Raw genomic sequence first — 144179 nt, forward strand, 5'->3', positions numbered from 1 at the left:
CATAAAATTATATATATTGTTGGGGGCTGTGCCATGTGGGCTGTGCTGGGATGGCGCCTGGCGGCCAGCCGGCCGGAGATTGTTTTGATCACATCGGCAGTGAGGAGGTTGATTAACATAAGCTCACCCAGGTGATTTATCATTGGCCATATTCAATTAAGTCCAGGCACACATACATGCACAGGTGTTCCCGAGTGCTCCTGCTCGTGCCTACTCGTTTTGACCTTTGCCTTGATAGGGCAGCTGGCTCCTCACCTGATCTCAACTGGCGTGACCCTGCACTCCACCTCCTGGAGGGAATATAAGCAGGCAGTAGGCAGAAGGCAATTAGCAGCAGTAAGCAGAAGCAGCAGTAGGCAGCGGCAGAAGGCAGATCGTAGAGCGGAGAACTGAGAACACATCTCTAGGATGCACCCTTTAGTTCACAGGATGCGGGCGCACCTCTAAGAAGAAGCAACAGAACTATAAGAAGAAATAGATCTCTGATAAGCGTAGCAAGCCTCTCTTTCTTTAAAAACTTCCTGATAAGCAAAGTCTCTCTTTCTATAAGCAAAGCCTATCTTTCTCTCAAAGTTTCTCTTCCTCTAAGCAAAGTTTCTCTTCCTCTAAGCAAAGTCTCTCTTCCTGATAAGCAAAGTTTCTCTTCCTCTAACCTCTAAGCAAAGCATCTCTTCTTCTCAAAGTCTCTCTTCCTCTATAAATTAGTGAATATAGGAAAAGTAGTTTATTCCCAGTCCGCCTCCGATAAATACCCGTGCAATTGTTGCCGCAGGCGGCGACTATATATATATATATATAAAATGTATTTCTGACCTCAATAATACTATAAGTCACATAGACCTAACAGACATCTACAGAATATTTATTTCACCCAAAACAGCTGAATTACCTTCTCAACAGCTCATGAAACCTTTTCCAAAATAGACTGTATTCTAGGTCACAATGTAAATCTTAAAAGACAAAATCTAATGCATCCTATCATGTCATAAAGGAATTAAATTAAAAATCAACAGAAACCATAATAATATATTGTTAAAAATAATAAAAACCATATAAAAACACTGAAAAATAAAGAATGAATCATAGAAAAAATGAATAAATTCATAGAAACAAAGGAGAACACAGATACACCATATAAAAGTCTCTGGGACAGTGTGAAAGAAATTCTAAGAGGAAAATTAATGGCATTGAGAGCCTATATTAAAAGAAAATAGATGCCAAATAAGTGTATGTTTCACTTCAAGGACTTAGGAAAGGAAGAAGAAACTAATTACAGAATCAGAAGACAGTAAATAATTAAGATCAGAGAAAAATTAATGAAATTGAGAATAACAAAACAATACACAGGATTGATGCAACAGGAATTTGTTCTTTGAAAATATAAATGAGATTGATTAAACCCCTAGCCAAACAAACTGAGAGAAGATCCAAATAAACAAAATTAGAGATGAAAAGGGAGATACTACCACAGACATTTCTGAACTCCAGAGGATTGTTAGAAACAACTTTGAAAATTTATACTTCAATAAACTTCAAAATCTAAAAGACATTGACAAATTTCTAGACACATAAGACCTGCCTAAATTGTACCAGGAAGATATATAAAACCTAAACAGACCAATATCAAGTAATGAAATTGAAACAGCAAACAAAGCAATGCAGGAGGCGTCACAAATTCCTGATCTCAAATTATGCTACAAAGCTATAGTAACCAAAACAGCACAGTATTGGCATGAAAACAGACATGATGATACAGGGAATAGAAGACAGAAACAAACCCACATATTTATAGTCATCTTACACTTAGCGAAGGTGCCAAATATATATGGTGGAGAAAAGATAGCCTTCTTTATAAATGGTGCAGGGAAAATTGGCTCTCCATATGTAAAAGAATAAAACTAGATCCCTGTCTCAACCTGAACAAAAGTCAAATCAAAGTGAATCAAATATCTTGAAATTAGACCAGATATTTCACAACTGCTTAAAAGAAACATAGGGCCAATATTCCATCATATTGGTGACTTCTTCACAAGACCTCTAAAGCTCAAGAAATAAAACCATGATTTGATAAGTGGGATGTCATTCAATTTTAAAGCCTCTTCACAGCAGAGGAAAACATTAACAGTGTGAAGAGAGAGCCAACAGCATGGAAGAAAATTCTTTGCCAGCTACTCTTCTGACAGAGGATTACTATCCAAAATTTATAAAAAAGTCAAAGGCTTAACAAAAAATATATGAAAGAGGAAAAAAAACTACATAATCCTAAATAATCCATTCAATAAATGGGCAAAAGAATGAAATGGCATCTGGTTGACTGATTTTGTACTGTACCTTGAAGAACTCCATGCCACTTGTCATCCTGTCCCACTCATGAGAAAGCACATCAGTTTCTTAAGACCATGAGGTTTTTTTAAAATAGAAGATATTTATTTCAGGATTTCCTGTACAAACTAACTTTAAGATTTGGTGAATAGAAATTATACTTAAAGGCTGAATATAACTAATAATAACATTTTACTATTTTCAAAACTTTGTGCAGCTCATCAAAATCTAACTATTCGCAAAGAAAAAAAAAATGATAAAGAACCCAGAAGGTTTACTTGCAGAAAATTCAGTTCAAGCACTCTCCAATTTCTGTCAGTTGAATTCCATATGAAGGAAAAAATCTGGAAGTGTCCCCAGAGTGTGGTTCATGGCGCTCTAGTATTCTGTCCTGGTTTTTATAAATGAGAAATCTCATCATCTTATCATGGAGTCCCAGAAAATTGTAGCAAACTTTATCTGCTAAGTGAACCTTAATAACCCCAACTTTAACTTCAAGAAAATTACCCTTGGAAAGACTTCACAGTCTTGCAGGTTGCTGAGGATATAAAAATTTTCCCTTCTCTAAGAGTCATTAACCCTCACAACAGATTCCCTGAACCCTTCACAGGACTAGTTCAATTATAATAACAGTCAATTATAATAATCACATTTTTATTTCTCTTAGAAAACTAGTTCCTCCAGATTTTATATAGCAAAACAAACTCAGGTCATAAAGCATTAACAATTTATTCAGTTTGCAGCTGCCAAGTTCTTAACGTGAAATTGCTACTTTATTGACACTGTGGAGTATGCATCAACCCTCAGGAAATGTTTTACAAAGTACACTTCAGACTTAAAGAAGTGTGATCCTGAAAAGGTTCCCAGAATACCATACAGAATTCATACAGGCACAATGAGAGAAATGCCTATTCAGATGTTGTTCAGTGTTGTTCTTTAAAAATAACTCCCCTAATCTGCTCTCATTATTTTTCAAGTTCTAAGTGTGAACTTTTAGGAATTTAGTCTAGGATCCTTTATACAAAAGAGGAGCAACTGTCAGCCTGCACAGGCATTTCGTCTAATAGGCAAGATGAAGCAAATTATTTGGTTTTAGGAAACTCAACGTACTCTCCTTCAATTCCCATAAGGATAAAAAAAAAAAAAATCAAGGCTAGTAACACTAATACCAATTGCACCATTTTGATCTTTCTTTCAATGAGTTCTCTATATCATACAAACCTGGAAATAAAAAACTTTATTTCACACATCTTGATTTACCTACTCTGCTTTTGCTCTAAAAGTTAATCCACTTTGAAGGTCCTCCCTCTCTCCCTGTACCTAAAAGTCCTGTGGAATGTACATCCCCCATTCCTTTACCACACAATCATCAATACCTGACGAACTGATCAGGTCCTTCCTTCACTGGAATTCCTATAGGATTTAATTTATACCTCATGGTACTTAATTTTTTTTATATTACAATAGGACTACTGATATAAATGTGTTTTATCCATGACTTGATTATAATATTCTTGAGGGCACAAAATGTTCTGATTTATTTTTTTAATCCTCCATTCCTGCTCAAACCATACCATACTTAGCACATACCAAAATGCTCATTAAATACTTGGCTAAATAGAAAAACAAGGTAACATTTCTCAGTACATTTCTAGATCAAATAAAATGAGTTTGAGAAGTATGTATGTTTTAAATAATCATTTTTTAAGTCTTTTGCCGTTTCAAAGAGAGAATAATGGGGGAACTTTAGAATATGTAGAAGGAAATGAGAGGGAGGGGTATGAAAAATGGTGGAATGAGACAGACATCATTACCCTATGTACATGTATGATTACACGAATGGTATGAATCTACATCATGTACAACCATAGAAATGAAATTATGTACCCCATTTGTGTACAATGAATCAAAATGCAGTCTGTTAAAAATTAAAGGCTAAATAATAAATAAATAAATAAATAAATAAATAAATAAATAAATAAAAATTAAAAAAAGAAAATTAATAGTTGCTTAAGAGATCAAAGAGACTTGCCTAAAAAGTTATAACCACATTTTTGGTCACACTGCCCGTAGATATTGATACTTACAGATGCTGTTATTCATTCTTAATCACTTTTTAATTCAAAACCATTATTTGTACTAGGCATGGTAAATGGAATGTTAATATAATTTCTAACCTCAAGTAACTTCTGTCTTCAAGACAAGACAAAACCTACAGATTTGTTTAAACTTGCGTGTCAAGAGAGGTAAAAATAAAATCTGATGTAATAATAATCATGCTTAGCATAAGCATAACATGTTTGAAATACATCAAGGCTTTACAACTCTAAGTGACATGGAAATCTTTCCATAGAGGGGAATTATAGTTTTGTCCTCAAAACTAAGAATAAATTTCCCCAGGCAAAAAGGAAGAATGCAGGTGAGATGGAGTGTGACTCCTTTGGAGTCTTCAGAGAAACACTAAAGATAAAGTGGTATCAGGGTATGGTGATGCTTACCTGTCATTCAAGGAGGCTAAGACAGGAGGATCACAAATTCAAGGTTGGCCTGGGCTAATTAGTCAAATCCTGCTTCAAGATAAAATGAAAAGGGACTGGGGTTGTAGTTCAGTGGTAGAGCACTTGTCCAGCATGTGCAAGGCCCTGGGTTCAAATCCCAGTACTGTTTAAAAAAAATGAGATACAACAGCGATGAAGCTGTTCAATACAGCCTAGTGCCATCTGAAACGTGAGGGACCCATAGACACAGAGAGGGCTGGCCACTTCTGCTGACCTTTCCCAGCATGTGTAGAGCATTTTCAAGTCATTCTCTGTAGATGCCACTCAATAAACAATCTGACACTTGCTTTATGCTCAGCATGTGACCTATTTTGGTGAAAATTCTCTTCTGCAATTATTGTGTATAATGCTCTATAAATATCAGCTCAATATTGTTAATATTGTTCACATCTTCAGTAAATTCTTCTATAACTTACTGTTGGCTTATTCTCAAAATTACTGAAAGATAAACTATAAGCCTTCAAATGTAATTGTAGATTTGTCTATTTTGTCTATTTCTCCCATTTTGCCTTTACAAACTTTGAAGTTAGGTTATTAGTTGCATATAAATTGAGAAAAGTTGGCTCTGCCTGCAGAGTTGAAAAGATAAATATTTCTTAGAAAATATGGTAAAGAATAAGTGGCAAATTTAATGTCTATTCTAGATAGAAATTTGTTCACCAACTGCTAGACAAATCTTTAACATTTGTAGATATAAATTTAAGTAAAGAAAGCATTGTATTATATAATTTAAAAAGATCATTACATTTGCCAGTAAATAATAAAAAAAAAAAAAATTAGAAGTGGCAAATTCGGAATGGATTGTAGGAAATGATTGAGTTTTTAAAAGACTGACTTCTGAAGTTGTGATCATGAACAGCCATGCCCATCCACCCAGAACTAGTAGGTACCTTGGTCGGGTACAAGACCCTTCACTAGACCCCAGCTTTAGAGTCTGACTTTAACATGGAAATACTCTTTTTGCATCCTATGACACAAAGTAGTATTTTCATGTCTCTGGGTCTTTTTTATGGAAAATGGAGATAATCATGCTTACCAAGAGAATGGTTCAGCTTAGTGATAAGATCCTTATCTTTATTAAAATAAAAGATATTTTAGAGAAAAAAAAGTTTAAAAATCAACAATTATGCAACTTCAAAGTATGGTTACATAACTTTTACTAGATCACTTCATCAAGGATAATCCATTGGTTGCATAACAGAATAGAGAGAAATAGCTAAATGATACCTACATTAAAGGATACTTCTTGAACAGCTATTGATTTAGAAATACTGACAAACAAAAGTTCAGAATTGTTACCAAGTAAAGTCCCTATTCTCTTTTAAAACTGGAAATTGTACTCTATTTACAAATCTTAAAACCAAGTTTTCTCTAGATGTTACTGGAGGTCAAAATTAAAAGACAAAACCTTTCTTTTCTAAGGAGTGTGTGTGCATATGTGAGTGTGTATGTGTGTGCACAGGTACATATACTTCATAAGAAAATTTCATTTATTCAAAGAGTTAAAATATTGATAAATTATCACTTTTTATAGCTACACCATGGTAGTTTTTATCTAATCACGGGAGTGTAATTTAATTTTCCCAGCCTTTATTCCAAAGAGCAAAATCTTTTTCCATAAGTCTGTGATGGAAATCATCTTTGAAACCTGTAAAAACTAAACTTTTCCTTTGAATAATCATTAAATTAGTCAATCTCCAGAGAAGTAGAGGCAAGTTTCCAGTCTAAGATTTCTTCTCTCTTTCAAGGGAAAATATTATAATTTGGTTTTTTCTCAATCAGAAAATTTACATTTACCATTTCCACTGAAGTTTTTTAAACTCTTTGGTTTATTTAGATAGGAAATCTGTACCAAATTTAAAGCAAAGATAACTCATTTCTAAATGTGCAGGGTAAGATATGACTAGAAAAAAATATAGATTTTTTTAATAAGTATAACATACTGGAGAATTAAGAATCAAATATATGATTCAAATATAAATTCTAACAAAAAATCATTCTAAAAAATGTATGTTGGTTTAAGGTATTATTATTCCCCTTGAATACTTTTGGAGAATAGGAATATTCCTTACCACTAGAAGGTTAATAAAAATTTGGTTCAAAGCAATTATTCATAGTGTGATAAAAGGCAATGAAGAACAAGTTGACAACTTGATCTGTCCTCTTTGAAATGTACTGAAATAATATTAAATAGTTGCCTGTAAAATGTTCATTCTTTACACTATACTTTTAACTTCAGATATTCAAATTAATTCTGTGAAAATTAGCAAAAATATTGACTAGTTGATTTAAACAAATATTACCTTCTTCACATAACTTGTTAATCCAAAGGATTAAGACCATGTTGCAGGACTGAGATCATAACTTAGTGGTTGAGCACTTGCCTAGCATGTGTGAGGCACTGGGTTCAATCCTCAGCACCACATAAAAATAAATAAATAAAGGTGTTGTATCCATCTACAACTAAAAAAAAATATTAAAAATACATGTTGCCAAAGAAGTCCTATGATATTTCACATGGGTAAATACTAACACATGACTCTCAAAATCTAACTTCAGTCATTTTAGGATAATACACCATTTCGTAGATTCCTTAATGTGGAATTTTGCAGAGAACCTCAGAGAGAAATCACAATGTTTGATTTTCCCATGAAAAACTTTGCTTTTTATTATTTAAACTTTCAAAACTTAAATATTTGATGCAGGAAAATAATATTTTCTCATAGAAAGTAATCAAAGTGGTATGAGTATCTAAGACATGGTATCATGTGTTTAATACATTCAACATGTTTGTATGAGATATTGATCCAGACAATCTGACTTATTTCCTATGTTGTTGGTCGTATCTGTTTAAGTAAATCCTGGAATCATGTTGCCCCAAACTGGTATTGCCCTTAAATATATATTTTACGTATAATTTTGCCTCTGATCTTCTGGAATATTTAACTCCATTCTACTTAATATTATGAGCCTATAACATCTTATGAGGCATGATAAACCAGAAGTTACACTAACTGTGGTAAATAGTATGTAATTTCATGTGCCTTTTAACCCACTATCTATAAATTATAGAACTTGTTGAACTGAAAAGTATGTACAGGCATAGGTCCTTCTAGATCTACCTAAAGAAATTTGTAGTAATACCCCTTTTCATTGAGGGGTACCAATCCATAAAAGAATGTATTACTCTGCATTAAACCCCAATTCTGTGGATTCTCTGTACTCCACTGTTTCCACATCTGTGTAAATTGTTACACCTTTGTCAGAAAATAAGCTTTTCATTGATTTTCACTCCCAAACCTCTCCCACCAAGAGTTTGGTGACATGACAAGTTTTACTGATCTTGGAAGGAAAAGGAAATGGCAGAACCATCTTCAGGAGCCTCTCTATCACATTTCCCCACAAGCTCCCTCTCTAAAGAAACTCTCATGTTCATTGCAGCACTTTTCACAATGACCAAGATATGGAATCAATCTGAATGTCTACCAACTGATGAATAGTAAAGAAAATGTGGTACATATATGCAATGGAGCACTATTCAGCCAAAAAATAATGAAATCCTGTCGTTTGTGGCAACATGAATGTAACTGGCCATCATTATGTTAAATGAAGTAATCCAGGCTTAGAATGACAAGTTCTAAACCATCTCACTCATGTGAAATCTAAAACAGTGACTCTCATACAAGTTGAGAGTAGAATGATGGTTACCAGAGGTTACCAGTCGAGTAGGAGAGGAATTGGGAAACGGTGGTCAACAAGAACTGAACAATGAGGAACAAGAAGTTCTGGTGTGCTGTATTACATAGTAGGGTGATCACAAATAACAATAATGTTCTGTGCATTTTGAAAAGAGACAAGAAAGGATTTATAAAGTTTTCACCATATAGAAAAGACATGGCAATATATAACAAGGGGAATTAAGGGGGGAAGAGAAGAATGAAAGTACTTTGGAAAGTGTAGAGGAAAATGGGGTGGGAGGGGAGGGGGACAGAAAGATAGTAGAATGAAACAGACAGTATTACCCTATGTATATGTATGATTACATGAATGGTGTGAATTTAATATTGTGTACAATCATAGAAATGAAAAGTGTACCCCATTTGTGTATAATGAATCAAAATGCAGTCTAAAAATTTTTTAAAAATTAATAATAAAAAAAGAAATAACTTTTCTGGGAGATAAATATTTTTAACCTGATTTAAACATTATACAATGCATACGGGTATTAAAACATGACATGGAGCCCCATAAATATGTATGAATTTTGTTTTTATTTATTAGTTAAAATATATTTAATTTTTTTTAAAAAAATGAAAAAAAAAGAAAGACACTTTTCTCTGCCCCCACAACCCAGTGTCTCCTTACCCCTCAGTCTCACCATCACACTGAACATTTCCACCATTATCTGCAGTTCTTTGTTTAATCTTCCACTCCAAAGGCTTTGAACAAGTATCAAAATAACAAAGCATTTATTTCCAAAAAGAACGTAACTCTTCCTAACAGTAATTATAGTAACAAATATTTTTTCACTTTGGTTATCTTTATATTTGACATAAAACATTCTTGTTTTAGATTTCAGAGATTGTTAAAGAATAAATAAATACATACATACATAAATAGGAAAACAAACGGTTCTCTTCTTCCTTGTACTCTCTTGATTTTGTTGAAATTTGACCATTACTTCTCTCAACCTTCATATTTCCAGCCTTTATTATATTTACATGTGCATATATATTCTTCAAACCATTTTTTTAAAAGATTAAATTTTCGTTAAACCATTTTTAAAATTCTGGCTTGTGAGTCTAACATACCATTTGTTCATCATGGCTCCAATTGCTCTGAAGATAAACTCCCCTGCCCTTGTTGAATATGACTAATCTACTAAATTAAAATAGAAACATAGTATGTATCTCACCATCAGAACTTAGGATAAAATGTGGCCTCAAAATCTCCACCTTTCTAATCCACTATTGTGAAAAAAATATATACTGAAATATTGAAATCAGTTCACTAATAATTCAAGAATTAAACAAATGAAATATTGTGCAGGCTATCTAGTGTACTTCTACAATTGATAATTTAATGCCTGTATACTGTTTAGTAAAATTTATATCAGTAAATGAGTCAATATTTCCAAATAAAATACGTATGAACTCCAATTTCAACAGGATGTATTGTAGAAGGGATATGTGTTAAATTATAAACCATTGGAAGGATTAAAATGACCACAGTTCATTGTTATAAGCAAAGGTAGGTTAAGTTTTGCAATGTATACCTTTGACGTTACCAGATAAATATATAATGCCTTTTTATTCTACTCAGAAACAAACAGGTATAAATTCATGATATAAAACTGCATAGGCATCTATAAAAGCTTTTAAACTATCACTACAAAGCTGCTCTACCAAATATAGATTGAAAGAATCCATTATTAAAAGAGGGATCAAAACAGGCTGCAATTATACCCAGTTAATCCCCTCAAAACAGTGTGGTATTTCTTCACCAAAGTAATTATTTGCACAGGAGAGAAAATAACAACCATATAGAACAAATTAAAACTTTGCCTTCAGATGCTACCTCAATTGTTATGCAGATTTCATTCTGTACATTCGGTGACAAGTGAGATAATAAAAATAAGATTATTCCTCTCTAATAAACGTATTTTAACATTATTAATTACCCAAAAAGTTGAAAATGGTAATAACATTTCACATATCTCCTCTGCTATACTGCCACATAGATTTGAGCACACTCAACGGATGTCTTTAAATACCCATGTATTAAAAGGGTGAGCAAATACATCAAGCATCCTTAGAATTTCTGTAGACTGCACCTGAATGCATGTGCAAACACACATCAAATGACCACTGCCGTGTACAAACTGCTTGTTTAGGCTTTTTTAAATACGACGATCACATGTTTAAATGTCATGCTGGGATTTAGTAACTAAGGTGGCAGATTCTTAAGATGGAGAATTTATTATGTTGAAATTTTCCAAATGCAAGACTGAAAAGGAAAAAAATATGTCGACTTTTATTTATTTCCCATATAAATACAGGCAATTTAGTTCTTCCCCAAAATACAGGCAGATTAGATGAGTTAGACAGTAGTCAATTCATTTTGCATAGGAATGGCTCATTAAAAAAAAAAGGGGGCCCTGCATTTGTATTAAGCTCTGATTGGACAGAGCACAAAATGAATTTACAGTGTCACTCAGAGATGTAGCAGGACTAATGAGGGAGGAATGGTGCAGCGCAGGGTGGGTAAATCTGTAGTGTGTTCATTCATTCCTTCAGCTCATGCAACTGAGGTGTCCCTCATTATGCATGTGTCCCAGGGGCATTCTTTAATATTTTAATAAATAACAACATCAGCCCAACAAGAAATTAATGAATAGTATCATTAATAATGAGCTGGAGTCTTGTAGTGATAGGACAGATATTAAATTGAACCACTGTGGTGCTATCTCTAGAGACTTGGGATATTTCCAGTGGCAAACAAGGCGTCTGAATGAAGCAACCACCGCTCTGTGCCAACAGCTTTTACAACAGGTTGGGAGTAATAAAAGAGGATTTTCTGCACGATAAAGTTAAGCCCTAGAAAATCTGCTGGTGTAGATCGGTGTGAAAAGTACTGCCAAACGTGATCCTTAATTAAACTTTAATTAAGATAAAGCTTTTATTTTTTTTCTCTTCCAAGAAAAGTAGCAGCCAAATGGGCCCTAGCTAGTTTCTACCAAAATCTAACCTAAAATCATTTTGTATTATACTGCAAAAATTATGCTCAAATAATATTAAGGTGCTGAGGGAAATCCGCCAAATAAGAATATTAATAGGAAAATCTGAAATGGCATAATTTCTCACCACAACAGTATGAACATGTGTGCATATGCATAGTTCTATAAACAATGAAGGGTCTCCCTATCTCAATTTATCACTTTCTTCCTTTCTGTTATTTTCATATTTAAACCTCTTTAAAATATTTCAACTTCATTTCACAATATCAAGAATATTTTTACCTCGTTAAAGGTTAAATAATGGCAAAGAATCTTGAGTATCAGATTATATTCATATTATATAAAATTATAAATAGTTATTCTCATCACTTTTTTAAAAACTGGTTCAGATGTTCAAAAAATTATTGTTAGCTTCTATCCCTCTGATTACATGACATCCTGTTGCTCGTTTTATTTATGTTAATAATGTCCCTTCTGTATTTATATAAACTGAGGTGATAGAATTTGGTTCTTGTTTCTTAGAACAACTATAAACTACACACAGCTCTCTTATGCAGATGACTAAACGCAGACTTAAACTAATGATCAATAACTCGTATTCAAGTGATTTACATAAAGTATTGAGTGTTCTTATCATAGACTCTCTATTTTCTACCCACCTAATTTTTTTCACACTGGAAAAATCTGAAAATAATGTGATTTGAAGTTATTTTTACAGAAATTCGAACATTCTTCTTTATCACAGATGTCTACATATGTTATTTTAACAGAAGAAAAGATGGTGGCAAGATATGCTCTGTGGGTTCTATTCATATGCAGCTATCTGCCTAAAGACATAGTGACATACCTTAAACAGTTTGCTCATCAGTAGGAGATTTTTCAGATTTACAAGAATTTTAGTGTTAAATGGATTGAGTACCATCTATTCTAATTTTATTATATCTTTGCAGTTTATCACTAATTTTTTTGCAATATAAAACTTATAACAATCACTTATTTAAGGAATTCCTAGATATTTTAAAGCCTAATTCTGTTAAACAAAACCAAAACCTGTAAATAAAAAATATCAAGGTTTTTAAGCAACATATGGCCTTTGACCAGTGGACATGGAGTAATCCAGAACTAATGCAAACCTGCCCCTAAGAGAACTTTGCAGGGTAGAGATCTGTACCTTCGTATTGACCATCTTTGTTTTCTCCTTCTTCTTACTATGCCTGCACAGTCTGTAGTGAAGGTTAGGAGTAAACACCACTCTAACTTCTAAATAGTGGCAATTATTTGAGATGAGCTAACTATATGAGGAGGCTTGACAAATGTTCACTTCTTATGATGAGTAAAATGTCCTTAAAAAGTAGTCAAAAAATGATGAAGTAGTTCTTGTCAATTAGAGCCTTAAAGAACAAAGGACCTAGGGTTCAAGGTGCGAAGAACTTAGAATACCATGAGTCAATGAAAGGAGATCAAGAGTAGACCCTCATATTTAATAAAAAGATAATTATTCATGCTCCTACATATCTCATTTTATTTGATTCTAAATCAAGTTAATCACATCTCCTTTTTACAACATATATTCACAGATATCAAGTCAAATAAATATAAATTAGTTCTACTCTAAAGAAATTCGAACCATTTCTGACTCATAAATTACCTGCTTTCATATAAGGAAGCTCAACTTTTCAAATTGAGTTCCATCAACTATTGGGTCAATAAGATCATTTGACCTCATCACTGAATTAATTTATGCCATTTTTAAAAGCAAAAAAGTCATAACTGCATTGTATTAGATGACTGGTTTTAAAAGCATAGTCTAATTTTTATACAATATAAAATTTATAACTATCACTTATTTAAGGAATTTTTTCTAGGTGTTTTAAAGTCTAATTCTGTTAAACAAAAAACCTGTAAGGTTTTTAACCAACATATGACCTTAGACCAGTCGACTTGGAGTAATTCAGAACTAATGCAAACCTGCCCCTTTTATCATAACAGTTGACAAAAGCATATTCTAATAGTGCATAGTCTAATAGTGCATAATGTGTAAATTATTCAAATAATTTATACAATACACTCATACAATATAATCTTAGCATAAATGTAGTGTATATATAGTCTGCATCTAGTTGCTAATAATTCATAATGAGCATGATCGGAGCCTCGGATACACAGAAGTCTGTAAATACAAACATGTTCACCACATAATTATTTGTAGTAAAAAATTTTGAGTACTATATAAATTATAATATTGAGTTAATTAAATGAAATATGCAGTAACAAGTCAGTAGAAGATTAGTTGCAAAAATAATAATTTTAAAATTTATTTAATAAGATCATAAATGTTTGGGTTATAAGGTAAAGTTTCCATGTTAAATTCAAAATTATAGTGAATAAAGGAAGAAAAGATATGTCTACAATGTCTACTAAAAAATGGGTCCATAGTAATAAAAATTTGGAAAAAATTCTAATATTTATAAGAAAAATAGACACACAAACTTGTGTGTTCCCATAATGGAATATTATACAGCAGTCAAGAAGACTTTACAGTGGCATGCAGCAATAGGGTTTAATCTGAATAATTATTAAAGAACTAGTTTCATCATGATATATTTGTACAAAGTTAAAAATAGCACAAACACACATACACAAAGACTACACAAATGAAATAAGAATATATAAAAAGGAAATCAAAGTATTTATGAACATGGGATCTAGAGTGCTAGAATGAGGGAGCAATTATAGATATGGTTTTGTTAAATTTCAAGCTTCATAGATTTGTGAAATTTTATTGTTATGCACATGGACTGATGATGATGAAGATAATAAAGACAGATTAATAGAAGATAGAAAAAGAGGAAGACTAAAGACCAGGGTATCATCACAGAAGATCATGATTAATCCATTTCTCTAAACCTAAATTCTGAGACAGAACATAAAAGTAAGAAGAGCAATATATTGTTGTGGGTAAGAACTTAACATTTCTGACCAGCAAGACTTATGTTTGAGTCCCAATTTAACTACTAATAGTATTTGAATAAAAGAAGAATTATTTAAACTCTTCAGGCCTCAAGTATTTCATATATAAATGCATCAATTATCAGCATTCTTCACCCCATTTGCAGCATATGCATGCGTGTATCCCTTACCAAAAGACCTGCCATATGATGCACCCTCAATATAAATGCTGGATCATTATGTATCAAAATAATATGTACAGAAAGTAAGCAAAGAGAAAAACTAGAAGAAAATATCTCAAAATCTTTACATTGACTATTTTTTAACAGGAAAGTTGTTTTGTTTTCCTTTTCAATGCATGCTATGTTTTTTCTAATAAATAACCAACAAACAAACCTAAAAGTAGAACCTGAGGGACTAAGCTTTGGGTATTTGATAGAATAGAACTGTCTATTCTATTTGATAGAATAGAAGGTAGGTATGTGAGGAGCAAACAGAATAGGAAAACAATCACACTCTCGACTCGGGAAGCATGTGGTAAAAACTCCCTGATGGGATCAGTCTGGGGAATGCTCACAGTCTAGATGGTAGATGAGTCTTTAAAAAATAAAAAAAAAAAGAGTATGATTTAAGAAGCAAACAAACAAACAAAACAGAAAGATAAATAGGACTAGCATCCTAGGCAGACAGGGTGATATCCATAAATGGCATAAAGGACAATAAGCCTGTGACATTTCACAAAAAGTGAGTCAAACATTGGTTTAAAAAAGTGTAGAGAGAAATAGAGGCAGGATAGAGGGAGTGACAGACTTAGGTGAGTGTTAATTTTCAAATCTGATAGCATTTTATCTCGGAAATGAGGAAGATGGTGGAGTTAATAAAGAAGTTTAGTAAAAAGAATGTTTTTTTTTTGTGGTGCTGGGAATCCCAGGACCCTGTGCTTGCAAGACAAGCACTCTACCAACTGAGCTATCTCCCCAGCCCCATAAAATGAAATTTTAAAGATATTGAATTAGTTGGAGTTTCTGTGAAAGTAAAAGGTGAAATGAAGACATAGTAGTTCATTTGGAAGAAATGTCATTAAGTGTAAGTAATGAAAAGAGGAAAAATACAAAAGGGAGAGAAAGTATCCCATGTGCATTAATGAGCAGATTATCACTGTGGGCAACCAGGGCTCAATATCTGTGAGCATCAGCAGTGAGCAGGTCTCCTAATTATCCAACAAATGCCCCAGCTTACCCATCCTGTCAGGGGTATTTATCCATCTGTTCCTTCCCCTTATTGATTGAAGGTTGTCCTTGCAGGTACTAACTCCCCAGCATTTTCAGATTACCCTGACTCCTAGGTTGCTAGAGGAAAGCCCTTGGGTGAAGATGGAGAGGGATGCAGTCACGTGAGCAGTCCTAAAACAGTATCCCACATCAAAGGATGGATTCAGGAACCAATGGTACATAGAAGTAGATACTACCAACAAGAAGTTCTGGGAAAAAATGAAACTAGAGCAAAGATTTAACAGATCATTAAACATGTGGAAAACTATATCAAAGCATGCTTTCAAATGATCTTAAAAAAATTGACATCTATTTAATAAAACAAAGTAATTAGATCATACAAAAGCATACTAAATAGGACAAGTTATATTGCTGAATTTAGAAACAATTTCTCCCCACTGGGGTTGATAATATGATGATGCTTATGTTGCTGGTGGTGATAATGGTGGTGGTTATGGTAGATGTATGGTGATGATACAAAAAGAAAATTAAAGAGATGACAAGGATTACACACTGAAGATACCTGACATAGCTCTAGGTGTCTAACTACTGTTAATTCAGTTGCTTACATAATAGTCCTTTGGTATACATTTCCATTTTATGAATGAAGAAACTGGCACAAAGAGATTAATATTAAAATATTAATGTTATAAAATATTAATGTTACAAAAGAGGAAAAACCCAAAACCAAATTCAGACATGCCAGCTCTAAAATACAGAATATTGTAAAACAATGCAAAATGAGATTTACAAAGAATTTGTGGTCATGTGAAGAAAGCACTTCCAATATAATTTTAAGTGAAACTACATAGTAAAACTGTGTATACATAAATATGCATTTGGGTTCCACAACATTTTTAAAGGAACCTATATAAGTTCCTCTCCAACTGCAAGTGCTTAAGTACATAGAAATGTTAGGTAATGTGTAACTTCTTAAATTAAGTTGAAAGAAAATTCCTGAGTGCTGGAGGAGAAAACAAAACTTAAAGTAGAATGTATACCATTACAAGTCAATGTGGTAGGAGCCTAGAAAAATTTCTCCAAGAGTTTGGACCTATAAACTAGTGATGCAACTTTTAATCCTCTATAAAGCTTTTTTGAAAAATCTACCAGATAAAAGAAGACTAAATCTTTATCTATGCCTACACTTCTAGATAGGAAAATAAAAAAGGTATCTAAGGGGGAAATCAAGAACACAAGCCTGTAATGAACATGGATATGGGTTTAAATTTCTACCAGCCTTCATTCAATGAGCATTTAATAAAATAAAACAAATATGATTATAAATAGCTTTGTTGGGACTAAAATGAGATGAAAACATGATATGAAACAATCGCATTATGGAGATGAAAACACAAGGTAAAAGTTTTAACTAAAGTATGTTGATGATTATATGATTTGCAGATGATAAGCACATCTAGAGACTTACTAGATGAAAGGTACAAACTAAAAATTCAAGGGCAATTATTAATAGAGGAGAGAGAGACAGATAAAAAGAAATAGAAAGGGAAGAGAGAATAAGTTCCAAAACAGCAGAAAGAAAAATCTGTGGCAGAGAGGTGGGAGGAAAGAAAGTTAACAAATACAATAAAAGACAGGATAAATTAATAAGAAAGAATACGGTAAGTAAAATTCACAAATTAAAATGATAGAGACAGTCTAATTATTTATCCTAAGAAATTTTAAGATAATACTTTCCCTTTTTAACAATTTATCATGTTAAATGATAAAAATATTGTCCACATGTTCTTTGTAAGAGACACATCCAAAACCAAATAACAACCCTCACAACTGGCATAACAATATTAGTACCAGACAGTTATCTGTAAGACAAAATGATTTAAAGGAAAAGAATCATTAACTTTTAAGAGAAAGAACAACTCAACAGAATATATAATAATGTTAAATGTGCTTGAGCCTAAAGTTATAGCACAAAATGCAAGAAAAAGAATACTGTAAAATTTTGAAACATATAGTCATAGTGGGAGATCTTAACTGAACACTTTTGGGAACCAAATAAATGAAAAACTATTTGCAAAAGTTTTCATATTTGAATAGCAATGTTATACTTAAAGAGGATACTCATGAGAGTGATGAAAATTTAGAAAATATTACATATATCTTGATAAGGAATCACAGAACTCAGAGGTTTGTTCTGCCAAAAGGGGAAAAAAAAACGCCATTGAAGTACCTCTTACATAATGACTACTCTTCATACTGCAAGAGTCTCACAGGGACATTTCATTAATTCTTCTGTAAAATATTAAAAAATATAGATAATGCAACTTTTGTGATTCAATTTAACTTTGCTAAATTTGTTAAAATTTCCATCCGAAGGCGAAGAACAAAATAGGATTATAGACTACTATTTTTTTGACTGATCTTGTTTGTGTATATGTATTCTTAAAATGTTTATATGTTTATATGTATTCTTAAAATAGAATTTTTTAAAGTATGTTGATGCATATGGTAGTAAATATAGTAGTATTTTGTTTGGTTATATATAGAGAGATTGTCTTTGGAAGAATAAACAGAAAGCAGGCATAAGTGATTGCTTCTGGGAGGTACAGTAGTACCTGGGAGACAATCTTAAGAGGTGCACAGTATAGCTTGTGTCATTTGGAACAACATGGTTGTTTCACTTATTGAAATAATTAAAATTCATCTACGAAATGTACTTAATAAATGGAATGTTGGTGAAAGTAAATAATTTGTGTAGCCAAGTATTCTTTTCTGAAAAATTAATAATAATAACACCACCATTGCCTAAAAAAGAGGATGCTAATGATGGAAGAGTTATTCATAGGTAAACAAATTTATAAGAATACATTAACAGTAGATAAAGCGCTACTGTTAAGTCTGTTAAGCGTACTGTTAACAGTCTAATAAGACTCTTAAGTCTTATTTTTGCCAGACCTCTATGTGTTTCACGGTGAATATATAATTTCTTAAAAATCAAGGAGAAAAATTCCTTTTTTGTAGAAATTATAATAATCATAAGCTAGAGTATTGATAGAATCAGAAGAGAAAAAAACAGATGCGAAAGGGGTTTTGAAATAAGTGCAATAGGAATTTTCAATTGTTTGGATATTGGCAGGCAAAAACAGGATTCAGAAATTTGACTTGATGAAATAGGAGTTATTAACAGGGGCATGGAAATTAAGAGGAACCAAAGATACTTGAGTTTAAAGTGATCACAAGACGTGAAAAAAAATCTACCAGAAATCTTTATGGAGCGTTAAAACTAAGTTTTTAAAGAGAACTTCTAAGAGAGTTAATGAGTTGTTTGGATTGCATGACCCCATCCTATTTCTGCAGACTTAAATCTAAGATAGCAGTAACAAATCCACAGTAAAACCACAGATATAAGGAACTAGTAAACTTTAGATTGACTTATTACATATTAACTCATTCACACTATGGAGAAGAAAACTTTTGTCTTTTAAAGGTCAATTTTTCCAATGGGGAATGTGAGATTTAATGAAGTCATTGAGTACTTTGTCCTAGGGACTAGAATTCAGGTCTCTGAATCTGCCCCAAATTTGTGGACAATGTCCTTGTGAGGTCAGGACAAGTTTCTCCAAACAAGATATTTTCCAAATGACTGATAGATATACATAGATATTAAATCAGAACCTCTGTAAACCATTATTTTTATCTTTTAAATTAGTTCTCTATTTCCTAAGTTCTGTCATTTATTTTTCTCTTTCCTATTTCAAAATATGAATTTAACTGTTACATATATTTTGATTCTCTGAGCTAATTTGGCTGTACTGAAAATACTTTGCAAGCTATAGAACAAAAAATATGGAGCATTTTGAAGGGAAAAACCTCATTTTATGCATTATTGTCTCATATATTGTTGCATAGTATCAACATTCTTGATAGAGTACCATTAACTTTCATTCGAGTCTGTCTGACAATAGCCTATTTGAATCAATGCAGAGTGGTAGGTAAATAATTTTACCCATGTTATGTATCTTCTCTTTTCCTCTGTTTCTGACATTGGTGCTTAAGAGTTCTAATCCTTGTTTATAATATTGAGAATATGAACATAAAACAAATGCTAAACATTATTTCTAAAAACATTTAAAATGAAAAAGTCCATTTTATAGATGTTAACATGGCCAATGGGCATGTAAATGAATAGATCTGGTAGTCAACTCTCCTTACATGAACTGATCAAAGTGCCAAAAGCATCTGATGATGTTGATCACAGCATTGCCACAGTGATCTCTACTCTCCTAGTTATAGATGACAAAAAGGCATTTAAATATGCAAAAGAAGTACCCATTTATGGAAAACATTGTCTGCCACTTGACTATGACTTCTTTCAATTTTCAGTTATGATTTTCTGCCTCCCTGTAAGTAGGTAGAATTGGGTCTGCCTTTTCAAATTAACTTTTTTGATTCTGTGCATGAATATCTGTGTTTTTTTGAATTTGCAGACTGGCTAAAAGAAGAGCTGTTGACACTGACAGCTAGTTTTTAAAAGAGGTTTCCACTAGACCTTTGACTTGAGATATTTGTGCCAAGAAGTTCAGCACCCAGAATTGCATGTGGGCACAAATTGCACCAAGGATATAGAAACAGTCAACACTTATACTTTGAAAATGGGGTCAGATGGCTAATTGAACTGGCAACTGGTCATCTGCTGGCATAACTACATAACTCGAGCACAGTTATTTGTATTTGTGATTTGAGGGCCAAAATAATTGAGACCACAACAACTACAGAGTCTAAGGGAAGGGGATCACTCCTTTTAGATTTGATGCTACATCTCTTCCATCAGTCTACCTGTCCTCTCCAGACAGGATTCTTATTTTATTCTAGTAGTAAGAATTGGGTAAGATATTCAACATGCTGATAAATTATGGAGTAGAGAAATTATTAGTTATTGAAGTATATTATTAATTACAGCTTAATGAAATAGTTAGGTGGCCTTTTCAATTGACAGCTAGGAGTTGAAATTCAAGAGAGCTGTTTATTATATAGTACAAATGTCATCAAGATTCCAAAGTAGAATATAGAGAAGGTATGCCTCTGTACACACTACATGCTCCCATTTCTGGTGAGTTTCCTGCGGTTATGACACCCTACTCACCCGGTCCTTTTTGATAACTGTTTAGTTCTTCATTTCCTGTGTGGGGAAAATACAGTGGGCAGACCTCCCTTTCTCTGGTACAGGTCAGTCTACACAAGAGCGATACAATAAAAAGAGCAGTGATCTAACTAAAAGTCAAATTTGGTTTAAATGATAATTTTTTAGGCCTCTACCTCCAAAAATAAACTCTGAAATTAGAGACTGCTCTCTTAAACTATTTTATAACTGTGTTAAGAAAGAGTGAATGTTATGACTATGTCTATACCTATGTTTATGTGGATATAACTTCTATACCAATATCTATTTAAAGATGAGTATATCCATGATTCTGTGTGTATATACACAATGGAGAATGCTATTTAGGTCTCTAAATGATTTTTCCCTGCCTTAATCTGTATTTAATCAGGAAACCATTCTGTAATGAGAAAACTGTTCATTTTAGTCTTTTATGTTTGCGATCCCAAGGTTCCTCCTTAGTGATTACATTTAGTAACTCCCTTTCGCTGACTGAAAGCACAGGCAGTTTTTCCATAATAAAAACTGGATTAGCATGTATCAGGAAGAGACACCACCAGCTGTCACTTTGAAATCAGACCACTCAGCCCTATTTGAGATGACAATGGATAAACCGATAAGTGACAGGCAGTTTTCCTATATTTATCTAGTAAGTGGTTAATATAGGCTAACACTTTCTGTAATAAAGCTATAAAGAGGGTCAAAGCAGAAGAAAGCGCCAATTGAATGCAATATACATTATTGGCAGAGAAAACCCCACTATATGAGACCTGTATTACTTATTTTATTCAGTTGAGCTGTCATAATTATCATTAATATTCCACTTTTCTTATTCCATTGTTATATTTTTTGTTTGCTAATATTTGACTATATCACATTTGATGTGCAAATTCATGGGCGCCTATATTTTAGAGCAAAATCCAAAACGATTAAATTTTTTAAAATGTTTCTCTTCCTTTAAAGATTTCTGCAAATTGTGGTATTTCAAGGAATTGTCTGGTGAGCCAAATTTTAGTCTTTACTATGTTTTAGCTAGCAATATGCTTCAGACAAACCTCAAATATTGTCCCACTATTAAACTTCTCCTGAACTAAAGTAAAGGAGATAGGAAAAATAAGCACCCATGGGAGATTAAGGAAGCACTTATGGATAATGGCTATTTATGATCATTAGGAAATTAAGAGATTATGATACTCTGATAATTGCCTTTCGGAATAATGGTTTTAGGGATTTTAGTGGAGATTTGGATTTAGGGCCTTTAAGTTACATAATTTGCTTTACTTTTTCTTCATTCATTGCTTATATTACAAAACAATATATTGTATTTTCAAGTGTTGAAAAAGTACACATCAAGAAAAAGCTAATAAGCCTCTCCATCCCACCCTTCATTTCCATCTCCTGAACTAAGCTGTATTACCAGACTGGCATCTGCCTTCACATGACTTTTTCCATGCTGTATCATTCCCATAGCAGAGATGATGAGACTGACACAGATTACATAACTCACAAAAGATACAGACCTAGTATGTAATCGTGCCACGATTTACACAAAGGCAGTCCACATCCATCACTGATCAAAATCATTATGCTAGAAGGCTGCTTGTTAGATTCAAAGACTGAGTGATAAATGAGGTGCTGTAAAAGCTAAAGTTGACTACCATGTTCCATTTCGGGTGAGTACTATCATTAACAGGTATTAGTCACAAAGGGAAACAGATTGAGTATAGAAATGTGATAATATGTTCTTTTGGGTGAACTTAGTTACATTCTAAATGATATTCGGGCTTTAGATGTTAAGTTTTCCAGTTGCATATGCCAGTAGCCAAAACAACACACACACTAGATGCCTGGCAAGTATGTACAGAATTGAAAGAACTAGCATACAGGTAGTGCTTAATACTGTGTGGGTGTGAGAGATCAGGTCACTTGATGATGTCACTTAAGGTGCAAAGAAGAGAAAGTTACAAAGAAAAGATTGAAAAGTAATCAGAAAGCTGAGGCTGAAAAAGAAAAAATAGATTACAGAAAGCTAAGGAAATCAAGAGTTCTAAAAAGAAAAGAACAGTCAAAAGTGCCCATCACTTCAGAGAGGCAAATTAAAGGAAAACTAAGAACAGAACACTGGATGTGGCAATTGGAAAATTATTCTACAGTTTTGCTAGAACAATTAGTTTAGAGGTAAATAAAGTTAGAGATGGTGGTAAAAGATATTTTTTAGAGTTAGCTAACAAAGGACAGAAGCTGATAGTTTAAGCGGATTATAGGGTCTGCGTAGTTTTGTGTTGTTTTGGATGGTTTTGTTTTTGTTTTAGTCAGCTTTTTCAATGCTGTAACTAAAGTCCCCAACCAGAACAACTGTAAAGGAGGAAAAGTTTATTTGAGGGATCACAGTTTCAGAGGTCTTGGTCTATAGATGGCCAGCTTCATTCCTTGGGACTCAAGGTGAGGCAGAATATCATGGTGAAAGAGTGTGGTGGAAAGAAGTAGCTCACATGATGATCAGAAAGCAGAGAGAGATTCCACTGGCCAGATACAAATATATACCCCATAGCCACGACCCTACTTCCCCCATCCTCCAGCCCCCCCCACCCCCCGCCTCCAGTTACCACTCAGTTATCCCATCAGGGATTAATTCACTCATTAGTTTAAGGCTCTCGCAACCTAATCATTTCCCCTCTGAAGGCTCTTGCATTGTCTCATATGTGAGCTTTTGGGGGACACCTCACATACAAACTGTAACAGTTTTACTTCCATAGGAGAGGTGGTTGAGTACATTCACCAGCTGCAGGACAGGAGTCAGGGCAGGGAGACCAGGTAAGAAAAAACCTGTTTTTCTCATTATTATATCCCTAGCATCTTCCACAGAATCTCATACTGAATGGGAACTTGACCCCCACTAACACTCTCATCCAAGAATAATAATACACAAGTTACTTCCTTCTTAGAAGGAAAACTTCACTCTGGAATTTTTATGTCATGGTGGATATAAATTTACTTTGAAGATTCAAATACTACACAGAGCTGGAAATCAGAGCAAGGATTAGATAGTCACTAAACACACAATGGTCTGCTTAATATTGTCACTTCTTTCCTTCCCTTCATGGAAATAGACTCTCTGTTTCCTGCTATTTGTACAAAGTCCTAAGAGCACCAGCTACTGCCATTTGGACACAGAGACCCAGGTCTCAAACTTCCTCCTCTCTTCACCGTGGGATGTGTAGATGATGTTCCCTCTTTCCACAGACTGAAGTGGTACAGGAGTCTGCCAGTTGTACATGCTTCAATGCACAAAAACTGTTCCCATGCTCTGCACATTCTTTGTTTGAAGCCAACACTGGGAAGGCTGGTGAAACTATTATTGTCCATTGCTTCAACTCCATTAACTGTTCTGAATATTCCTAGAGGCTTCCAGTACATCCCAATTCTTTAAGAACAAATTATTTCCACACACAGATTTATTTTTCTTGGCATCTGAGTTTATAACCTTCATGTTTGCTGGGGTCAGTGTGATACACATGAGCACGTGCATGCATGCACACACACACACACACACACACACACACACATTGTATTTATCTGCACTAAAATATATAAAGATATCAGAAAATATGATTTTCTAAAGTTACTGCTATAAAAATGTAAAGATTTGCTAGTTGAACACAAAATGGTCTAATTTATTAATAATACTATTATGCTCTTATCTTTCAAATTTAAAGTCTTAACCTTTAAATCTCAAGGGTTATAGTGAAGGTATTTGAACATAAGATATTTTTAGGAAAAAGGGTGCTCAATGAATAGAATCACATACACCAAAAATACTGTGCTTTTTTAGTAAGAAAAGAACAGAATTGTCTAAACTTTCACTTCAATGCTTATTCTGAATTTATGTTTAATTAAGTAGGCCTTTTGGAGTCTCAAGCACTTTCCCTTTGAATATCTATTTTAAGAGATCAATGAACAATTTTCCAACCTTATGCTTTGTTATTTTATTTTTCCTTCCCTATGTGTAAGTGGGCTTGTTTCTTTTTGGTTACCTGAATGTCTTTTCTTTTTTAAAAGTACAGATATAATCATAGTATTTTTGCCATTATTTATAAGACCCAAAAATAATATAAATAAGGCCTTTTGCCTTTGCCATTGTTTCACTCAATAAGATTAAATTTAATCTTCTAAATGTGGGGAAACCTTAAATAGAATGGCTTATCAAAGAGAAGCAATGGCTTGGGTTTTTTTCCGAAAATCACTTTTAATTACTGTAGTACTGTACTTGACTGAAGTTCCATTAATTTATCAATATTTGATTTAAAGCCATCATGATTGAGGTGGACAATATATTATATCCTTGTCTCTTAACACTGATGTATACAAGTTAGGTTTTAAAAGATTCTTTTATCATTGTCTTATCGTGTAATTAAAAGCATACAAAAGTATCCTTAATGTTACTAGAAATCCGAAAAATCTTTTTGATTACCCCTTAGCCATTCAACCCTATCGTTCCTTGTAAAGAGAACTTGATTTTGTTTGGGTATGGGGCAGCCTCATGGTTAAGAGAAGGAAGAATATTTCTTCAGACTTAGTGGATGAGTTTTGATTAGTGACAGCCAGTCAGGAGGAATCTTACCATGTTACCTTGACCATGTTTTTCAAAAATGAACATACAATGAAATTCTGATATATGAACTGCAGGAGAAGAAAGTAATTGGTAAATCTCTTGCAAATTCCCATCAAAGGAAATATTTTATCATCTAGGTTTTGGTTGTTTGCATGTTGTGAGAGTATGATGTTTGGAAACTTTGCAGCCATTTTATGACCATGACAAGTTAAATCTGAGGTCAAAAGCCAACATGATGAGCAAACTGGAACTGAGCTATGAACAATATCTGGATCCTTGATCATATCATGTCTTACTGAAATAACCAGTCTGAAATCCTACATCTTTATTCCTTATTCACTAAAAAAGGTGAGGTTAGTAAGCTCACACAGTACAAGTTCAATACAAAAAAATTAACAGTATTCCTATATACTGGCCATATAAAATTGGATTTCTCTAATAGATTTAGAAAAAAGTAGGTATATGTAATTTTATACATTGAAAAATTTTGCTATAAGTGAGAATATACAAAGGATTTATAAAGTTAAATGCAGTCCCAGTCAAAATTGAAGTAAACATTTTTCATATATCGCAAGTTGATTCTAAAATTTACAAGAAATGCAAAGATCTTGAAAAAAAAATCTTTAACATGAATAAAGTTGAAGAATTTGTCCTACTTAAATACTTATGATAAAGTTACAGTAATAAATAAATTATGGTCTTGAAAAATTGTGAAGCTAATTCAATAGAAAAAATAATCCTTTCAAAAATAGTGTTGTAACAGTTGGATATTTATATACAAAAGATCAAATAAACCTTGACTCTTATCATACATCATCTGCAAAATTTATTTCAAACATACCATAGTTCTAAATGCAACAAACTATAAAACTTCCAGAACAGGAGAAAATCTTGTGGCCTTATAAAAATCAAAATTTTCTCATAGATTGTTCCAAAAAATGGATCTATAAAACAGAAAAACACATGATACATAGGACTTTGCAAAATGAAAAACTTTTAGTCTCTTAAAAAAATTAAATACTTCAATGCAGAATATGTAAAGCATTTTTATACTCACTGATAGGAAGACAACCAACCTAACCTAAAAGTTGAACTAAAATGAGCCAAGGATTTGAATAGGTATTCCCTTAATGAATTGCAAACAAGTCATAAAATGCAAACACCATTATTTAGTAGGAAAATGAAAATTCAAATCACAATGAGATAGTACCACAAACTCACTTGTCTCAATCAACTCAGCCTGTCACAACAAAATAGCGTAAGTTGGGTGACTTAACCAACAGACATCTATTTCTCATAGTTCTAGAGGTGGGAAGCCATGATCAAGATGACAGACAGCAGATGTCATTCTTGGTAAGGGCCTTCTTCCTGGTTTGTACACTGTCATCTCACTGTACCCTCATAAGGCCCTGGTGTCTCTTCTTCTTCTTAGACAGATATGAATCCTTCCTTGGAGTCTCTGCCCTCATAACTGTATCTAAACTGGATTACCTCTGAAAGGCCCTGTCAAATACCATCTCATTGATGGGTAGGACTGCAAAAAGTGAATTCGAGGGGGACACTTTTAGTCCATAATATCATTTGCACAACTAAAATTACAAAGACAGACCATATCAGGAATGTGGACGAACTGAAACTTTAATAATTATGGAAATGCAAAATGGTTTTGGCCACTTTAGAAAAGAATTCGGCAATTATGAAGGTAAATATGCAACATATATACCTACAGAGGCCTGAATTCAAATATTCATAAAAAATTTATTACTAACAGTTTAAAAATTGGAATGTTTACCAGGTTATCAACTGGTGAGTAAATAATTTGTTTAATATAATGACATTTGACTCAAAAAGAAAAAAAAAAACTATTGATAAGCATAACAAAATGGATGAATTTCAAAAATATTATGCTAATTGAAAACAAATCAAAGATTGCATACTTTGTGATTTTACTTGTATGATATTCTAGAAAAAATGGAAGATAGAAATCCAATCAACTTTTGCCAGAGGCTGGAGCCAGAAAGGAACAGATCACAAAGAAGCACAAGGAACTTTGGGGTAAAAGAAATGTTCTACATCGTGACTGAAGTATAGATTACGAAATTACATGTCTTCAAAACTATTGAATTATATAGTTAAATTTTGTGAATTTTTTTCTATAAAATTATGCACCAATAAAGTTGTTCAAAATTAAATGCACCTTGCTTTTTTCTGCATCCCTTTGCACCTTTCTTTATCACCTCCAACCAAGAAAAAGAAATCTAATTTGTGATCTTTTTGAGACTTCAACCATTTTGGAGAATGTAATCATTGCAAAATGTTTCAATTTTTTTTAGATGAATTCTAACTCTCCAAAAAATAGTATGTGTTCCAGGAATTACATTTCCTGGGGATAGAGCACTGCCATTGCAAGGAGTTTTTTGTTTCTTGTCATAACAAATGCCAACATGCATTCAAATTCAAACCAAAAAATCAAACAGGAGAATGCTATATGGTTAGCCCCTTCTCTAATGCTCCCTACAATTACATGAATGAGTGTGGAATACAGAACCACAGTGGTCTTCATCTGACATTGCCCTCAGTCTCTGAACAGATTAGGACAAGATTATCAATAATTTTCGAGTCTGTGTTTTCATTCTCTCTCTAACAAACCATGCAGTTTTTCATATATAAATTCCATTTTTACTTCTTACAATTAAGAAAGTTTATAGCATTTAAAAGTGAATTAACTACAATCTTATTCAAAAATTCAAATTAAAGTGTTTTTGAGATGTGGATATATTTAGTTAACTCTTTATTGCCATGTTTTTTGGCAGACTATGAAAAAAAAAAGTATTTGTACGGCATTTATAATTTTACTACAGCCAAGAAAAGTGAACAAATTTCAGACAAGAACTCCTTCCTTATGCCTCAACAAAAGAGACTTAAATAAATTTCAACTCTTAATCAGAAATCTGAGAGATTACACCAAGAAAATTACATTTGGCATTTTAACTCTTTCTAACTTTGCTTCTTCTTTTCTTCCTTTCATTGTGTATCTTGGTCATCTACTCCATGAATTTTTCTTTCCATGGATTTGTTGTTGTTTTTATCACAGGCAGCTAAGTGTTCAGCAGGAGCAGAAAGGTTTGGGAGTCACAAAGGTGCATTTTGATCTCTTCCTTTCTCAGACGAAAATTTGTAAAATTTCCTAATTTATTTCTTTATTTTCTCAAACAGAAAAGAATAAAAATAGCTCCAACAGCCAATATTCACATGGTAAGTACACATCTTTTAAACATAAGTACAGGCAATTTATTAAAAATGTCAGTAATATTCTCTATATGGTATGCATACACATATTCAGTTTTTCTCCATTTTGAATTTTATTTATTTTTGACATTATGTTTTATATTGTATTTATTTTACTTACATACCTTACTTTTTTAATGAACCAGTTGATGTTTTTCACTCTTTTAGGAGAAAAGCAGACAAAACTCTCCCTTCTAACTGATGGACATCTTTTATTTGTGCACACTAATCTTAATTTTAGAAATTCTACGGATATCTCCAAACTATTTTAATTTAAAGGAAAAGTGAACTTTAGGGAGGTTGTGAATAAGTAGAACTCTAAATAGTGGGACTCACTGTATCTTCTCAGACACATACAATTCTGTGTCTTAATTTCTAACATATTTAGGAAATAAAAATGTATGGAAAATATGAAGAATAAAACAAAATCTAGGCTACTCGTGGTTTTTGTTTTCTTAAAAACTGGCAAATTTAAGCCTTTCTCCCTGTACTCATAAGAAAAGAAATTCTGTGTTTTCTGGAACTGTCTTAAGATCCTTTAGTCAGAAGCTACAAGCACTTTTAGCTGGTAGAAACGTTGGTCTCAGGGCAAACAATACTTCTTGGTTTGAGAAGAGGGGGAGCTAAAGGTCAAAGGGTAAATTCCACTTGCAACACGCTGCATACTTTTGTGGGCAGAATCAATGCCGGAATGGTCAACAGCCTTTATACTGCCAGCCTGGCTTGTTGCTAATGGGATCAGCTTCCTTTAGATATGATAGAAAAGTCATTTTGAAGCACTCCATGTATTGACGAGTTCTGGCAAACTGATCCATGTCCCAGTTTTGTTAGATTTATGATTTTTGCATTTGCTTCATGGAAATCTGCTTTGTGAGGTATTTGTTTTATTCAGAGTGTAGGAAGAGAAGGAGGGTGTGATGAAGACAAAGCCTGTGAAAGAGTTTGTTTATAACATTTGTTCTTATTGTTTAGAAGAATTTTTAAGCCATTATGGAAAAGGCCAAAAATAAGGAGAAGGGGTATTTATGAAGACAATATTTTGAGGAGTCCTTTTGAGGATAGGGGTAAAAGTAAATATATATAAGCCAGTTAAAAAGACCATTTTCCCAAATTCAGGTTTCCTGTCTAATTAGATTCTGGCAGAAGTTACATTCTAAAGTAGTCTCAAAACATTTGGGAATTTTTTGAAATCTCCGTACAGGAGACTATATTGGCAAACACAGACCCAACAGTAAAGGAAATGAACGAATCATCCCAAGTCAAAAGAGGAGGATTTTTGTACCATCCTTGCTGTGAGGACGTGTCTTTTACATATTAATTTGAAGAAGTAAAACTTTAAGAGCAAGAAAGTATTACCAAATGTGGGGAAATATATACTGTTTTGATTCAGAGTAATTTTTATTATTATGCTCAACACCCACAGGTGACATCTACCCATGGAGGATAAATCTGGGGAAGCAATTAAGTGCAAGTTTTTTCTATAAAAGTGTAATACTCAGAGCACATTAAGGGAATTACTTATATTTTTTCTGCATGATTCTGGCAATAAATGTTTCAAATTAAAAAATATATATATATGCCAACATTTGGTACACCTTGCAAGTTTGTACCATCAATGATGTTCATCTTAACCATGTCTTGGAAGTCATTAGTTACAAAAGCATTAAGGACTCCTAGTAGTATGTTTCGAGTGAAGATGTATGGGTTCAAGTGCCATGACTGATACTATTATGGGTTGATGGGTAAACCACTTTGCAACTCAATGTTTAACTTTCCCATCCATGAAATAAAAAAGGACTTTCTGGTTTGTAAGGCCTCCTTAATTCTATCTGAGGCCCTGAAATCTCCCTATAGAAGGTGATAAGCACCAGTTCTCTACCACCACTAATTTTTCTGGTGTCTTCTCCACGAACTCTTCTCAGACTCTTTCACATACAGTTAATAAGAAGTTAATTCAACACTAAATTTCTAAAGAGTAGCAATAATGAATTTTTACTGTTTCACCTTTTAGAAAATATTTTGTTAAAAAATGGAAGCCTTAAACCGAAAGAGAAGTGAGATATTTCTGGCATATTAGCTAGTCTAAAGGGGATAGTAATATTTGGCAATTTATTATTTTGCTTTGGAAATCTGTTTGTGGTATTCCCTTTCCTCACACAAGTTTTGATAATGTCTTAGCTCAGGATGCCATAAAAAAATAATATAAACCAGGGATCTTACACAACAGAAATTTATTTTCTCAAGAGTTCTGACTGTGGACACATAAGATCAAGATTCCAGTCATTGCGGTTTCTGATAAGGGCTCTCTTCCTGCTTGCAGACAGCCACCTTCTCACTGTGGCCTCATAGGACAGAGAGATAGCACTTGTTTCAGTCATTTTTTTTTTAACAGCTGTGACTAAGAAGTAAAACTTTAAGAGCAAGAAAGTATTACCAAATGTGACAAGAACATTTTTAGAGGAGGAAAAGATCATTTGGTGCTCAGAGTTTCAGAGGTCTCAGTCCACAGGTGGCCAACTCCATTGCTCTGGGCCTAAGATGTGGCAGAACACCATGGCAGAAGAAAGTAGCTCAGAACATGGGAATCAGGAAGCAGAGAGAGAGAGTGATGCTCACCAGGGACAAAATATATACCCCACAGGCACGTCCCCAATGATCTACTTCCTCCAGTCGGTCCCCTACCTGCCCTTCAGTTACTGCCCAGTTAATCCGATTACTGCTCTGATTAGATTAAGGTTCTCAAAACCCAATCATTTCACCTCTGAACTTTCTTACATTGTCTTATAGGTGAGCTTTTGTAGGACACCTCATATCTAAATCATAACAGCACTCTTGACTCTCCTTAGAATGACACTAATCCTATCGGATCACAACCCCAATCCTGAGACCTCATTTAACCTTATTAGCTCCACAAATTCAATTGGAGATTGAGTTTCAGAACATGAGTTTTGAGGGGAACATTTAGTGCATAGCAACAATATTGTTATATTTGCCACAAAAAACATGAGAATGTTTGGACTGAAAAGCAGGATAGGGTTAGGTTGGAGCACAGGATGACACTGAGAGAGAATATCCTCCTTGGCCTGTGCTAATAGAAGCATGCTGTTCCATGGACAAGCTGCCTCAATGACAAAGAATCAATCAATATTTGTTGAATAAATGAGTACCCTCACCTCAAAACCTAGGCTTCCCACTTTCAGAGGTAAATCTTTGACATATTTTAGTTTATTCTATCAGTATTAATCTATACAGACTTGTTTAAATCCCCCTCTTCAAGTCAATTTGCAATTTTATGTTCTATCCATCCACTCATTTTGTATTATCTATTTCATTCACATTATAAAATCTATGACTGTAAAGATGGGTATAGTAGTCCCATTAAAATCTGAAACTATCTGGTATTTGTAATTGTACCTTCTTTATAATTGTGTATTTTTGCATTTTCTTTATTCTATTAATCATACTTACTATGAGTTTGGTTGCTTTAGTTGGTCCTTGTGAAGAACAATCTTTAGAATTTAATTCTGTAGTCTAGTTTATTTCCCTATGGTATCAACGTTGAATTAGAATCAATGCCAACTTTATCAACTTGCTAACAGGGTGAACTTAAGCAATGTACATAAGTTTCTTGCTCTGTAGCTTCTTATTTACAGGAATTGAGATAGTTGATTACCTCATAGAGTTCTTTATATGTACTAGGGTTAGAAATATAGCTGGCACATACTAAGGTCCCCCAAAATACTATGTTCGAGTTAATTATTGCCAGTTTTTCTTACATAAAATGCATATGATATTTTATACTTATCTTGCTTTCTTAAATTATGACTCTGCATTGTATTTTTGAAACCTTATTCAGTTTTAATCCAAAAGTACTGTTATATACTAATACTGTCATTCATTTCAAAATTGTTTGCCATCTTGTTTTTTTTTTTCATATTTATATTTTAAAAAGTTGTGTAGGAGATTGTTTTAAAATGTCTCAGTGGATAGTTTATGGGGACTATAGGACATTCTCTTGTGGTTCATTTCTAATTTTACCATCTAATGTCCGAATGATGTAGTTTCTTTTATTTTTGTATATTGGAATTTTCTAAAGACATTCTTATGAATTGTTTCATGATTATAAAACCTATGGGATAGGATTTATAACCAACTATGGGCATACTATATGCTATCAATATTTTATTATCATAAAATAAAAGTAATTATTTGTGTACATTTGCTGATGAAATTTCTACACTTATCAACAAAATAGAGTCCACAAAGAGGCAAATGCCTATGTGAACATTTAAGAATTTTATTATTTAGAAAAATGATTTTATAAATGGCTATGTGACAGTTAACCATCTATTTGAAAATTATAGAAATCAATATCAATATACAACATATGCATGCAGCATATCTGAAAGTATATTTCAGGTAAGTAGAGAGGTAAACATAAAGATTTAAAATATGACACATTAGGAAAAAATTGGAAATATTCATCTTGAATTGAATAAGACAAATTTCAAATGTGTAGGAAATATTTGAATTTTGGTCCGATTTTTATACTTTGATCTTTAAAAATATATTATTGCCAAAGATAAAAAACAAGGTGCAGACCAGGAAAAAATATATTCAATGTATATAAATCAAAATATTACAATCAGAATTTATACCTAGTTCATACAAAACAAAAAGAAACAAATGAAATGGGAAAAAATGGGGGATAAATGATAAGAAAATAACCAAGAGAAGAAATATAAATAACCAATAAATTCACAGAAATATTATCAACCTCACTAATAATCAACTTGACAACTTAAAAATGAGATTTTATGTTTCACCAAAAAAAAAAAATGAGAAATAATTTTTAAGGTACTAATAACTAGTTTTGGTGAAGGTGGGAAAACTAGGCAAGTTCCTGTATTTTTAGTTAAGCCTTTTAGGAGAGAATTTTAGTGGGAAAATCATTCCTCTTATAATAATCTAGTTTAGAGAAATGAGAGCATACATGAGCAAAGAAAAATATGCAGTGAAATTCACTACAGCACTGATTGCTTGCTGAAGGAAAAAAATTGCTAAGCCATCTCAATGTCCCTCACTAAGGAATGACTAAATAAATTATAGTTCCTTCATACAATATCATACCTTGCAACTATTTAAAAGTATAAGTTACAGCTAAAAATGCTAATATGTAAATATTTCTTACACATATTAAAAGTGCAAACCTTTTGCATATGAATAAATATTTATACATTCATATTCCTTTTGTGTAAAAGAGTGAAAGAAAAAGCAAAAGAGAGGAACAGGCGAGAGAGAAAGAGAGGAGAAGGAATGGGAGGGAGAAAAGAAGAAAAGAAGGAAAAGTATTCATGGAGGAGATATTTGTTGAACACCCTTATACCCCAGCCTTTGTTCCATGATCAAGACAGACAGGGTCCCTGCGCTCAAGGATCTCTTTTCCCAGAAGCTGACAAAGAAATGTAAACAAGCACACGAACAAATAAGTAATTATGTAAGGAAGTTGTTCCTCTAGTAATTATTCACACATTAAGAAGTGTTATAAAGAAAATAATACCGGGAAACCATAGAGAAAGAAAGAGGGGCGGCAACAAATAATAAATTGGGGTCAGAAAGGCTGCATTTGAATGGAAACCCAAATGATGAGAAGGGGCCAACCAGAAGGGAAAAGAGAGTTTCCAGCACAGAGAATGGTAACTGCAGAAGCTCTGAAGCAGAAATGAGTTTAGAGTACTTAATTAAGGAAAAGGAAGACAGCCACCATGACTGGCAAATGTCATTACAGACAGACCTGTAACACCTGAGGTCAGAGATGCAGACAGGGCCAGGGCTCTTAGGGCCCCATGGGTCGCAGCAAGGGGTTTGAATTTTATAAAGATTACACGAAATTATTATTAGAGAGTTTTCATCATGTAACACAAGTGCATTTATGTTTAAAATGTCATTGTCACTGCCATATATAGAATGAATTATAGGGGGCAATAGTCGAGCAGAGAGATCATTCAAGAACATATTAAAGTAATCCAAAGCACAGATCAAGGTATGCACTAGCAGTAGAGCTGGGGAAAAGTAAATCAGTTTAGGACACACTTAGGAGGCAACAAAACAGGGCCTGCTGATGGGCGAATGTGAGAAAGACGTCAAGGATGCCCCCAAGGCTATGGACTTGAGATATTGGGGTAGCCCGAGAAACAACTGATACAGATGGAAAGACATGGGGGGCAGCAAGCATTGAACTTGTAAGAATCAAGAATTCAGTTCTGACCATCAGAGGCTTAAACTAGTATTAATAACAAAGCTAACATCTGTGTAGTACTTTGCATGTTTTAAGCACTTATCATATATTAAGTTGCTTTGTACTCATAAAATATTATGATGTAACGCCTATGTACAGAGAGTTTAATTTTTTTTTCAAATTAGTGTTTACTTGAGTATTTTTTTCAAATCAGTGCTTAGTAGATTATAAAATGATAACAAAAATTCTACATTAACTTAAATATATTCATTCCTAATTCTGTCGCTTTAAATATGCATGTCTTAAAAACATGAATGTCAACATTGAGGATAAAGTTCAGAAAATGTTGCAGGAAAATGTTGTTGAATGTTGGGGTGTATTGAGTCTAACAGAAATGGATTTTTAATATTCTTCATAATTCTGATCTTGGACTCAGAGTTCAGACTCTGGAAAAGGGAAAGAAGAAGAAACGGAAGTTTGATTACAGTTTCCCTCAGGCCTCTTTACCAACCAAGGTAATTGACTATTTGTACATAACATCCTCTGACACTCTACTCCTAAAATAAAGACTAGGGAAAAATGAAAAAGGTTAGAATTTTAACTGAGTTTGAAGAAGTTTATAACTGCAAACTTAACTGTATAAAAATGTTGACATTCTATGGGTTACCAGTCTTATTCAGCTCTTAAAAGAGAACTCTTCTCATAGCATATGTATGTAATGTATATATAATTATGCTGTGTTCTAAAGAACTACATTCATCCCACAGCAAATTAGAATAGACAGCATATGTTTTCTGATAAGTCCTAAAGCAGCCTTAAAATGTAATCAAGGTTTTTCTAAAAAGACTGAATATTTATTCACAGTCTACCAAGTCACTTCCAGGACAAAGCAGTCAAATATATCCATTCCTAAGACTTCACTACAACTAGTAATTTTCTGACAAAAGGAAGAAAAACTTTCTTTACTCCCATAGTCCAGTCTCAGGCAAGGCTTAGTCAAAAGCACCCTGCCTGCAACTGTCGCCTTTTTCTGTCTACTGACAAATGGTTTGAAAAAGTACTATTGTAACTTGTGAAATCACTAAACAAAAGACAAATGATGCCCTTCCACACGACACCTCTTGAAATTTCTAATCAAAATTTCATACCTGGAGAGCTTGTGTCTGACAGAGAGCTCCACCATGAAATGCCAATGTTTATTCATTCAGAGCCCTTCTGCTTTTAGCAGAAGACTTCAGCTTTGTCCTCATGCACTGGAGAGTGCGCTCTTACATTTCAGACAGCATTTGACAAAGTTCCACATCAAAGATCAAGGTCTTGGTAGAGAGATTGAGGTCTGAAAAAGGAGGAAAACAGAATGGACATAAATGAACATTAAATGGATAGAATGTTGGCTAAAGGGCAGATGAGGGTACAGTCATAAATAAAAACTTTTCATGGTGACAAAAGGTAACTGCAAAGAGATTATTGGATCAGTGTAAGGATCCCACTTGGTTGTTAACTGTTAAGGTGAATTTGGCAGTGGAATTGAAAGGAAAACATCTATTTCTCCGAAATAGTTATGTTGGAGAAATGAAGAGCATTTAAATTTCTTTCATGGTATAAAAAAACAATATTGAGTTACATGATATATACCTCAAAAATTGATTCAGAGTAATAGTTTGAAATCTTAATCTAGATGGTTTTTATGTAGTCTCCCTTCACTTTTATAAAGAAAGACAAGTAGGCAAAACCCAATGAGAAGGGGAAGAGTCTAAATTGGAGAGTTCATATAACGAGAATGGAAACAAATATCTTCTTTTCAAAAGAACCAAGAAGTTAGGGACTTGGTACTTAGGTGTCATTGCTGTGGATTTCTTTTACCTCTGGCTCATCATCCATACTGGATGCCACATAACAAACAAGATTCCTAGTTAAATTTGAATTTCAGAGAAACAAATAATAAATACTTGATCCCATGCAATATTATGAATGTAATATTAAGAGTGTCCCCTGTAATATTGTGAGAAATAGTTATACTAAAAGTTATTTTTTGTTTATCTGAAATTACTTTTAGTGGGTATCCTGTTCTGCTGTTGGAAGCGTTTTTCTACACCTTACAAATTGCTATCCAACAGTTCCTGATATTTGTACACTCCCCAGGAAAAGAAAGGTATATTTGAGCAAACTGGATAGAAGGAAAACCTTTAGCACGATGAAAGTGAAATTAAACAGAACCAATTATCATCCATTAAATCAGACTTTTGGCAAAATGTTCTGTGGTTTTATCTTGTCACTACTATCAGAATTTACTTCCCTTTCCTCTATGACTTCCTTATTTTCAAAAGTGATGAGTTACTGTTAAGCCATTATGAAAGGCATTCTCACTGGTTTTTCTTTGACATACTTACGTTAAGTGCCCTAACTTGACCGAGACACTTTAGTCAAGGGTCTCTCAGGTCCTGAGTTGAGTTAGTGGGGATTTGCCCTTTTTTGATGCTTTTCCCTAGAGACTACCCTGTCTCCAGAAACTGACATAAGCCATTGGAGAAAGTTTTACAAAATAAATCATTTTAAGTATAGTCTCTAAGAATTGCATTACGAGGTCCCTGATGTTTTGATAAAAACACAACTTCCATGGGATATGTCTGACACCTCTTTGGAAAGCAAAAGTTGCATGATAGATTATGAGATCAAATTTGAATTTCCTGTATCCAAGATATCTTCACAACCACAGTATTGCTTATCTTCCCTTTGTGTGATCCAAAATCATCTGTGAGCAATCTAAAAAGAATTCTAAAATGGTAATATATGCATTCTTTGAAAATAAACAAACACTTTTTAGACATGACCAGTTGCTTAAACACACTATCGATCATTATAATGAAGATCCAAGTCTTTTGCTAACACACAAAGCATAATCGCTTTGGCTTATGAATTGGCTATGACAGGCCCTTCCCCCTCTCCCTTTGTACGGTCTTTGAGCATCGCCTCCTTACACTTTTATGTATATAGACTAATTAAGAGAATAATGTTACATTTGATTTTCCTATTTTTATCAAAAGTAATTATCTTTAAAAAATTCTTTAAATTGTTCTGCTTTTTTATATCAGTGATTAATGTATTGTGCCTGGTTCTTCTTGCCTGTTAATTGTTTTATACAAGTGGATGCTAATATAAGCAATAAGGTTTTATTAATGTCCCAATCAAATATATTGAAGCATATATGTGTTAAATACATGAGTGCTAAATAGGTGATCTTTCTTAAAAGAACATTAGGTTTTGAACATTGATCCATATTTATTAATTAATGGCTTTCAAAGCTTTTATGCAAGATGATTAAAATTGTTTATATTTCATCATGTAAAACAATACATCCATTAACATATAGATTTATTCACAAAGTATAAATGAAATTATAGCACTTGAAGAACATAACTTGAATAGAAATGAATAAATGATTCAATCTGCATTTTTTAAAATATCTACTCTTTTAATAGATACCTAAAACAAAGTCTTGCTCTGCTGAGTTATAAAAAAAAAAAAATCACCTGGAATCAAATAAGTAGATTGTTGAAATCTAAAAAACAGAAAAATACTTAATGATTATAATACTCTGATTCTATCATAACTGTAGTTTCCATTAAGAAATATCCCCAAATTAGATGTGGTTCAAACCTTACTCAAGAGATATTACCATCCCAAAAAAGATAGAGCAGAGACAGAATAGAGTGTTGAAATCAATGTATATGTGATCATATTAAATAATATTTAATACTTTTTTCTCTCAACTTTGTAAATGTTGTTAACTTAGAATCTATAATATATTGCCTCCTTAATTTTGAAAATGAGGTGCTAATAATGAATCAAACCTGATCTCAGTCTCTGAAAATTCAAAGATGTTGTTTAGGTAGTTTTTAGCTATTTTTTGTTAAATATGAAATTTTGAATTTCAAAAATAGAATATGAAGACATGGAAGCCTGACAAAAACTACTTAAAAAATAATAAAATACGAAGGATTAATAGCCATAGTAAGCAATAAGTTAGTAAAATTCAGTGAAAAAAAGACAAACCATCTGTGATAGTTTTAAAACACTTACTTTAAGATTTTTGTTAAACTTTCTTTGTTATTGCTCCCACTGAAAGATTCTAGCCTATGCACCCCCTCCCTGGAATCTGGGCATCCTTATGACTGCTTCAACCAAGAGGGTGTGGCAGAGAAAAGCTGTGTGCCTTTCTAGTCTGCATCATAAAGGGTAATGCTCCTTTACCAGAGAAACTCACACCTGGGACCCTGAATCTCTGAGTAATTAGTCCATCTACTTTGAGGACACTGCTACAAAGAATCCAGGCTACCTGGAGAGTCTAAATAGGTGTTCAGGTCTCTGTTCCAATCTTTTTGGGTCTTTGATCCTGGTGCTAGACATGAGAAAATGTGTTGTGTTATGTATTAATGTTATTTGTATCTAAGAACACAAATATTTATTACTTTCTGCCATGAACAAATTGCGTTCCCCAACCCCACAATTCACTGGGTGAAATCCTAATCCCAAAGCAATGGTGTATGGAGATGGAGCCTTTGGCAGGAAATTAGTTTGGGAGGGTGAAGCTTTCATAATAGGATTAATGCCTTTATAAGAATAGGCCAGAGATCCAGCCAGCTCCTTTTTTCACCTCATGAGGGTACCCTAGAGGTTGGCAGTCTGCAGCCAGAAAGAGGCCCCAGGACTCAGCACCCTGATTTGTTTTCCAGGCTCCAGGAATGTGAGAAATAAATTTTGGTTGTGTACAACCCAGCCAGTCTATGGTACTTTGTTACTCATCCCAACTTGACTATTTTCAATGATACTGTAATAAATTACTATGAATCTGAGACATAGTAAGGTGTAGGTTCTTTGTCTCATGGATTCAAAGAAATAGACCCACAGAGAAGGGCGGGTAAAGTGATGGATTGTCTTATTTGTACAAAGAGAAAGCACAGCTCCCACAAGGGAAGGGTCAGAAGTAAGCAGCTTGTGAGTAGCTACTGTCTTGTGGTTTAGATAATGTCCTGTAGGTGACCTTTAAAGCAATTGGCTGATGACTTTTGGGGAGGGAAGTTCTTCATCCAATTAGAGTGAGATACTTAGTGATCATGGGGGAGAGGCTCCAATCAGGATGTTAATCATGTGCTGTTCAGTAGCTTCTTCCCATGTGCAATCACATGCTGTTGGGCCTATCAGACTTTCTTCAAGGAATTATAGCAATGGAGGCTTCCACCCTGTCTGCCTGTGTGTTTCTAGCTCTTACCGTCATCAACCTGGGTATTGCCTATGTCACTATACTAAATTAATGTAAATTTACTGACTTAAAACAAAATAAGTTTATTGTCTTGCAGTATGAAGGTTACAAGTCCAAAATGTGTTTCCTTGGGTTAAAGTGAAGGTTTTGGCAGGTTCTTCTTCAGGAATGGGGAGGATCCAAGGAAGAATCTCCTCTTCTGCATTTTATCTGCTTCCTGCTTACATTCTTGGTTTGTAATCACTTACTCCCTCTTCAAAGCTAACAATGGCTAACTGAGTCCTTCTCCCATCACATCACCCTGACACTGATTCTGCTACTCCATTTTTTCATTTATAAGAACCTTTATGATTATATTGACCCCAGCCAAATAATCCAAAATAATATCCTTAAACTCAAACTTGTAATTTAACACATTTGCGAGGTCCTTCAGTATTCAGTTTCCGGGAACTAGGGCAATTTTGGAGACCACTGTTCTATTTATCATTAAGTGTTAAATCAGGAACAGATTCATAATGTCTAGGGCCCAGTATGAACTGAAATGCAAAACTCCATATTGGAAAATTATTAATAATGCCATGATGATCATAGCAGAGCAACCCTTCTAAGAGTAGAGTCCTGGCCACTTTGTACAGGTTGCACTTCCATCCATGAAACTGTCCCAGAATACAGGCACCACCACATCACTTCCATGCTTTTGGACCTTCAGTGGAAATTCCAAACCTGAAACAGAGACATCCCACTATACCTTTTCATATTTATAATTTTTCTTCAAGTAATGTGTATTTTTGTAATAGAAATTTATTATTAGTCAAGCCTCCTAGAGTCCACAAAGGCTGGCCTGAATGCAAATTGTTTCAAAAAATATAACATTCCTTTCCCCTTTCAAATTTTTGATGTCCTTAAAAATACCAAATAAATGGAGTCTAAATTTTCATATTATGAAATCTATGCATTAAAAATGTTTTTAAAAGTGAAATGTGTTATAGTATACATAAATATTCAGCAAAGATTTTTTTTCAAAATTAAGATTCCCGTTCTGTAGTTTAAAATGTCTATACAATTACCATGATAATTTACAGGTCCAATACAGGTATTTTGCCTGTTTGCATTTATTCCCTTAACCATTTCTATTAATCCAACTTGAGTGATGTAAGTTTTTAAAATGTCTGGCTTAGTGGGTGAGTTCCCAGGAAATTACAAACAAATTTCTACATTTTTAACGTGACATTCAAGATCATCAGCCACATCACACATCTTATCTGTCCAGCCTCATCTTGTGCCTCTATCCTGGTCACATATTACACTGACTTTTATGAGTGCTATGGTTTGGATATGGTTTGTCTCCCAAAGTTTCATGTGCTGGAAGCTTGATTCCCATTGTTGAGGTGGTAGAATCATTAAGTAGTAGAGCCCAGTGGAAGGTAACTAGGTCATGGGTGCTTCACCCTCATGAGTAGATTAATGCTGCCTTCAAGGAATGGGTCAGGTCTCTGGTGACTGAATTAGATCCTGTGAGAGCAATTTGTTTTAAAGAGAGGCCTCCCATGACTTGGTCTTTTTTGCATGTGGTCAGTTCCCTTTCTAATTCTCCATCATGTTGTGACACTGCCAGAAAGCTGTAGCCAGGACACCAGCCCCATGTTGTTTGGACTATCAAAATTATGAACCAAATACACTTACTTGTTTACTTTATAAAGCACCCAGATTCGGGCATTTTGCTACAGCACCACAAAACAGACTAAGCTACCTAGTCATAAAATCAATTTGTATGTCTCTATGCCTGTTTGTTTTCTCTACATGGAAAGTTTTCCCTCATACTAATGAACCTGATTCACAGATTCTCAAAGGTACATCAAAACACCAAAGGAATTTTTTGCTCTTTATTTTTTTGATATTAATGCACAAGCATCTTTCAAGGGATCTAATTTACCAGAATCTCTAAAATGTAGTTGATAAAACATAACTTTAAAAACATAAACATATGATTATAACAGGACTAAAAGTCATTAACCTAATGAAAGATAAAGTAATTTCTCCTTGGTAAGTGTGCCCTTTCTGCACACGTACCTAGTAGTCTTATGTAACTACTTACATTACTGCAGTCCTACAATACACACCTAATCAATTATAAGTTAATATTGATATGATCACATCCTGGAATAGAATTATTTCCTCGCTACATCTGAAAACTCTTTCCCTACCCCTGTTGGTTGCCTTCATATTGGGCCCAGGCCAATATATCTAGACTGTTAAAATAACTAATTCCCTCTAGGCCAAATTGCCTTCAATCTAGACTTCACACATGGATCAGAGGAGTGTATAAAAATATGGGTCTATATGGTTACTTTTCTGCTTCAAATGATAAAGCAAAGGTCCATAGAGTAAAGACCAAGTCCTTCAGAAGATCTAAAGTCAGATCTGCATCACTCATTCTAACACTCTCATCCTTGAACCTACTTCATCATCCTGATCTCAATTTAAACAATGGCTGTAAAATCGTGTCTTAATGCTCCCCTACACATACACACATGCCCATGAGATAGGCCTTTTTATTATCCTTCCTTTTGTAGCCATCATCTCATCTTTTTCCTTGCTTGCCAATATATGTTGTACACACCGTAAACTTCAAAAGAGCCGAGGCCATACCTGCCATGGTGAGAATTTAGTATTTAATGAATATACATAAATGAATAAATGAAAAAATTGACTACAGGCATTTGTTTCCAGTTACCAGATGTTTTGCTTTGTTTAAACACAATTTAAAAAATTAGAGAATGCCAAGCTAAATATTTTGTTGGTTTTGCCTTAAAAAAAAAGAAAACGTCTTGTTTTCTCTCTACAGATGCTTAGAAGCTTTAGATGAAAATGTTAATTATCGTAAAACATATATTTTTACATAGGAAAAAACACCACAGTCATACATATGTGGATAGCATATTAGTCATGGAGTGGGCCGGAAACAGATGGCACATCACTGAGAAGAGTTGGGTAAAGGGATCTTTACCTCAGCATGGGTGGGTGTAGGGCAACCCTGCAGTCCGCCACTGCACTAGTGAACAGCAAATGGCCCTTATTCTCCTCCCTCTGTTCATTCTCCTGCTGGGTTTCTGTTGGTGGCATCCCACTGGGAGCCAAGAGGAGCAGAGTCACAGAAGAGAGTGGAGGAGAGTGGAGAGCAGGTCTCCAAAGGAAACCAAGAATACACAGCTCAGAGAAGTGGACTAGACCATGTGCCCATCCCAGGATTTTTACCCACCTCAAGTTGTTTTCAGGACTATCAACAAGAATCAGAACACTTTGCTAAAAAGAGATGGATATATTATTTTGTCTTTTAGTTAAAACATAAGAACAACCATAATAACAAAGTACTGACTGGCGTAACTCTTAAGGGTGGCAATTTTTCTCTCTGGTAGGCAGATATCAGCAGTCTATAAAAATTTAAAAAGCAATTTTGAATTTAAAAAAATAAACTGTAAAAAAAAAAATGGAAAAAGCTAAGGCAACAGAACAAATTTTCATAGTATGACCCCAAGTAAACACTATCACCCCATCTCAATGGCATATTCTCATTGTCTAGCATGACCATGTTTTTTATCAGTTTGAGTTCTCTCTCATTTTGTTTTTATATCAAAATCAATATTTATTTGCATAACATTTATATTTGCTTAGTGCAAAAATGACTTTTAAACTGTGAAGTGACAAGCGTCAATCTGTACTTGATTATTTAGAAGTTGTATGTATTTTATCAATTTAACCCAAATATCAAACCTGACCTCTTAAATGAGATAGAATAGACCAAATTCATCCTCATTCAGGAGAAAATCCAATGCTCTCCCCAAAACAGCTGCATGTGCCCAGGTAATACTAATCTAGTCATTTCTGCCCTGCTCTCTGTTCCTATTTGGTGTTAATCTTTGTTTCTTTTGGGGGGGTCGGGGAAGTAACCGGGGATTAAACTCAGGGACACCCAACCACTGAGCTACATCCCCAAACTTTTCCAAAATATTTTATTAATGACAGAGTCTCACTGAGTTGCTTAGGACCTGGCTAAGTTGCTGAGGTTGGCTTTGAACTTGAGATCCTCCTGCCTCAGCCTCCTGAGCCACTGGGACTATAGGCGTGCACCACAGTAACTGGCTTAACTCTCCTCAGAACTAAATTCCTTTTTATGTCTGATGTTGAAGGATTTTAAATCTCTCTTACATCCTGTTTTCCTTCATCAAACTTTCTACCATCAAAAGCTTAACTCCCATAGGTGCATACCTATAATCCCAGAGGCTCGGAAGCCTGAGGCAGGAGGATCATGAGTTTAAAGCCAGCCTCAGCAAAAGTAAGGGGCTAAGCAATTCACTGAGACCCTGTCTCTAAATGAAATACAAAATAGGGTTGGGGATGTGGCTCAGTGGTCAAGTGCCCCTGCGTTTAATCCCTGGCACTCTGCCAAAAAAAGAACAAACAAAAACCTAACTCCCCTCTTTGAACACACATTTTTTTCCATATGGAGAGTTCTGGTTTCCTTGCTTTCAGTTCACCCAACATGTATGAATTATATTCATGGTTATGTATGAGTATTATCAATACTTCCAGTCTGTAAGACACTTACACAGAGGTTAAAAGCCTGTCACATTCATTATGTTATACCCATATGTCTAATCCATGAACATATACCTCCACTTATTTTGATTGTCTTTTTTTTTTTTTTTTTTTGTCAGTGCTGTTTTGTAGTTTTTTGGGTGGAGGATTACAAATCTTTTGTAACATTTATTCCTAGGAATTTGGTGCTTTATTGCTATTACAAATACCAGACTCCTTTAAACTTAATTTTTCTAATTTATGATATTACAAATACATGGAAATACAACTAATTTTCATACATTAATCTTGTATCTAGTAATCTTGTTTAATTTACTTGTTAATTCAAATAATTTATCTGTACATTCTTTTGGATTCTTAGAGTATGCAGTCATTTTGTTTATTAAAATGACAAGGTTTACTTCTGAAAAAATTCTGTCAAAATTCATTGTCCCTGAGCCCAAAACTCCACCCTTACGGCTACATTGACCACAGAGAAGCTGAGAGGTCTCTTTGTGTTTTAATCTCCTTATCCATGAAGGAGGAACCACAACAAAAGTAACTTCATGTTATTGTGAAGTTTAAATGACTTACTTATAACAATGCCTGACCCATAAGCTCCAAATTAGTAAAGTTTTTAATATCAAAATTATTTTCGAGTTTGATGCTAATGTTTGCTTTTCATTTAATAGAAACATCACAGTTGTATAATAATCATACTACTAAATTATGACAATTAAGTGCATGTAGGAGTAATCAGAAGTGTACTTTAAAAACTGATTTTTACTTTATATCAAAAACTAATAAAATGGAAAATATACCTCATTCGAAACACCAGCAAAAATATTAACTAGGGATAATTTTAGCAATGGAAGTAAAAGCTACATGGAGAAAGAGCTAGGTAATGAACTAACCTGATATATTTCTCAACAAGATGACAAATGTTTCAGTCAACATTTTTGTTACTGTGACCTAAAGATCTAATAAGAACAATTAGAGACAAAAAGTTTTTAACTCATAGTTTCAGAGGTCTCAGTTCATAGACAACTGACTCCAGAGCTCTGGGCCTTGAGGGGAGGCAAAGAACATCACAGAGAAGAGTATGGCAGAGGAAAGCAACTTAAGACATGGTCAACAGGAAGCAGAGAGAGCTCCACTCACAAACCTTAAAGATGTACTTCTTCCAGCTCCACCTTACCCAGCTACAGTCACCATCCTATTAATCCATATCAGTGGATTAATCCACTGATTAGTTTACATTTCTCATTATCTAATCGGTTCTCATCTGAATGTTCTTGCATTGTCTCACACATGAGCTTTTGGGGGACACCTTATTTCTAAACCATAACAATAACTTTGTCTAGAAAATCAGTCACTCACCATGGATTCATAATTTGAAAATACTTCTATAAAATACCAAGAGGTTTCTCTTTCTATTTTAACTTTGGAAATTTATTAAATAAAATTATCTGGAAGATGAAGCAGGTTCGAAAATTAAATATCTCTTAACAATATCACCTCCTTCCTGAGAATGATTTACTGACCATTATAGAGCATTACCTAGGAAATTAGAGTGCTAATGTCCAAGCTATCTGCCTCCTTTTTCCAGTGTACATAGAAGTTTTGAGTGTGCTGTAATATTGATGTTTGTTTAACACTACAATGAAGAAAAGGAAGCCAAGAAGATTCTAACAGACTGCCCATCACAATTTCTATACCCATCTCCTTCCCTAAAAGTATTTTCTTTTTCTTTCTCGCCCTCTTAACAAAGAATGTTAAGATCCTGAGGGGGAAAAAAGACAAATTTTCTTTGCATTTGTGTCCTTATATGACTGAACATTTCCAGACTGGAGAAATGTATTCTATTCAAATTCCAGCTCTCTTTTATTTTGACATCAAAAGGCATTTGTGTTTTCTAAAGGAAAAATGAAAAATGATAGGACCAGCTTTTTGCTTGTTCTCCTAGTAGTCAGAGGGCTCACTCTTGAGGGCACACATATGTTTTTCTTCCTTCCAAAGATGCCATTGTATTTTTGAATAAAAAAGAAGTGAACATTTTCTGAATAGAGGAAGACATGGCCTCAAAAAATTCTAATGCTTATCATGTTGTTTATCTTCTACTTGAAAATGCGTTTATTATTTTGTGAGTCTCCATTTAACTTATGCTCTAAGTTTCAGAGTGAGGCGGAGGGGAATGAACTAAACAAATTAGGAAGAAGGAAGACTGGACAACAAGTAGAAGGAAAGTGTCTTAGGTCATCAGTTTTCACAATCATTGAATCATTTGTACGATATACAAATCATAAAGAAAAAGATAAAATTTTATATAATGTGAATGACCTATTTATTTAAGAAGTGGTTCTATTCAGATAGAGTATCACAAAGATAATCTACCTGTATGTGAGGTAATGGAGTCAAAAAAGAAAACTTCACCTTCATTAGTATTCTCCATCAGTCTTCTTTATCATCTCTGAATCTTGGACCATTTTAATTAAACTTTCTTGAAAATTGCCTCTCAGTTTCTCAGACATGAGTGAAGTTATCTTTAGATGACTTTTTAAAATTCTGCCTTCTAGAAAATGCAACCATTTCCTAAATTTTTGCCCATAAGTTTCTTCTCTTTTTGCACTCTTCTATTCAGGAAATAATTATTCTCCTTGCCTTAATTATTGTGTTTACTGGACGTGATTCCAAGATCTAACTCTCAGTTCCTAACACCTATTTCCTAATTGTAATAGCAACCTTAATATTATACATTTTTTTCCATATAAACCATTACTCCTTAGTTTCTTAACTGAAATAGTCAAATATGTGTTTCTTCATGTTTTCTCTAAATTTTATGATTCATTCCCCAAAATCTCAGTATTTTTAGTTTTACACATCTTCCTTCCTACTCTTATTGCTATCACCCCTGTTCAGACCTATGCTGTTCCCTACCTTGACCACAAACCTTTGCTCATATCCTGTCTTTTCCCACTAATATTTGTCCATCCTACACTCTGTGGTCAGATTAGTCTGCCTGAAGCATTACTGAGATCTTTGCTCTTAGAAATCCTAATATCTACTTTAAGTTTCATTTGAAATGCCACTTCTTCCATGAAATTTTTCTTACTATATATAATTCCTTTATCTTTTTCCATAACATTGTGTGTGTGTATGTGTGTGTGTGTGTGTGTGTGTGTGTGTGTGTTTTATGTCAGTTGCCTGTAGATATTTGTAGGACAAAGCTCACTGAAAAAGAGAAATTGAGAACTTTTCAAAAAGTCATTGTAGCAAAAATGAATCTGGATCCCTCAGGACTATATTTTTCTTTCTTCATATTTATAAACCTTGAAACACATATGCTTTTTAATACACTGAATTCTGATTTATTCTTTTGAATGTTAGGTATCAAGGCTGAACTCCCTTATCTAGTATAAAACTATGTCATTGGTGAGATTTTTCACTATTCTAGAAAAGTAATTTGGTGCAAAACAATTGTGAGTAGACAGAGCGAGGGAGGATGTGGAATGTGACCTGCACACACTATTGCATTTTTGTGAACCTCGACTTGAATTTCTGAAGGACAGTAGCTCACTTTTGCATTACCTGGAATGAAACCTCCAAAATAAAACCTCAGCAGCCTAAGATTCCTAAAGGCCACAAAAACACCCAATTCTTGTGATAAACGCTAGCCTCACCTCCTCCTGCCTCAAGACCCATTGTCACAGATGATTTTTTAAATGGTTGTAAAGGCACAACTGCCCAACTCTCAAGAGAACAATGTACTGTTAAAATCAAGGATGAAGTTGGTTCATTTATTTGGATTAGAAATATCAATATTCTTTAACACTATTTCTCATCTTGCCCTATAGATGTAGCTTCACCTAAAAAGTCAACAACTCAAGATAATTATATCATTTTTAATATGTTCATGGCACAAATTTTTTCTAATATAGCTGTCCTACAAATATCTAAATTAAATTGATTTCTAAAAAGAGCTTCAACTACAAGTTTATGGTCCATATGACTGATCACAATGTTGGAAAGCTTAAGTAACCTTACTACTTATCTCTCTGTTTCCTCTGTAAATAAACAAGAATGCTTATTGATGTTAAATATTCAAAAGAAGTATCTGAAGTAGGAAATTTTCAGGTCTCAATGGGAGATGGGAGGTTCAGTAAAGGGGAAATCTTACTTATAACAATTATGTGTACATTTCAAAAATAAAATCAAGCAAGGTCATTTCTAAAGACTTCCCACTTCATAGTAATGGTGGCTGTCCCTTCACTTAAGTGAAAAGAGGCCTCCTCAAGTGTTGCATGATTGGAGGCAAACACTTTATGGTAAAGTACAGCTTTAAGCTGGAGGTTGAGATGCTTTGGATTTCTGGAACACCTAAGTCTGAAGCAATCTAGTATGTACCATAGCTGCATCTTTCAAATTCTTCCCTACAGTTCACTTATTTTAATAATGTCACCTTAGATTTTTGAAATCCCATGTCAAAATTTAGAATATTTAATGCACTTCAAAAATTAATAGTTTTTAAATATTTGTAATTTATTGAGTGATGAGACTTTTGGTAAGTGATCCATAAGATACTATCACACATAAGTCCTAGAACATTTACTGAAAGCAATAAAACTGATCTCAACCTTACTCCCACTAGAATTCTTCCTTAAAAATAAGAAATATCTCTTTTTCTTTTCTCTCTCTTCTAAAACACACTCTCAAAGCCACTTTGCTTTGTTAACTTTCATAGCATGTATTCTCACTACAGCCTTCAACACCTGAAAAATTAGTGGAAGAATTTGACTGATTATAGAGGCTGTTTTCCTTGTTCCACGGCTTGTTCTAAAAGGGATACTCAGCAGAACTTGCATTTTTTTCTTTCATTTTGTGCTGTCTGCATGAGTAATTACCTCCCTGATTTCTGAGATGCAATTGAGTAGCTTCCACATTAGAAAAATCCAAAGATTGATAGAGCCATCGCTCCTAAAGGATTAGTCTGCGGCTGTAATTCCACAGAGTAGGTCATTCAAATAGCAACATGCTGCAAAGTTTAATTTCTCTTGTTTTTAAAAGCCAGATATTGTTACCAATTCCAGGGAAGCTGGAAAGGTCCCGTGGGTCTTTTACACAGGTGATGATCTTTAAAATTCCCCTGAGGGATTGCTTTCCACCCTGGTGGAATGTGTCAGCCCAGAAGGTACCTTCAAGATAACTAAGTGTGACGCCAGGCAGATGCTCTACCACTATGCACACACCCCCAGCCCCAGTTATATCATCACTCCTGAGTCCTTTTCCATCAGGGTACAGAGGTTTATTTAAGTTGGAAATCGAAAGATTTCTTTGATCCAAATTAGGGTCAGTTGTCTTTGAAACATCTCAATGAATTGTTCCCTTTCAAAAAAAAAAAAAAGAAAAGAAAAAGAAAAAGAAGAAGAAGAGATAACTAAGTGTGGGGTATACTTTATGGAAAAATAAAGCTGTTACAGTTAATTTACTCATCTGTGAATCGTAATTTTTTTAAGTATCTGTACTGATAATTGCAGAGCAAGCTGAAATCAATTATGCAAACCCTTTGACAGTATTTGAATTGTGAAAAAGCTTTAAAATCCGGTTCAAAAATGAAAAATTGCTTCTTTTAAAGTAGATGTCAATGTTGGATGCAGTAGCCTGTCTTAGACTGCTTGGACTGCCATAACAAAATAATACACAGTCTGTGGTCTTGACTTTAAAAACAGAAATGTATTTTCTCACAGCTCTGGAGGCTAGAGGTGTGACACTGGGGTACTAACAGAGCCAGGTTGTACTTGAGGGCTGTCACCCTGGGCTGCAGATAGCAAACTTCTCACTGCATCCTCACATGGCAGAGAGAAAGACATCTCTGGCATCACCTCCTCTTTTATAAGATCACCGGTTCTATGAGAACAGGGCTACCCTTTTATGACCTTATGTTAATCTTAATCATGTCCTTAAAGGGCTTTCTATGATGCTTTCATAGGAGAGTTAGTGTGTCAACACATGAATTTTGAAGGGAAACAATTCAGTCCATATCATGACCTGAAAGATTCAATGAGTTTTCACACACTTAGATGCTCAAAAATGGCACAATTCCAAGCTGATGCTATGTGTGGAATCCAGGGTTGGATTTCAGTTCTGTCTTTCTTTTCTTTTTTAAAACTAATCAGTCTGGTGGTCCCTTGTATCAGGCAGGTATCTGGCATGTACATTACAGAGATTGCAAAAACCATTACAAATAAAATTATTTGTAGCTAGCCAAAGAAAACTAAATCAACTTTTGTTTATTCCCTAGTACTTTTCAAGTTAGCTTATTTATTATATTTACAAGCTTATTTAATTTGTTGCAGATGTTTAAGGGAAGGTTTTATAAGCATTCACTGTTAAGAATGTTTTTTCATAAAATCCATTTTCCAAATGTCTGAATAATGACAAAAGACCTCCTAACAGAATATTAAGCCAGGAAATTCATCTAAACATCACAACTGTAATCATAAGTGGTATAAGCTGTAGTTGCTGTCTGATTAATTTTGGCTCAGTAGATGTTGTTGAAATGATTATTTCTGACTCAATTTTTTTCTCTTTATGTAAAAGTAAATACCAAAGCACAGAGGACACAGGATGAAATGGTGGCTTCTTAAACTGAATCCTTAGTGAAAGCAGTGAGGCTAATTTTCAGGTAATCTTACAAAAGATTTTTTTTTCTCTTAGCAATATTGAAAGCAGATGTGGAATCATACTTTCTAAATAGAATAACAATTTTTTTTTTAATTTAAATACTTCTTTTCACTCCATTGGGGTAGTTGGGTGTTTTTAAGATAACTGAGTGCAATGCTAGGCACTATGTTATAAAAAGAAGTTTTCTGTTATAGTATTCATTCTTGGCTTTTGAAATTTGTTCTGCTCCATAGTCATTTTAACTGAAAAGCAAGATTTTTGTAAATTAGATACACATTTAATTAATTGAAATTCAACCTCCCAAGACAAACCACAGATGCTGTACATATTTAGCAGTGTCTTCTAACCAGCTGTACTAATCTGGGCAGTAACACTACCCTGTGGCTAAACATCTGGACAGAGTGAGAAAACAGAATAATAAAGAGTTTTAGAATTCTATTGGACAGATGCCTACAGGTGACATCATGAAACGTAAACATAGAAAAAGAAAAAAATGTTTGTTGCTTAATTCAGCATTACAGGTTGAAAGACGGATCATGCAAATTTCATATTTCCCTCAACAAATTTAACTTAAAGAAGCAACATTTTTTTATTTTATAGCTAGCTGTCAGATTGCATAGAACAAAATCTTTAGAGTTCAAACAGGAATGAGGTAGTACAGTTGCAAAAATTGCACCACATTTTGAAGAGGTGAAGGCACTGATTTTCTTACCAGTCAGTACTTACGGAAGAATAAGATTTCCCTGGAGAGCATCACATCAAAAAAAAAAGAATGTTCCTATGTTCCTATGCCTTTACTCTGTCCCCTTCATTAGACATCACTAAATTTACCAAAATACTTGTGAAAACTGGTTGCTTAGTCTTAAAAGTCCTTTTAAGAGGCTTAGTTTTCTGTCCTTACAGAATTTAATGCAGTTGTTGGCAGTATTTGCTTTCATTTTAACATAGGTAGAAGGTGAAAGACCTTTTGGGCCATTTGCTTTAAATGTCATGATTCCCAGACAAACAATTTCAACATCCATATTCCTAGGGTGACTTTAGAAACATTTTTCATAATACAAAGAATAAATTTAAAAAGTCTCTTGCCTAACAAAAAATTTCCTTTGTCATAGATGGGATTCAGACATGATGTGATAGAGGTTACATGATAGACATATACCTTTTAGGGACTAATTGAAAAAAAATTCTTTTCAATTTTTATTTGAAATTGAGAACAACCAAGAAGAGATGGTACTTAAATAATTTGATCCTAAAATCAATGTAATCAGTGTATGTAGGATAAGATTTTTGAAAACTTCAGTTTGACTCTGCAGGAGGAGCAGACATTCAGAAAGTGGTTCTTGTCCCTTCATAAAAGTACAACTCATTAATCAAAATCTCCAGAGAATCTGAGATAATATGTTATGAAACTTTATTTTTAGCTTCATCATTTGGTGAGTAGGGATAAACTTTCAGAGTTCCTTTTTACCCTTTCATTGCTACTTCAAATATATAGAGGAAAGAGTTTATGAGTACAAGCTTATTAGGCCAGGATATTTTATCCATATTACCTTTCAGAAACTTAATATACTTTATATTGAGATTAAAATTTTGTTTTCATATAAATAAAAAAAGTCCTTTCCATTACAAAATAAAATAGTCAAGAGAGCATCATTAAGAATTCACAATAACACTGTAGCTGAAATCAATATACCAAAAATTTACTATTTGACATCAAGGAAGGAAAAAAACCATCTTTAACACTGATAGTTTGCTGAGCATTATTTTTGCATTAATAATGTAATATAATGTAAAATACTGCTGAGGCAGGAGGACAGTGAGTTCAAAGCCAGCCTTAGCAATTTAGCAAGGCTCTAAGCAACTTAGCAAGGTCCTGTCTCTAAATAAAATATTAAGCAGGATGCAGATGTGTGTTTATCTTAAATTAAAACATTAACAAGTTTCTTAAAAATGTGTTTAGAAAATTATCAAGTGAGAAACAGTATTTTCTTATTCTAACATTCATTGATTTGATTGAAAGGAAACTCAAGATTTGGGCAAAAGTAGAATCTTAGAGAAACTGTCAGAGGAAATGGGTCCTAGCTAGACAAGAACCAGGAAATCAAAATTACACTAAGGTCACAATTACAGAAAAAAATATCAGAAAAAATAAACTGAGCATAGAGTAAGGTATGGATTATGGAATTAACATGTATTTACTTTATTTACTAACATGTAACTCTGTGACTGCAGAGACATGTAAATTGATAACTGTATATATATGTTGCTATATCCGCATATATATGCATATACTTTTTCCAAGAGCTAAAGTCTAATTTTTGTTGGAATTAACATAGAATATTTTCCCTAGACAGCAAGAAACAAATTCTACACAAACAAGCACAATCGCCCATTATTATTTTATAATTATTTCAAAATACTTCATTGTAAATATATTATGCAGCATATTCCAAATATAAACCTTGTTAAGAGAACAATATATTACTCTACTTAATATAATTGACTTAAATTATCATCTAAAAAACTATCCAACACACATAGCAGTATTTATTGAGGTATCTTCCATAACATGTTTTTAAAAGCTCATTAATTGGAAAAGGTTGATTCCAAACTATGGAATAAATGCTATGTATAATAGAGTTAAAACATTTTATACATATATGTAAACACATGTATATGCTTTGGGTCTATTTATATATTATATATACTGATGTAGGGTGTGAACGTATGTGTATGCATATGTATAATTTTTTTTCTTTTTTACTGGGGATTGAACCCAGGGGCACTTTATCACTGAGCTACATCCCCATCACTATGTTGTGAAGCTGGTCTTAAACTTGGAATCCTCCTGACTCAGACTCCCAAGTTATTTTAAAATAGTATATTTTATAATATAAGTTATAATATAATTTAAAATAATATTTTAATGTATGTAAAATGTAAGTATGTATATTGATATGTAATAAGATGTATTAGGCAAATTAGAGCTAAGATTTGAATTTGACGGTGACCACAAAGAGACCATCAAACATGTAAAGAAAACAGTAACCAAGGAGGTGTTCCCTACCCAGTTACCTCTCTGATGGTTACACTTCTCCTTAAACATGTCAAACACACTCCCACCATAAACTACTAGCCTTAGCTGCTCTCTGTCTATGGAACCTTTGGTTCTTCCACCATATAGACGTGCATCTTTCACCTTTACCTCCTTCAAATCTTATTCCGGTTTCAACTTGCCAATAAGAGCTTCCCTGATCCCCTGTTTAAAACTGCTATTCTATACCCAATCCTTGCTCTTCTAGTTCCTTTATTTGCTCTAGGATTATTGTTGTATTGTGGCAGTCGCTGCAGTCATGGTGATTGTTTTAAATCTATACCACTTATAACTTTTTAACATAAAACTTCACAACTTACTATTATAATTGTATTACCTATTTCCCACTCATCAGAAAGTAAGCCACTGAATGTATTTCAGAGTCCTTATCCCTTTCAAATATTCTGAAAAACATCTACTGTAGTGCTCTTGATCAAAAGAAGGGCATCTCCCTCTTCACACTAAATTGTCATCTAACCTTCCTATTGTGAACCACCAGAATGAAAGTGTTATAATTTATTGGAAGAGAGCATCTTCCAGATGAATTCTAACTCCTGAAATATTCTTGCCTGTGTAAAACATTTGCTCTATGTGAGTTCCTATGTAATACCATCAAGCAACCTTCTCTGGCTGCATCCACCGTGATTTATGGTCACACTACCTCATGTCTTCTTTTCTATAGGCATATTGCCTATAAAACATCAAAACATAATACCATCATAATCTGAGGCTGTGAGGGGTTTAAGGCATAGAGATGACATGTTCTTTATAAAATGTAAATTCACTGCATTCCTTTATAAAAAGAAATACCTCACATTTCTCCATACTTCATTTTCATTGGATTTGCACCAAATGGAGATACAATCAGTCTTCATTTTTTAGATGAAGAAACTGGGATTTAAATACATTAAGTTTCCTGAGGTCAAATTTCTAATAAGTGAAAGAAAAGGGATTATAGTATGTCTTCTGGCTTCTAACCCAATGCGGTTTTTCCCAAATCATTCTGCCCTTATATCAAGCCAGATCACAGCAACTCTGAATTACCAAAGGTTCTGATACCAGTTTGAGGAGGGCAACCAAAACTGCGTCTCCTTCCAATTCATATCCAGTTTGTTCAACTCTTTCTTCTCCCAGCTTTAAATTTCACCATTCTCCCTAATAACAGTGGTAGCCATGATTTATTGACATCTTACTCTTGACCATTATTATACCAGGTGTTTTACCTACACTACTTTATTTAGCCCCATAGCATAGGAACTTAAGAGAGAGAGAGAGAGAGACCCTGTTCATTCAGTCTTCTTCTAGATATTCTAATAAATCAGTGGGCTGGGTAGGTTTCAGGCATTCACATTTCTGTACTTTCTAAATGACCCAAAGTATAAGCATATTTGGTATTTTAGAAAAGACTGAAATGATTCTCCATATTTGCACTCAGAACAGGATTTATATGCCTAACAGAACCAAAAAAAAAAAAAAAAAGAAAAAACCTCATTCATGCCTCCTGTTCCACAGGCTCTCTTAAAGTCCCAAGGGAAAGTTCTATTCATTAAGCAGTAAGCCTGGGGTTATTGGCAAAATTTTACTAAATCCTTCCACATCACTTACTGCTGGCATAGATCTCTCTGTGACTGAGCACATTTTTCCTACCTTCATGAAATGCCCTACACTGGCAAAAGTGCAGACCAAATTTCCTGTCTTAACTTGGTGTCTTCCCTTGTGTTAGAACCTATAACTCTACACTCAATTTCCTGGTTCAACCCCCTGCTACATCTGGTTCATAACAGATTAAGGAGAGGATTGAATACAGCCATGCCAATCCCTAAGGGAACTAAATCTACTCCCTGCATATGAAAATCTTCCTGTCTGATTTTATTTTTTTAAATAAAACTTTTCCTCTAAGACCCTCAAATGAGATTGGGGACCTCTTCATTACAAAAAAAAAGAAATATAACTGAAAAAAACTAGTTGTTAACCTCTTAATTCATAAGTAAACCTGATTAAATTACCTCAGACAAGCCTAACAATATAAATAGCTTCATCTGTACTAGGTGAAACTGGTAACCAAAGGTACCAACCCCAGGAGGTACTCCAATCCTCTCCCAATAGAGTGTGACACGTGGTAGTGAGTGCTTCTCAGAATCCTTACACCTATAAACTAGAACTGATTTACAAAACTGAAACAAGGCCACATACATTATAAAGAGGGATAATGCATAAGTCCTTCTGATATATTGCTTTAAGGATTCTAATGTGTATGTTTAAGAATCAAGTCTAAATGCACCTTTTTTGACAGTTTAATGTTTTTTAAATGGGGATCACCATGGTACATAAAGTGAATATTACAAACAATAAAGTAATTTATGTTGCTATGGTTTTATAAGTAAGAAAAATGGTACTTATCTGACTTACCAAATAATACTGAGGTTATATTCAGTATGAAAATTTTAAATATTCTATATATAAGAAACTGACTTAAGAATATAAATAATAAAAAGAAAAAAAAGAATATAAATAATAATTTGTTTAGGAGTAACAACTTTTATGCTAAAATTGTAATGAGTGAGTTGAAGGCATTAGAGCAGGAAGCAAAACCCTGGAGAAGTGATTAATAATTTTTAATGTTTCCAGTCCAAGTGGGGCATTAATTCCACATACTGAAGCACTGATACTGTGTTTGTATGTATCAGGAACCAATTATGTTTATAGAATTCTTACCTCAAGAAGTTGAATACAAATCAGGTAAAACCTCACTGATGAAAAATCTCAGGATAAACTATTGTAATCAAATGTCACTGATACCAATGTTACTAGTTTGTCCTTTATCTCTTATGTATTCTGACCCCAGATATCAGTGATGAGAACATGCTCATGGAGACTACCAAGTCTAGAAGTCAGTAATTTTAGGAGACTCTAAGTTACTCTGGGACATGGTATATTTGTCAATGGACCCAGACTCAGGAATTTGCACAATGAATGAATGTCAGTGGTTGATTTACACATTGGATTTTTTAATATAAGTATAGTCAACCCACTTAATGCTAAAGGATTAAAAATTGAATGATGAAGGAAATGTGGAGATGGTATAGTTGGTTGAATGGTGACTTTCAAAAAGATATGTCCCAAGTCCTAACCCCTTGCACCTATGAATGTGAACTTATTTGTAATTGATGGTATTTGCATATGTAGATTAACAATCTCTGGGTGAGATCATGTGTCGACACTGGGTCACGCCAATGACTGGTGACCTTAGAAAGAAGAGTGAATTTTGAGAAATAAAGAAGGGCAAGTGAAGACAAGGGCAGGCAGAGATTAAAATTATGCAGCTGCAAATCTAGGAATGCCAAGGATTGCCAGCTTCCATCAGAAGCAAGGAAAGAGACACTGAGCAGACTCTTCCTTGAGAGCCCTCAGAAAGAACCATCCCTGCCTGACATTCTAATTTTGAAATTTTGGCCTCCAAAACTTTTGAAGAAATAAATGTTTCCTGTTGAAAGACACCAAGAGTATGGTAATAGGTCACAGCAGACTCAGGAAACTAATACAGGTACTCAGAGTAAAACTTAAGGGAAAAAACAAAAGAGAGAGAGAAGAGTAAGGTACTGCTTAATTGAGATGAACCAGAAGACTATGAGCCATTCCTCACCATAGACACATTATAGAAAGGGTTAAAGGTAAATAGGTAGCTTTAGTACTGGCTGCATTTTTATGAAAATATAAGTTTTTTTTCACATGCTATCATATTATATGCTCTTTAGTCTCCATTTTCAACACACACAAAAATGTAGAGCAGAAGGATGAAGGATACTTAAGAGGAGACTAATTTCAAATCTGCCTCCATTGCTTAACTTGTCTGTGTGTTTCATCTGTAAAATGAAGATGATGATGATAATGATTATATGTATCACAAAGGGTTGTTTAAAGGGTTATAATAGTATATATCACAGAAGGGTTGCTTAGGTATTGGTAGTTCTCTGTACATTTTACTTCTATTACTTAAAATATCATTACCATCAATGTTTGTGAATTTTCTAATGTTCTCTCAGTAATGTCACAAGTCTAAGGCACAGATTTAATCTGGAAGTGAATAAATTGTATCACACTTCATTAGATATTTAAATTTTTTGGTGCTGGGAATAAAACCCAGGGCCTTAAGCATGCTAGGCAAATGCTGTATGACTGAGCTACATCCCCAGCTCATCTTATTGCACTTTAAAAAATAAAAATGAGAGTAAGAATTCCATAAATGAGCTCAGCAGATAATGGAAGAATACAAAATGCTATTGAGACTCTTTGGAAGATACTGATTGCTCTGCTCCCTGAGAAGACATCATAAAGCCCAGCATTGAGAGGGCTTCCCAAAGGAAGGTGAGGCCATCCTATAGCATATGGTCGCTTCTCAGGTCCGCTAACTCTCATCTGCACAGAATGTATCTCTCTGTATGGGTGGTTTAGGATTAGAACTCTTTTTTTTTTTTTTTTTTCATTTTTTCTACTCAGACTCTTTATTCTTTCCTTTGTTGAATTCTCTAATTTTAATCTATACTTTCTTTCTTCTGGTTACTTTAAATTTCTTGTTTCTATTTTGCATTTTCCTTGACTTATTATCAAGACTATTTATTGTCTGTTCTCTTAGGAACTGAATGGAAAGTTTTCCCTATTCCCCAAAATTGTTTAGAAGTGAAACTTTCTCATGTTTCTCAAAATTGTTCAGAAGTAAAACTTTCTCATGTTTCTCTCTCTCTCTCTCTCTCTCTCTCTCTCTCTCTCTCACACACACACACACACACACACACACACGCCTTATTCACTGGACTGGATTTCACTTGTAGTGATCTCATAATGAGACTCCTTATTTTCCTAACTACCATCTTCTATTCTTAGAGTGTGCAGAGACAGAGCTCTTCCACTGAAAGAGGAAATATTTTACCACACTTTTAAAAATTGCACAGTTTGACAAGCACCCCAAAAGCAGTACAATTTTTCTAGGAGTTTGATCATTTTGATAGTGTCAGTTACAGTATACTGAAGGGTTAATGTTGAAAAGGGGGTTTAAGAACTCTTTTGAAGGTATTTTTAACAAATGCAGTCTAAATTTTTTATTAAACATTCATGAAAATGTGGAAGAGCTAAAAGTTTGTCATGTAAAAACAAGAATTAAATAATTCAAAGTGATGTTTAAATTTATGGTAGCTTAATAGTCAATTTTCAAGTAAATTATAATTTTCCCTCTATCAAATATCTCTCAAATTTTTACACATCTCTTACCATAACATGATGCAGATAATATCAGAACAATTTTCTAAATATATTGGGCCATATTTATAACTTTAACTAAAATTAGTCATATGAGCTGACAGTAACTCTAAGGCTCATATTTCAGGAAGATTTATATTTTGTATTAAGATTTTATCCTTAGTGCATAATCTAACTATAGAACCAACCTATGGGTTCATTAAAAGGCCATCTATTATGGTCATTATATTCTAAATGTTTACTCTTGATAAATACATGTTGACTGATATCTACTACCAACTAATTTGGAATAGGGGAAAGAAGGTAAGGAATGAAAAAATAGGCTATACCCATCTTTTATTTTATGCTTGGGTAACTCTAGCACAGAAGTTATTTTACCTACTCATACATGATTTTCTAAAACGTTGTTTGTAATGCTTTTTATGCCTGAGTCTTTAGTGACTATCTTCATCCTTTGGGGGTGCCCAGAAAGAAAACTGTGCTCCACCATGTTCCTTTAAGGAAGTTCATAAATTCAAACTTAGAAGAAAAGTCTCTGTGTGGGCTCTGGAGGCAAGTGTTACTCTGGCTTCCAGTGCAAGAGTGACACTGTACCACAGTTCTCTCAGTCCTGGATTTGGAGGAACAGCAGCTGACCTTTGCCATTTAGAATGCTCTTCTTCCATACCTCCCTGAAACTCATTATAAAATAGAGCTTGTTTTCTGTGGTATATTGGTTATGGCCCTCAAGTCAAAATTGTCTTGAAATGGAGGGACAGAAATCAGTGGGCTTCTGGAGAGGTTAACATGCATCTTTCCCCTTACAGATTCTCCTTTTCCTCACATCACATGTAGGCAGTGAGTTTTGTTAGTTCCTTTCTCAGGGTTTTTGACATCTGTAGATGGAATCAAAGAAATGAAGCGATAATGGTAAGTATTCAGGTGTGAGAGCCTATAGGAGAAGTTTTGAAGTCATGAAGAATCTCTAAGACAGATCAGAGGCCATGTTTGTTATCCCTGTATTAGTAGATGTGTCCAACAACTAAGGAGATCAGAACCTAGTCACTGGGGTCCCCTGGCCTCAAGCCTAACAAAGTAGTTGAAGAACTTCCAGATTAAAAAGGGACACCTCTAGAATTACAAGTGGGAACCCATGTCTGTGGCACCACAAAACTTCTTTTATATCTCAAATCTATGTGTGATCTTCACACAACCCTTTAGGAGGAGTCTTAACTATTAAGAAGAAATTTTCAGTCTGATCTGAGGGGAATCCCAGAGTCAGTATTGGGTTGACTTTTAAGATATAAAAGAAAATTTTATCTCCTACATAATGCATTCGTGAGCTAAATACTGTTAACAAACATTAAAACAATTATTGTAGAAATTCTGAAAGAAAACAACACCCCATGTTTCTTGGAAGCTCCAGCTGAGATGGTAGAAAAGAAAAAACATAAACCATAAGGATAGAATAATAAACAATGCCCTTGGGTAAGACAGAGCCTCAAAAAGACCAGATATTAAAACAAGAATAACTCTTCTTTAGATAGGTTTTAAGGAGAACATTGTTTCAGGAGTGAAAGTTGTACACCTTAATTGTATGCACAAACCAAACCACAATTTTGCACATATAAAATGTGGGAGGTCTATTACATTGAATAGTTCTTTTCAATAGTTTCCCATTGTAATTGTGATCATATAGATTGAAATATATCCTACATCTAATAAAACATTAGGATAAGAAAAGAACATGATTATCTCTATGAAGAGATGGTGAAACTCTTATCAACGATTTTGACAATGACATATTCGTTCAACCTACCAGATATTCATTGGTTCCTGTTTTTTTAAAAAAATAGAGAGACATGGTTTTCCTTGGGAATTTCACAATGTATCCAGAAAAAGAAAAACTATGAATAAATAATTTGAAAACAATATATCTATCCAAATGCTAGCCTCAGTGATAGATTTTATGAGTGCTGTAAACATTCAGAGAAAGAGAAGACTGGTGTGATTGGAAGGCCTTCTCAAAGAATAGGGGAAGGATAGAAAAGAAATTTAGGCCATAGAGAGATCCATCTAGATTTTTATTTCCTACCTGACTTTCATTACAGATAATTACTCTTAGTAACTATTTTCAGTAACTACTATTGACATAAGAGTAATTCATGGGGGTCTGGACATCAATATTTAAGAAAGAGTAATAGAAACAGTTTTGTCATATACATGGTTTAGGCAAGAAATATACATTAGCACAGTAAACATGAAAGGCTACATTTACTAATGCCCGTGGGAAACAAATAATGAAATCTCTACACCCTAAATTTCTCCTCCATTTCCTTCCAGATGCATCCTGTCATTCTCTTAAACACATGGTGTAACTCCTCATAATAAAACATATCCATATTTAATAATGTCTAGCACCACTGATTCTCCCAAGCTCTGAGCTTCAGCTGGAAGAAAAGAGCAACTGAACCGACTTTACCTTCAGACCATCATGAGTCTCCTAGGTAAACGCTGAGGGTTTGGTAAAATGATAAAAATCCACTCCTCAGTGGGAACTCTAGCTGACTACAATAGCTAGACATGGAGTTCTAATCATTATTCAGCGTGTCTTATAAAAAGGTCCAAAGTCATTGGAAAACTCTTTGTTTTTTTCTCAGTTAAGTGGCACACGAGGAGGTGAAAACCTACAAAAGCCATTCAACATAGTTCTTATTAACCAACATTAACTGCCCGCCCTGGGAATTGAGTCCTGTTTCTCAAAAGCAAATAATAAAAAGTAAATTTCATCACACAGGGATTTTTTTTTTTTTTTGGTTGGGTTTACAAGTGTAGGAAAGAGATTAAACAAAATGGCCTTAAAGGCCACAAATGTCCAACAGAGAAGGCTTGCTTCCTACGATTCAAATCCCTTGCAAGTATTAACTGTTTTATTCAGAGACAATTTTCTTTTGATCTCTATAAATTGACAGTGTTCTCATCTGCTCTCATTACATACCAGCCTTTTACGGAGTTCTAATTAATTTAATTGTTTAAGTACATAAAAATCAACCATTTTATTTCAGTTAAACAAGGTAAAGCATTCATATTATTTCATTTATAAGTACATGTGATATTCAAAATTTATACCTGAAGTATAAAAGAAATTTAGAGAAGACTATCAGCAGATGCATTCTGATAGATTCCCTTCAGTATCATTTCACCAGTAAAATATTACGTTGGCATATAGTATAACAATAACTATGAGACTCAGTTGGAATTATTAAACACCAAAAAATGCACCACCAGAATGTTTACCTATAGTTTTGATCCACAATTAGCTACTTGATTACTATGTGAGAGTAAATTATTTAAATCAAGGAAATATTATGAACTGCAAGGTGAGCTAACCCATATAATTCTCAACATGGTAGTAGGGAATTATCCTGTTCAGCAAGCAAACATTTCTGGACAAACTTCAACAATCTTGTTTAGGTCTACAAATCAGAGTAATCGATGTTATGTGTTGGTCTGAAATTCCTTTGCATGTTCTCATAGTACCTCCTGGTTCTACTTTCTAATTACCAAGTCTGAGCTCTCATAGAAATTGACTGATATTACGTTAAACATCAACAATTAGAAATTCATAAATAAGAAGGCAGATTAACTACCTTTGAGCCCCAAACTTTCATTTTTGTAGAAGGAAGGACTTCATGTAAGTTCTAGATCTCACTATAAGAAAAGAATTCCTATCCAGAAAATCATCAAATAGTTGTTCTGAAACTAAATTCTTTTAATATGCTCATAAATATTCTAATAAAAAACTACCATTGTGTGTGTGTGTGTGTGTGTGTATATATATATGTGTATATATATATATATATATATATATATATATATATATATATATCTCAGGGATTTCAAACTCATATGTCATATGCCTACTCAGGAACAGAAATTAAGTCAGTAAGTATGTTTAAGGATGGAATATTACAAACTGGACTAATATGATTTACAACTCTAAGAGAAGCAACCACCATTCAGCAACAGGTTATCATTTTCAGAATGACATTGAGTCCAGAATGGACAGGTCTTCAGACTTTTTTAGAGAACCAGAATTCTGGATTTTGATAGGAAAGATCTCAAGTTTTTTAAAAGCTGGCATTAAAAAAAAAGTTTAATAACATTCAAGTCAAAATAAATATATCTGCTGCCTGTATTAGCCCAGTTTGGACTTCAATTAAATAATAATATGCTGTAATCTGGATAAAAGATCATCTTTGACTCTTGAATGCTCTTGTGAACTTTTATTGTTCCTATTGTTTTCTTCTTAGAAAATTTTCTTAATTTAATTCCTCTCACACCCTATTGTATTTTATGGGCCTTTATCATTTAACTGAAAAGTTTCCATAAGTAAATTAAGGATTAAGGCAGAGCATATTCCTATGCCCCAAAATAAGAGTGTTTAAGTGTTTTCTCCCCATGTTACTCTCTATTATTTAAGTTTAAATTTTGCACACTTGACTGTGAAGTAAATCCACACAGAAAGTGCAGATCCCGACTTGATCTTGTGAACTAATATCAGTGTGCTGTTCCTATAACTGGAGGGTAGATTGAAGTGCCCAGAAGATCAGTTGAGAAATCTGAATCTTTATCTTTACCATCATTCAGAACCTAAATATATGGGACTCCATAAATCCAACTATAGGTTTAATATACAATCCAGTCAGATATCAGTCAAGCTTCCTGGGAAGCCCTGTATGTTGTCTGAACAGACAGCAGATGATAGTAGAGAAGACCCTTCAACAAATGTTCAGTAGTTTCATTACGAATAATAGGAATAGTTTCCTAATTCTCCCAATAAAAGGTAAAGAGAGGCATCATAACGGAGGAATTTATAATTAATTGCTTGTATCATAGTGTGATTTCTCTGTAACAAATGTGATAAAACTGATTCACTTATGGAAAAGTTTTGAATGATTTGGTGGAGGACATGGAGGTTATTAACAAAAGCTAAGTCACACAGAAAGTGAAATTATCCACCACCACTGGGCTTCTGCGAAGTCATTGCCTATTATAATTGAGAAAGCATACAACATTCTCTGGTCAGATACAAACCATAAGAACATAGTGAAGAACTGTTGAAATAGGAGAGCAGAAAAGTGCAGGCTAATATCCCTCATAACATAGGTACAAAAATTCTTGGCAAATTCTTAAGAAATTGAGTTCAATAATCCATGAACAAAGCAATACATTTTGACTAAGTACATTTATCATTGAAATGTGAAATTTGTTTAATATTGGAAAACCAGTGCAATTCATCAAAAAAGCTAAATGTAAACAAAATCTTGATAAATACATAAAAAGAATTTGATAAAGTTCAACACCAATTCTGTAAAGAATACTCAACATACTAGGAATAGAAAAATAACTGTCAACTTTATAAAAGGTATGTAATTATAATAAGTATAAATTTATTAATATTTTCAATTGATAATTATACATTAATATTTCCAATATAATTTAATAATATTGAAAACAGTCTAAATGCCAAACCATGGAGCACTGATTAAGTAAATTATGATATATGCTACCAAGAAAATCCTCTAACCATATAGACATAAAAAGTAGAGGATGAAAAAGATATGCTCCAGAGTGATTTATAAGATAGATTGAAAAGTGAGAAAGCAAAAAGGAAGCAGAGCTTTGTCACCCATGAATGTGAACTGGCCATCATGACTCCCTGCCAAAGAACAGAATATGGGAAGGGAAAAATCATAAGTTTAGCAAGGGGAAGCCTGACAAGCACTGCCTTACCCACTACCAGCATTATCCTCACTGACGATATCGTGTTAGTAGCACATTCTCCTGATATGACATGGTGAGAAGGGAGCTCCATCCCTGCAGTTTTCCTCCCCAAAGCCCATGACCCAAGTCCAATCATGAAAAAAAATCCCAGAAAAACCAACTTGATAGGCATACTACAAAATACCTGGCCAGAACATTTCATAAGTGTCAGGGGCATGAAATAAAAAAAGAGAAAAAAATTGGGGAACTCTTCATAGACCAGAGGAAACTAAGGAGATATAGTGACTATATGCAACTTGTGCTCCTTCATAGGATTCTGGAGCAGAAAACGATGTTAGTGGGAAAACTTGTGAAATCCCGATTACATCTGGAATTTAATTAATAGTAAGTCATCTGTATTGGTTTCTGGGTTTTAACAATTGCACTATGGTGATATAAATTTTAACCCTAGGAGTAACTTTGTGAGGAGTATAGGGAAACTCCTTTTACTATCTTAGCAATTTGCCAGTAAATCTAATATTCTTCCAAAAATAAAACTTTAAATTAAGAAAAGGAATTAAGAGTGGGTGTAATATAATACTGTTGTGAGAAGTAAAACTACAAACATATTTTTTCTCTTTTATAAAAGGAAACACAGCAAAGATAAACTGGAGGGTCTCAGGTCTAATTCCTAGATCCTTGATTCATTTTGAGTTGAGTTTTGTACAGGGCAAGAGAGAGGGGTTTAATTTCATTTTACTGCATATGGATTTCCAGTTTTTCTGGCACCATTTGTTGAAGAGGCTCTTTTCTCCATTGTATGTTTTTGCACTTTTGTCTAGTATGCAATAACTGTACTTATGTTGGTTTGTCTCTGTCTTCTCTCCTGTACCGTTTATCTACCTATTTTGGTGCCAATACCATGCCATTTTTGTTACTATTGCTCTGTAGTAGAGTTTAAGTTCTGGTATTCTGATACCTCCTGCATCACTCTTCCTGCCCAGGATTGCTTTGGGTATTCTGGGACTTTTGTTCTTCAGATGAATTTCATGATTGCTTTCTATATTTCTATGAGGAAATTTCATTGGGGTTTTAATTGGAATTGTATTAAGTCTGTGTAGTGCCTTTGGAAGTATAGTCATTTGATAATATTAATTCTGCCTACCCAAGAACACAAGAGATCTTTCCAACTTTTAAGGTCTTCCTCAATTTCTTTCTTTAATGTTCTGCAGTTTTCATTGTAGAGATCTTTCACCTCTTTTGTTAGAGTGATTCCCAAGTATTTTATTTTTTTGAGGCTATTGTGAACTGAACAGTTTTCCTCATTTCTCTTTCAGATATTCATTGCTTATGAATAGAAGTGCATTAGATTTATGTGTGTTTATTAAAAAGAGTTCATCATCCCTAGTAATTAAAGAAATGCAATTTAAAACCACCCTAAGATTTCATCTAACTTCAATTATAATGGCCATTATCAAGAATACAAGCAATAATAAGCGTTGGCATGGATGTGGGGGAAAAGGCACACTCAAGCATTGCTGGTGGAGTTGCAAATTGGTGTAGGCACTCTGGAAAGCATTATGGAGGTTCCTCAAAAAATTTGGAATGGACCCATCATTTGACCCAGCTATCCCACTCCTCGGTTTATACCCAGAGGACTTAAAATCAGCACACTACAGTGATGCAGCCACACCAATGTTCATAACTGCTCAATTCACAATAGCTAGATTGTGGAACCAACCTAGATGCCCTTCAATTGATGAATTGAAGAAACTGTGGTATATATACACAATGGAATATTACTCAGCCATAAAGAAGAATAAAATTATGGCATTTGCTGGTAAATGGATGGAGTTGAAGAATATCATGCTAAGTGAAATAAGCCAATCCCAAAAATCCAAAGGACAAATGTTTTCTCTGCTAAGAGGATGATGATACATAACGGGAAAGGGGGTTGGGGGGGCAAGAGAAGAATGGAGGAAATTTGGATGGTGTAGAGGAAAATGGGGCAGGAGGGGGTGGGGAAAGGAAAGATAGTAGACTAAGACAGACAGTATTACTCTATGTATATGTATGATTACATGAATGGTGTGAATCTACATTGTGTACAACCACAGAAATGAAAAGGCGTACCCCATTTATGTACAATGAACCAAAATGCAGTCTATAAAACTTAAAATTAAAATAAAAAGATAAACTGGAAATTAATGACAGTAGTTCTCTACAGGAAGGAGGTCAGATTGGAATGGATGATATATGCATGGTAGCAAGATTTCCTGCACATATCATATTCTATAGCTTTGATTTATGAGGGACATAAATGTTTTAAATACTTTAAATATAAAATTAAGTTAGAAAATTTTAAAATAGAATATAAAAAGCAAAAAAGGAACCTAAAAACCTTTTTGCTGGATTTACTTCTTCTCAATCTTGAATAAACAGGTGAATATAATACACGGTATATTCTGCAGAAAAACTGACCTGGCTTCATTAATGGATTCAAAGTCAGAAAAGACAGAGCCTGGTTGGGGTTGGAACTCTTCTACGAACACTACAGAGTTATAACAATCAATTACAAAGTATAAATCTTGATGGAATTTTCTATTAAAAGGGAAAAATAGATATAGAAATATTTAGGAGATTTAGTATTTAGTATGGGCTGTGTGGTATTATATAACCGATGCTGATATTCTTGGGTGTGATGGTAGTGCTGTGTTAGAGGATGTGCAGGTTGTCAGAGGCATCATAAGTTTGCTAGGGATGAGTATCATGATGACTGAAACTATTGTCAGGTGACATGGCAAAAGAGACAAAAGTGTGTCAACTTTTAAAGAAGGTTGGAATAGACTGGCCAAGATTTTTACAGTTGATAAATTGTAAGTGTGGGATATGCTGGTGTGTACTGTGCTATTCTTTTAACTTTCCTGTAGGTTTGAAATTTTTCAAATGAAAAATAGTTTAAAGAGTCAACCTACTTTTTCTTTGATGAACATTCTCCATCCATGTAGGTACTTTTCAGAAGCAATTTTCTTCATCTATTTTATTCACATTATCTGTAGCTACTTTACTTTACTTCTCTGAATTATTTTACTAATTTTGATTCTCAGAAGACAATCCATGTCATCCATATTTCCAAATACTTCAGTACCATTCATATGTTAAAATATATTTGGGATGTTATATAAATTACAGGCATATTACTGAAATATGGCTTCAGTTTCTTCCATAGCAAAGGCATTTTGTTTTATGGCTTCTCACATAGAGGCATCTTGCCTGATTGTAGGAACAGTCATGACCAATATAGACCAACATATTCAGCCCTTAGAGCCAGTTAACTTGATAAATGCCCACTAGATTTGAGGTTACCAGTGCTAGCCAGTTAGGAAAAAGTGCTGATCATAAACATTTCAGGTTGATGCTTGGATGAGTGGGGAACAATATTATTGATTATTAAATATACTAATGCACACTTATGATTCTGACCTTTCTGGCTCATGCATGCCTTTCTCTTATTTTTGAAATGACAGGATACAGAGAACCAGTCCCCCTAAGTTGGTCCCAGGCCAATGATACTGCTGCGATACCTGGCAGAAGCAAAGGCCAGTCACACAGCAGGTAAAGATTTCCTCAAATGCAAGATGTTTTTCTAAGTACAGCATAGCATTTGGGGAGAATTTTTCTAATTGTGTCTCTTTCTTTCCTTTAACTTTATTCTCATAAATACTGAAGACTTTCTATATGAATTACAAATAAATTGAAGAAAATAGTTTATACTTCCAAGATTTACAAATTAAAATCTAAAACCTGGACAAAAACATACCTAATATATACTTTAAAGCCAGTTCATACTTCCATAAAAGATATAAAATGAATATTTTCCTAGAATTTTATCATCTTTAATATGATTTCCTAAGAAATTCAAAATCACTCAAGAACTTAGAAAAGCAAATTGTTTCACATGGGTGTTTCTCTTATTTTTTCTCTTAATTTTTGATAGGAGAGAATTATAACTTAATAAGTTCAAAAAGTAAGTATGAAAGAAAGTACATGGGTTTTCCAAGTTGAAATTCTACTCTGTCATGGCAATGATGCCAAGTCTGATTATGCAGTAGCACTTGAGTGAGAAAATGGAAATATCAAGGTCAGTTTTGGCTAAGATTTCAGACTCTATTACCCATGCAAGCAATGATTATGAAACATTGGAAGCACGAAATGCATAAAATTCACAGTGGCATACGCACATGACTGGGACTCTCAAAGGACTACCACATTATTAAAAGAAGAACTTTAAAGGAGATGTGATCCCCTCTACCTATTGAGGGGGAGGAGAACTTATTTCTGTCTAGGCTCTAGATAGAAGGAAAACTCTCATGTGAGAAATTGAAAACCTAGAATGTGCTTTTCATAGGTTAGAATCTAAATGTGTGTTACGTGCATGGTATGGTAAAATCAAAGTATACAAGATAAAATGAAAGTGATAAGGCAAAACTTAAGAAAATGCTTTGACATAAATTACTGATTGATGCTCGTAGTCCTCAGTAGAGCAAATGCAGAAGCAAAACAATGGGTGATTTATGAATCCAATAAGGATCATGGCTAAAATGGGCACTGTTTTAGTCAGCTTTGTTTTTTTGGTTGTTTTTTTTTTTTTTCACTCCTGTGACCAAAAAGACCTGACAAAAAGAATTAGAGAATGAAAAGTTTATTTGGGGCTCACAGTTTCAGAGGTGTGTGTCCATTTGGGGCCTGAGATGAAGTAGAGCATCATGGTGTAAATGTGTGGCAGAGGAAAGCAGGTTAGGACATTGCACCCGGGAAGCAGAGAGACAGCTCTGCTCAACAAGGACATGCCCACTGGGACCCCCATCCTCCAGCCACAACCTACACCTAGAGTTACCAGCTAGTTAATCCCTATCAAAGGAGTAATGCACTGATTAGGTTAAGGCTCTCATAACCCAATCATTTCACCATTAAACTTTCTAGCACCATCTCACTCATGAGCTTTTGGGGGACATCTAATATCTAAACCATAACTGGCACAAAAGCACTGGATATTATAAATAACGAGAGAGAGAGAGGGAGAGAGAAGGATAGAAAAAGAAGTTAATTGTTAGTCTTTTCATTTAAATATTAATATGCTAGATTTATTATGCTAAAACTTAAGGTTCCTCTGATGGAGTAGATTCAATGTCAGCCATAGGAGAGAGTATTTAAGTAGAAAAATCAATTAAGGTTATTATTGTTAAGGAAGTCAATGTTAGATCCAGGGTGCCAATCATGCTCCATCAGGATTATGACTTATAGAATATATTCAGGATTGGTGGGGATTAAAATTTCAGTTTACTAATTATAGTGCAAGGTCAGATATACATCTCTGTAGCAAAGCTAAATAGATTAATGTTGTTAGCATATGAAACCAAAGAGAAGGCCCCTCAATAATTTATCTCAATCGACCTGGTTTGACTATCAAATGAGCAGAATGGAAGGTAAAAAAGAAAGTGATGATCTTTTGACCTAATTGTGCTGATCACATAGACAGTATAGAAGTTCCTAATCCAGTTCTTGAAGCAGGTAAAATGAGAAATGGAAGGAAAGAGAGAGGGAAGGGGAAGGGGAGAGAAAGAGAAAGAAAGAGAGAGAGAAAGAGATTGAGATTCATGTGAAATAAGTGCACCCATCGAAAAGCAAAAACTTGGCCCAGCAGATGTGAAGTTCTTCTCAATTTTACCAACATATTAGTTACTCCTTCTCCTTTAGAGCCTAACCCCACTTGGAGGAGGAGAAATACACAACTCTAGCCCCCTCTAATAATCTTCTTCCACCCAAAAAGGTGAAAAGAAAAGGTGATAAGTGTAGGTGAGGATCACAGTTCAAGGACACAAGCTCACCAAGAAATCTAAAACCTAATCTTAGGAAGATAAAATGTTTCCCTTCCCCTGGCATCTTACAACTATATTACTAAAGGCCTGTCTACTGCAGTTTCTTTTATCTAATACATCAGGTCCACCTTTCAACAAAAAACTGCAGGGCATACTAAAAAGCAAAAAGCACAATGTCATGAGACTGAGCAAACTTCAGACCTGTGTATAGTCAGATAAGGAAGCACTGCCAGAATTATCAGAGAGGCAATTCATTATGGTTTGGATATGAATTGTTCCCCAAAAGCTCCTATGTTAATATAGAGGTGAAATGATTGAATTATAAGAGTGATAACATAATCAGTGAACTAATCCATGGATCAATAATTGAAATGGACTAACTGGGTGTAACAGTGGGCAGGTGGGGCTGTATGGAGGAAGAGCATCACCAGGGGCAAGGCTTGAGATTATATATTTTGTTCTTCAATCTCTATCTCTGCTTCCCGTCTGTTGTAAGCCAAACAGCTTTCCTCTGCCACTTTCTTCTGCCATGATTTTCTGCCTCATCTCACACCCACAGATATGGAGTTGACCGACCATGGACTAAACCTCTAAAACTGTGAGTCCAAATAAACTATTCTTTCTCTAATTTGTTGTCCAGTATTTTGGTCACAATGACAATATGCCAATATATAATTTTATAAAGCTATGATTAATATTCTAACAATTTTAATAAAGAATGTAGAAAGATGCAAAAACAGGTGAATAATGTTAGTAGAGAGATGGAAATTTTAGCAAAGTAGCAAAAAATATGCTAAAGATCAAAAATTAACAGAAATGAATGTGCTTGATATACTTATTAGTAGAAAGAAGCTCTGAACTTGATAGAGATTTGAGAAACTTACAAAACTAAAAAGGGAAGAAGAGTGAAAAAATACCGAAAGAAAAGAATATCTAAGGACTATAAAACCAACTGCAAATGCTGTAACATACACATAATGACAATACCAGAAAGATAAGAAAGAAAGGAAGAGAAGCCACATTTGAAACAATAATGACTGAGGGTTTCCTCCAAACTAGTATCAGACACCAAACCGCAAATCCAGAAAGTTTAGAGAATAAATGGCACAAAACTAAACCTGGGTATATTTATTCAAATTTTAGAAAATCAAAGATTTTTTAAAAATTATCAATGTTGGCCAGAAAAAGGAAAAATCAACTTACTGATATAGGAGCAGAGAAAAGAACTACATCTGACTCTACTTCAGAAACTATGCAAACAAACTGAGAGTGGAATAAAATATATAAAATGAAATATTTCAAAAGAGAGAAACAATAAAACCTACAATCTAGAATTCTGTACTCTGCAAAATTATCATTAAAAAGTGAAGGAGAAAAAAGATAGACAAGAAGTGAGGGAAATTGTTGCAAGTGAGTATGTTTTACAAGAAATATAGTAAGTTTTTCAGGGAGAAAAGATATGTCATGAGTCAGATAAGAGATGGCATAGGTCAGATACTCAAACCGTATGGAAAAGAAGATCATCAGTGAACAAGTAAAGGTAAGTAGAAGTTTTTCTTATTCTAAATTGATCTAAAATAAAAAACTTTATTCACAATAATAGCCACAATGCATTCAATTAGGCATGCTACACACACACACACTTTCTATAAATGAAATAAACGATAGAAAGGACAAGAGGAGAACTTGGGAACTTTTTTGTGATCATATTATACCCTACCTATGAGTCAATATAATACTTGAAAGTGGACTTGGATTAGTGTAAATATATATTGTGAACTCAAGGGCAGCCACCCCCAAAAGATTAAAAGGATGTATAGTTGATATTCTAAGAGAGAAAAATTGAATCACAGAGTGTTCATTTAAAACCACAAAAGGCAGAAAAATATTTAAGATAAATAAGAACAAAGAAAAAGGGCAATAAATAAATAAATAAACAAAACAAATGTGATAGATATTACTCATGTTAATAATCTACTTTAAATATCAATAATCTAAATATATGCATATATATTGAAAGTAAAGGATTGGAGAAAGATACACCATACTAATAAAATGCAAAGAAAACAGAATTATCCGTATTAATTTCATACTGCAGACTTCAGAGCAAGTGAAGTTATAGGGAAAGAGGAACATTACATAATGATATATTTATCAATTCTCCAAGAACATATAACAAGGCTTAATGTATATGCACTTGAAAATAATGTGCCAAATTATTTAAGGCAAAAACTGATGGAACTGTAAGGAGAAAGAGATTACTCCACTCATAATAAAAGTAATCAGAGACTTTAACACCTCTTTATAAAAAATAGGTCCAATAAGCAAAAAATGAATGGAATACAGTTGAACTTAATAGCAATCAACTAGGTACAATTAAAAATCTTTAAACTACTTTATCCAATGACAGATCATCTAATGTTCTAACATTTACATAGAACATTTACCAAAAGAGAGTACATTCAATATTGTAAAAACACCATAAAGAATTTAAAAGAATAGGAATCATATCATATCTACTCTCAGACTACAAAGAAATCAAAATAGAAATCTATTCAGAAAGAGGACTAAAAAAAATTCCAAAATACTTGGAGTTGAAACAACTCATTCCTAAATAAAACATAATCAAGGAAAAAATCTCAAGATAAATTTAGAAATAATATTAACTAAACAAAATGCAATTTATCAAAATTTGTGGAATGCAGAAAAAGTGGTTCTTAGAAGGAAATTTATATTATTGAATGCATATATATTAGAAGAAAGATTGAAAATCAAATTGAAGCTCTATCAAATAGAAAAATAAATTTCAAAACAAGTGGAAGAATAGAAATAATTTTGAAAATTATCTACAAAATACTACAGCTAATATAATAATCAATGGTGAGAAACTAGAAGGTTTTCCACCAATACCATTAACAAAGCAAGCAGTAACAAAGCAACATTGTACTAGATATGCTAGGAAATAAAAGGTATGCAGATTGGGAAAGAAATGATTAAGCTGTCATTGTTTACAGAGGACTTGTTCATTTCTATTGAACATCTGGAAAAAAAAATCTACGAAAGTACTCCTGAAACTAATGAGCAAATATAGTGTTATTGTATAGAAGAGTCACAGAATACACAGTAAAGAAACAAGAATCAATTCACTTTCCTACATACCAGCAATGAACAAATTTGAAATGAAAAACATATTACCATTTACACTAGCATCCCCTAAAATAAAATGTTTAGGTATAAATTAACAAAATACATATAAGAACTGTACAAGGAATACTAAACAACTCTGATAGAAGAAATCAAAGAACTAAATAAATGGAGACATATCCTGTGTTCATTGATAGGAAGAGTCAATATTTTCCACATCTACAGATTCAACATAATTCCAATCAAAATCCTAACAAATTGTTTTGTGAAAGTCAACAAACTAATTCTGAAGTTTGCATGAAGACACAAAAAATCCAGAATAGCCAATTTAGTAGAGAAGAAAAGCTAAGTCAAGACTGGCTACATTAGTCTCTCCCCACCATCCCCCACCACAAAGCTAACATAGTCAAGAGAATGTCATATTGGCAAAAGAATAAAGAAATAGGCCAATAGAACAGAATAGAGAACCTACAAATAGACCTTTATAAATGTTGTGAACTGATCTTTGACAAAAGAGAAATCAGTACAATGAAGAGGAGATAGTCTTTCCACCAATAGTGCAGGAGTAGCTGAATATCCACATTAAAAAAAATTAGACCTTCACAAAAATTACTCCAAAATGGGTCATTTGCTGAGGATGTAGTTCAACGGTAGAATGCTTACCTGGCATGCTTGCGACTGAGGGTTCAATCCCTAGCACTAAAAATAAAAACATGCATAAAACTAAATATAAGGTGCAAAATTAGAAAACCTCTAGACCATAATACAGAAAAAAGTCTGAGCATTTGTAAGATTGTAACTTTTTAGGTAGAACCCAAAAGGTATGATCCATAAAAGAAAGAATTGATAAACTGGACCTAAAATTAAAATTTTCTGACCTTTAAAAGACAATGTCAAGGGAATAAGAAGACCAGTCACAGATTAAGAGAGACTATTTTTTAAAAACACATTTAATACAGGAAAGTTATCCAAAATATACAAAGAACTCTTAAAACTGAACAATTAAAAAAAAAACTTGGTTAAAAAAAATGAACAAAAAACCTGAACAGAACTTTCATCAAGGAAGATGGATAGATGGTAAATATGCCCATGAAAAGATGTTCAATATCATATGTCATTAGGAAAATTCAAATTAAAATGATGAGATACCATTACACAAACCTTAAAATGGCCAAACCCCAGAACACTGACAATATTAAATGCTGGCTAAAATATCGAATAACTGAAATTCTTCCTTTATTTTTTGTTGAGGGAAAGACAAAATAGCACAGCTACTTTAAAAGACAGTTTTGACAGTTTTTAAACAAATCCACATACACTTATCATCAAATCTTGCAATCATCTCCCTTGTTATCACCCAAAGGAACTCAGAATTTATGCCCACACAAAATCTTTTGTATATGATGTTTATAGAAACCTTATTTATACTTGTCAAAACTTTGGAGGCAACCAAGATATTCTTTGGTAGGTGAGTGGTTAAAATATGATCTATGTAGACAATGGAATATGATGAATATGATTCAGTACTAAAAAGAAAGAAATTATCGAGTTATGAAACAACCTAGAGGAGACTTAAATGCATGTTACTAAATGGAAGAAGTCAACACATAATGACTACATGCTATAGGTTTTCAACTCTGACATTCTAGAAAAGGCAAAACTATAGAGACAATGAAAAGATTATGGGTTGCCAGAAGTTAGGTGGAAAGAGGATAAGCTGGCTGGGCACAGATTTTTATGATAGTGAAACTGTTCTGTGTGATTCTCAAATGGTGGATATATGTCATTATACATTTGTCAAAGTTCATTGAATGTTTAACACCAAGAGTGAACCCTAATATAATCCTTAGATTTTGTATGATAATGGTGGGTCCATTTAAGTTCATCAATTTTAACAGGTATACCACTATGTTGGGGAATGTTGATCGTGGGGAAGTCTATACATGGGTGGTAACAGGGGGCATATGGGAACTCTCTATCCTTCTACTTAATTTGACTGTGAACCGAAACTGCTCTAAATACTAAAAGTTTATTGACTAAAAAAACAAAACACAACAAAACATTGTACATTTGGACTGAGTCTCCACCTCAGTTTCTTTTCTGTCTCTCCCACTTATAAAATTTTGCCTTCCAACCCTCTGGCCCATTTTTGTATACCCTATGCAGTATAGCAGTACTTTGTTCTGTCACTAAACTCTACCTTTCTATCCCAAATGTGAAATTCAGTTTAATGAACTGAAATGTGTAGTGATAGAGTTTGGATGGGCTTTGATTTGGACAACAAAACACTTAAACACTTAAAACACTTAAACACTTAAAACAAATGTTTTAAGTGCTGGTTCTACCAGTCACTAGAAATATAATCATATTTTATGGGCTGCTTAAAAATATGTATAATAAGATTTGCATTCTAGGTTCATTTTATAAAATGAGATAATATATGCAAATATTATGACATCAAACCATGTCCAACATGTAGGACATGTTCAACAAATATTAGTTCATATTTCAGCAAAATTTGGCTACCACTTTTGAAAAATTGCAAATTTTCATCATGTCTGAAAATTATTCAATACTGACTATGACAGTTATCTGCTTTTTGGACACTTCTACCACAAACTACATTTCCAAGCCTGTATTTTCAGTTAGGTGACAACTAAGTCCACCCATAAGAAGTAATGGCAGAGAATAGGATTATAGAGGGGAGAAGAAGCCAGGGAAGAAACAAGATTGACTTTCCTTGTGTAACATCACCAGCAGCAGCAGTTGCCACTAGGTAGACTCTCCTTGCATGATCCTAGCTTACCGGGAAAGCCTCTGCCATGGGTCCACCCACCATCAGGCAGTCCTAGCTCTGGGGCTCTGGTAGCATCACATTTTCCTTTGGTCCTCCAGCCCCAGGTATGGGGTATTTATTTCCATGTGTAACAAGGGCTTCCTTGCCAACCTATTGTTTTGCTCTCCAGTTCCCCAAAATTTTTTAACTAGCTCCCTGTACAAAGTCCCTCTACTACAGTACATGGCATGCATGGAGTTTCCTGATGAAATCAAGTCAGAGTTTCTCCAAATTAATAATTATCTTTTTTCATATATTGACTCAAGATGCATGTGATTGTTCCTAAGACTTATAGCCTTATAATCAGGCTTTATTCCTATAAATGAAATGCCCACGTTTATAAAGCTTATAAAGCTAGCAGAGACTAGAAAGAATTAAAACAGTTTACCAAGCAAGGGACATTGCTGAGACCCATGAGGTTATTCTTTAACACAAGGAAATCTATTAGGCATGCCCATCATTTACAGGCAGCCAAAAGGCAACAAAATTCTCAGACTGCAGTAACAAATGCCACTAACTGAGTTATTTAAAACAACAGAAATTTATTGTCTCACAATTCTGAGTGCTAGCAGTCTAAGATCAAGGTGTCAACAGTGCTTTTTCCTTCTGAAGGCTCTGAGGAAGAAACTATCCATGATGCTCTTAGTTTGGGTGGTTTGTTAATCTTTGGCGTTCCTTGGCTTGCTGAAGCATCAGCCCCAACCTCTGCTTTCATGTTCACAAAGCAATCTCCCTGTGTTCATGTCTGTGCCCAAATTTCTGCCTTTTACAAGGCTATTAATCCTACTGGATTAGGGATCCACCCTACTTTAGTATGACCTCATCTTATCTAATTTTATCTTCAATGACCCTATTTCCAAATAAGGTCACATTCTGGGGTACTAGGGGTTAGGTCCTCAACAAAATAATTAGTGGTACATAATTCAATTCACAACACAGGCCAAGGTGCACATTGGGGAAACAATTTTTTTTTAGGTTTGCTGCAAATTCTAGACACCTCTTTGAGTATAGTCTGCATTGGTACAAAAAAAAAAATCCACAACTATCTTTATTTCTTTGTAGATAATTTTGAATAAAAAGGGAAAAAAATCAAATGCAGTCAAGTCTTTCCTTCATTCATAACCTTAGGTACTAAGTGATTTGTGAAGGTATCAGTTTATGTTTCACTTACGTTATAGTATTGAATGATGTAACTATATATAATTTATGATGGCTCTTCCAATTAGTTGAGTTCCTTAAAAAGTCAGGTCACCCAGAGACAGTCTAGAGGCATGTTAATTAGAATCAAATAAGACAGACTGGCATTATATGCCACCACTATAAAAGGCACAGTAGAATCAGAAAGAAAAGATTTGTTTAAACCATTACAGAAAGAAGAGACACTATATCAGGGGAGTAGGGACTAAAACAGGGCAGACATAAAATGAAACTGATGCCCTGAAATTGAAGAAAGAAGCAGACCAAGATGCTATTCCTTGAGACAGCCTAGCAAGTAGAAAAGAGATTAAGTATTAATAACACAGGTACATGGCTTCAAACCTTATGGGAATAAACAGATATAGATATCAAAAGTAAAGTTCTTAACAATAAAGTATTTTTTAATTTGCACTTGCATTTTGATTGAAGCAAGAAGAACAGAGGCATAATACATGGCAGGGGTAAATCTGGTTGTCTACCATGAGTCCAAGGCTAAGCTGTTATTATGGTATAAATACTTGGAAGAAATTACTTTATACTCACCCATAGAACCTCCTTCTACTTACCCATTAGAACCTCCTGCTTACTTTTAAGTTTTTGAGATGTAGCCAGATTTTCCCTAAAGTCTTTGGATTTTGAATGGAGATGCAGGAAAGTAGTAATAACTTCATTTTCAATGGTACACAGTAACTCTAGTTTTTAAAGAAAGAGAATTGGTTTGGGGCATTTACTTTGATTTTTAAAATCACCATTTTGGGTTTTCCTAATTATATAAAAGCAAGACCAGTTTACTTTTATGACATTAAGGGGTTTCATATGCTTTATGAAAGTGACCTGCTTTGCCTGATATGGGACAGTGGCTCTTTTGCAAGATGTAATGTTCTCTAGGTACGTGCATCTTTCTGAGAAGTATTTGGGAAAATATTTACATTGCAATGACTCTGGAGAGTTCTGATTGTGTGTGTGTGTGTGTGTGTGTGTGTGTGTGTTTTCTTATTCAAGCAAATAATATCTGGATACTGAGAATTATGAGGCTAAAGACAACAAAATCTTGTGTTCTCCTCAAGCCAGAGAACAATCTATGGGAAGAGCTAGGTCTCCACTGATGATACCTAACTTAACTTCAAGTTTATGGCCCAATGAGGTTTTATACTAAGCAGAATGACTCAGATCTTGGGCAATAAACTAGTGTCAGGTTATACATTCTAATGTTAATGCTCTTTTGGAGACTAAAGATAAGGAGAATTTCTATGAAAATGGAATGACAGTGAATTGAAAAATCCTAAAATTCACATTATTTAGGGTCAAAATCAGAGGACTGGTCTTGGACATGGGGTGAGAAGTAAATCTCCCCCTCTGAGGGCTTTAGCTGTGTGCACAGGATGGCAAATAGTATTCAATATACAGGTATGTTGGTATTCTCCCAGATGAAATCAGGTATGTTGGTGTTCTCTCAGATGATGAAAGAAATATTGGTCTTTACCATGCACATAGTTTAAGAACCCATACCTAGTGCCAAAATCCACTTTGAAGGTTCCCTATATTGTGTATCCTTCTGTTATCCTTAAGCCTTAAGGAATGATTTGTTAAATGTTATAATCTGGTCTCATCTGTGCTTTGAAGAATTAGGAAAAATGCCTGTATCAATGTTTGGGACAGACTAATATTGAGGAGCATATTCTTACTCTTCCATCTGAGGTTGAATATTTTTCCAGAGGTCAACTTTTCCAGAACTGCAGGAGATGGTAGGCAGTAAAGTAAGGAGGGTTTACCATCAATGTAGAATCAGGCAGAATCAGAACCTTATTGAAGATTAATGAAGAAACTGCTTTTAAACAACTCTGTTCTCTAAATATTCTGGAAGGTAAAGGACATCTAAGGACGATGAGAGTTTTGGGGTCAAGATTCCATTCTTAGTCATATGGGAGTCACTGAGCAAATAACATATTTGTTTGTGCCCTTAGAAGCTTCTATGCTTTGTATTCTGTTTTCTATGGGGTGTGATGTGATTCAGCTTTGATAAATAAGCTAATGTATGCTGTTCCTCTAAAAACATTGCTTTTAAAAGCAAAGGTAACAGTACATTCATCTTTCCTTTGCAGTTGAGAAGATGAAAATCCCCAAATAATAAAAAAGAAAATCTCATTTCAGCTAATAACTTCCTTTTCTTCTACTCTCAACCTCCTTTCCTCCCACACTTAAACCTTTTTAACCAGCTCTGGAAAATGGTAGAAAATGCTGAGTTTCACCTCCTCTTTCTTTGATAAGCTTATTAATGAGTAATGAAATAACCAAAAGGTGAGGAAAAAAAGGAATAGGAAGAGAGGTTAAGAGGCCTGAATAATCAATGCACTAATTAATCTCATCTGACTAATCCTTGATTCATAGAGGAACATGGAAAATATCCCCAAATATTAACATCATTCTGACTAGATAGACTATTGACATTCTCACAGGGGAAAGGAAAGGAAATACCTTTGCTGTCATTATCAAATGGAAATGTACAGGCAGGATATTTCAGACATGAAGGGGAGAAATAGCTTAAAATTCTTCAGGCATCTTCTAGCAGTAGTATAAGTAGAAATATATTTGGAAGGAGTAGGTTAAGGGTCATTTGGACGATCCTTCTGTCTGCTAATAGAACAACACTTGCATTTTCAGCCTCACAATTGGCTAGTTTACCAGAAAAAGTCACTATTTCACTTGGTAAATACAGGTGGGTTCCACTTTTTTTTTTTAAATAAATATGTTCTGTAAAATGTGTATAAAACAGCTAGCTTTTAAAATACACTCCAGGATATTCTTCTATAAGTGGATTTTTATAAAACTAAATGTCACTTCAGGATTAAACAATTACCTTATTTTTAAAAAATTAAAGCCTATAGACTAAAGCAAAATAAGTTAATGTAGTATATTTAGACTACCTATGCCCCCCAAGGAACAGAACAAACTAATTAGAAATTTTATGGATTGATAAATTTGTGGTGTTTACTTATAAGACAGCTTACCATCTTGACATAGACTTTCAGTCTCCCTCAATCACTAGTACACCCCCTGATTTGCTAAAAGGAATGTTTTATTTGATTTAAATGTTGCTCCATGTCCAAGATCATAGCTAATTAGTGGCAGGACAAGGTTTAGAACTTGCCCTTGGTCTAATGATCTTTTGACTCTGTGACATTGTCTGTCTTCAAAATTGCTGCTTTGAACCCTGAGTTGTCGATGCTTCCTGGATACAAACAGTGCCCTCAACTTCTTTGTACCTTCTTATTCTACTCTTTCTACCTCATCCCAATGTGTTAGTATGGTAAAGCCTGATAAGCAATACTTTTCCTTACCCAAAGGTAATTCTCAAAAGAATTAGGTAAGATTATAATCAAAATAACACCATTAACCAACTATAACTTTTCATTTCTTGAGGAAACAATGATAATCTCCCTTAAGACCAACCAGTCCATTTGTGTAGTGGAAACAATAGTCATCTGTCCTGAAGACCAGCAACACTCTAAAGGAAAAAAGAATCTGTCCTTGAACACTCAGAATTAATTTTTAAAATGAATCCAAAAAAGAAGTGCCAAATAAACTTTTTTTCTTTTTTAGTTTATGTTTTCCTAGATCAAAGGAAAATTTTTAGATTAAATAATGTACACTAAGTTCTGACCTGATTAACTCATGTATTATAGAAAGACACTATATGCAAATGAGTAAAAATCTTTTGTGTCTAACTCTGCTCTTTTTAGTAAGAAAAATGGGAGAGGAGAAAAAAAAAAGAAAGGAAAAGGAAGGAAAACTGATAGATGATACCAACTAGAAACCTCAGAATTCATAGTGACTTTATGATTAAGAAGCAAGGGTTCACCTTTATTAGATTTTTACTACACTTTAATTATTTTATATGTAATTAAGTTCCTTAAAGAATAAAAAAATATTCACATAGCAGGATGTGGTGTGATACCTGATCCTGGGTAAAATAGATTCTACTTCACTAAAGAGAAAGAAGTGCTCTCGTTCTTTCATGGAAAACATATTCAACTTCTCCAAACCAAGCAGGAAGCCAAATTATTTCTTTGTACAGAGGAATGGAATAGCAAAAGGAAATGAGAAAACATTTTTCATGCCAGCTCCACTTTAATGCTTTCTGGGACCTATTTATCTCTTGCTTATTGTGTAGTCTATGTAGAGGGTACAGGCTCTGAAAGCTGTCTGGTAGCTCTGGGGAATGGTGAAGAGTCATATCCATGGACCTCACAGAGATAATGGTTTCCTCCTTGGAATCAGGAATGGCTCCCCATGGCTGCTCAACCTTAGAAACTTGTAGAGCGTCCATGGTCCAGGAATTACCAAGGTAATTTTGCATTGGATAGAGCTCAGAGAGGAGCTGTTCTTCACATGCTATTGATCACAGATGGAAATATATCTTCCTTAACTGAGTATGCTGCCCTTTAAAGTCTCCCACTTCAATATAATGGGACAGATTGAATATTTTTCCATGTTAGTGGGTGGAAGTTTTTCCAATGCCACCCAGTTGCTCTTTTCTTTCAGAAAGCAAAATACAGATTTCCTTTGGGTGCAACAGACATCAAGAAATAAAAAATAGCTGTCTCACATGCTATGCAAAATGACATCCAAAGAAATCACACACCAGAAATCACACATGGCAGAAGTAAGCTTCCTTTTTGAAATATTTTGGCACCTGACATAAGAGCAAAAGAACTGCACAGACCACCTGAAAAAGAAGAGATTTCTGTTATAAAAAAATAATTAAATAATATATTCCTTGCAGGTTTATCCTGAAATATAGATTAAAGGCTGCATGTTCAAACACAGTACTTCGGGAAATATATTTCAAATTTTAAAAATTAAGAAATCACAATCAGACCTTTAAGAACAAATTGTAATCGGTCTGAGCACTTACATAATACAGAATCTGCTTTAGTTGCTAGAACAGTTGTAAAAGTAATTAACTCACTATTAATGTTTTCTGGTTGAAATCATCAAATAGTTCCTAAGATTTAAAAAAAAAAAAATCTCTGAAATAGGGGAAAATTTCTTTAAATTTTAATTCAAATGTATACTAATTCATTTTATTACATATAAATCCCAATATAAATTTCAATAGAGTAATCATTTTTATTTTAAAAGTCATTTTAAAAATTCCTCGATGCTTCTTTCAGAGAAAATGGAATTTTTCCCAAAAATAAGTTACAAGGTGATGCCTGGAGGCTAAGGAAAAGCATGTACCTAATTCCTTGAAAAAGAACATTTCATATGTCTGCAAATACTAAATACCAAAGAGCTGAAGAACCGAACTTGAAAGAGGACACCTGTGTGAAATATTAATAAGACCTGTTCCCAACCTGGTATAACTCAATTGCAGAGTAACCTAGGCAGGGAAATTGGCTCAGGAACATCTAATATGTTGGTTGAAATGTTAAAGGTGATGTTTGAAGTTTGTAGCCTGTCAATGCAAGTGAGAATATGAGCTAGTTCACTTGCTGCAATAGCTTACATCTTTTTCTGGATTCTTCATGATAGCTGGACAACTAAAATAATTTCAGCAGATAAAGTCCTCTAAATTATAGTCCTGGTGTCATTGTGTGCTACTTGGTATTTCTCTTAAGGTAAGAGAACTCTTTGTTCTTTAGATAATCTAACTTGGGCAGAAACTTTGAACGAAACGTTCAAAAATTGTTTTTCCATTCTCTATTTTTATGCTGACAATAGTATGGCTAGAGTGCTAGGTTTTTTGCAACTCTTTGCTATAGATAGTAATGTGAACTTAAACATAAAACCTAAGATCATATGATCTAAATTCATAAGTCACCAAAAAAAGTATATTTAAGGTTTTGAGATGTCAGGTATTTTATTAAAATTTTATATTTTTTATTTTTGTGCATATCAAGTACAAATTGCTTATCCTTACATGGAACACTAATTACATGATGCTTTCCCAGTGTTCTTATTATTTCATTTCAAAAACATTAATTGAATTTTCTTTTCTTTTTTTTTTTTTTTTTTTGGGTACCAGGGATTGAACCCAGGGGCACCTAACCACTGAGTTGCATCCCTAGTCCTTTTAAAATATTTTATTAGAGACAGGGTCTCACTGAGTTGTGTAGGGCCTTGCTAAGTTGCTAAGGTTGGCTTTGAACTTGCCATCCTCCTGCCTCGGCCTCCCAAGTCAATGGGATTACAGGTGCTCCACCTCGCATGATTTATTGATTTTTTTCTATATGCTAGGAACAGGGTTAGGCTCTGGGGACTCATTAAAAGGTATGTAAGAAAAATACAAAATGAACATCATGGCACAGAGAAAGCATAATTCTGTCCAGGATAAATTTTGAAGACTTCACTGAAGAGACAACATTTGATTCATAGGAATTTTCCAGTGCAGGAAAAACAATAACAGAAAAATAATTTCAAATTTAAGAAATAAATAGCAAGTGCAAAAGCATATAGTTTAAAAAGAGTCTACTGTAATCAAGAAGTGACAAGCCTTACTGATCAACAGAAGAATAGAATACATTAGGGTAAACGATAAGTTGGAACCACCATAGTTGTAAGCAGACATGAGTCTGTTCTCCAGAGAGGAACATTCCTAAATCCCCACTTTTTAAAATGATTCACTATAATCCTAGTTCTATCCAGTCTTACAACCTTGCTCAGAATTGCACAAAATATGTGCTGTGAGAATTTGCTGGTTGAATGGGCAAAGAAAATTGGTATAATATACTTTCTTGAACTGAAAATCTGCAGGTACTTTAGTTAGGAAGGAAAAGGAAGCAAAATCCTGGCAATGGATACTGAATAAAGCAAATCCTGTACCTACTGAAAGCATTATGGAGAAAATTTAAATAAAGAAAGAGCATTTCCTGAGATGTGCAAGAACTGAATTGAGGCCAGTAGATTGACTGTGCAAAGAGGGTGGATCTAATAGCAGACATGGGAGAAGAGAGAATATAAATAGTCATTTTTTCCTGCATCAGGGGCCTAAATAGAAAGGCCATTGGTTGTTTTTCCTTTGTTTTTGGGAGCTGATATAAGACCACTTAATACACAAAATACTTTCCAAGGCTTTTATTCTAAGACTACCTGAACTTTCACTCAGTTTGGACCATCATTGGGTAATTTCTCTGCAGGTAAGAAATGTCATAATAAATACACACCATCATGGGAGATTTTTAAAAACATAAAGAAGAAAGTGTAGCTAGATTGTTCCTTGACAGATAAACACTACTGGAGTGGAAAAAAAAAAACCACTAGCCACTAGGATACATAGTGAATGGAAGTTAGCATGGCTTCGATGATGGTTATACAAGGAGCAAAAGAATGAACAAGAAATTAACAACAGGTCATTGTTGCTAAATTTTCCAGAGCCAATGAGAAAGGAAAGGTAAGCTAGCAATAGCCAGTACAAGCTACTCTATCCATTTGAATCTCCCTTTTACTGTACCTACCTGGGTATAGCTTAGGTTGTGATAGCAACTAAAGGAAGTTGAGTCAGTCTGACCTGAATTTCTTAGGAATCATTTGGAGAGAATAGAGAGAAGAGCTTTAATTTGTATGGAAAAAGAAATGACTTTCAAATAGCCCCAGAATGGGGGTACCTGTTCTGGAATAAATAATTATTATCATAATAGACCACCATTTTAGAATGTCATCACATGAGTAGGGAGAAAAGGAAGTTTAATGTATTCATCCGTGAGTAGAGAGCTTATTCGGGAAACATCACACTGACTTGGCCATTATGCTTCCAGTTTATTCCTTGACTGGTAATGATGTGTCATTTCAGCATAAAGCAACATTATTTAGAACTTCAAAAATCATCTATTAAGATGCATGCCTTATGTAATAGATGTACTCCTTAGATATTCCTTGAACATTAAAAAATTTAAACCTAGTACTTTTAAATGTTCTAAAAGGAAACTATTTATTTAGAGATGTCCTGTGATAAATGTTTGGTCAAGAAAGAATTCTTTGGTAACATGAATAATTCCCCCATATTTATAGGTTAGTCACTTTGGATTTTCATATATTGAATTATGTTTTCTTAAAGGGAGTATATCCTAACTGGCAATGATTTTATGTTTCAAAGTGTATATCTTATACTTATTTCAAATTTCAGTACAAAATGAATGCAAACATTATTCCAATCACCTTTACACCATAAATATGCCAAAATATCTTAGCCAATGAAAACTCCCCACTGTTAAATACATGTTTTCATGAAAAACAAATTAGATACATATTCCTAAGGAAAAGAATTTAAATGTATTCTTTGAATCATGCTCTACAATTTTTTTCCAGAGCAGCTTATGCTGTATCTTACAAAGTCAATGTTTACCAGTGTATTTATATGATTTTCTTTCTTTTGTTTTCCCTCCATTTGGCAGAACACACAGTACTATATAGGCATGTGTCTGAATATTTAGCCACACTATGCCAGGAGTCCACACAATGCTTTGGACTGTTTAGTTTAACAAAGAATGTGTGGTTTTTGCATGTGGAGGCACATTTATATGAGTGGCTCCAAAACCTCTATTAATGGCAGAACACACTTGTCACTTGAAATTTACAAAATTACAATGAGTTTCAACAAACCACCACCAACTTTATAAATATTTACTTTTTAAACTTGATGCAGAAATATTGGACGCATGGGGTTGTACATCAAAATTGCAGGAAACAAACATTAAGGCCATCTATTTGTGGTTGTCTTTTGAATTTATCCATGTTTTCCTTATTTGAATGAGATAGCAGAAAGCTCAAACATGATATATAACCTTCTGTATAAATCATTTATAAATGCTGTAATAACCAAACATTTAAAAATCAATCTGCCCATAGTTTATATATAAGTTGTAATCTTTAGTTTGGGATATTGTGCAGATAAATTAGGTAAACATTAATTTAAAATTAAGAGATACTGGCTTTAAACACCATAAACTATTTTCTCTTACATGAAGTGGAGTTAAGGGGAAACAAATTTTTTTGATTCTTGGAGTTTTGTGGATAACAAGTGGAATTTCTGGTATAGAGGAAAGCATCTGAACCATTCACTGGGGAATATGCATTGTAAATAGCAAACAAGTTATTTTACCTATATTGGGAGTGTTGCTTCCTCATCTAAACCACTACTTCTTAATGAAACATCTGGGAATGTGTTAAAAATACAAATTTGGATTCAGTAGGTCTGAATTAGTAGCTGAAACTCTACATTTCTATCATATCCCCATGAGTTGCTATCCTTGCTGGTCTGTTGACTAAACTTCAGAAACAAGAATATGAGTGGATTTTGCAATGTAAAGACCTATTCTGTGTCCCATATTTTAATTTTGGCCAGTTAGCCTATCCCAATTTCATTTTTACCAAATTTACTCAATATTCTTTGCAGACTTATGAGGACCAAGCACAGAAACAAGATATAGAAATAGCATGAAACTTTCCAAAATGTTGAAATAGAATATAATTACTCTAAATTAAGATAAATAGTCTTTTCCAGTTGCATCAGCTCTTTGAAACAGTTTGCTCTTATATAGTTGGGTAATATATAGTTTTTACTCCAAAGGGCTCTTAAAAAAGGAAATAATATATGTGGAAATTGTAGATTCTTTAAGGCACCATGAATGCTTTTATTGTTAAATTATAATTGTTAAATCACTAAATTCTTAGACAAAATCAACATTCAACATTATTATTATGTATTTTACGTAGTGTTTGATGTATCTTTTATCCTGATTGCCGTTCTGTGTCTCCTACCTTTCTCTTGAGTATTAACAACTACCAGTCCAGTGTTTCAACATTTTTAATGTGTATTCAATTCTTCCCCCACCTACAGGGGGTGCTGTTGTGTAGGGAAAAAAAAAAAAAAAAAAGACATGAATCCCTAAATTACTAGAGTATGGTATTGAGATCTTTAGAAGCAGGAATATCTACTTCTTAAAAAGAATACAGAGAAGGTTGTGGATATGAAAGTTTGTTTTTTAAAAGGTAGCCATAATAGATAAAACGCCTCCTGCAAATTGTCTGTGTGCCTTCAGAGGTGATCCACTCACCATGTTGGAAGACATCTAACCTGGATTATCTTCCTTCCTTAAACTTTCACAGGTAATACCAAACCTACTTTAAAGACCCAAGTTCCAAAGTACCAACTCCATGAAGTTTCCCTAATTCATATCTTCCCAGTCTCACAAACACACACAGCTAGATATTACTTTCTTCTTCTGAAAATGTACAATAGGATTCTATTTGTAAGGTCCTCTTTTACAGAACTGGTTTATAGTACAGATTTTAACTTTATTTTCTAATTCCCTTATTAAAGTAAACTTCAAAAAAGCAAGATCTTTCTTCATGTTCTATGTCACTTAAAAAAATCATCATATTGCTTTGTCATGTCAGCTACTAATGTAATTGTTAAACTGAACTATATTTTTATTTCTCAAATCAGTTTTATTCACTTTTCCTTCCTTGAAATGTTTAATCATTATTATTTTTATTTTGCCGAGCTAGGAATTGAACCCAGGACCCTGCAAATTCTAGCCTAGAACTCTACTACTGAGCCACATGTTCAGCCCTTTTTACTTTTTAAAAAATCATGTACCCTATGGATAAAAAGTTAAAACTCCTATCCTCAATGCATTTACTGATTCATTAATTATATTTATTCATATGCCTACTATTTTATTAGCATAACAAGTGCATTTAAAACATGCAAAAATTAGAAGTTTAAGTGATACTATACAAAATTAAAAATAGAAATGCTAAGATGTTCTTTTCAAAAGTACTTACTGAAGTTTGAAATTCTCTAAGAATAGAAATAAGATAATTAGCAACTTTTTTGCTATATACTTACTTATCCAGTATCAATATAATTCATTGAGATATTATTCTGTGTGTTTTATATACACAGATTTTATATGATTTTTCCCCTAAGTTTAGGAATCAAATAAAGGAAAGAAATCTGAATTCAGAGCTCTTGCTGTTTTCTGTAAAGCCTAAATTCATTGAGAAAATGAAATTCAGTGGCATGATTGAGAAGATGACATTAGGTACCATGGAGGAAGACAGGAAAAGAGAAAAGGTTGGCAGGGAACATCAAGGAGAACAAGGAGAGAAAAACAGGAAACACTGGTAGAGTTCCGATGTTACAAGAGTGGGAAAGTCAGCCAATTTCATTGGTTACTAAGGAATCAAGACCCACTTTCACTCTGTCAGATGACTTAGTAGAACAAAAAGAATGCCTGTAAGGTGGATCTAAAGTTCCTAAACCTGGCAAACATTCTCCTAATACGTGGGAGAGATCAAAACAGAGGAATTTTGTATACAGAGACCACCCAGGATTGGAACTGAATATGTCAGGAGTTCTAGAACAAACTGACATTTCTGTACATTAAATAGTGCCCCTCAGTTTCCAAGACATTGATAGAAAAAATAATAACAATAATAACTAAGAATTCATGCCATTAGTCTGGATGGAATTGCAGAATCAAGAGAAAGATGATTTAAAACAAGGATCTAACCATTCCTGCACACTGGAGTGCATGTACCCTGGTATTTATATGGCCCGGGTACTATACGGAGTCACCACTTCTTTGCATACATTTTTTTGCTGTCTCTCTTAATGAAGCTTCTTAATGCTCCCATTCTTATTGGTGGGGTTTTTAAACTAGTCCCTCTTATGCATTATGTTCTCAATAAGTATGCTTAAGGAATGAATTCTTCTATTTTAGAGAGTGCTACTAGTCCTATAAATCATAACTATTTATCTTAGATTTTTGTCTTATCACTAAATTATCTTTAATTAGACAATGCTTAATTCAGTTTTTGCTGTACAACCACCTAAACACCCAACACTCAAAGGCAATGAAATTAAAGAAAGACAGTAATAACTCTTAAGGAAATTTAAAATACATGAGATGAAAACTTTAACCCAAAAAATAACAAATGCTAAAGACGCCAACTCATGGTGACCATTATTGGCAGGTGCTATCACATAAAGGCTAAATGCCAAGTGGTTAAAGTAATTACTATACAAGTAATTACCATTGAAATAGAATTCTATTTCATAATTACAAGGGTTTCCTTTTTCTTTCTAGAGAGATTCTGATGTGCCATTCATGCTACCAAATGCATGCTAATAATAAGACTAAATGTGTCTTTTTCAGTTTATCAGTAAGTAAAATCATGTTTCCACATGAGATTAACACTATAGAAACTAATTATTAATTGAATAGAAAATGAGAATAGTTACATTATACTTGGGAAACTTTGAAAATAAATTGATTATTGAATAATTACCATCTATGTAAAGTTTTGGTCATTCACATAGGTAACTTCAATCTAATCCAGTAATTAAATCCTTCAACACAACTGCAATCTGAATCTGCTCATTGCATATCCTCAATGTGTAATTTAGTATACTGGATTGTTCCAAATAAGATTTGTCAACTTCAATCTAGTTCTTTTGCTCTAGAGGAAAACAGAGTGCTACCTTGGACCGTTTTAAAGAGCGATATTTTAAATCTCTGGGGGAAAACGCACACACAATTACTAATTCCCATCAGCTTCCACAAGTCCACAGTTATTTAATCCTGTTTAGATACTTAACAGAAGTGAAGTGGGACACACTCTCATTTTGTGTGCATCTATTAAAATCTACCTGAGTTCGTGAACCTCCAACAATGTTTCTTACCAGAAAACATGTAGAAGCCACAGCAAAGAAAAGACAGAATCCAGTATTCAGAGGGGAAAGTAGTAACAAAAGAACAACTGAATATCGGAGAATAATAAAACAATAAAAATGGTAACCAATTATCTCTTCCTTTTCCCCATGTTTTAGGGGATTAGATGAAGCAGATCTGTGCCCTCCCTTTCCCATTTTGTTCACAACATCTTCATTATTTGGGTGGAAAAAAGAATCACTTCTTTCTAAATGATTTTTGCAACTATTGTTCTTATATATGCCAAGAATATTTAAATTTGTGTGAGCTCATTTTTAAAACAAAAGCATAAGAAATTAAGAAAGTCAAGTTAGAAACCCATAATTTTTCTATGTCTTAACCAGGAATTGGTTAGTAATTTAATTTTATATTCTAATTTATTAGAATAACACATTATTTTATGGCATAGGATCTCACTGACTTATAAAAATTTCATTTTTGAAGACTTATTAGAAATCCCATATATAAAGGGATTGTTTATCACTTGTGTTTTTTAACCCAGATAGTGTTCAGTCAATTAAATTTATAGGCAAGTGGCTGGGGATTTAGCTCAGTGATAAAGCACTTGCATAGCATGTACAAGGTCCTGGATTCAATCCCAGCACTGAAAAAAGAGAAAAAAAATAATATGTGGGGAAATAACTTCTTATGACCTGATTACCTTTTTTCTTCTTCAGTGGAGCCCAGTATATTTTACCCAGAAATATCTTACTATAACACATGTATAAATCACAATCAATAAGAAAATTCTAACAAAATTTGGAAAAATTGATCATGTCTAGACACAAATGCAGTCCAAAAAAAACTGAGAAGAGCACTGGCTTAAGCTAATGAAGTCATCTTATTCATGGGCTACTTGGAAGTGTACTGCAGGGAGCTGTAGCTTAAAGAAGAGGTTTAATTTCTTTGCCTCAATGGAATGTGTTAAAACCAACTCCATCCTGGTTTATCTGGGTAATAAGATTATTTACCAGGCTGGTTCCATGGTTACTGGGCTCAACCACCAATAGTTTTCACTGATAGGGAAAGATAACATAAAAACCTATTTCAAAGAGTTCAGTCAACTGAGTTTCACAGTTTGCAGGTTTACTTTGTGGGTTCCTGTTGAATTAGAACCTGATTAACCTACAACTAAGCTTGTGTCAAATAATATGACCAAAACTATGTAAATGATATGAAAAATTAAATAATTCTGCATGTTAACACAAATTTCTTTTGTTATCCATATATAGAATATATCCATATTCTATATCAAGAATTAAACTGTGACCCAATGTTGCTTGCCAATCATGAATAAAACTACATTGCATCTTTCAGTTCTTTCTTGAAATGCTTATAAATAGCAACTATACCTCTTTAAGGATATTACATGACTAAATGACTAATCATATTTTTTAAAATACAATATTTTACTCTTATCAAATGTTTTAAAGGAGTGTTGATGAAGAGATGAACACAAAATTTCTAGACACTGTATATCCTTAAAAAGTGCTTGCAATTTTCTGAGACTTCATATTGAAATAATGCATCTTATACAAAATGAAAATAGCATAAATTTGAAGAAATCACCAGCCTAATAATATTTTGGTATCTGCCTTCAAGAACTTACAGAAGTTAATAAATACACAACTATGTGCATTTAAAATATACACATGAGAGTTTAAAAATTACAAATGCCTTTCAGATCCTGGTTAGGGGGGTAAAAGGGAAGAGTAACAGATAGAGAAAAACTCAAGGAAACCTTAAAACTTATCCTATGTTGGGAAGAATTGGATAGGAGTTAAATAGGTAAAGGGAATTTGGAAGAACACTCTCATCAAGGAGAAAGGAGCTCCACAATTCCTTTTTATCATCTAGAAAAATGCAAGAGACTTATCAATAAACACTGACATGTTTAGGAGGGGAGAGAAAATTTTCTTCCAGAAAAAAAAAAAAAAACTGCTTTTTATAATCTGATTAGAAAGAAGGAGAGACTAGATAAATTTCATTAAAATAAAAGTGAAAGGGCATGTCTATTTCAAAAGCCTAATAAGTATGGATCAAAAACACATTTTCTCTGTTTGAAACAAGTGTTGAACAACAATTTACTTCTATAAAAAGGTTAAAAATTCTAGCAACAGGTATCATTATATGTGAAAGCTAACAGAAAAAAATAGTAATATAAAATAACTGATATTTTTAAAATACCAGCAAAGGTTTCATTCATTATATATTGTTCTGATAAGGCGTATGAAGACCATCATTTGTAAGAATTATAATATAGGTGTTTTTAGAGGTTTCTGACAAGTTGTACATTGTAAACACTATCAGCAAGTTCTTTTTATCTTAGGAACAAAACCTTGAATAAAGCAAAGAAAGTTTTATTTTTATTGTTTAAATTCTTAATGCATAGTTTAATACTTTATAGCATGATAGATGATGCTAAGTTTTATTAAAATTGGTACAAATGTACTAACATTTACGTAGAGTAGAAAAAAAAAATCAATGGATCCTTTCTGTCAAATTCCTAACGTGAATATGACCCAGAATTCTCTTTAACCAAGAAATGGACAGGAACCATTCAATAAGAATGATATATAAACAAGCATTGCAGGCTGTTGAAATAGGAGGGATTTGAAGATGGAAATTTTGGTATGTTCCCAATTCGATGTAACATTAAAACTTGGATAGTTTATTTCTTCTTTTCTTTCTCTTTACCTCTACAGTATTGTAAATGAATAGCATTAATGATAAATGGCATTTGTCACACTCTAATATCTGAATGATACCATGCCTTTTTGAAACAGACTTCTGTATTCAATGCCACTTTATATATATATGTGAAGTTCTTTGTACTCTTTGGATTGACTTTCAAATATACATGCCACATTAAAAGAAACAGCAAAACTGATGCCACTATGTAAACAATAAAATCAGACCAGAAATAAACCCTCTCAACATTTATATGGTTGGAGTTTCCTTATATTTCCTCTCATGGTACATTTCAACAAATCTAATTTCTATTTTCTGTCCTGGAGGAATAAGAATTACTCATTTTGCGTTGTATAAATGAATTACTTTGAGAATCTCTGTTAAGTACTTTACCTAAACCCCACCGACGGATGCCATATAATTGTTGGCACATTCTTGATTATCATCAAGATACATTGCCGTGATAACTTGAAATCCTTGGCAAATTTAATGGACATTTTATATAGTGCATCTTGGCTTGAAAATGTCAAGCAAAAAAAAGTCAAAGTAACACAGTCTATATAAGCTCTCCCCCAATGTGAAGAGCTACCTCAGACACGCAGCTCTGACTGCCAGGTTTCTCATCACAAGGCTAAATGACTCGAGTGTTATCAAACTTATTTCTACCAAGTACTCAAGTACTAAAATGACAAATCATAGGGGTGGCTGTTAGCCTGAAGACACTTCTGTTCCATTATTTAAAGTCTGTTTTTTTTTAATGTCTGAGATTTCTATGTGGAAAAAATAATGAACTTTAAGAAATGTCACTTTTACTAACAGAAATTATGGCTTGAACACCTGAATATGAATATTAAATACAAAAAAGTACATTTAAATAATGTTAAGGTTGTGACACAAACTGACAAAAGCAGCAAAATTCAAAGTTAAGGATGACACTCCACCTTAACTCACCCCGTTATAAGGGGGAAAGGGCACCAGAGTGTACAGCTGGAAATGCAATCCTGGCCTTCATTCCCTGCCACCTGATTGTGTCACATAGTGTTTTACCCTTCATACAATTTAATTGGTTTTTGGCATTTGGCATTCCCTCTCTTTTCTTAAAAGAATTTTGGTGCCCATTTATAAAATGTCATTTGGAAACCTACACATATATTGATACTGTCCTTTGAGGGTCACTCTTGGAAGGGCTATCATTTGAGCTGTTGTGAGTGTGGAGCAGGGGGAGTGTGTGTGTGTGTGCTTGAGCCTGGGTGCATAAGCATGTGTATCGGAGACAGGCATTTATCAAACTATGTGAGTACTGGTGTAAGACAAAAAAGTGGAAAAAGCTAACAATATCTTACTGTTTAGTCAGTGCCAAGCGTTATTTTAAGTGTTTACAGGTATTAACTTCTTCAGTTCTTCAGGAAAAACAAATCATAGGGTCATTGTGGTTCATGCAATCTTGCATTTTCCAAGAGTCTTGCTGCCAATTTAAAAATCAATGAATATTTGCTACCAATATGTCCACTAAGTTTTCTTGGGTTAAAACTTTTGAGGATACTTTAACACTGTCATGGCATATTATGTAGAATGCTGATGAAAATAAGACAATTAGTGGCAGTCAACTCTATCTCACTTCCTCCTTTATCAACATCCATCCAGTAATAAAGCAAATGTGACATAAATATATTATGTTACATTACAAAATAATCCTAAAGACTATCCTGACCAAAATTTTTATGGATGCATAAACAGGCTTTCCCAGATTTATATATCCTGCCTGAAACACGCCAAAGAGCCCCTCACTCTCAATTAAAGATATTTTCACTCACCCTCTCTTCTTTGTCATGGGTAATAGGAGCTATCTTTGTTTTATAAGTTGCACATTGTCTCATGATCATTTTCATCTAAATCTACTGAGGCCAAGTTGCCTGACACTAATGCCTATGGCACCAAAAAAAACCAAATGATAAATAACAATGATAATAAATGTAATTAAGAAAGGAGAATTAATCAAACTCAAGATACTTAAAATTATATTTAATTCAATAGGACATAAAGTCTTTTTAAAATGAGATATATAATATAAAGACAAAAACTTTTCAGGTATGGCCAATAAAGATGCAGGTGACAAGACAGCATATAGATCAAGTCACTGATGATGGTTATTTATGAGATGATAATTCACTGTTTGTCACCATTCCCACATCCTGTATCTACCCTTTTCTTTCCTGTCGTGGGCCTTGATACACTGATTCATGCTGACCCAGGAGTAGTGTGCAAGTCAGTCTCTGAGTTTCTTTTTAAGCAATGTGTGAATCTTTCCACATTTCCTCTCCTGTTGAGCAAGCAGCACAGCTCCCAAATCAAGGTTGTCCTCCTATCCAATAATTCTATTTCCTCCCATGGCTTTTTCTGGTCTGAGTGGTGGGGAAACTGGTGTTATTTTTTGCCCATATGCAAGGTACCTCACAGTAAGTGAAAGACACATCCTAACACATTAAACTCACTTTTGTCACTTCTGAGGAGAAGCCTGAAAAGTCAGCCTGAAGCATGTTCTCATTGCCTTCTGCTGTCATTTCTAGCAATGTTCTTCACTGGAGTTATGCATCAGCCTGAGTCTTAGAAGGAAGACAACAAAGAACAGAGCCTCAACTGATCCTCAATGAACATGTTGAAATGAAGATGAAGCATCAGCAAGAAATAAGTGTTTTCACAAAAAGTCTATTGCCAGTGCATAATGTAGCTCAGCAATTCTTAATTTTAAGCAATTATTAGAATTGCTTAAAGAGCTCACTCTTCTTATTCTCCAAGTTTCTGATTCAGTGAATCCAGAATAAGGCCTGAGAATTCACCGTTCTAACAGGTGATACTGATGCTACTGGTCCAGGGATCAGATTTTTGAGACTCATTGATCTTGTCTCTTCTAATACAGGTGTAATGTGTTCGCACTGTTGCTATTCTCTTACAACATTCATTACCTTATTTTGCTTCTCTAATTCTGACTATGTCCATCTACAGAGTGATTTATTAAATTCTCTTTGGTTGAAGTCATCTAAGTGGAAATTCTTCTTCACCCTAAGAACCTAACTGATCCACCTTGTAATAAAATTGCTCTTGACATTGTCCAAAGACTATCATCATATGCTTTCTTTGATGAATAACAGCGAATGAGGAAACTGAGTTTTAAGCTAACCCCTTTGATGGCTAACGTACTTCAGATCTTAGATTGAATTTTGATAGCTCCAACCTCATAATCTGAAAATTCATCATTAATTTCTAAAGACAATTTGTAATATATCCTCTGAATTTCTTTTTGTGTCTACTCATAATAGTATATTTCTAATTATATTTTCCTGCAAAAATGACAGGAATCAGTTTCAATTTCCAGAGGAGACAACAACCATGCTAAAGTTTTCCGAGAGATGCACAAAATAACATATGACATATGTTCTTGAGACAAACTTAATTTGACCAGTAGTGAACTCAGGAAACAATAACAAGACACTTAGCAATGGAATTTTACTACATTTGAATAAATTTTCAGTCTCTGATCAGCACAAACACAGCACTAGGAAAATGCACTAGGGTGCTGAATAATGAATTAGAAGTTTCTGAGTACAACAATCCTGCATTAATTACTTACATAAAGACCACTATTCACATATATAAATACAGTAAAATAGGAATTTAAAGAGGAAATCTTATAATGTTTCACCTTTATGGAAAAAATGTATAACAATTTTGTAGAAGCTTACTAGTTGTACATTAGACTTCATTTTTATTCAAATTTCAGTATCAAACACTCTGACTTACTTTCGCACAAAGATAAACTATGTTTACAGGAGTTCCAACATAATGAAAAATGGGAGAGAATCAGAATGTCAGTAAAAGATTAAATAACTTTTATGGTGCATCCATTCAATGCCATTTATATCATTTAAATGAAAGTAAACTACAAAACAATATGCACTAAATGATTCCATTTTTTCAAATATGCATTTGGGAAATTGTGTATCTGTGTAATGGAACAATAAATATTTGGAAAAAAGTAGTATATTTAGCAAATGTAAATAATATTCATTTTATAGTGGTACAATGACATTCATTTTCTATATTGATTTTTATATGTTTTCTGATTTTATAAATTTCTAAAAGATTGTGTGTGACTATCTATACAAATTTTCTGAATATTTGGCAATAATAAACTATTATAGTGGTATTTCAAATGAAAGTGATAAGAAGAAGATGTAAAAAGGAACTAAAAGTAGAAATACAAAATAATTTGTGACCCACAAGCTTAAAGAGTAGTCTAGAATAATAAAATAATAACAAATATCATCAATGTTAATTAATTTTACTAGTTCCTTTCATGATTAAAATTCTCAACATATTTGTTATAGAAATATTGTACCTCATCAACATATTAAATACCATATATTGTCAGACCCACAGTGAACAGCATATTTAAGCTTAACCTCTAAAAGCTTTTCCCTAAAATCAGGACCAAGGCAAAGATGGTCTATTCTCACTGTTTCTATTGAATATTAGACCTTTTTTTAATATAAGGAATGTTTCACATTGTGGAAATTTTACATAACATACTATTTAAATGAGAGATATAACATCAAAAAACTATTAAAATTTTGTGTTGTTTCTAGGAGTACAGTTTTAACTGACATTTTTAACTGAATTACCAGATTAAAGTTAAGTATAGATTTCTATACAAAGGTGTAGATTTCAGGCTTTTACAGTTTGTTGTTTTCTGTCAAGGCTAAAAAGAACAAGTTGGAAAAGTGCCACCAACATAATTGATAAGCTAGAATTAGACACAAAGATTAGAAATATAGGGAACACCAGAGGAAGTGGTGATTTGGGCCTTTCTTGAGCATTCTTGTTGGAATTAACAAATTATCAGGTCTTAAAAATGAAAAAGCAAGAGAGAGTCAATAGGTAAAAGACCTTTATTGTGTGTTTTGTTTTGCTTTTGTTTTTACTTAGAACTTGGGTTTACCATTGTATTTGAGGAAGGCCAGAAGATGCCATTACCCCATCAGTGAAGGAAATAAGAAAATATTCAGAGGGAAAAAGTCAAACAACAAGCAGAGAGCTTCTAAACAAGACTCCCAGCTCTCTCTTTTTTCCTGTGTAATAAATTCCATTCCAGGATGCTCAATGGAAGCAACTGGCTTGTTCCTGCAGATGGATTATGAGTGGTGGACACAGCTGTGCAGATCTGGCACATAGAGATTTTTTTTCCCCCAGATTTTCCATCTCTCTAACCTCCTTCATCCCACAGTTGTGGCTCAGAGTTCTCTAATCCTCCTCAGAGAACAGTAGTTAAGCCTGGAGTCTGCCTCTCTACCCTTGCCCCCAAAGATAACCTGCCATCACAGTTAGTAAGATAATTTTCTTTTTGCTGTTTAAAACAAAGTTTGAAAAAAATTGAAGAAACTATCCATAATATAAAGGCTTATTTGATTTCTACATACATGAAACCTATGCAGTGTTGAAAAAATATCTGCTATGCAAACCACGAAAGAAGGACCCTTGAACATTTTTTTAGATGTCAGATACTGGCATGAGATTAAAGCATATAATGACCAATAATAAATATCAAAAAAATGTTTTAACCATACAAAGACTTAAATTGTGAAGAATTTCATATCTTTAGGATTGAACAAAAGAAACTAATGAAACAGCTGGGTAAAAGCTAGATTTTTCTCTCTTGTAATCCATTCAATTTGTTTATATTAATAATAATGATGGTGATGAAGGTCAATGGTCTAGCTTGATTAATATTTTTCATCAAACAAATGGGAGATATTTTCCCTTGAGTATTTTATTCATTCATTCATTAAGTCAACAAATATTGTTGAACACTTGCTGTATGTTTACCAGGTTCTAGTGCTTGAGACATAATAACGAACAAAAAGTTCCACACTCAAAACCAATAAACCTAAAGATATCTTGGACCTCACTAAATTTAAATCATAGCACAGGAAAGACATGATAACCAACAGACATAAAAATAAGCCATGCAGTATTTTAGAAAAATGGTTGCTATGGACAGAGACGAAGCAGGAAAAGAGGGACTGGAAGTTCTTAAAGATGCAATTGGTCAGAACAGGTCTTGTTGAGCAAGGACTGTAAAGAGGTGAGGCAGTTAGCTTGGGCTATTCTGGAGGAAGATGGTTCCCTTCAGACAGAACAGGAAGGAAAGGGCGGGTGTGGCTGTGTGAAGAACAGGAAAAGTTCTGAGACGGGATGAAATGGAATAAAGGTGTCTGTGTCAAGTCTCATTGAACATTGTGAAGACATTGCCTTTTTCTGTGAAATGAGAAGCCATGTGAGGTTTGTAAGCAGAGAAGGAAATGGTCTAACTTGTTTTGTAAAGATCTTGTTAGCTGTGAAATCCATTTGAGCATGGAAGTATGGGGAGAAACATGAAGACCAGCAATAAGTCTTTTGCAGTAATTTGTGTGAGATAATGAGTGCTCTGACACTCAAGGTGAAGGTGGTTTAATACACACACACACACACACACACACACACACACACATTTTAGGGTAAGACTGCCTATTAAAAATCCAAGTACAGAGAAGGAAAGTTAGAAACGTAGACCAAATTGTCAACTACACATGTTTCTGGGTATTAAGACTCTGAAATGTCTTTTCTTCCTCCAAATCTCTAATGATTAGTCATGGTGACATGGTGACTTTCCAAAGATATGAATATGCTCAGTACCTGAGAGGATAGGAATTTACTACCAATTTAGACTCTATTGGTACACTTGATAATGTTTTAAACTGTGTTGTCAAAACCTTCAAAAGTCGAAAGATGAGGAAAACATGAAGCAGGTTTGTTCATTTTTCTTCCAAGTTGGTAAATGAAAAAACTCTACACCTGGATCAATAGCTCTGACTGTTGATGTGTAGTTCAGGGGAATTCCTGTCTGGTAGTCTCTGTAACTGGAACCAGACACAGGAGGGTGGGGACTGAAAGTAGGTTTGAACCAAAGTAAAGATGATACTGTAGCCCAACATTTTCCAAAGTCTGGTAAATCAAAGAAAAGTTGGCTGAAATTTTTAAAAGTTATTTTTAAAAAGAGAAAATTCTTGGGAAATTTTGCTTTCAATAAGTTAAACTTGTTTCCATCAGAGCTTTTCAGAATCTTTAATATGTTAACTTCATCACTAATATCCAACAGTGTAATAAAGTATGCTCAATTTCCCAATGTTATGAGATCTAGCCTACAGCATGGTAGAAGAGGCCAGAAGTCTTTCTTTCTCTTGGGTTTATTTTATAAGAGTCCATATCCCATTGTTGGAAACTCTGCCCTCATGACCTAATCACCTCCTTAAGGCCCCACCATCTAAGGACCATCATTTTGGAGGCTTAGATTTCAACATACATATTTTGAAGAACATTCAGACAATAGCAATGGAAGTAGTATTCCACTAGTTTGAATATATATAAGAAAAAAGCAAAGAATATTGTGATACTGAGTGACATTTGTTAATAAAGCTGATAGCATTTGGTATACTGTGTGTTGAGAATATGGCATTTAAAGATCTTTATGAGTCACCTATAATGTCATAATTTCACAAACCTTTTAGGTGAGAAATAATAATAATTAATGAAAAGAGAAGACAATGCGCGCCTTTACTTTCTTTTCTTCTGATTCTGAACAGATGCACTCCAGAAAAATGGTGGTGTCCTTTTGGTAAATCAGAATGTCAGCTGGGTATTTTTAAAAAGAAGAAGAAAAAAAACTCCTGGACTTTCTCTGAAAGGTTAAAATGGTTTAAGTAAATTTAGTCAAAGTAAATGACATCTAGTGAAGAATACAAGGAAATCATATATATTTATAAATGCTTTCACTTAAATTCTAAACAAGCAATTTACCAAGCTATAATTTCAAGAGATTGTGAAGTGATTCTGACAAACTGTATTGAAAATTTTAAGTGGTAAAGAAGTGATGGGTGGACAAAAGAATACAGGTTGATAAAAATATTAATCTAGAGTCTCAGGCATCTTAATGTTACAATCTATGGTTATGAGTAATCGCTTGGAAATGAAAACTCCTCTAAGTGGCTGTTGTCCTTTTCCTGCCCTCACAGTACCTAACCAGCTGTAGCTGACATCAGCATAGGAAGTGGCCACATTGCTGCACATCAGAAGCTGTTAGAGACAAGCATTGTCAGCCAGACAACTAGCATGTGATGGAATACTGGGATGCAAGCTTTATTCTCCACATAGACATGAGGTGAGTGTAGTCATGGTTTTAAAAAATTATTTCATTTAGCAGAACTTACATTCAACTGAATAAAGTAAAATTAAAATGAAATGCGAAGAGGTAAAATAATAATGTAAGTAGGTTATAAGAATTAACACTAATATGCCTAAACCAGTTCATTCTCTAACATGTCAGACATCAATGTTTACCAAGATTAATCAATGGCCATAGATAGAGAAAGACTGGTCTCGTGTAAGACAAAGAACTATTCAACATTTTGCTTTAAGAAAATTTGACTCCTTGAATGCATCTCCATATTTCTTTAATCCTTAACAACTACAACAACAGCAAAAAAATCCCTTTGCCTTTGCATGTCATCTTAACAATGCTCAAGTTCAGGTACTCAAAATACTTGGAACTTTCTGTGTGTTGGAAAAGAAAGATTGCTTCATTTCTCCTTTGTGTAGTCTTTTCCTAACATCCAGAGTTTCTTCCCTTCACTCCCTAATCTCCTGAACAGCGGGCTCAAGTTCATCATCACTATTCTCTGCGTTATTCTCCTGGTTTTAGGAATATCAGTGTCTATGTAGGCGGTTCTTACAGCGCTCAAGTCACTCATTCCTTGACTTCAGCTTTTAGTTCTGTCTTCCTTCCTACTGAGGTGATTCTCTCTAGAACAGAGTTGGGAAAACTATACCAGTGGGTCAGCCACTTATTTTTCTGCTTTGTTTATAATAAACTATATTTTTAAGGCACACTTATGTTCACAGCAAAATTGAGCAGAAGGTACTGAGATTACCTGCATCCCCAGCCCCATGCTTGCACAGCCTCCCTTGTGTCCACTAGTTATAATTAGTGAACCTACACAAATACATCATTCACCCAAGTCAGAGTCTACATTAAGGTTCATTCTTCTAGTTGTACATTCTATGGGTTTGGACAAATTCATAATGACATATTCACCATTGTGATATCATATACGGTAGTGTCACTGCCCTAAAAATGTCACGTGCTTTACCTATTGGTCCTTCTCACTTCCCCTACTCCTAAATATCACTGATCTTTTTATTGTCTCCATAGATTTATCTTTTCAAGAGCATTAGAGTTGGAATACTATAGGATGTGGCCTACTCTATTTGACTTCTTTCGTTAATAAATGTGCATTTGAATTTCCTTCTTGTCTTTTCATGGCTTCATAATTCATTTTCTTTTAATCACTAAATAAAAACATGGTCTGGATGTAGTACAGTTGATGTATCTACTTACCTACTGAAGAGTATTTCAAATGCTTCCAAATTTGGGCAATCATGAATTGCTGCTATAAATATCTATGTGTAGGCGTAAGGGTGGACATAATTTTTTGACTCCTTGGATAAATACTAAGAAGTGTACTATGGTTTGAATATTTATGTTACTCCAAAATTCTTGTGTTGAAATCTGAAATTCTAAGGTGATGGTATTAGAACGTAAGGCCTGTGGAAGGAGATAACATTATGAAGCCTAGCTCGCATTAATGTAATTTGCACCCTTAAAAATGAAATCTCAGAGAGCTTTCCTAGCCCCTTCTACCATGTAAGGATTCACTGAAAATATGACTATATATCACCACACACAGAATCCATTGGTTCCTTGGGCTTCCCAGCCTCCTGTACTGTAAGGAATACATTTCTGCTGTTTTAAAGTCACCCAGTCAATGGTATTTTTGATAGAGCTGCCTGAATGGACTAATGTGATCGGTGAATCATATAAGAGTAAGTTATACTTTTGTAGGAAACTACCACATTGCTTTCAAGGTTGCTGTACCATTTTACATTCCCACCAGTAATAAATGACAGTCCCTGTTACTCCACATTCTATCCACTATTTGTGTTGTCAGTGTTCTGAATTTGGGTGATTCTAATAGTTGTAGTGCTACCTCATTGGTTTAAGTTACATTTTCATAAAAACATCTGATCTGAATATTATTCATATGCTTTCTAACCATCTATATAACTTTTTTGGTGACATGTCTATTAAGGTTTGGGGCCATTTAATTGAGTTGTTCCATTTCTCACTGTTGATTTTTAAGAGTTTTATTTATATGTAGCATAACTATCTTTTGCAAATATTTTCTCCAAATTCCTGTTTATCTTTTCTTCCTCTTAACAATGTCTTTCTAAGAGGAGAAATTTTATCTTTAATGAAGTCTAATTTACCAATTTCTGTTTTTCAAGGTTTGGTGTTGTATTTAAAAAGTCACTGCCATATCCAAGATCATTTAGATTCTCTCTTTTGTTATCTTTAACTTTGCTATACTTTGTAGTTTTGTATTTACATTTAACTTTTGTTAAGGGTGTGTGATACACTTACAGTTAACTTTTGTTAAGGGTGCAGGATCTTTCTCTCCCCCTACCCTACATGTAAATATCCAATTGTTTGGGTACCATTTGTTGAAAAAATTATCTTCTCTTCATTATATATTGGCTTGCAGTTCTACCAAAAATCAGTTGAAAATGCTTTTTTGAGTCTATTTCTGGGCTCTCTTTTCTCTTCTATTGATCTGCTCTTCTATCCTTTTGTCAATATGACAAATATAATCAAGAGACAGAAATTGAGAAGTGATTTCCTCTGATTTTGCTCTTTGCCTTTCACATTGTGTTGGCCATTCTGGATCCTTAGCCTTTTCATACAAACTTTAGATTCAGTTTAGAATCAGTTTGTTGATATACACAAAATAACTTCCTGGGATTTGATTGGTATTCCCTTGAATCTATAGATCAAGTTGGAAAGAACTGACATTTTGGTAGTCTTGGTGATATGGTCTACCTACCAATGAACATGTTATATCTCTCCATTCATTTAGTTGTTCTGATTTCTTTCATTGGAATTGTGTAGTTTTCCTCATACAGGATCTCGTACATATCTTGTTAACTGACACCTAAGTATTTCATCTTGGGAGTGACCTTGTAAATGGTAACACACTTTAATTTCAGATTCCATTTTGTCACTGCTGGTATATAAGAAAACAATTGACTATAATCATTCTTTTTTTATACATTCTCTCTCTTTTCATAATATTTACTTGGAGAAAAATTCAAGCCTGTATAAATGTTCTCCATCTGTTTTTGTTGTTGTTGTTTGTTTGGGGGTTTTTATTTTGTTTTGTTTTTTGTTTTGCTCTGTACTCTGCAGTTGAATATAACTGGAGAAATACACAAAGCCACATCTACCTTTCTCTTTTACTTCATAACAACTATTCTATTTCTCTGACAAATTCATTCTCCTTGACACTTATTCCATAGTTTTATGCATCCTCCTCAAACTGTTATGCCTCCTATGTCTCAACAAATGAGTAAAAACAGAAGAAATAAGAAAAGATATTCCACATACTCCTACCATATCAAAGATGTTGTGCCCAAAATATGTGAATCAGTGGGAAATATTGCCCAATATTATACATTCAAAACATGAGAAAAAATTATTCTTGTGTGATCATTTCCAGTTAGAAATTTAATTCCACTTTGGTATAAATATTTTGAGGCAAATTTACAGAACATACAAAATGGACCAAGCAAAATTCTAGAGGCTTTCCAAGTACTGTGTTTTTTAATCTTCCACAATTCTATGAGTTTTTACTTAGATTGCCTTGTTTTACATGGAGGAAACTGAGACACAAAGAGTTTAAATAACTTCCCCCGAGTTATGTAGCTTAACCACTCTGCACTCCTCTAGTAGCCTCATTTTATTCTTTTATTTTTAGGGTTAATTCCTTTCACTCAAGGAGTTTTCTATCTTTCTCAGATTCTTCCAAAACTATGCTTCCTATTGCAAGTGTAATAAAATTCAGACACTATCATTGCCTCTCAAATAGCCAACACAAAAATAGTCATAAAGATAACAAATAAGCATATGAATGAGTGTTCTAAATCATTAGTCATCTATAAAATTCAAATTCAAAAAAGGACATACATTTTACACCCCCTATCATGACTAAAATTAAAACAGATAAAATATCAAAAGTTGATAGATAGGGATGTAGAACAACTAGAATGCTGGTAGATATATAAAATATTTTAACCCTCTTTAGGAATGTTTGGCACTTTTTTATAAAGTTAAGCATAGCCACCTTCACAATTTGTCAATGTGCTGTCTTCAGGTCTACTTGTTTAATCTCCTTCTCACCCAGAGATGATTGCCTGCTAGGGAAGGGAAGACTGCTCGGACTCTGATGACAGCCTCAGCCTCTCTCTAATTTCATGTTTCCAGACCAGAGTACTTTAAAGCAAACCCCAGACTTCAGATTATTTTACTGCACAAAATTCTGTATTTTTAACAAGTTCCAATTCTAGTCAAGGTGAAATAAGCACACCCCTTGGTGTCCCCTCCCCAGAATGTAACTACAAACACTAGATAAAATGCACAAGGCAATCATGGGAAAATTCTAGAATGTCTAAGTGCTAACTGGAGGATGAGGGAAGGAAACCAGTACCTGAAAGTCAATGAACTGATAGTTTTGCATATATTGTTCCATTAGTATCTCTTGGCCTAGACCCAAAAGCATCATAAAATGTGGACCTATGATCAAGATCTGGACAGAAAATGTTCTAAGAGAAATTTTCTATTTCTGGTTCAAGGAGTAGGAAGAAAAATCTGTTATGGATCAGAGATAGTGTGGTAAATCTCATGATTTTTTTAAATATTTGCTGTTTTTTGCATTTCCCTTCACCCTTAGTCCTGAGGAAATCCTATGACTATAGTGGAGGTATAGCACAGCAGAGAGGCATGTGCAAAAATTCCAAGGATAGGACACTTTCTCTCTGGATAAAATGTTCTTTTAACTGTATGGTATAAAATTTCCTTTTTCTTTCTCCCATTATTGTTTAACCTTAGAAATAGACAAAGTCATACACAGGCACAGAAAACAAAGATACTAAAGTCCAAACCAAAGTATTAGAGACAGAAGAAAATGTTCAGGAGATCACAATGAGGTTGAAATTGGAATTGAAGATAGAGGTTGCGTAAATAAAGAGGTTGTGATAGAGGTTGTGAATAAACTCCTCGACTCACCACCAAGCTGGGCAAGCATGGATTGGGTCATGCAAAAACCAACCAAAATTACTGATATTATTACTACGATATAAATTAGACCCAGAGTTACATAAGGTAACATCAAAGTTTTCAAAATATAACCCAAATTACCTAACATAAGAGTATATTAAAAATTTAATAGCTCACATTCAAGATAATCAACCAATGCCAAATTTAGGGTGGCAGCAAAATTGGAATTATCATACAAAAATTTTTATATCAGTCATTAAAATCATGCTCTAAGAGATAACGAGCATGTTTTAAATAAGTAGGAAGACAGAATAAGTCAGCATATAAAATGGCAAATATTAAAAGAATCAAATGATAACAAAAAACTATAATAAGCGAAAAGAAAAAAATCCACTAAATGAACTTAGTGCCAGAATGGGAAAAGAAGAAGAAGAAGAAGAAAGAATTAATAAGATTGAAATGGAAATGACAGAAATTGTCTAGTCTTGACAACTTGAAAGGAAAACAATTTTTTAAATATATAAACAGCAAGAGGAACTTGTGGTACAACTAAACTGTGTAACATTTCTGTCAACAAGATATGGAACAGAGAAAGCATCTTTTAGAAAATTATCTTTGAAGAATAATGGTTCTATGTTCCCCAAAGTTTTGAAAAGCATAGACATACAGATTCAAGAAGCTCAGCAAACTCTAAACAGTATAAAGAAATTTACAAACAGATAAGTTATAATAAAACTTCTAAAACCTAATGATAAAGAAGAAATCTTGAAACATAATGGAGAAAAGTAATGCATTACCCATAGAACAGTAGTCTGAATTACTGCGGAATTCCCATAAGGAAGCACAGAGGATAGAGACACGAGAACATTGTGAAGTGTTTGACCAAAACAGTTGTTGATCCAGAGTTTAGTATCCAGTGAAAGTACCTTTCAGGGATGAAGGTCAATAAAGACATTCTCAGATTAAGGAAAATTATGAGAAATTGTCACCAGAAGATTTATAATAAAAGAATGCTAAAAGAAGTTCTTCAGGCAGAAAGGAAATTAAACCAGAAGAAAGCAGTATTTCAAGAATAACTGAAATGGTAAACATCTGGGTAAAGGCAATAGACTATTTTTTCTTTTCTTAAGTGCTCTCAAATATGGGAAATGGTTGAAATTAATTATAGCATTGTTGAATGCATCTTAAAATATTTATATGCAATAGATAGAATAACAAGGAGAAAGGCAGAAGATTTGTGACAGTAGGATTTCTATATTCCACTTGAATACATAAAATATCAATCCTTTTTAATATGACTACACCTAACACAGAGTCAGAATACGTAAGACGAAAACTGATAGAACTGAAAGAAGAAATCTGTAACTATAATTGGAGACTTCAGTCAATGATTTTAAAATGTAAACAACAATAAAACACAAAAGAATAAAAGAACTGAAAAGTACCATCAAACAAATAGAGTTATTTGACATTTATAGAGTACTTCACAAATCAACAACAAAATTTTTTTCTAAAGTGCATGAAATGTTTGTCAAAATACAACATATCTTAGAATAACAAATCTTAAAAATTTTAAATAAATTAAATCACACAAAGTATGCTCTCTGACAATATAGAATTAAATTAGAAATCAATAATAGAAAGAAAATTGCAAAACCTTCAAGTATTTAGAAATTAAACAATAACTTTCAAATAACCCATGAGTCAATAAAGATTTATCAAGAGTAATCCAAAAATATTTTGAACCAAAGTTAAATTGAAAATATTACTTGACAATATTTGTAGATACTAGGAAAGCAGTGGCTTAAAAATTTTTAGCCTTAAGTGTTTATATTAGAAAATATAAAAAATTTCAAATCAATAGTCAAAATTTCAATTTGAAGAAACTGAGGTGAGGGTGGGGGTCAAGGACTGAAATATACCAAAAGCATGCAAAGGGAAGAAAATACAAAAGATAAGCCATAAGTCAATGTTGTTGGAAATAGAAAAGACAACAAAGAAAATCAATAAACAAAAAATGTAATCTTCATAAAGATCAAATTAATAAACCTTTAACCAGATGAATAAAGAAAAAAGAGAAAATTCGAATTGCCATATATGAATACAGATTATTACTAGAGAATATAATAGATAATAATGGAAGAGTATGTAAAAATATTAAAATGATAATAAAGGGATAAACAATGAATAACTGTGCATATAAAACTTAAAACTTGGATGAAATGGATCAATTTCTTCAAAGTCACAAATTGTCAATTCTTACCTAAAAAAAAAAAAAGGTATGCAGAATAATCCCATATCTACTAAAAAAAATTGAATTTGCAGTTTAACAATTTCATTCCTAAAAATTCATTCTCAGTGTAAAGAACTGCTTGGGGTCTAAGATTTTACCCTACTAGCATAATAGTAAGGATCCCTGTCATTTTACTAATGCCACTTGGATTCTGAGACAGAGGGCTTTATTGCTCTCAGCAAAGCAGGCAACACAGGCTTCAAATTCACATAAACTCACTTTGAATTCTAAATCCCATAAGGGTGGTAGAGACGCAGGTCCAGGCAGATGTGCACACCATGTCCTAGCTGAGGACTACTGAGCTTAGGGACTCCCCAATCCTACATGGGGGTTGTTAGTAAACCTGCTCAAACTTTGCCCAGAAGGATACATTATCTTTTTATCCTGGATAGCAAATCTCTCTGCCCTCCACTGTAGTCAGAAACACTATATTTGACTTCCACATTCATTCATTATACAAATATTTTTTGACAAAATAGTCCAGGAAAAAAAATAAAAGCTTACTGCAAAATTTGCAGAAACAGGTTATTTTTCAAGCAGTTAAGCAGTTATTTTCACTTTTGAATTCTATCAAATATTTAAAAAAGAGATGCCAGTTTTAAAGAATTTCTCCAGGAAAATAGAGAAGGATGAATCACATTTCAACTCATTATATGTAGCTAGCATAGCACACAAAATGGACCAGAAAAGTACAAAGCATATAACAATATTCCTTATAAATATTTACCAAAAAAGTCCCCCAAAAAACTTAGCCAATTAAAACTAGCAATAAATTTTAAAAATAATATCTCATGATCAGTGAACTTTGTCTCAGGAAGGCAAGGTTAGTTCAATATTGAAAACCAGTTTTAGTAATCCATCAAATTAGTAGACTAAAGAAGAAAAACTTATTATATTAGTTGGCGTGGAAAAATGGAAAAAAATTAACAATCACCAAACAAGGACTAAAATCAAACTTCCTTAACATGATAAAGTAAATATAAAACTAAAAGTAAAACGAAAACATATGCAACTACCATCATACTTAGTAGTACATGTTTTCACTTTAAGATCAAGCACAAGGCAAGGGTGTTCACTCTCTTCACTTCTAAGTTCATTATTTTAGAAAGTCCTTAAATAATAGAGTAAGTAAGAAAAAATAAAATGCATAAAGCTTAGGAAAAAGAAATGAAACCACTGTTGGATAACATGTCCATGTAAAATTCCAAGGAATCAAAAAAGTCTCCTAGATCCCTAGCACCAAAAAAAAAAAGTCTCCTAGAACTAATAAGCACATTTAGCATGTTCACAGGTTAATTAAACACCAACATTAAAATAGCACAATTTACACACAAAAAAAATCTATACACAAATGTTTATAACAATTCTATTAATCCTAGCCTGAAACTTGATACAAGTCAAATGTGATCTGTGTATGCAATAAATTAGTATCTAAGACTAAAAAATTAACAAACTATAACTTCACATAACATGAATGAATCCCAGAAGGCAATATGCTAAATGGAAGAAGCCAGTCTCAAAAGGTTAAAAATGTACAGTTCTATTTATACAACATTCTGCAAAAAGCAAAATCATAAGGATGAATAACACATCAATAGTTGCCAATGGTTGGAGAAGGAGGAAGTGTTTGACCATAATGACCATCAAAAAGTTTTTTGAAATAAAGGAATCATTCTGGATCCTGAATATGGTGATGGTCTGAAAATATGGTGATTATGTCTGAAAATTCACAAAACTGTACACCTGAAAATGAAATAAAAGATAATTGATATATGTAAATGTCAAATATTTTTCACTAAGCATGTCTAATCTATGAACCAGCAGTTCCTCTCACAGATATTTACCAAAATAAGTGAAAACATTAATTCTACAAAAATCTTATATTTAACTACATTACTCTCAGTAACCAAAAACTGAAAACAGTTCAAATATTCAACAACCAGGGCTAAACAAATTATAAACAAATGAATAAACAAATTATACCCTTTAATACAATGAAATGCTACTCAGAAATAAAAAGCAACAACAGGAATTAATTTTTTAAATATTATTTTGAGTTAAAGGGGGCAGGCATAAAAATATACACTTATAATTCTTATAAATGATTCCATTTCATTTTGTAAATATAAGTTATTTTATAATTACAAAATAAAGAAATAGATATGTAGATTTATATAGGTGGGTAGATAGATAATTAGAACTCAGAACAAATTGGTGGAAGGACATGGAAGGAAGAGCCTGGGGTTAGGTTTAAAGGGTAAGGGGGCACTTTCAAGGTGTAAGATTTGTTCCTGTGTATCTTGTTTTGGGTAATGGTAACATAAGGCAAATGTAATTATTGCCAAAAGTCACCAAACTGAACATTTATACTTTGATATAAAATAAAATAAAACTACCAGGAATAATGGCACATGCCTATATTCCCAGGGGCTCGGGAAGTTGAGTCAGGAGGTCAGGAGGATAGTGAGTTCAAAGCCAGCCTCAGCAAAAGTGAGGTGCTAAGTAACTCAGTGGGACCCTGTCTCTAAATAAGATCCAAAATAGAGCTGGGATGTGGCTCAGTGACTGAGTGCCCCTGAGTTCAATCCCCAGTAGCACCCAAAAAAATGAATAAGTAAGTAAAAATAAAAAATAAAATAAAACTAAAGGAAAACCCATATAAATTTTGAAATTCAAAAGGGGTGCTATAATTGTTTCACTCCCACATTGATCACAGACATAAAATAAAGCACATTTGGAGGAATGTGAATCAAAAAGTCAGCATTAGATATGAATTCCCTGACAAGTTACTCATTCTAATTACTTTCAACATCTTGTGCTACTAGGGATCAAAATCTCTTTTGAACATCTGATGGTACCTTACAAATTGTAAATTATATCTTAGATAAAGTCACTGTATGCATCTCAGTAGATTGGTTAGAAAACAAGAGACATGTGATATATTTAATATGCTTTGATTCTATAAAAGACAATCTTCCATGAATTCTAAGAAAAATCCATCTCTCTCTCTCTCTCTCTCTCTCTCTCTCTCTCTCTCTCTCTCTCTCTCTCTCTTTCTCTCTTTCTCCCTCTCTCTCTCTCACTACTTAAAAATTATAAAAAACTTATACACTCAGGCATGAGATATTAATTTCCCTTATGTTAACCACAGTTTTTCAGGGTACTTCCAATTCATTGATTGGATCTTCCACCCTAGAACAATACCACAAACCTCACCCCTACTCCTCCAAGATTTCTGTATTATTCAAGTAAACACATTAAAATAATGGAAATACAAGGTGGTCGCCAAGGTTCCAAAATTGGGTGTTAATAAAATTGCCAATATGAAAAGCAAACTTCTGTTCATACAAATTGTCCTCAATTGCCTAGTAGTAAATGTTTTATATACAAAGTACAATGAGTCTGAAGACTTTTAAAGACCTCAGTCTCATCAAGTCAACACTTTAAATTATGACTTCTTTTTTGCAAACAAAAAATCCTGTATGGTTTATGTGTTTAGATTTCTTAGGAAAATTCAGATTGATGTTATTTGTAAATGTTGAAATACTCTAATTTGAAGAAATTATGAAAGGTGTCAATTGGATATGATGTGAAAAAGCAAAGGTTAGGTTCAATGAAAGATACACAAATTATAATTTTAATTTCCAAACTAACAGAAATCAATTGTGCAGCATTTTCATCTCAAATACACCAAGAAATTAAAGATTATTGCACTTGCTGCAATTACACAAAAGCACAGCCTTTATGGAAGCATCGGTTTTTATGCATGTAGCCTAGATTTAAAGATTTGTTTATTTGATTTTGTTTTTAAAGCAAAGGCATTATCTGTTCAATTGCCCAGCAAGTAGGTTTTTACAAATTTCTCCCAAGTTTCTATAGAATTGCATTGATTAGAGCATAATTTCTGTTAATATTTCCTTCTTCTTCAGACCCCTCTGCTTGCTTAAACTAACAGTGCACCTGCCCCTTGCCGTTGTTTTCATCTTTTGTTCGGCTCAGTAGGTTACCTAACTGGTGGATTTTATTGAGTTAAATCAAGCTGTCACTTCATCTGCCTGAAGGATGACTCAAATACTACACATAATAATAAAAGAAAAGTAGGATAAAATAATCTTGTCAAGCCAGAAAAACTGATTGCTTGAAGTTGTAGCCTTCAATCAATACACTAATTCCACAATTTATACCTTTTTCAATTGGAGGGGAAAGAAACCCTGATATGGTATTTCTTGGCTCACTGACCAACTTTGACCTTCTATCTATGTGAATGTAGGATTAACAAGGGTTCTGCTTAGTGAAATCGCCTATGAAAATAAGAAAACAAATGTGGGCATTTGTGACCCCAAGTAACTATTAATTTCAGAAATGCAAGGTGTGCACGGTGTTTATTTACTATGCCTACTAAAATGAAGACTTTATTTAGCTTAAGGTGGATGGTCTTTCCTGTTTAGAAATTATTTGAAGCTAGAATCTGAGGCACAAAGCACATTAAAATTTGGCATACTATAATTCCTGAAGGAACTTTTCTGTTTGATCTATTCATTAATAGCTTGTGCAAAACAATAGGTAAGTAAGCAATGTACAATTCTTTCTCTCAAATTGCATACAAACTTGATTTTTTTACAAAATCTGTCATCTATGATAAAATAGTTATACCATTCTATTGAGCTCTCTTACCAAGTATAATGAACTATTTTTCACCTGTTACTGTTGTTTAAAATAATCTATCATTTTCAAAAGCTTAGGTTTGTTTGTAAATTATAATTAATTTGCATATCTTTTAAATCAATAAAAACACCTCATTTCAAAATTCTGGACTCTCTTTGGCTGTCGGATTTCTGCTTTCCTTTCATAATTCCTCCCCTGCAGGCACCAACTAGGAAATAAAATTCTTTGTTTAGCATGCCTTTTATATTTCACTAGGCCACCTGCTTACCTTGAATTGTGGCATGCAATCAAACAGGGTCCCCAAAACTAGTATGTTCTCTCCCAACACATATCTTAAATGTGTGTGTGTGTGCATGTACCCTATAAAGTAACCTATAAATTAGGTCATTAAAATTTCAGTCAAAAACATCTTCCATTACAAAAACTACAAAGTGCTTGCCCAAACACTTTTGGCTTTAAATAAGTCATCTTACATTATGAAGGAGTAATATTTTTATGAAAATAAGAGCAATAAATTACATGCATATTTTATGCATGTTCATATGAGTATATATTTTAAATATATGCACTTCTTTATGAAATAAGAATTTCATATTCTTATTTCATACTAACTGTTGTGGAAACACAGACTATCTTTGTCTTTCTGATATGCTTAATCACATCTCGCTGCCAGCTTCAGCTTCTTAAGCTCAGATTTGAACTTTTGAAAGAACTGCGTGAGACCATTCTGTCGTGTAAACCATCTGAACGGGCTGAGATCATTCAATGAAGTAGACACAGCAGATTTCCAAATGCTGCTAGCCTTTAAGAAAAGTAAATCAGAGTTTGAGATTGGTGAACAAAGAGCTATTTTTTTCTTCGCGGCAAACAAAAATACTTGCCTTACCCAGAGAATACCCACTAAATCCAGACTATGTCCTGCCACTTCTGTGCCATTTGAGTTTTTTATAAGAAGGAAGACGACAGGGAAAGACAAAGAAAAAACTAAAATTCCTAAATCTTTCTCCTCACTGCAGTCTCTTCCACCCCACCCCCACACATCCCACTCCTTCGTACCTCTAGTAAGGATTAAGTTAAACCATCTCTAAAAAACCTACTGTCACACATCAGAAACATAAGTTCATTTTAAATGATGAAGAAGCACACTTAAAACAGTACCAGAATTTTCTAGCAATAAAATTCTAGAATGCAATTAAAGGTCAACAGTGGCTTCCAGCTTGTATCATCCAATGGACTTGACTCAGTCTTATTCCCTACAATAAAATTTCATTCAGCTGATCATTCTCTTCTTCACGAAAATATTTCCTCTCCTTTGAACTCTTCTACCTTATATATATTTTCAATTCCATTTTTATTTTCTTTGTCCTTTCCTCTATTTTAAGCATTTCTCAAGGTTCCATCCAGGGACCTGTACTTACACTTGTACATATTCCACTCCCTTCAGGAATTCATTTACTTGAAAGGCTTCCTTCCATCTTCTGACTAAACTGTGGACAGCAGTCAGTCTAGCTTTCAGGTCATGGTTCCTAAGAGTCACAAGGAGGTCAGGAATTAAGTGCAGGGTCAGTTCAAGCAGACAGTCTGGAACCAAGTAGAGTATAGAAGTCCAGCAGTCAAAGGTCAATTGGAAGATCAAGGTTGAGTGAAATGAAAAAGGGATCATACCTCAGCCAGATGTCAAGTTAGTAAAACAAGTTTCAAAACCACACAAGTATCAGAGACAAGAAACACGTACTGTCTCATACCAAACACATTAAGAAGGAAATCTCATTTCCTACTCTCTTCATGCCAGGCAGGAATTAGTGACTGACATTCCTAGGGACTGACATCAACAATATGGATGTCCTAACTGCTGCCTTTAAGTCATTTGTAACAGTTAAAATCCCATGAATGCTCTTGTCTATGCAAAGATCCCCCAAGTCTCTACCTCGAAGCAGACCTCTCTACATTCTCATATTTTCAAAAGGAGTCTCTCCTGGGAGACTGTATTGTCAAATCAAGTTGGCAAAAGCTAAAAATCTCTTAAATTGAGTTCTCAATTTCTATTCATTTTTATGTTTTTAATTGACCGTATGAAATTATTAGCAGATCAAGAGAGAGATAAAAATCTCTGAATATAATGCATAAACAATGCAATATGGGTATATATCATCAAGAAAGATGTATAACTAAGTTAAACATAAGATTCACACAAATAATAAGCAAATAATTCATGACAAATATAAGGAGAAAGAATTTTCTTCAACAAATGAATTTAGAACATTAAATATTCATATTTTTTTAAAAAACTATCTCAAAATTGAAAATCTTTAGAGGATTAAATAAGTTTACCCAACAGTTAGTAACCTTCCCCCAAAAAGCAGTAAACCCAGATGGGTTCACAGGTGAATTCTATAACATATTTAAGGAAGAAAATATACCAAAACTCTACTATCTCTTTCAGGAAATAGAAGCAGAAGAAATACTTTCCAATCCATTCTATGAAGTCAACTTTATCTTAATAACCAAACCAGACAAAAACATTAAAAGAAAAAGAAAACTAGAGACTAAAATTTTTCATGATAATAGATGTAAAAAAATTAATAAATTATAAAATTTAATTCAACAATGTAATAAAATAGTTACATACCCAGACCAAATAATATTTATCCCAGGTATGTAAGGCTAGTTTAACATTCAAAAGTCAGTCAATGTAATTCACCATAGCAACAAAAATGAAGAATAAAAATCACATGGTCATATGAATAGAAGCAGAGAAACCATTTGGTGAAATTCAACAGGCATTCCTGATAAAAATTCTGAGTAAAACTAAGATAGAATGGGACTTACCTGACTTGATATAAAATATCTACAAAAACCTACAACTAGCATCAAATTCAATGGTGAGAAACTGAAAGCTTTCCTACCTAGTTAAGGATTAGGCAAGGATATGACCTCCCACCACTGTTTTTCAACATTATAATAGAACTGTTCATGAATGAACTAATAGAAGAAAATAATATAAAATGCATACATATTGGAAAGTATATTAATCCATTCTGTAGCTTTAACAGAATACCTGAGGTTGGTTACCATATAGATAAAAGAAATTTATTTGGCTTATAATTTGGGAGTCTGAAAGTACAAGATTGGGTCATTTTATCCACTTGGCTCTGATGATGGCTCTACTGCCTTCATCACAAAATGGCAGAAGATATCATTTAAGACCATGTGAGAGAGATAGAAATTACATGGTAACACAGGAAGCCAGAGAGAAGAAGGGACCAGTCTTACTCTTTTAAGAACAACTTGCTCAGGGGGGACAAGAGGGTGGATTAGATTGAGGCAGCATTTCTCCTAGCTTGACTATCCAAAACTCAAGCAGCAGAAATACTATGTCACCCCAAGACTGAGAAGGAAAAATCCTGAGTCTGTAGAGGCAGCCTGCCCTAGTCAAACTAGAGACTGTTTGATGCATCAATTAGATCTTAACAAACCTCTCCACTGGAGTTTATTGTCTACAGAGAGCAGAAGGAGCCATTTTGGGACTGCAGTGTGGCAGAGCCTACAGAAACTGGAAACCCAGCTAGGTCTTCATGGGCCTGTCTGTGCCTAGCAAACCTATGGAAACTCAGAAACTGGAAGCATTTCACTGGGTGTAGGGGAGGGAGGGTTTGGGGGAAACAGGTTAGAGAGGCTGGAGAGATCTGGGCTCTCCCCAGCTCAGTGAGTCCTGAGGCTAGTGGGAACTGACCAGGCCAGCTATAGCAGGTCAGAGTGGGAAGGTTGGAAGAGAGGGTGTGAGGGCATCTTGCCCTCATTTCATCTAGTCAGCCGGTCCAGATCTAAAAGGGGTTGCCAGGGCCCACCCGGGCTGACATTCACTGAGGTCTGGCAATAATGTGGTCCCCAACTCCTTCCCCAGTCTGGCATTCACACAGCCAGGTATGGCACTAGTCCGACACCCAGCAGGGCCCTCTGATTCCCCAGTCCCCTGCCTCACACCCATCTCACCCAACCCCTGACTCAACCCACCACTTCAGGGAATAGGCCCACAGTATTGATAATGGCTCATAGACCTACGTGCTTTGCCCCAGTCCAGCATGCAGCTTAGCCCACAGGCCCCAGTGCCCACCCCTGACCTACCTGGCACAGAGCAGCAGAGCCCTCAGTGTGGCCAGGATTCAAATTGCTCCACACACCACTTCACCACCAAACCAACCTGGTCGACCACACAGCCTTGCCAATGACTCCCAGTATCCAGTGCCAGACCCTGGTGCACCTGCCATCCATTGCTGTCACCCATAACCCAACTTCCTGGGCATCCACTTCACCTCCAGACCCGCACCCTGGGCCTGCCCACACTAATCTCCCAAGAAAGGAAAGTGGGAAATCTTAAATCCCAACCTTCAAAACAGTGCACAGTACAAAAAAAAGGAAGGATATACAACCCATAGACTATACTCCCATACTTAGATCAACCTCAATAAAAAACAAAAAGAAAACCAGGTAGGCAGAGAGTAAACACGTACACTCGCTGAGTATTTCATCCACCATAGTACATTCAACTACTTACTTTCTTAATCTTTCACCAAGATTTCTGTTGTTGTTTTTGTTGTTGTTGTTGTTTCTAATAATCCTTTGTTTTGCTTTTTGATTTGGGTTTTCATCTAGAATTTTTGTTGTATTTGAATGCGTACTGACTGATTTAGGGATTCCGACACATATTCATAGTTTCTCCACATTACTAGCCTTTTATTTTCTTTCTTCTTGCTTTTCTTTTTCATTATTTCTTTTGTTATTGTTGGTACAAGAGTTTTGTTGTTGTTGTTGTTGTTTTAAGGTGTTATTTTCCTATAATCTGTATTTTGAGTGTTAGGATTTCTGATTTTGTTTTTGTTTTTTCTTTTTTCTTTTTTTTATATTGTAAACAAATGGGATACATGTTGTTTCTCTATTTGTACATGGAGTCAAGGCATACCATTTGTGTAATCATAAATTTACATAGGGTAATGTTTGATTCATTCTGTTATTTTTTTCCCTTCCCCCCACCCCTCCCACCCCTCTTTTCCCTCTATACAGTCCTTCCTTCCTCCATTCTTACCACCCTCCTTGACCCTAACCCTAAACCTAACCCTAACCCTAACGCTAACCCCTCCCACCCCTTATATGTCCTCATCCGCTTATCAGCGAGATCAATCATCCTTTGGTTTTTTGAGATTGGCTTATCTCACTTAGCATGATATTCTCCAATTTCATCCATTTGCCTGCAAATGCCATAATTCTATCATTCTTTGTGGCGGGGTAATATTCCATTGTACATATACGCCACAGTTTCTTTATCCATTCATCAATTGAAGGACATCTAGGTTGGTTCCACAATCTGGCAATGGAGAATTCAGCAGCAGTGAACATTGATGTGGCTGTATCTCTGTAGTATGCTGATTTTAAGTCCTTTGGGCATAGGCCAAGGAGTGGGATACCTGGATCAAATGGTGGTTCCATTCCAAGCTTTCTGAGGAATCTCCATACTGCTTTCCAGAGTGGTTGCAGTAATTTGCAACACCACCAGCAATGTATGAGTGTACCTTTTTCCCCACATTCTCGCAAACACCTATTGTTGCTTGTGTTCTTGATAATCACCATTCTAATTGGGGTGAGATGGAATCTTAGGGTAGTTTTGATTTGCATTTCTCTTATTCCTAGAGATGTTGAACATTTTTTCATATATCTGTTGATTGCTTGTAGGTCTTCTTCTGTGAAGTGTCTGTTCATTTCCTTAGCCCATTTGTTGATTGGGTTATTTGTATTCTTGGTGTAGAGTTTTTTGAGTTCTTTATAGATTCTGGAAATTAGCGCTCTATCTGAAGTATGATTGGCAAAGATTTTCTCCCACTCTGTAGGCTCTCTCTTCACATTACTGATAGTGTCCTTTGCTGAGAGAAAGCTTTTTAGTTTGAATCTATCCCAGTTGTTGATTCTTGCTTTTATTTCTTGTGCTATGGGAGTCCTGTTAAGGAAGTCTGATCCTAAGCCAACAAGTTGAAGATTTGGACCTACTTTTTCTTCTATAAGATGCAGGGTCCCTGGTCGGATTCCGAGGTCCTTGATCCATTTTGAGTTGAGTTTTGTGCAGGAAGAGAGATCGGGGTTTAATTTCATTCTGTTGCATATGGTTTTCCAGTTATCCCAGCACCATTTGTTGAAGAGGCTCTCTTTTCTCCATTGCATATTGTTGGAACCTTTGTCTAGTATGAGAAAATTGTATTTATTGTTTGTGTCTGTGTCCTCTGTTCTGTACCATTGATCTACCTGTCTATTTTGGTAACAATACCATGCCATTTTTTTACTATTGCTTTGTAATAGAGTTGAAGATCTGGTATTGCGATACCCCCTGCTTCGCTCTTTCTACAGAGGATTGCGTTAGCTCTTCTGGGTTTTTTATTCTTCCAGACGAATTTCATAATTGCTTGCTCTATTTCTGTAAGGTACATCATTGGGATTTTAATTGGAATTGCATTGAATCTGTATAGCACTTTAGGTAGTATGGCCATTTTGACAATATTAATTCTGCCTATCCAGGAACATGGGAGATCTTTCCATCTTCTAAGGTTTTCTTTAATTTCTTTCTTTAGTGCTCTGTAGTTCTCATTGTAGAGGTCTTTCACCTCTTTTGTGAGATTGATTCCAAACTATTTTATTTTTTTCGATGCTATTGTGAATGGGGTAGTTTTCCTAATTTCTCTTTCTGAAGATTCATCACATGTATAAAAATGCATTGGATTTATGAGCATTGATCTTGTAACATGCTACTTTACTGAATTCACTTATGAGTTCTAAAAGTTTCCTGGTGGAATTTCCAGGTTCCTCTAAATATATAATCATGTCATCAATGAACAGGGATAGTTTGAGTTCTTCTTTTCCAATTCATATCCCTTTAATTTCTTTGGTTTGTCTAATTGCTCTGGCTAGAGTTTCAAGGACGATGTTGAAAAGAAGTGGTGAAAGAGGACAGCCCTGCCTTGTTCCAGTTTTTAGGGGGAATGCTTTCAGTTTTTCACCATTTAGAATGATATTGGCCATGGGCTTAGTGTAGATGGGCTTTAAAATGTTAAGGAATGTTCCCACTACCCCAATTTTTTCTAGTGTTTTGAGCATGAAGGGATGCTGTATTTGATCGAATGCTTTTTCTGCATCTATTGAAATAATCATGTGATTCTTAACTTTAAGTCTGTTGATATGGTGAATGACATTTATAGATTTCCAGATGTTGAATAAACCTTGCGTCCCTGGGATAAAACCCACTTGATCGTGGTGCACTATCTTTTTAATATATATTTGTATGCGATTTGCTAAAATTTTGTTGAGAAATTTTTGCGTCGATGTTCATTAAGGATATTGGTCTGAAATTTTCTTTCCTCAATGTGCCTCTGTCTGGTTTAGGTATCAGGGTGATATTGGCTTCATAGAACGAGTTTGAGAGGGTTCCCTCCTCTTCTATTTCATGGAATAGTTTGAGGAGTATTGGAATGAGCTCTTTTTAAAGGTTTTGTAGAACTGGGCTGAGAACCCATCTGGTCCCGGACTTTTCTTTGTTGGTAGGCTTTTGATGACCTCTTCTATTTCATTGCTTGAAATTGATTTCTTTAAGTTGTGTATGTCCTCCTCATTCAGTTTAGGTAATTCATATGTCTCTAGAAATTTGTTGATGTCTTCGAGGTTTTCTGTTTTGTTGGAGTATAGATTTTCAAAATAACTTCTAATTATGTTTTGTTTTTCACTTGTGTCTGTAGTGATATTTCCTTCTTCATTCCGAATTTTAGTAATTCCAGTTTTCTCCCTCTTTCTCTTTGTTAGTGTGGCTAAGGGTTTATCAATTTTGTTTATTTTTTCAAAGAACCAACTATTTATTTTGTTAATTTTTCCAATTGTTTCTTTTGTTTCAATTTCGTTGATTTCAGCTCTGATTTTAACTATATCCTGTCTTCTACTACTTTTGGTGTTGGTCTGCTCTTCTTTTTCTAGTGCTTTGAGCTGTAGTGTTAAGTCGTTTATTTGTTGATTTCTACTTCTTTTGTTGAATGCGCCCCATGAAATAAATCTTTCTCTAAGTACTGCTTTCATAGTGTACCAGAGATTTTGATATGATGTGTCTTTGTTCTCGTTTACTTCTAAGAATTTTTTTATTTCCCTCCTGATGTTCTGTTATCCATTCATCATATAATAGCATATTATTTAATCTCCAGGTATTGGAGGAGTTTCTGTTTTTTATTCTGTCATTTATTTCTAATTTCAATCCACTATGATCTGATAGAATGCAAGGTAGTATCTCTATCTTCTTGTATTTGCTAACAGTAGCTTTGTGGCATAAAATATGTTCTATTTTAGAGAAGCATCCATGTGCTCCTGAGAAGAAAGTGTATTTGTTCTTTGTTGGATGGTATATTCTATATATGTCAGCTAAGTCTAAATTGTTGATTGTGTTATTGAGATCTATGGTTTCTTTATTCAATTTTTGTTTGGAGGATCTATCCAATGATGAGACAGGTGTGTTAAAATTGCCTAGTATTATTGTGTTGTGGTCTATTTGATTTCTGGAATTAAGAAGGATGAGCCAATGTTCGCGACATAGATATTTATGATTGTTATGTCTTGCTGATTTATGCTTCCCTTAAGCAGCATGTAATGTCCTTCTTTATCCCTTCTGACTAGTTTTGGCTTGAAGTCCACATTATCTGAAATGAGGATGGATACCCCAGCTTTTTTGCTGTGTCCATGTGCATGGTATGTTTTTTCCCATCCTTTCACCTTTAGTAAATGGGTATTTCTTTTTATGAGATGAGTCTTTTGCAGGTAGCATATTGTTGGATTTTTCTTTTTAATCCAATCTGCCAGTCTATGTCTTTTGATTGATGAGTTCAGGCCATTAACATTCAGGGTTATTATTGTGATAGGATTTGTATTCCCAGTCATTTGACTCATTTTTGTTTTTTGACATGATTTGGTTTCTCCTTTATTTGGCTATTCCTTTAGGCTAGTTCCTCCCGTTGCTGATTTGCATCGTTGTTTTTCATCTATTCCTTATGGAATATTTTGCTGAGAATGTTCTGTAAGGCCAGCTTTCTTTTTGTAAATTCCTTTAGCTTTTGTTTATCATGGAAGGATCTTATTTTGTCGTCAAATCTGAAAGTAAGTTTTATAAGATTCTTGGTTGGCATCCGTTTTCTTTCAGGCTTGGTAAATGTTGTTCCAGGCCCTTCTAGCTTTTAGGGTCTGGATTGAAAAATCTGCTGATATTCTTATTGGTTTCCCCCTGAATGTAATTTGATTCTTTTCTCTCGCGGCCTTTAAAATTCTGTCTTTATTTTGTATGTTAGGTATTTTCATAATAATGTGCCTTGGTGTGGGTCTGTTGTAATTTTGTATATTTGGAGTCCTATAAGCCTTTTGTACTTGTTTTTCCATTTCATTCTTCAGATTTGGGAAATTTTCTGATATTATTTCATTGAATAGATTATTCATTCCTTTGGTTTGTTTCTCTAAGCCTTCCTCAATCCCAATAATTCTTAAATTTGGCCTTTTCATGATATCCCATAATTCTTGTAGATTCTGTTCATGATTTCTTACCATCTGCTCTGTTTAGTCAACTTTGTTTTCAAGATTAAATATTTTTTCTTCAGTGTCTGAGGTTCTGTCTTCCAGGTGTTCTATCCTATTGGTTACACTTTCTATGGAGTTTTTAACTTGGTTTATTGTTTCCTTCATTTCAAGGATTTCTGTTTGTTTTTTTCAGTATCTCTAACTCTTTATTGAAATGATCTCTTGCTTCCCGTATTTGCTCTTTTAACTGTTGATTGGTGCAATCATTTAATGCCTGCATTTGCTCTTTCATCTCCTCCTTCAATGCCTGCATTTGCTCTTTCATCTCCTCCTTCAATGCCTGCATTTGCTCTTTCATCTCCTCGTTTGCTTCCCTGATTGTTTTAATTATGTACATTCTGAACTCCCTTTCTGACATTTCTTCTGCTGTACTGTCATTGGGTTTCATTGATATAGTATCTAGGTTTGGGACATTTTCTTCCCTTGTTTTCTCATATTGGTCAGATGTCAGTGGGACTCTGAGATATTGCAGATTTCCTCTATTGGCTTATAGTGTCCCTGTAGATTTCCAGTATATCACCTCCAAGCCTTCAGTAGCCTGAAGTCTTGAAGGACCTTGATAATGCAGTGCTTCCGAAGAAAGCTGCCCCTAGCCCTCTACTCGTTCCAGGGCTTGGAGCTGGCTCTGTGCGTAAAGGCTCTCACTGGGCAGTCTGCTCCAAGAAGCTGGCCATGAAAGGCGCCTGCTGTCGGAGGGAGCAGGGCTGCTTGGGAAGTCCCTGGCTGCCCTGTCCTGGTTCCTGAAACTGCCTGCAGGCCGGAGCTCGCCGCTGGCTCCGGGACTCGGAGCTGGTTCTGTGCAGAAAGCCTCTCACTGGGTGGCCTGCTCTGAGAAACTGGCCGTGTAGGAGGAGCCCACCACTGGAGTGAGAAAGGGCTACCTGGGGAAGACTCTAGCTGCCCTGCCCTGCTCTGAGAAGCCACCCCTATCCGGGCCTTCCGCCCGGGCCAAGCTTCACCCGGTTGGGGAGACTCACCCCATGGCTTATTTTAGTCCGAGTCTCCCAATGCCTCCCCTTCTTGAATCCTGGGTTCTGGAGCGACAGAAGATTCAGTCACCCTCAAGTCCACCATCTTGGATCACCCCCTGATTATGTTTTGTATGACCTTTATCACTACTCTCTCTCTCTTGATTCCCTCTCTTTTCTCTATTCCTGACACCCAAATTCCATTCTCTGCCTCTTCTTTTATATTCTTCTGTGTTTTCAATCCCCTTTCAAACTAGTAACATATCCTAGTTTACCACTGCATCTGCCCTATTCAACTTTTGAAATTGCAAACACTTTTCTACCCCCATCTCTTCTTCATCACATATACTCAACTCTGTCATTAACTCTTCTTAATTCAAATTAAGGTATATAACATCCACCCCTACCACAAATGTCACAGTAAAAATTAATACAGCAGAAAGCATGGACAAGACCTATTGTTTGATTTTCAAGCCAGAAATAATAAATGATCATTTACTATTTTTACTGAAAAAAATTACTGATCTCATTATCCCTACATATCTACTAATTAGCACTAGATATCAGAATAGGAAATAGGGACCTGATTTACTACTATTGTTTGCAATATATTGTTACAATCATTGATCTGCTCCCCCAATCTGTGAGGTACTAGTAACATAGAGGACACTATAAAATAATAATGTGGAAACTCTACAGCATCGTATCCATTCAGATAGATAGGTAGACACACAAACAATATGAAAATCAAGGGAACAAATCTTCCCAAATAACACTGAATATCTCAACAGTAGGCTCCTTTGATACTAAAGTAGAGGAAATGTCAGAGACAGAACTCAGAAAGTTCATGGTTGAACTGATCTGCAGGGTAAAAGATGACATAAAACATGAAATCAGAGAGAAAATCCAAAAGTAAATGATCACTTTAGTAAGGAGATTGAGATCCTAAAGAAGATTCAGTCAGAAATCCTCAAAATTTAGAAATCAATAAACCAAGTTAAAGATTCAATGGAAATTATCACCAACAGACTTGACCACTTGGAAGACAGAGTTTTGGGCAATGAAGACAAAATATATAATCTAGTAAATAAACTTGACCATGGGGAAAATATGTTAAGAGACCATGAGAGAACATCCAAGAAATATGGGAAACATGAAAAGACCAAATTTAAGATTTATCAGCAAAGATGGAGGCACAGAGATACAAACCAAAGGAATGAATAATCTTTTCAATGAAATAATATCAGAAAATTTTCCAAACCTTAAGAATGAAATGGAAAACTAAATAGAGGAATCTTACAGAACCCAAATATAAAAAATTACAACTGAGCACACCAAGACACCTTATTATGAAAATGCCTAACATAGAGAATAAGGGTAGAAATTCAGAAAGTTCATGAAAAACCAACAGTAATATTTAGAGGGAAACCAATCTTGATCTCAGTTGATTTTTCAACTCGGACCCTGAAAGCTAGGAAGTCTTGGAATAACATATGCCAAGCTCTGAAAGAAAACTGATGCTGACCAAGAATACTATACCCAGAAAAATTAAGCTTCAGAATTGACAAAGAAAAATTTCACAATAAGCAAAAATTATAATAATTTAAAACTAGAAAGGCTACACTACAAAATGCTCAATAAAATATTTAATGAAGAAGAATTACAAAATAAAAGTGAAAACCAGCAAAGGGAGGAACTACACTAGAAGAAGATTCAGTCAAATTAGAAACTAATTCAAATTAAAAACCAGAAATAAATCAAAATGACAGGGACTAAAAAACATATCTCAATAATAATACTGAATGTAAATGGCCTAAATTTATCAATCAAAAGACATAATACAGGCAGATTGGATTTAAAACAAAAAAGACCCAACAATATACTGTCTCCAAGAGATTCACCTCATAAGCAAAGACTGAAGGTAAAAAGACAGGAAAAAACATATCATTCACATAGAACTCATAAACAAGCAGGGGTTTCTATCCTCATATCAGATAAAGTGGACTTCAAACCAAAGTAAATCAGAAGGGAACAAAAAGGTCATTTAATACTGCTTAAGGGATGTATATATCAAAAAGACCTAACAATCATAAATATTTATGCCCCGATGGAGCTCCTACATACATCAAACAAACCCTTCTAAATTTCAAGAATCAAAGAGACCATAAGACAATAATATTGGGTCACTTTAGCACCCCTCTCTCATCACTAGATAGAGCCTCCAAACAAAAATTAAATAAAGAATCTATAGAACTAATGAATACAATTAAAAATTTAGACTTAACCACACACATATAAAATGTTTCATCCATCAAGGACTGAATACATGTTCCTAGCAGCAGCACATGGATCCTTCTCTAAAATAGACCATATCTTATGTCAAAAACCAACTCTGATCAAATACAAAAAATAGAAATAATATCTGGGATCATCACATAATAATGGAATGAAATTAGAAATCAATGATAAAATAAAAAAATAGAAGCTACTCTAACACCTGCAGACTAAATAATACACTACTGAATGACCAATATATAGTAGAAGAAATCAGGGATCAAATAAAAGAAAATACTTAGAGGTAAATGAGAATCACAACACAACTTATCAAAATCTCTGAAACACTATGAAGGCAATTCTAAGAGGAAAGTTCATTACACTGAGTACGTTATTTAAAAGAATAGAGAGTCAACAAATAAATAAACTTACATCTCAAAGCCCTATATAAACAAGAACAAATCAACACTAAAAAAAAAATGTAGAAGAAAGGAAATAATTAAAATCAGAGCTGAAATCAATAAAATTGAAAAAAAAATTTCAAAAAATAGATGAAACCAAAAGTTAGCTATTTGAAAAAAATAAGTAAATAAAATCAATAACCCCTTAGCCAAACTAATGAAGAAAAAGAGAAAGAAATATCAAATCACTAAAATTCATAATAAATAAAGGAAATATCACCACAGACATTATTGAAATACAGATTATAATCAGAAACTACTTTGAAAATCTCTACTCCAATAAAACAGAGAATCATGATGACATCAAAAATTTATAGAAACATATGACCTACCCAAATTGAATCAGGAGGACAAAGAAAATTTAAACATATCAATTTAAGCAATGAAAGTCAAGACACCATAAAAAACCTATAAACAAAGAAAACCCAGGACCTGATGGATTCTCAGTCAATTTTGACCAAACCTTCAAAGAAGAATGTACACCAATACTCCTCAAATTATTCCATTAAGTAGAAAAGGAGGGCACACTTTGGAACTTATTGTATGAAGCTAGTATCACCTTGTTACCAAAACCAAAGGCACATCAACAAAGGAAAACTTCAGACCAATGATGAACACAGATGCAAAAATTCTTAATAAAATACTGGCAAATTGCACATAAAAACATATTTTAAAGATAGTCACCATAATCAAGTGGAGTTCATTCCAGGGGCAAGGTTGATTCAACATATAGAAATCAATAAATGTAAGTTATCACATCAATAGACTTAAGGCAAGAACCACATGATTAACTCAATAGATGCAGAAAAGGCATTTGATGAACTTCAGTATCCAGCTATATTCAAAACACTAGAAAAACTAGGGATAGTAGGCACATACTCAACATTGCAATAGATATATATGCTAAAACCAAGCCACCAACACTCAAAATAAGGAAAACTTAAAAGCATTCCCTCTAAAAACTGGAACGAGTCAAGGATGCCCTCTTTCACCACTTCTATTCAACAGGGTCCTTGAAATTCTAGCCAGAGCAATTAGAAAAAGAAATTAAAGGGATAGGAAAGGAAAAGTAGAGTTTAAACTATTCCTATTTGCCATTGATATGATTCTATATTTAGAAGACCCAAAAAAACTCCATTAAAAATCTCCTTGAACTCATAAATAAATTCAGCAAAGCAGTGGGATATAAAATTAACACCCATAAATCAATTGCATTCCTATACACCAATGACAAATCAGCTGAAAAGAAAAAAAAGAAAACTATTCCATTCTCAATAGCCTCAAAAAATAAAATAAAATATTTGGAAGTCAATTTAACAAAAGAGGTGAGAGAACTCTACAATGAAAATTATAGAACACTAAAGAAAGAAATTGAAGAAGACCTTAGAAAATATTCTTGGATAAGCAGAACACATATTGTCAAAATGGCCATACTATGAAAAGCACTCTACAGATTTAATGCAATTCTCATTAAAACTCCAATGATATTCTGCATAAAAATAGAAAAAGCAATCATGAAATTCATTTGGAATAATAAGAGACATAGAGTAGCCAAAGCAATCCTTAGTAAGAAAAGTAATGCCGAAGGGATCACAATACCAGAACTTAAATTATACTACAGAGCTATAGTGACAAAAATGGCACAGTATTGGTACAAAAATAGGCGTGAAAATCAATGGACAGAATAGATCACACAGAGACAAACCCACATAAATACATTTATCTCATACTAGGCAAAGACATCTTAAACATACATTGGAGAAAAGACAGGCTCTTCAACAAATGGTGCCGGCAAAACTTATAATCCATATGTAGCAGAATGAAATTTAACCCCTATCACTCACCTGCACAAAACTCAACTCAAAGTGGATAAAGAATCTTGGCATTAGACTAGAGACCCTGCAAATACTAAAAGAAAAAGTAGGGCTAACTCTCCAGCATATCAGCTCATGAACAGACTTCCACAATAAGACTCCTAGAGCACAAGAATCTATAAATGGGATGGCATCAAACTAAAAAGTTTCTCATAGCAAAGGAAACAATCAAGAATATGAACAAAGAAACTAAAGAATGGGAGAAAATCTTTACCACCTATACCTCTGACAGAGCATTAATCTCCAGGAAATATAAAGAACTCAAAAAACATAACACACACACAAAAAAAAACCAATCAATAAATGGGCAAAGGAACTGAACACGCACTTCATGGAAGAAACACAAATGGTCAAAAATGTATTAAAAAATGTTCATAGAGAAATGCAAATTAAAACTACACTGAGATTCCATCTCACTCCAGTCACAATGGCATTTATCAAGAAAACAAGTAACAATAAATGTAGGCAAGTATGTGGAGAAAGACATTGCTGGTGGGACTGCAAATTCAGTATGGAGATTACTTAGAAAAATTGGAATGGAACCATCATTTGATCCAGTTATCCCACTCCTTGACCTATTCCCAATGGACTTAAAATCAGTCTACTACAGTGACGTACATAGCCATACCAATGTTTATGGCAACTCAATTCACAATATACAAGCTGTGAAACCAATATAGGCACCCTTCAACAGATGAATGGATAAAGAAAATGTGGTATATATACACAGTGAAATATTACTCAGTTACAAAGAATGAAATTATGGCATTTACTGGTAAATGGATGGAACTGGAGAATATCATGCTAAGTGAAATAATCCAGTCTCAAAGAACAAAAGGTGGAATGTTCTCTCTGATATATGGATGCTAACCAATAACAATGGAATATAAAGAGGGGAAGTATACAAGTTCATTGGATTAGACAAAGGGGAATGAAGGGAAGGGAGGGGAAATGGGAATAGGAAAGACAATAGAATAAATTGGACATAATTTTCCTATGTTCATATATTAATACATGATCAGTGTAATGTCACTTCATCTTCAACCACAAGAATGGGATCAATATTGTAATGGTTTGCACCCCATTTATGTATAATATGTCAAAATATACCCTACTGTCATGTATATCTAAAAATAAGAAAGAAAGAGAGAGAGAGAGAGAGAGAGAGAGAGAGAGAGAGAGAGAGAGAGAAAGAAAGAAAGAAAGAAAGAAAGAAAGAAAGAAAGAAAGAAAGAGAGAGAGAGAGAGAGAGAAAGGGAGGGAGGAAGGAAGGAAGGAAGGAAGGAAGGAAGGAAGGAAGGAAGGAAGGAAGGAAGGAAGGAAGGGAGGGAAGGGAAGGAAGGAAAGAAAGAAGAATGAGAGAAGAAAAACTTGCTCTCATTGAGAAATATCTCACTCTGGGAAAACAATATGTGTCCCCTCAGAAAATGATGTCCACAGTGATGTAAACTGTCCCCCATTATGCCCCACTTCTTAAAGGTACCACTACTTCCACACCACCACACTAAGAAGATTCGAATACATGAACTTGGAGGACGCATCAAACTATACCCAAATTATAGCAGAAAGAAACAGAATTTTCTTTGTTCACACATCCCATGTTTAACTATGTAGAAAATCTAAAAAGAATCAGAAGCAAAAATCCTGAAACGAGCAGTTAAAGTACACTGTAGAATACAGGGTAACATACCAAAGTAAATTGTTTTTCTGTATTTCAGCAATGAACAAGTGCAATTTGAAATTAAAAACATATTATCCTTTGTAAAAGTACTCCAAAAATACAATATATGGGTGTAAATTTATCAAAATATATACAACATCTATGTGAGGGAAACTATAAAACTCTAATAAAAGACATATAAGAAATATTAAATAATGAGGAGATATTCCATAATCATGGATAGGAAGACAACAATGCTAAAATGTTAATTCTTTCTAACTTGATTTTTGGATTCAACATAATTCCAATCTCAACCTCATCATGTTATTCTATGTATATATATTGGCAAGCTAATTCAAAATTTCTCATTAAGAGGCACAACATTCAAAATAGCTAACACAAAATTAAAAAAAAAGAAAAGTAAGAACTGACACTACTTGACTCAAGAATTGCTTTAAGTTGTAGTAATTAAAATAGTGCAGTATTGAAAAAAATAGACAAATATATTAATGTAATAGAGTAGAAAGCCCAAATATAGACCAATTTAAATACAATCAGTTGATCTTTACCAAAGAGCAAAGTCAAGACAATGGAGAAAAGATAATCCTTTCAAAACTTAAATCACAAGGTAGTACAACCTAATTTAAAATGGAAAATTATTCATTTCCTTAAAGAAAATATAGAAGAAAATTTAGATGAGCTTGAATTTTGCCATGAATTTTTAAACCAAAGGAACCAACACAAAAAAGACCAACACCAAATGAACAATACAAAAAAGAAAGAACTGATAAGCTGTAGTTCATTAAAATTAAAATGTTGATTTATAAAATACAAACAAGAGAATGAAAAGATAAGCCACTGACTAGGTAAGAATACTTGCAAATGACAAATCTGATAAAGAACTATTGTGAAAAATATACAAAGTTCTCTTAAAAATAAATAGAAAAGGAACAACTTGATACTAAAATGGCCAAAAGACCTAAACAGACACCTCATCAAATATACATAAATAATAAGTAAGAGTATGAAAGATGCACCAATTATATATCATCAAGGAAATGCAAATCAAAAAACTAAGATGTCACACACATCTATTAGAATAACAAAAATCCAAAACACTGACAAAACCCAATTCTGGCAGGGATGTGAAATAACAAGAACTCTCAAACATTGCTGGTGGGTGTGCAAGATAGAATGGCAGTTTGTTAAAAAAAACTAAATATATTAATTTGTGCCATATGATCCAGCAATTGTGCTTTTTGGTATTTACTCCAAAGATTTGAAAACATATTCTGACACAAAAACCTACACTTAGATGTTTATAGCAGCTTTGTTCATACTTGCCAACACTTGGAAGCAACCAAGGTGTCCTTCAATAAGCGAGTGGATACATAAACTACAGTACAAGCAGACAGTGGAATATTATACTAAGTTAAAATAAGGTGAGCTATCAAGTCATGAAAAGACATGGTGGAAACTCAAATGCATATTGCTAAGTAAAAGAAGCAAATCTGAAAAGGTTACATGTTGCACAACCCTATGACATTCTGGCAAAACCACAGAGATGGTGAAAAGAAAAGAGAGGGACAGATTAATTTAGGTAGAGCATGAGTCATTTTTAGGTCAGTGAAACTACTCTGGATGAAATTATGATGGTAAATTAATTTCATTATATTTTTTCTGAACCTCTAGAATATGCATTATCAATAGTAAACCCTAATGTAAATTATGGTTCAGGTGATAATGATATATCAATATAAGTTAATTAATCTTGAAAAAAGAGAAAATACCACACTGGTGCTGGATGTACACAGTGGGGAGGCTGTGTATGTATGGAAACAGCGAGCAGATAGGGATACCAGTAATCCCTGTCTTACATTCATTTTGTTGTCAACCTAAAACTGCTCTAAAAAGTAAAATATATTTTAAAAATTTAAATGGAGGTCAGTGGAGAAGAAACAAGCTGAATTCCAAGCCACAGAATGACTTGGGACCAAAGCAGCAGGTGTACAGCTTCCCAGCAAGGTGGGCAAAAGGGGAATTTCAATAAAATTTATAATTGGACATTCAAAGCAGTTTAGGAACTCAGAAATTTGGGTGCAATAAATAAAGAGGAAAAAATACACTGAAACCCACCCAGCTGCCCATGGGTGCAGCAGATGCAGATTCACCACAAAGGGTAGAGGAGGCAAAGTTTTGGTTCAGAAAAACCTGAGTTCAAAGCTGCCTTAGTCTTAGCTGATCCAGAGACTGTACTGCATGCTGGTGCTTGAAAAGCACACCCTGTATCTTACCTATTTAGTGACCTAGGTTGGGCCTAGCAAAACATGACTGAAACATGCATGGAGTAGACATACCCAGGAGGATTTAAGTCAGAAGGGCAAAGGGAAGCCTACTTCTCCTTTGCGCCTGGTGAAATCACAAGAGCAGCTGAAGCTGGCCAATAGTCCAAGTGAGTTGCAGGGGTGAGTACACTCAAGTACTAAGCCTGGGAAGGCTGTGCACCTGGACATCAGTCAATGGAGGATTGCTTCACCACCACCCCACAATTTGATTTCTTGGGAGGCAGCTTGGAATCAGAAGAGATTGGTTACTATCTAGTCCCAGGGGCAAGTCAGTCTAGTCTCTCCAAAGAAGGCATCTCCCAACAAATCTCCTGAGGCTTGATAAGACCTCAGTTCCACCTGGTGGAACTCCTCTCACAGAATGCTGCATAAGTTGTACCCTGGGAGTGCACTGAAATGGTTTGAATAAAATGCCAACTGACAGTACATCCTAACCCATCCCATCTTGTACTGGTGAAAAGGAAAGTTGAGTCTTATATCACATGGCTACAATCTTAAGCCACTTCAACTGGCAGGTAGAAGAGCAACACAAAATCAGAAGGGATTAACAACCCCAACCCCTTGCTCTCTCTGTAGTATATAACTGAAGAATTGGAAAGAAAGACAATTGGACATAGACAATGACCACCCTATCTGGTCAACTATTTTGACCACCCCAGTGAAGACAGTTTCTTCATTCTTTGTTAAGATTTTGAGAGTTTTATTACTTTTTATTTTTATTGTTTAAGTTTTTATATTCTTTCTCTGTGTGTATTTTTGTGTATGAGAATGTGTACATGTGAATTCTGGCTGTAATGATTGGTTCAGAGACATATACATGTACACTTATTGGTTTCTTTCTCTCTCATTTTTAGCATTTCTTTAATTTTTTCCTAGCATTGTCATTTGAAGGTTTGGACTTTTGTATGGCATATTTTAGTTTGGTTTTGTGTTATTTTCATTTGTTTATTTCTTTTATTTCTCTTTCTCTTTTCTTTTCTCCTGCTAATATCCAAATTCTATTTTTCTCCCTCTCTCACTCACCAAATATCTTCCTTCTCCTACTTCTGTATAAACACCACCTGCTACATCTCTTCATTCTTTATGTTCAATTTTTGAAATTGTAAACTCTGTTCAAACTTCCTAACACATTTCCTTTTCCCTTATTAACTGTATTTTTGCCATCTTTCAGAACTAATTGGCTTATATAACTCCTGCCCTCAACATTAATGCTAATGCAATCATTACTGCTATGGATAATAAAGTTGACATATGCTCTTTGCTTTAAAGCCAGATCTAGTTCATGGTCATTGTTTTTAGTAGTGACTATCGCTAAACTCACCATCCCAGTTTATTAATGGCATTTATGTTGAACGCATAATGGATGTTTACTTTAACATGTGTATTTTTTGCAACTGTTACTACTGTTTATTTCACCCCATTCTGCGAGGTTTTTGGAAACTACAGGGACACTAAAAGTTTATAAGTTAGAGACTCTACTGCTAAACTAAACATTCCCTGACAGTACTCCAACTCAAAAAAAAAAAAAAAAAAGTGAGACGATAAATGCTCCAAACCAACAAGGAAACAAAGAGGAGCAATAAGAAAGGGAACTCAGATCCCACTCCTTGGCATTGTTCATACATCAACAACAGAGAGAAGTCCCAGAACAAATAAAATAATTTCACACAAAATGACATGGGCAAAAGGAGAGGTAGGGTAATCCACCTCAGTTGAAATTAAGCCCTCTGAAAACATGAGAAACAGGCAAAGAAATCTACTCACAAAATCCACAATCCCCCAATAAAGTATCCCACTCACAGTGAGGTAGACAAAAGTTCAGAGCAAGTTAATAAAAAACTAATTACTAAAATGTCCAATGAACTAAAAGAAGATCTAAGGAAGGAATTAAGAGAACAATTTTGTGAGATGAAAGATCACTATAAGAAATAGAAATAGTGAACAAAAACCAAGAAGAACTCCTAGAATCAAAGGCACAATCAATAAAATTTAAGACTCACTTGAAGGCATCACTAACAAATTAGATTACATAGATTACAATAGAACTTTTGCCCTTGAAGACAGAACTTCAGTCCTTGGAGAGAGTGTCTGATCTTGAGTACAAAACATGTAATAAAAGGAAAAAAAAATTATAGAACATAACCAGAATACACAAGAACTCTAGGACAACATTAAAAGAGCAAACCTGAGAATCATTGAAATAGAAAAGAACATGGAGATACAAACTAAAGCCATAAAGAATATTTTCAATTTAGATAGTTACAGAGAACTTCTTCCATATCAAAAATGAGATAGATATTCACATACGGAAGGCTTACAAGACCCCAAATAGACATAGTCAAATGAGAAGCTTGCCAAGACATATCATAATAAAAATGCTTGACACAGAAAATAAGGAAAGAATATTTAAAGCCACAAGAAAGAAATGTCAGGTCACATTTAGAAGCAAACCAATAAGACTTGCTTCTGATTTCTCGGCTCAGACCCTAAAAGTAAAGAGGGCCAAGATTACTATATCCATAAAAGCTCAGTTTCAAATTCAAAGGAGAAATTTAAACTTTCCATGACAAGAATAAACTAAAAGAATTCATGAACACCAAGCACTACAAAGACAGTCAAAGAAAAACTGCACACTGAGGAACTAAAACACAATTCCCAAAGTTCCCAAACAGAGCAAGTTAGAAGAATAAACCACTAAATGAAAATTAAGATGAGATAAAATATATCAAAAAAATGGCAGGAAACTATAAACATATATCCATATTAACACTGAATGTTAATTGTTTCAACTCCCCAATTAAAAGACATAAATCAGCAGAATGGATCAAAAAATAATGTTCAACTATATGCTGTTTACAAGATTATCATAGGCAAAGACATCCACAGGCTGAAGGTAAAAGGATAGCAAAATGTATTCCATGTATATGAACCAAGAAAAGGAGCAGGAGTAGCTATTCTCATATCTGGCAAAGCAGATTTCAAGCAAAAAATAATCACAAGAGTCAAAGAAGGCCATTGTGTCCTACTAAAGGGAACAATCCAACAAGATGGAATAATAATAGTAAAAATTTATGTGCCAAATATCAATGACTCCATTTACATAAAAAAATATTCCATGACATTAAATCTCACATTGATCCCAACAAAATAATAATTACTGATTTTAATATATCCTTATCACCAACAGGCAGGTCATCAAAATACAAAGTCAATAAAGATATCTTCAAACTAAACAACATTATAAATCAAAAGGACCTAATGAACCTCTGTAGAATATTCCATCCTGAGATAGCTGAATATACATTCTTCTCAGATGATTGTGGAAATTTATACAAAATAGATGATATTCTAGGTCACAAAGCCAATCTTATAAAACACACAAAAAAATTGATATAGGCTGTTTTAGTCAGTTTTTTTTTTTTTTTTTCACTGCTGTAACTAAAGGATCTGACCAGAACAATTTTAGGAGGGAAGGTTTATTTGAGGGCTCACCATTTCAGAAGTCCTATTCCATAGAAGTCCAGCTCCATTCCTCAGGGCTCAAGATGAGGCTGAACATCATGGTGGAAGAGTGTGGCATAGGGAAGCAGCTCACATGGTGATCAAGAAGCAGAGAGGGATCCCCACTCAACAGATACAAATATATACCCAAAGCCATGCCCCAATTTCCACCTCCTCCAGCTACACCTACCACTTTAGTTACCAATCGGCTAATTCCTATCAAAGGATTAAAACACTGATTGGATTAAGACTCTCACAACCCAATCATTTCTCCTCTGAATCTTCTTGCATTGACTCACATATGAGCTTTTGGGGGACAACTCACATCCAAACCATAACAAATCCCATGTATCATATCAGGTTGTAATGGAGTAAAGATAAAAAAAAATAGCAAAAAAAAAAAAAAAAAGAATAGTAGAAATGAGGCAAACACATGGAAATTGAGTAGTACTCTCTTAAATTAATATTTAAAAGAATAGATCAAAAAATAATTGAAAATAGAAATAAAAAGTTATTAGAAATAAAGGAGAACAGAGATAAAACAGATCTAAGTCTCCAGAACAGCATGAAAGCACTTCTAAGAGGAAATTTATAGCACTGAGTTCCTGCATTAAAAAATTAGATCCCAAATAAAAACCAACGTGTGCTCTACCTAACGGCCTTAGAAAAAGAACAAATTACCACCAAACCAGTAAAAGATAGGAAATAATTGAAATCAGAGCTGAAATCAATGAGATTGAAAATAAGAAAATAATACACTGGATCAATGCAATGAACAATCAGTACTTTGAAAAGAGAAATAAAATTGACAAACCCTTAGTCAAACTAACCAAAATAAAGAGTGAGAAGATGGAAGTCAACAAGATCAGAAATGAAAAGGGAGAGATCACGACCTATTTAAAAATTTATACTCCCCACTGGAAAATCTGAATGACATTAATAAATTTCTAGACACATATGACCTGCCCAAATTGAATCAGGAAGATATAGAAAATCTAAACAGACCAATATCAAGTAATGAAATTGAAACAGCAATGAAGAGCCTTTCAAAAAAAATAATGATAATCCTGAACCTAATGAATTCTCAGCTGAGTTCCAGACATAACACTAGTCTTTCTCAAAATATTCTATGAAATTGAAAGGGAAAAACATTCCCAAATACATTCTCTGAAGCCAGTACAATCCTAATACCAAAAACCAGACAAGATCAGACAAAGACACATCAAGGAAGGAAAACTATGGACCAGTAACCCTAATGAACATAGATGCAATAATCCTTAATAAAATATTGTCAAACCACTTTCAAAACATATCAAAGAGATAATCCACAATGATCAAGTGGGTTTCATTCCACTGATGAAGGGTCGGATCAACATACCCAAATCAATAAATGTAATTAACCACTTAAAAAGAATTGGGAACAAGAATCATTTGATTTCCACAGATGCAGAAAAGATCTTGATTAAAATCCAACATTCCCCAGAATAGCTAAAGCAATCCTTGGCAGAAAGAGTGAAGCAGGGGGTATCGCAATACCAGATCTTCAACTCTACTACAAAGCAATAGTAACAAAAATGGCATGGTATTGGTACCAAAATAGAAAGGTGGATCAATGGTACAGAATAGAGGACACGGACACAAACCCAAATAAATACAATTTTCTCATACTAGACAAAGGGGCCAAAAATATGCAATGGAGAAAAGATAGCCTCTTCAACAAATGGTGCTGGGAGAATTGGAAATCCATATGCAACAGAATGAAACTAAACCCATATCTCTCACCATGCACGAAACTAAACTCAAAATGGATTAAGGACCTCAGAATCAGACCAGAGACCTTGCATCTTATAGAAGAAAAAGTAGGTCCAGAGCTTCAACATGTCGGCTTAGGACCAGACTTCCTCAACAGGACCCCCATAGCACAAGAAATAAAAGCAAGAATTAATAACTGGGATAGATTCAAACTAAAAAGCTTTCTCTCAGCAAAGGAAACTATCAGCAATGCAAAGAAAGAGCCTACAGAGTGGGAGAAAATCTTTGCCAATCATACTTCAGATAGAACACTAATCTCCAGAATCTATAAAGAACTCAAAAAACTCTACACCAAGAATACAAATAATCCAATCAACAAATGGGCTAAGGAAAAGAATAGACACTTCACAGAAGAAGATCTACAAGCAATCAACAAACATATGGAAAAATGTTCAGCATCTCTAGTAATAAGAGAAATGCAAATCAAAACCACCCTAAGATTCCATGTCACCCCAATTAGAATGGTGATTATCAAGAATACAAGCAACAACAGGTGTTGGCGAGGATGTGGGGAAAAAGGTACACTCATACATTGCTGGTGGGGCTGCAAATTAGTGCAGCCACTCTGGAAAGCAATGTGGAGACTCCTTAGAAAACTTGGAATGGAACCACCATTTGACCCAGCTATCCCACTCCTTGGCCTATACCCAAAGGACTTAAAATCAGCATATTACAGAGACACAGCCACATCAATGTTCATAGCTGCTCAGTTCACAATAGCCAGATTGTGGAACCAACCTAGATGTCCTTCATTTGATGAATGGATAAAGAAAATGTGGTATATATATACAATGGAATATTACTCAGCCATAAAGAATGATAAAATTATGGCATTTGCAGGCAAATGGATGAAACTGGAGAATATCATGCTAAGTGAGATAAGCCAATCTCAAAAAACCAAGGGACAAATGATATCACTAATAAGTGGATGATGACACATAATGGGGGTTGGGAGGGGTTAGTGTTAGGGTTAGAGTTAGGGTTAGGGAAGGGGGCAAGAATGGAGGAAGGAAGGACTGTATAGAGGGAAAGAGGGGTGGGAGGGGTGGGGGGGAAGGGGAAAAATAACAGAATGAATCAAACAACATTACCCTATGTAAATTTATGATTACACAAATGGTATGCCTTTACGCCATGTACAAACAGAGAAACATCATGTATCCCATTTGTTTACAATAAAAAAAAAAATCCAACACTCACTTATGTCAAAGAAACTTACCTCAACATTGTAAAGGACATTTATGACAAACCTAAAGCTAACATCATACTAAATGAAGAAAAATTGAAAGCATTTCCTCTAAAATAAAGAACAAGACAAGGCTGTATAGTCCCATCATTCCTTTTCAATACAGTCCTTGAAACATTGGCCAAAACAATCAGGCAAGGAAAAGAAATCAAAAGAATAAAAATATGAAAAGTCAAACTCTATTTTTTTGCTGATGATATATCCTATATCTAGAAGATTCAAAAAACTCCATCAAAAGACTTCTAGAGTTTATGAATGAGTTTAGCAAAGTAACAGGATATAAGATCAACACCCATAAATCAATAGCTTTTGTATACTCCAACGGTAGTTTAGCAGAGGAAGAAAACAGGAAAATCATCCCATTCACAATAAATTCAAAAAACTTAAATACTTGGGAATGAATCGAACCAAGGGGATAAAAGAGCTCTGCAATACAATTACCACACACTGATGAAAGAACCTGAAGACCTTAGAAGATAAAAATACTTCTTGGATAGGCAGAATTAATATTATTAAAATGGCCATACTACCAAAAGCAATATACATATTCAATGCAATTCCCATCAAAATTCCAATGACATTCTTTAAAGAATTAGAACAATTCTTAAATTCATTTCAAAAAAAACTAGAGACCCAGAATAGCCAAAGCAATACAAAGCAAGAATAGCAAAGCAAGAGGCATCACAACACCTGACCAGAAATTATACTACAGAACTGTAATAATAAAAACAGCATGGTATTGGCATGAATATAGATATGAAGACGAATGGAATAACATAGAAGACACAGAGATAAATCCACATATATACTATCATCTGATATTTGACAAAGGTGCCAAAAATATGTTTTGGAGGAAAGAAAAACTTTTCAACGAATGGTGCTGGGGAAACTGGATAACTATACATACAAAAATGAAATTAGACCCCTATCTCTCACCAAAAAGAGTTTGTGCATATAGGTGCTGGCACCAACTTCCTTAACAAGACCACCCAAAATGCAAGAAATAAAACCAAGAATCAGTAAATGGAATATCATCAAACTAAACTACTTCTGCACAGCAAAGCAAAGGATTAAGAGCATGAAGAGAGAGACTACAGAATCAGGGAGAAACTTGACCAGCTATTCCTCTCATAGAGGATTAATATTCAGAATATACAAAAAACTCAAAAAACTTAACACCAAAAAAGAAAAAAAAAAAAAAAAACAAATAACCCAAACAATAAAGAATTAAGCAGAAACATCTCAAAAGAAGAAACATAAATGGCCAACAAATACATAAAAATCTATTCAAGATCTCTAGCAATCAGGGAATGAAATTCAAAACTGTATTAAGACTACATCTCACTCCAGTCAGAATGGCAATGATCAAAAATATGAACAATGATAAATGCTGGCAAGGTTGTGGGGAAAGTACACTTGTACATTTTTATTGTGACTGCAGAGTAGTACAAACTCTGGAAAGCAGTATGGAGATGCTTAAAAAAAAAAAAACTACAGACAGCCTTAGAATAAAAAGACAAGCTAATTCCAAAATCAGTAAAAGACAGGAAATAATAAAAATCAGAGCCAAAATTGAGAATAAAAAAATAAAAAGGATTAATGCCAAAAAGAGTTGGTTCTTTTGGTCACAGCAACAAAAAAGCTGATTGAAACATTCAGCAAAGATGATAGAGTTAGGACCACTAAGCATATGATATAATGTCTGACCTATAAGCTATTAAGAAAATGCAAATTAAAACTACAATAACAAACCACCACAGATGTATTAAAACAACTAAGAATAAATGTCTGCCCATATCAAGTGTCTGTAAAAATATGGTTAAACTGGAACTCTTTTATGCTGTTGGTATGTAAGTAAAGTGGTACAAACACTTTGGAAAACAGTTTTGTCCATTTCTTTAATTTTCATATAATCTAACCATTCTATTACTGGGAATCTATTCAAAAGATATGAAACCAGCAGCCATACAAACTTGCATGCAAATTTTCATAGTTTTATTTATCATTATCTAAAACTAAAACAACTCAAATGTCCATCAACAGGAAAATGGAATACAAACTGTGATATATTCATGTAATTGAATATTATTCAGCAGTTAAAAATTCAGCCTCAAATTAAGCCCTGATATATACAACAACACGAATGAATCTCAAAATAAGTATGCTTCAAGAAAAGAAAAAAACCAAAAATATTTAAAAGAATATTATTCCATTCATATGTAATTCTGGAAAATCCATATAATTTAGATTGATGGTTACTTTGGAAATGGGGGTGGGGGAGAAAAAGCAGGAGTGACATACAAGAAAGCTGAAAGAAACCTTAGGTGTAAAGATCACTTTAAAGGTATTTTGATTGTGGTGCTTGTTTCATGGATGTACAAATGCCAAAATTTATTAAAGCACATATTTTAAATATGTAGCTTATTTTATATTAATCGTGTCACATGAAAGTTGTTAAAATAAATATAATTTTTAAAATGGAGAATGATTAAAATAGATTTTAAGTTTCTGTTATGATTTAGGTATTCTGTTATGTGAGCTCACATGTGAGACAATGGAAGAGGGTTCAGAGGGGAAATGATTAGGTTGGGAGAGCCTTAACCTAATCAGTGAATTGATCCATGATGGGATAACTGAGTGGTAACTGGAGGCAGGTGGGTTGTGGCTGGAGGAGGTGGGCATTGGGGGCATGGCTTTGGGGTATATATTTGTATCTGACCAGTGGAGTCTCTGTCTCTCCCTCTGCTTCCTGATTATCATGTAAGCCACTTCCTCTGCCACACACTCCACCATGATATTGAGCCTCACATTGGGCCCTGAGGAATGGAGCCTGCTGTCCATGGACTGAGACCTCTAAAACCATGAGTCCCTAAATAAACTTTTCCTCCTCTACAGTTGTGCTGGTTGGGTCATTTAGTCACAGCAGTGCCAAAGTTGACTAAAACATACTCATTTCAGAATAAAAGATAGCAAGACAAGAGCAGAATGAATGATACAATTTAGGAGAGCAATGTAATCATCTAAGCATAAAATGCTTGTTTGCACTGGGATTATAGAAACGTGGAGGACTGAAGTGATTCAATTACAGATATATTTTTGGAAAAATTCTTTAAAATTTTTATAATGTCAACATTAATTAAAACCAGCAAAACATATCAGAATACAAAATCCAAATTCAAATAATGGATATCAGAAAATAACTTTCTCAATGAAAAGAATTATTTTTGACCAGTTAATAGTGACTGTTAAGCAAAATGTCATTTATTTTGTGATATAAGAGTATGTGTCAATAATATTATCTACTCTTCTGGATTTATTGTTAATCATTACAAAGAAATTCTAAATCTTGTCAGTATATGGGAGAAAAATCTAAAAAAAAAAAAAAAACAGAATGCTGAGGTTAATTCCTAACCACATGGTGTGGCATTGCTCAAGTAAATTTATTTCAAGAAGCCACCTAACATGATCTTTGGAATTTGCTCCACTTCTGAATATGTTAAATTATTTGGAACTATCCAAATTGATGAGAAAGGATTTCTTATTCATTTACAGCTATAGTTTAATAGGAAAAATATAATAAGATACACTTTTATCACATCTTTCAAGTGTCTTCATGGAATTCAAAATAATTTCCAATGATTATTCTGGATGGCAACACAGCCAGGATGGTCTGATGGCCAACTAGTTTTCACAACTGTTGGTTTGCTGAATTGGAGAATAAGCTTCAGGTCTCACTTCCAGTGTGCCTGAATGTGGACCATCTGAACACACTGATAACAACGGGCATCATTTACTGGCTGCTAACGACATTACAGGCACTAGTTGCTATGTTTTACATACAATATCTTATTGAATTCTCATAACAAACATAATAAGTGAGTCTTACTATTATCCTCGCCTTACAGTTAAAGTAGTTTGTTTCAGAGGAATGAAATGATTTGCTGAAAATCACACAGGGAGCAATTTGCTAGAGCTATGACCTGAACAAAGATCAGTCTCATGGCACAGCACTGGTC

Source organism: Sciurus carolinensis, chromosome 3 (assembly GCF_902686445.1).
Source record: "Sciurus carolinensis chromosome 3, mSciCar1.2, whole genome shotgun sequence".
In the NCBI taxonomy this organism is placed as follows: Eukaryota; Metazoa; Chordata; class Mammalia; order Rodentia; family Sciuridae; genus Sciurus; species Sciurus carolinensis.